Source organism: Girardinichthys multiradiatus, chromosome 5 (assembly GCF_021462225.1).
Source record: "Girardinichthys multiradiatus isolate DD_20200921_A chromosome 5, DD_fGirMul_XY1, whole genome shotgun sequence".
Lineage (NCBI taxonomy): Eukaryota > Metazoa > Chordata > Actinopteri > Cyprinodontiformes > Goodeidae > Girardinichthys > Girardinichthys multiradiatus.
Genome location: NC_061798.1, coordinates 51,511,487 through 51,655,665, shown reverse-complemented (window position 1 = coordinate 51,655,665; position 144,179 = coordinate 51,511,487). Strand labels below are relative to the sequence as shown.

Sequence of the window (144,179 nt, the reverse complement as noted above, 5' to 3'; positions counted from 1 at the left end):
AGGCTGGAATTAGGAGCGATCTTCAGCGGTTAATTTTTAAATATTTCTTCAAATTCAAAAATACTTTATTAATCCCAAAAGGAAATGAAATGTTGTAGCTCATATTATGCAGGTTTCTTTAAAGAGCCGCTGTAGATGCTGATGGCTGTGGGCAGCATAGAGACGTGAAGAAGATCCTGTTATGTTGAACCAGATTTCTCCCACAGAAACTGAAATCATTTAAAAATCTGTTAAACTGTGTAGTCTGAAGCTGAAAAATAATAAAACATGTTTTAAACATTCTGCAGACAAAACGAAAAAAGTTAATTAAACAACAAAATTAGATAAAAAAGAAATTTGAATACATAAATAAACCAAAAACAGGCAGAAATAATGCTGCTAAAATAAAATAAACTACAAAGTTAACACATGTGATATGAGGCTGCACTAAATATTTCAGTTAATAAATAAAAGGATGGATTTACAACAATATAATCAAGTTTGTACAGAAATATACATTTTTAAGCAGGAATAGCCTCAGAGCCATTCAAGAACATAAACTAAATTAATATAAATATGATCAATAAATAAATAAATGATTTTTCCTGGCTGTTGCTCCTATTATGAACATTGTAATAATTATATTAATACTTTAGATGTTCTCCAAAATGATGATATGCTCTTAGAAAACTCAGATTTCTAATGTTAGATTAAGTCCCTTCAGGGATGAAAATGAGAGGAGAGTCGGGGCCTAGTGGTTAGAGACCAGGACATTTACGTCCTTTTATTATGCTTATTATTATTACTATGATTATTATTATTATTTGATGTAAAGAATAAAACAATTAAAACCTTTTTAAAACAAGTTTCCTCTCAGGGTTTGATCCTCCTGCAGCTTCTGGAGGTCATCAGGAGATGAAACTGAAATAATGAAGCTGTTTTATCGCTTCAGTCTGAAGCTCAGGAGCTGACGATCGTGAAGATGTCGAAGTTTGGAGGAGGAATTGGAGCTCCCAGTAAAGAGGAGCGTCTGAAAGAAGCAGCAGAGATCCATCTGAGGCTGGGGCAGATCCAGAGATACTGTGAGCTGATGGTGGAGCTGGGACAGGTGGGACACAGCTGTGGTTCTTATTGTGCAGACGTCTCTGTTATCTGAAAGTGACTGACAGGAACTGGGGTCTGTTTCAGTGGGAGAAAGCCTTATCTGTGGCACCTGGAGTCTCCATGAAGTACTGGAAGAAACTCATGCAGAGGTAAACCTTCACCTGGTCATTCATCCATCAATCCATTTTTTATACCCGCTTCTTTCATGCAGGGTCATTGGGGTTCTGGTGCCTATCTCCAGCAGTCTACGGGCGAGATGCAGGGTCCACCCTCGACAGGTCGCCAGTCCATCTCAGGGCAACACAAAGACACACACATTCACACGATTTAAATAGACCAACTAACCTAATAATCATGTTTTTGGACTGTGGGAGGAAGCTGGAGTACCCATAGAGAACCCAGGCATGCACAGAGAGAACATGCAAACTCCATGCAGCAAGCGGCCAGGAGTTGAACCGAGGACCTTCTTGCTGCAAGGCAACAGTGCTACCAACTGCACCACTGTGCAGCCCTTTCACAAACCAAAACCACAACATGTCATTCAGTCAGTTTTACTCCGATGTGGAACAAAGATGCAAAAGATGTCCATCCTAAATTAGACAATAACTCATAAAACACAATGAACAGTAAAAATCTTTGGTTTGGAAATCCAGGACTTCATCGGCAACGAATGTCTACATGAAATCTTCCAGAACCCTGCTGTTCTGGTGCTGTACTGTCAGTTTTCTCATTTAAATGCAAACACCTGTATATCTGTGTTACAGCCTGTTTGTCATGTTTCTGCAGACGAGCTGATCAGCTGATGGCCGAGGACAACGATGACGCCATCCCGTATTGCATCGCCACCGGAGACATTAAAAAACTCGTAGCATTTTTCACCAGCAGGGGGCAGCTGCTGGAAGCCTTACTGATCGCACAGGTAACAGAGAGGGGGGCATAAAACACCTGGAGGACAGGGGCATTCATGGGACGTTCCTCAGGTGTGATAACCTGCTGCTTTCAGGGAGCGTGTGAAGGGAACATCCGTTCTCCGCAGAGTTCCTCCATCAGCCACACGACCAACGATGTGGACAACAGACAGCAGTACCAGAGGTAACCCGGCACAGCAGAGTCCAGATCCTGGTTCATAACTTAATGTCATTAAAGTGCTGGTCGGCACCAGCTCTCAGCGCTGATGTTAAATCTTTTTTAAATGCTGAAACGGAGCTTTCAAGCCTCACGCAATGAGCGCATTTTCCTGACTTCACACGCCACACATGGTCTTCCTCACATTGAAACAAAGCCCATATGGACAGGGCTTTGACTGATCCGTTCAGAGCTCAGTCTAAGCCCCGCCTCCTGCGGAGCTGTTTCAGCCTATTTTAACAGCTAGTGGGCAAAGTGCATGCTGGGATTACAGGATCCTCCCTCTTTAGACCATAGACCAGTACGTCAGGAAATAGGGTGGGCAGGCTAGAATGTATGAGCCTGAACCTCAAAGCAAACTTAAAAATCACCTACACACACGGACAACATTGTTGGTACCCCTCAGTTAATGAAGGAAAAACCCACAAAGGTCACAGAAATAACTTGAATCTGACAAAGGTAATAATGAATAAAAATTCTAGGAAAATGAACAAATGAAAGTCAGACGTTGTTTTTCAAACATGCTTCAACAGAATTATCTTAAAAAATAAATTCATGAAACAGGCCTGGACAAAAATGATGGTACCCTGAAAATAATGTGACCAAAGGGACGTGTTAAATCAAGGTGTGTCCATTAATTAGCATCACAGGTGTCTACATTCCTGTAATCAGTCAGTGGGCCTATATATAGAGCTACAGGTAGTCACTGTGCTGTTTGGTAACATGGTACCAGACTCAACATGGACCAGAGGAAGAGAAGGAAAGAGTCTCAGGAGATTAGAAATAAAATTATAGACAAGCATGTTAAAGGTAAAGGTTATAAGATCATCTCCAAGCAGCTTCATGTTCCTGTGACTAGAGTTGCACATATTATTCAGAAAGTTAAGATCCACGGGAAGAAAGAAATTTGACAAACCTGGACAACAAACTGGCAAATTGTAAAACAATTTTAAACTTGTGGCTACAAAGAATTTTACTCACTAAAGTTGAGAGCATAGCAAGAAATCTCAACCCCACTTACTCTTTGGAGTTTGAACAATCCTTTATAAAAGCTGTGAATCAATTAACGTTTAACCTTATTTGGAATAATTAAACACATTATTTAAAGAAAGCTGTTTTACTACGACCAAGGAGGTCTCAAAGCTGTCGATTCTGAATGTATGAAACAAAGTTTCTGTGTTGACAATACACTCTTATGTCATAAAACTTATTAGTTTTTATGGTAATCTGTTGTATAAATATTAATGTTTTAAATGAAATGATTGTGAGGACTGAGATCTTCCTGAATGTAGCTGCACATGTTCAACCAGGTCTCATCAGAGATGTTTGCTAAAAACACAAAGCTACAGTAAAATATTCAGCTGAAACAGTTTCAGAGAACGTTCATCTGCTGGAGGTGGCTTCATAAGTCAAGAACTTTGTCCTGCATTTGTTCAGATTCCCTAGTGTTTTTAGGGACACCTGAGACATCATGCTGAGGAGCCTTCAGGTAGAGTCCAGAAACAATGTTTACCCTCAGAGAGTCCGTCTGAGAGCTGGACTGAGGTTTAAACCTACACTGTTATTGTGGTAAACCTAATAAGATCAATAAAAGTTAATTCATCACATTTCTGACAGAATTACAGGTTTAAACTCTTGAATCTTTGGCTTTATTCTCTCTTTTTCCCAGTCTTCTTCATAACGTATGTAAGAAACTCGCAGAGTGGTACTTCCAGGATGGGTGCTCGGTTCTGGCTGCATGCTGCCACCTAGCTGTCGACAACATCCAGGTAGGCGCCTGCTCATGCAGGTCTCCATCAGCACTGAGGGCACAGAGATGTTCTGAACTATGAGTTCTGTTCTCCAGTTGGCCCTGGCCAGCCTGATCCGAGGAAACGAGCTGGAGTTGGCTGCATGTGTCGGACTCGTCCTGGGAGAGGCAGCCAATCAGAGCACGGCTTATTGCCTCGAGCTGTTGGCAAGGAAGTACATGACCACCCCAACGTGGTAGAGCTCCCCTCCAGACCAGCTGCTCCTATGCAGTTTAATCACTTTACAGTTATATCACAAAAGCTTCTACGTTGTTTGATCTGCATCTCGTCAAAAAGGAGCAAATCTGCAAAAATATCTTGTTTTCACACACAGGGAGCTTTCAGCTGACCTACTGCAAATGATTCCTGACAACCATGTTTTATTGGCCAAGCTGTGTGCATTTTACCCAGGAAGTGTTGCAGAAATCAGCCAGCTGCGCGAGAGGGTGAGTGACTTTAACACACAGAACATCTGATGAGTGCGACGGAGAACCGGGGCCATTGTAAATAAAATGAAAACAATTATGTGGCCACGGGGTAGTTCATTACCTTCCGAAACTCGCTGAAATGTACTCCTCCGTGGCCACATTGTTGTTTCTTTTACCTAAAATGGCCCAAATATTCTGTCGTAGATGAGGGAGAGGCGATTTGGACCTAATATTTTACCATGTTTTGTGGTATTTATGGGGATAACGATAAAGGTGACGGTACAGACGTAATTCTATCTATTTCAGGCAGCTGAATGACTGACTGCATGTCGCTACAGTTAAAGCAACACAAAGACCAACACTGCTTTTTAATAACACACCCATGTTGAAACAGGCTTCTTCATGACACCAGTTACATAACGAAGTGGGAGTTTTATCACTAAACAGCACACAGTAACTGCATTTAATCATATTTCTGATTTTATTGATATTTATTGATGCTCTTATGGAAAGAATTGTGGAGAAAATGGTAAAAGTTGGTAATTTTTAGGGTTTCAAACATCAAATAGAATTTATTGTTGGCACAATAAGAAAATGTTCCCAGTAAACATCCACCTCTATATGTGATGGTATTAAATTTTGATTTTATTATCGCTAGTGTGGTCTTCCTTCACTGGATGAATGTAAAACTTTGGCAGAAGAAGCTGTGAGAGATGGAGATCTGTTCTCTGCAGTCAAATTCCACCTCCTCAGCTCTGAACCTGAACATGCCTTGCAGATCGGGGTAGACTTCGTGAAAGGTACCGACAAGATGGAAATGTTTGGTTCTGACATGTTTGATAAATGTTTCGATTAGATTTCTGTTCTGATAACTTTCTGAAACTCCATCTTCAATGTTCTTGCTGATCAGAACAGCTGTCTGGATCTGATTGGACGGTGGATAGTGTTCAGCCAATCCTGGATCTGATGAGTTACATCCGGACCGACCGCCTCATCCTGACCAAGCTAACCCAGTAAGAACATTTAATCTGAGTTTCTCCTTTAGAACGGATCTATTTACCTGCAAACTTGAGTTTCTGTTGGTGTTAATGGGAAGTTCTGGGGGGCTAGAGGGGCCCTGTCTCCTTCTACAATAATCTTCCTTGGCCCTTAGGGACCCAGTCATTGGTGGCTCTCCAGATTACGACCCTTAAATATTTCTTTAATATTCACTTTTAATGTGAGAAACTCTGCAGCTTATCTGACAACCATTTAGAAAAGCGTCTTCAGTGTGAAGAAAATCATGAATCCACAGAAAAACAACCAAGCAGGACTGAAGCATGAGGTCTTTTATCTTTTTGTTTTTAATGTGTGTGTGTGTGTGTGTGTGTGTGTGTGTGTGTAGGGCCCGCAGCGAGCTGTTGATCCTGTGTGGTTACATCGGAGGTCTGCTTGCCATCAGAAAAAGCTACTGCAGCATCGTTCCTGCTCTCTATGAATACACCAGGTAGACAAGAACTAACATCTTTAAATGCAGTAAATATGGTGTCTTTATTCTCCATGTTTGTAGTCAGTTCATGTCTTTCTTGATGGATACAGCCTGTCTGGAGCTGCTCAGGCTTGAATTAATGCAGAATATAATAACTTTATGATGAAAAAAGAATAAAAATGTTATTTAAGCAAAAATAAAACCCGAGCTGCAACATTAATAGCTGACTTAGGGCTCCAGACAGACTGCTTGGACTGCAGAGCCTAACATTAATAAATTAAACCGAGATATATTGGTGTCATGATTACTGTGTACAAATTTATCATGGATATCAATTTAATTACAGAAGTTAGAAACAAGGAAAAACTTGTAGATTTACAAGTTTTACATATTTTAAGAGGATGCCAGAAAGTTTTGTTGGTGAAATGGTGAAAATGCTCATTGTTCTTGTCCCTATATGGAAAATGACGTTGCAGGAGGACCAAATCTCCTGTTAGCTCAGAGATGGTTGGAAGGCCTGGGATCTTTATCATCTGTATAAATTTGAGTGTACCAAAATGTGCTGCTGAGTTTTGTGGGAACATTAAAGAACAGTGTCAAGAACAGGTTGGTATCTGTCCCATTTACCAGCACCCCTCTTCCAGTGTTCCAGCTCAAAGATCCCTCACAAATCCATGTTACAAAGATGCTGCGAGCAAATGTGCATTTGTAAATCTGTCTGTCAACCTAGCTGCTAACTAACTGTTTGCTAACAACTGCCAACTGGATGCCAACTGGCAGCTAACTGGCTGTTAACTAATTGTCTGCTAACAACTGCCAACTATCTGCTAACTGGCAGCTAACTGGCTGTTAACTAACTGTCTGCTAACAACTGCCAACTGGATGCCAACTGGCAGCTAACTGGCTGTTAACTAATTGTCTGCTAACAACTGCCAACTATCTGCTAACTGGCAGCTAACTGGCTGTTAACTAACTGTCTGCTAACAACTGCCAACTGGATGCCAACTGGCAGCTAACTGGCTGTTAACTAACTGTCTGCTAACAACTGCCAACTATCTGCTAACTGGCAGCTAACTGGCTGTTAACTAACTGTCTGCTAACAACTGCCAACTGGATGCCAACTGGCAGCTAACTGGCTGTTAACTAACTGTCTGCTAACAACTGCCAACTATCTGCTAACTGGCAGCTAACTGGCTGTTAACTAACTGTCTGCTAACAACTGCCAACTGGATGCCAACTGGCAGCTAACTGGCTGTTAACTAACTGTCTGCTAACAACTGCCAACTGGATGCCAACTGGCAGCTAACTGGCTGTTAACTAACTGTCTGCTAACAACTGCCAACTATCTGCTAACTGGCAGCTAACTGGCTGTTAACTAACTGTCTGCTAACAACTGCCAACTGGATGCCAACTGGCAGCTAACTGGCTGTTAACTAACTGTCTGCTAACAACTGCCAACTATCTGCTAACTGGCAGCTAACTGGCTGTTAACTAACTGTCTGCTAACAACTGCCAACTGGATGCCAACTGGCAGCTAACTGGCTGTTAACTAACTGTCTGCTAAGAACTGCCAACTATCTGCTAACTGGCAGCTAACTGGCTGTTAACTAACTGTCTGCTAACAACTGCCAACTATCTGCTAACTGGCAGCTAACTGGCTGTTAACTAACTGTCTGCTAACAACTGCCAACTGGATGCCAACTGGCAGCTAACTGGCTGTTAACTAACTGTCTGCTAACAACTGCCAACTATCTGCTAACTGGCAGCTACCAGCTGTTAACTAACTGTCTGCTAACAGCTGTCAACTATCTGCTAACTAACTGTTTGCTAACAACTGCCAACTATCTGCTAACTGGCAGCTAACTGGCTGTTAACTAACAGCTGTCAACTATCTGCTAACTGGCTGCTACCAGCTGCTAACTGGCTGCCAACTGGCTGCTAACTGGCAGCTAACTGGCTGTTAACTAACAGCTGTCAACTATCTGCTAACTGGCTGCTACCAGCTGCTAACTGGCTGCCAACTGGCTGCTAACTGGCAGCTAACTGGCTGTTCACTAACAGCTGTCAACTATCTGCCAACTGGCTGCTACCAGCTGCCAACTGGCTGCTAACTGGCAGCTAACTGGCTGTTAACTAACAGCTGTCAACTATCTGCCAACTGGCTGCTACCAGCTGCTAACTGGCTGCCAACTGGCTGCTAACTGGCTGTTGACTAACTGTCTGCTAACAACTGCCAACTATCTGCTAACTGGCAGCTAACTGGCTGTTAACTAACTGTCTGCTAACAACTGCCAACTGGATGCCAACTGGCAGCTAACTGGCTGTTAACTAACTGTCTGCTAACAACTGCCAACTGGATGCCAACTGGCAGCTAACTGGCTGTTAACTAACTGTCTGCTAACAACTGCCAACTGGATGCCAACTGGCAGCTAACTGGCTGTTAACTAACTGTCTGCTAACAACTGCCAACTATCTGCTAACTAACTGTTTGCTAACAACTGCCAACTATCTGCTAACTGGCTGTTAACTAACAGCTGTCAACTATCTGCTAACTGTCTGCTAACAGCTGTCAACTATCTGCTAACTAACTGTTTGCTAACAACTGCCAACTATCTGCTAACTGGCAGCTAACTGGCTGTTAACTAACAGCTGTCAACTATCTGCTAACTGGCTGCTACCAGCTGCTAACTGGCTGCCAACTGGCTGCTAACTGGCAGCTAACTGGCTGTTAACTAACAGCTGTCAACTATCTGCTAACTGGCTGCTACCAGCTGTTAACTGGCTGCCAACTGGCTGCTAACTGGCAGCTAACTGGCTGTTAACTAACAGCTGTCAACTATCTGCTAACTGGCAGCTAACTGGCTGTTAACTAACTGTCTGCTAACAACTGCCAACTGGATGCCAACTGGCAGCTAACTGGCTGTTAACTAACTGTCTGCTAACAACTGCCAACTATCTGCTAACTGGCAGCTAACTGGCTGTTAACTAACTGTCTGCTAACAACTGCCAACTGGATGCCAACTGGCAGCTAACTGGCTGTTAACTAACTGTCTGCTAACAACTGCCAACTATCTGCTAACTAACTGTTTGCTAACAACTGCCAACTATCTGCTAACTGGCTGTTAACTAACAGCTGTCAACTATCTGCTAACTGGCTGTTACCAGCTGTTAACTGGCTGCCAACTGGCTGCTAACTGGCAGCTAACTGGCTGTTAACTAACAGCTGCCAACTATCTGCTAACTGGCAGCTAACTGGCTGTTAACTAACAGCTGTCAACTATCTGCTAACTGTCTGCTAACAGCTGTCAACTATCTGCTAACTAACTGTTTGCTAACAACTGCCAACTATCTGCTAACTGGCAGCTAACTGGCTGTTAACTAACAGCTGTCAACTATCTGCTAACTGGCTGCTACCAGCTGTTAACTGGCTGCCAACTGGCTGCTAACTGGCAGCTAACTGGCTGTTAACTAACAGCTGTCAACTATCTGCTAACTGGCTGCTACCAGCTGCTAACTGGCTGCCAACTGGCTGCTAACTGGCAGCTAACTGGCTGTTAACTAACAGCTGTCAACTATCTGCTAACTGGCTGCTACCAGCTGTTAACTGGCTGCCAACTGGCTGCTAACTGGCAGCTAACTGGCTGTTAACTAACAGCTGTCAACTATCTGCTAACTGGCTGCTACCAGCTGTTAACTGGCTGCCAACTGGCTGCTAACTGGCAGCTAACTGGCTGTTAACTAACAGCTGTCAACTATCTGCTAACTGGCTGCTACCAGCTGTTAACTGGCTGCCAACTGGCTGCTAACTGGCAGCTAACTGGCTGTTAACTAACAGCTGTCAACTATCTGCTAACTGGCTGCTACCAGCTGCTAACTGGCAGCTAACTGGCTGTTAACTAACAGCTGTCAACTATCTGCTAACTGGCTGCTACCAGCTGTTAACTGGCTGCCAACTGGCTGCTAACTGGCAGCTAACTGGCTGTTAACTAACAGCTGTCAACTATCTGCTAACTGGCTGCTACCAGCTGCTAACTGGCAGCTAACTGGCTGTTAACTAACAGCTGTCAACTATCTGCTAACTGGCTGCTACCAGCTGTTAACTGGCTGCCAACTGGCTGCTAACTGGCAGCTAACTGGCTGTTAACTAACAGCTGTCAACTATCTGCTAACTGGCTGCTACCAGCTGCTAACTGGCAGCTAACTGGCTGTTAACTAACAGCTGTCAACTATCTGCTAACTGGCTGCTACCAGCTGTTAACTGGCTGCCAACTGGCTGCTAACTGGCAGCTAACTGGCTGTTAACTAACAGCTGTCAACTATCTGCTAACTGGCTGCTACCAGCTGTTAACTGGCTGCCAACTGGCTGCTAACTGGCAGCTAACTGGCTGTTAACTAACAGCTGTCAACTATCTGCTAACTGGCTGCTACCAGCTGCTAACTGGCAGCTAACTGGCTGTTAACTAACAGCTGTCAACTATCTGCTAACTGGCTGCCAACCGGTTGCTAACTGGCTGCTAACTGGCTGTCAACTGGCCGCTTACAAAATTGCTAACTCAACTTGTTTCACAATAATCACTTTCAGGCCAATCCTGTTAGATCTGTAGTCAGAAAGGACTTTTAAATACCACAGCTGCTCAGGTAAACAACAAGATGTGGACATGTCTCATTTAAAAATGATCTCAAAACAAAGATCTTAGAGAAACATCAAATCCTCTGCTAAACACCTGCTGAACAATAAAATTACCACAAATGACAACACCTGTCAATCTGGATCATCAGGAGTTGGCTGCACAGTCAGCTCAATCTTCCTGGTTTTGTGGTATATATGCCTCCTCATGTGTCCAGACAACAGCATTAACATCTTCCTGATGCTCCTGTAGTTCGCCGCATGTTTTTAGGAGCACAGAAACCCTGAAAACTAGTTTAACGAGCTTTAAAATCAGACGCTGGAAGTTTAGAGGGAATGTCTCCTCGCTCTTTGGAAAAACACGGCCCCACTCCGCAGATTTTGAGTCACATGTGAGACCAGATTGCTTCTACTGTGGCTTTTGATTAGGGGTGAAATCTGAGGTCTTCTAACTCAGAGATGTAGGTAGATAAACGTCTCGTAGGTGATCTTCAGGAAACAAGCAGCTCATTCAGATTTCTGGTTTTTCTTTGTGTCTTCCAGCCAGCTGCTGAAGAGGAGGGAGGTGTGCGTTCCTCTGAAGATCGAACAGCTGACGGTGGAGCTGGATGCATGGAGAGCGTGCACACAATTGAACAACATGTAGGTTAACAACACTGAATGATCTCACCAACATCACAGAGAACAGAATGAGTAGAACCAAAGAAGAAAGCAGTATCAGGGAGGTCACCTGAAGCAGAGGCATAAAGGATGATGATGAGCTTCTTCCTTGTTTCTCTGTTGGACATAGTCACCATGAAGAAGCAGACGTTGAAGAGGAGCTGAGTGTAGTTACCACGGCAACCAAGGAGGAGACGAACAAGTTGATCTGAATGATGAGGAGGAGTTTTGGGATAAAAACACTTTGAGAAAGTTCCCAGTTTAGCAAAGAAAACCAGCCACGTCTCAGAGGAAAGTCAGCAGGGCCACATATGCCGCTTTAGATGAGCTTCAAGCTTCCTAAAGGTACTGCATCAGAGACCTTCATGCTGCAAGGATTAATATCCTGCTGGACTCAAGAAAATCTTCATCAGTGATGATGATGATGATGAAAGGAACATGGTTTTCTTGTGTTTTAAATTAGAAAACCATAGAAATTAAAAAAACTGGTTCACATTTTTATCCATCCCCCTGAGTATATCTGCTGTAGACCCATCTTCAGCTTCAGGTCTTTTAGGTCTGTCTCCACCAGCTTTGAATATCTACACACTGATGTTTCTGTCCATTCTTTGTAAAACATATCAAGCTCAGTCAGCTTTAGTGGAGATCATCTGTGAACATCAGTTTTCAAGTCTTGCCACATAATTTCAGTTGGATTCAGGTCTGGACTTTGACTAGGCCATTCTAACGCATGAATTTGCTTTTAGCTAAACCATTCTATTGTATCTCTGACTGTATGTTCAATGTGGTTCTCCTGCTGGAAGCTGAACCTCCACCTCAGTCTCAGGTCTTCTGCAGCCTCTAACAGCTGTTCTTCCAGGATTGTCCTGGATGTAGCTCCATCCATTCTCCCCTCAACTCTGACCAGTTTCCCTGTCCCACAGCATGATACTGCCACCTCCAAGTTTCAGAGTGGGGATGGTGTGTTCAGATGTTAGATTTCTCCACACATGGTATTTTGCTTATTTGCCAATAAGTTCACCTTGGGCATCTTCTGAGTAGAGCACCTACCTCCTCATGGCTTGTGACAAACTGGACTTCAGGCTTTCTAACAATTATGTCTTCCTTGTTGCAATTCTTCCATAAAGAGCAAATTGGTGGAGCTCATGGCTAATAGTTGTCCTGTGAACAGATTATCCATCCTGAGCTGTGGATCTCTGCAGCTCCTCCAGAGCTACCATGGGCCTCTTGGCTGCTTATCTGATTAATGCTCTCCTTGCCCAGCCGGTCAGTTTAGGTTTAGACCTCCACATCTTGGTAGGTCTGCAGGTGGTCCATCCTCTCTCCATGTTCAGATGATGGATTGAACAGAACTCTGGGAGATGTTCCAAGCTTGAGGTGTTGTTGTAGAACCTAACCCTGCTTTAAACTGAAACAGAACTTTTCTGCTGTGTTCCTCGGTCTTCATGATGCTGATTATTCTCTAATGTTCTCTGAAGAACTCTGAGGCCAGAAACAGAACATCTGCAGTTAGAATCAGATGAACTCACACACAGCTGGACTCTGGTTAACAAGAGTGACCAGAGAAAGTGGCTCCTGAAGGTAATTGCTTCCTCCACTATTTTTCTCTACTGTACCAGATCTGGTCTGTAGTTTGTAGCTATTATGTGTAACGACTCAAGGGGTGTACATACTTCTATAAAGCGCTGCATGAGATTCCATGTCACAGGTGGAGGACTGAAGAAGATCACCCAGGCTTTTCACAGTTAGATGAGAAGAAGCCAGAGCATGCACTCTGAGGAGCAGAAGGTCTTTGGTCCAGAAGGTTGCAGTAATGGGAAACAGCTGAAGGAGAGAAGATGCCAGACGTTTGGAGTGATGCGGGATCCATGTTGTCCCCATCAGTAGGGTGTGTTTCTAGAACATCTCATGATGTTTAACACGTGAAGGAATCCGTTCAGTCCTCCATGCTCTGCTGTCACCCTGCCGGTACTCAACACTGAATGTTGGCTAACAGGTTCTACTTGTGTGTCTGTTAACAGTCCACCATCAGAGAGTCAAAGAGAAGAGTTCATCTGCCTGGAGAGGAGAATCCTGCCAACAGAACCAGGTAGCCAGCCCTGAACACTTCCAGATTGTTTGTAGAGCTTCAACCGGATCAATTAAAGATCAGTTATCTAGAAAAACTGAGAACAAACTTGCTGTCTCAGGATTCGTCTGAGGTAAACGAAGGACCTTTGACTGTCTCTGGGTTGAAGCTTGTTGAGTCTCTAGATTCTGCTCTCTGACTGGTTCTGTTTGCACACATTGTGTAGAAGGATGACCCACTGAAGCGTGTTTCCTTCCCCTCTCAGCTGCGTTGGTTCTGAGTGGGGCCGATTATGTGACGGGCTCAAATCTGCCAAGCCACTCAGACCTTCACCTGTCCTGTTTCACCGGACACAGAATACAGGTATGTGTTTCTTGGTTCCTCAGACTGTTTCCACTGATGCTGTGTTTGCATGACGTTCTGGGTTCTTTCAGGGTCCGGTGTTTTTACTGGAAGACAATAAATCAGCGATTTCTCTCAATGATGCGTTAATGTGGGCGAAGGTGAACCCCTTCTCTCCGCTGGGAACCGGACTCCGGATCAATCCTTTCTGACCTGCAGAGAAGAACCGCACAGAGAACAGTATTAACTGAAAAAATGACAAGCTGAGCTGAAAGATTTAACATTTAATGCTCCAAATGAATGTGACAGTAAAAAGAAAGTACACCCACCGGTAACGTTCCTGCATTTCAGAACCTAAAACTGAACTTCATTTAAAATGAAACCAAAACATTTTTTACCATGTCGTTATTATAAACCTGAACCGTATGAGAAAAGCTGAGTCCACCTCATGATCCAGCAGCATGTAGAACCCCCTCCAGCAACCAGTAGAACCACCCTCAGCAGCCCGTAGAACCTCCTCCAGCAGTTTGTAGAACAGCGGCGGTTCTGTCTGACTTCATCAGTAGCTCACATAGTTGTGGAGGAACTTTGGATCCGTCTTCCTTCCAACGTTGCTTGAGTTAATTAAGGGTTCTGCACAGCTCTCGGAATGTCCCATCAGGGCATTTCAATAAGGTTGAGGTCTGAACTTTGACTAGGCCATTGCGATACATTGAATCTTTTTTTATTCTGTTGTACATCTGCTGCTGTGTTTAGGATCATGGTTCTGTTGACCCAGTTTGGTCCAAGTTTCAGCTGTTGGACAGATACGTTGGTCTACAGAGAGGTTCATGGTCCACTGAATGTCACATGGCTACAAAACAAGCCCAGATCATTATCCTTCCACCACCGTGCCTAAGAGTTGGTGTGAGGTGTTTTTGCAGATGTGTTGTGCTTGGTTTTCTCCAAACATGATTCTGTCCATTATGGTCCAACATCTCTACTTTGGTCTCATCTGTCCAGAGGACATTATCCCAGAAGTCTTGTCCTTCATCCAGATGCAGCTTTGCTAGCCTAAGTCCTGCTGCCATCTTGTTTGGAGAGAGAAGAATTTTTCTCCTTCACCCCTTCCAAACAGCCATACTGGTTCAGTGTCATGACCTTTAACCTGCTAACCAAAGCCCTGTAGAGTCTCAGATTGAGCTCTTGGCTTTTTGGTCATTTCTCTGAGCTTCACGCTCTGACATTGGGCTGAATTTGCTGGGCTAAACTGGGGTTTAAATATTGATTGGCACAGAGGCACATTTATCTTAGGCACTCTTCAAAATGGGAAAGACAGCAGTTCATGGTTGCTGCTTCCCTTCTTAAATCTGATAGAAGCTGCTGGGCTGGATTCCTTCCTGTTGGAGCGCGATTTTATGGTAAATGACCTGTGCTTGTATAGCGTTTATCAAGTTCCCAGAGACCCCAAAGCTCTTCACACTACAATCAGTCATCCACCCATTCACACGCTGACAGCGGTGAGGCTGCCATACACAGGTGCCACTGGGCCCGCTGACCACCATCACCAGGTGAGGAGGGTGAAGTGTCTTGCCCAAGGACTCAATGACTGAGATGAACAAAGAGGGGGTTCGAACAGGCAACCCACTGGTTACAGGACGAACCTCTACCACTGTCATTATCGTCGCCCCGTCCTGTTATGGGAGAACTTTACTTTCTTCGTACTGTCACTTTAAGAGGTCAGCTGTATTTTTAAAGCAGGTTGTTGACTTTTTTAGACTTTGCCTTTGATTCGTTGTAGCTGTGATGTGAGCAGAAGATGAGTTTTCTGAGCGTTTTTCAGCTGAGCGTGTAAATACAGGGTAGATATCTGGTACTGTAAAAAACAAGAAAACAGTGGAATAAAGCAAACAATGCAAACTTCCATCAAACGTCTACTTGTTCATTTTCAGGATGTCAACCTCTTCATGTACAAAAGCACCAAAAGCTCCTGCCATATGTTGATGTGCCCCTGGGCAAGGCACTTAACTTCAAGTTGTGTATCGGTGTATGAATGCGTTAGTGAGTGCGATTGGGTGAATGTGGCTCTAGTGTAAAGTGGTCTGTATGACTGGAAAAGTGCTATATAAGTTCACTCCATTTACCATTTAATTGGTCTCTCTAAACTGCCCATAGGTGTGTGTGTGGTTGTTTGTCTCTTTAGGGATTTGATACCATTTACCATCAGAGAACCCAAAGTGCTTTATACTACAGTGAGTCATTCATACACATGTTCACACTGACAGTGGTGAGCTACAATGTAGCAAAAGCTGCCCTGGGGCAGACTGACAGAAGTGACGTCAGATGGACTGGAGGCCTGTCCAGGACGCCCTCCGCCTCTCGCCCAATGACTACTGCAGATAGGCACCAGCTCTTCCTGTCCAGGACGCCCTCCGCCTCTCGCCCAATGACTACTGCAGATAGGCACCAGCTCTTCCTGTCCAGGACGCCCTTCGCCTCTCGCCCAATGACTACTGCAGATAGGCACCAGCTCTTCCTGTCCAGGACGCCCTCCGCCTCTCGCCCAATGACTACTACAGATAGGCACCAGCTCTTCCTGTCCAGGACGCCCTCCGCCTCTCGCCCAATGACTACTGCAGATAGGCACCAGCTCTTCCTGTCCAGGACGCCCTCCGCCTCTCGCCCAATGACTACTGCAGATAGGCACCAGCTCTTCCTGTCCAGGACGCCCTCCGCCTCTCGCCCAATGACTACTGCAGATAGGCACCAGCTCTTCCTGTCCAGGACGCCCTCCGCCTCTCGCCCAATGACTACTACAGATAGGCACCAGCTCTTCCTGTCCAGGACGCCCTCCGCCTCTCGCCCAATGACTACTGCAGATAGGCACCAACTCTTCCTGTCCAGGACGCCCTCCGCCTCTCGCCCAATGACTACTACAGATAGGCACCAGCTCTTCCTGTCCAGGACGCCCTCCGCCTCTCGCCCAATGACTACTACAGATAGGCACCAGCTCTTCCTGTCCAGGACGCCCTCCGCCTCTCGCCCAATGACTACTGCAGATAGGCACCAGCTCTTCCTGTCCAGGACGCCCTCCGCCTCTCGCCCAATGACTACTGCAGATAGGCACCAGCTCTTCCTGTCCAGGACGCCCTCCGCCTCTCGCCCAATGACTACTGCAGATAGGCACCAGCTCTTCCTGTCCAGGACGCCCTCCGCCTCTCGCCCAATGACTACTGCAGATAGGCACCAGCTCTTCCTGTCCAGGACGCCCTCCGCCTCTCGCCCAATGACTACTGCAGATAGGCACCAGCTCTTCCTGTCCAGGACGCCCTCCGCCTCTCGCCCAATGACTACTGCAGATAGGCACCAGCTCTTCCTGTCCAGGACGCCCTCCGCCTCTCGCCCAATGACTACTGCAGATAGGCACCAGCTCTTCCTGTCCAGGACGCCCTCCGCCTCTCGCCCAATGACTACCTCAGATAGGCACCAGCTCTTCCTGTCCAGGACGCCCTCCGCCTCTCGCCCAATGACTACTACAGATAGGCACCAGCTCTTCCTGTCCAGGACGCCCTCCGCCTCTCGCCCAATGACTACTACAGATAGGCACCAGCTCTTCCTGTCCAGGACGCCCTCCGCCTCTCGCCCAATGACTACTGCAGATAGGCACCAGCTCTTCCTGTCCAGGACGCCCTCCGCCTCTCGCCCAATGACTACTGCAGATAGGCACCAGCTCTTCCTGTCCAGGACGCCCTCCGCCTCTCGCCCAATGACTACTGCAGATAGGCACCAGCTCTTCCTGTCCAGGACGCCCTCCGCCTCTCGCCCAATGACTACTGCAGATAGGCACCAGCTCTTCCTGTCCAGGACGCCCTCCGCCTCTCGCCCAATGACTACTGCAGATAGGCACCAGCTCTTCCTGTCCAGGACGCCCTCCGCCTCTCGCCCAATGACTACTGCAGATAGGCACCAGCTCTTCCTGTCCAGGACGCCCTCCGCCTCTCGCCCAATGACTACTGCAGATAGGCACCAGCTCTTCCTGTCCAGGACGCCCTCCGCCTCTCGCCCAATGACTACTGCAGATAGGCACCAGCTCTTCCTGTCCAGGACGCCCTCCGCCTCTCGCCCAATGACTACTGCAGATAGGCACCAGCTCTTCCTATCCAGGACGCCCTCCGCCTCTCGCCCAATGACCACTGCAGATAGGCACCAGCTCTTCCTGTCCAGGACGCCCTCCGCCTCTCGCCCAATGACTACTCCAGATAGGCACCAGCTCTTCCTGTCCAGGACGCCGTCCGCCTCTCGCCCAATGACTACTGCAGATAGGCACCAGCTCTTCCTGTCCAGAACGCCCTCCGCCTCTCGCCCAATGACTACTACAGATAGGCACCAGCTCTTCCTGTCCAGAACGCCCTCCGCCTCTCGCCCAATGACTACTGCAGATAGGCACCAGCTCTTCCTGTCCAGGACGCCCTCCGCCTCTCGCCCAATGACTACTACAGATAGGCACCAGCTCTTCCTGTCCAGAACGCCCTCCGCCTCTCGCCCAATGACTACTGCAGATAGGCACCAGCTCTTCCTGTCCAGGACGCCCTCCGCCTCTCGCCCAATGACTACTGCAGATAGGCACCAGCTCTTCCTGCGACCCTGTAAGGATAAGCGGTTATACTGATGGATGGATAATCACATTAAATAAACCCACTATAAGGAAAAAATACGAATAAGATATTTGTTCAAAACTAAACTAACTAAAGTTTCTTATTTAATTAGATGAAGGCAGAACAGGTTTTATTATTCAGTCAAAGGTCAGATGCTGCAGCTTCTGGGGCCTCATGTTCAAAGCGTGCTTATGCACAAAAACCTTGCAGTACAATGTTTTTCTGAGTGAAAATGTGCGACTGCCAGTTAAACGTTCAATCAATAGAGAAGTACAACCACAGAGAACTTAACCTCCCTGAAATCCACTGAAATTTGACTCCATACAGTTTTATTTTGTTCATGAGGCATCAAACCTAATGTTTGTTAATGAGCTGATTTCTGAATGTAATCAGAGCTACAGACTGGACCCATACTGCTATAAGGGCCCCATCTGGAAGTCAGTATGCTTTAGTGAATAGAAAACATCTTCATTCAATATATGTGGAACCTCCATGCAGCAGCTAGGTGGCGCCATTTGCATTTGATGCAAACATTGTAGAACTGAACGGGTTCAAGGTGACAAACGTTTTATTTTCAGTCAGGTTTGAGTCTCTGATGTCATTCAAGAAATTCACTACAAATATCCCTCATGGTCCAGTCAAAGTCTCTGTGACTGCCACAGCACCGTTGCCATGGTTATTTGGACAGGTGGCGTGAGCCTTCCGGTTATTTGTACAACTTTGCATAAGTATTTATGGGCTAAGACCGGGCGGTTGCAGCGCCTCCTGCAGCTGAACCCAGTTGATCACAGTGTGGGATGCATGAAGACTACGTGTTCGGTGACGTGTCTGCACACGGTTCCAACATCTGAACCGCAAACCTTCAGTATGAAAGCTGCGAAGTCTTCAGGACATGAGGCCCCTGGTCCAGCCTCTGACGGCGAATCAGCTGCAGTTCCACCCTGTGGTTAAAGGTCAAACTGGATCCGGTCAGAGCAGAGGTTGGGACCCACCATAGAGTTTGGGTCAGCGTTTGCAGGAGCTGCACACAACGGCCACCAGATGGCGCTCCAGCAGGCACTTACGTTTACACTTGAACCCCAGAAATGAAGAAGATCCATGTGGACTCCATGAAGGGCAGAAGGTTCGTTGCAGAAAGCAGCAGAAAATTAAAAGGGAAGAAAAGCTGAAATCACAGGTGTGACTCAGCAGAGGGACCAGCTTGCTTGGAGGGAACGAAGATCATGATCATTATGTCACATTAAGCTTTGTCCTCCCTGATGAATCACTGATTTCTACTGACTTCTCAGGTATCTGACGGAGCTTCCAGCTTTGTAAGAACAGATAAGTTTCTAAACCGGCTCTAGTAGTTCAGTCAGTGTTCTGACTTATTTTGGTTGGTTGATGCAGATCAATAAGGACCTCTGGATGAGTTGTCACTGTGGCTGTTTCACAAATGAGAAGTGCACACACCCTCCTCTCCATGACTGCACCTTGAGATCCAGTCCATGAACGTCACCATCACCATTAGGAACAAGGGACAGTTCTGGTGGAGTCCCACCTGCACTGGAACATCTCCTCTTTGTGCTGAGAACACAGATCCAGCTTCAGGTACTAGATAGGCCGGGCACCTCCACAAAATACTTGAGGGACACAATCTAAAGCCTTCTGTAGATCCACAAAAAAATCAGCAGTCCTGCAAGGGCAAAGATCTGGTCGTATGTTTCAGGACCTCCTCTGACCTAAGAGTAAACCCTCTCAGGCAGCCAGACAGGTTTGATCTCCTCATAGTTGGAATAGAGTCTCCAGTCCTCCACTGAACATGGAGCATCTCGTCCACCCCTGGTGCCCTGCTGCCAAGGAGCTATTTAACTACCTCTGCTGAAGATGGTTGGTGCCTCAGCTGCTGCACTGCTGGGTATGCTATGTTCTGTCGAGATGAAGAAAAGCCAAAAAGGAAAAGCTGTTGACTAAATGGAACCTCACCTGTGATCAATGGAAGGAGATCCTAGATAAAATGAGCTTCCTCTGTAGGATGGCTGGAGATGTCCTCAGAGAAAGGCTGAGATGCTTGGTTATCTGAAGGAAGCTCAGAGTAGAGCTGCTCCTTCTCCACATTAAAAGGAGTCAGTTTGGGTGGAAAAGGCATCTGATCAAGATGCTTTCTGGACGCTTCTTTTAGGCAGTTTTTTAGATATATCTCACTGAGAGGAGACCTGGGGACAGAACCAAAACTCCATGGAGGGACTCCTCAGGTCTCAGAACACCTTATGAACCTCCAGAATGAGCTGGAGAGTGTCACTGGGGAGAGTGGACCACAACAGATTGGAGTAATGACATAATTAAAGCAGATGAAGCTCATTCTATACTGTGATGAAGGAAGACCAAAACAAGGAGATCAAGGCTCCTGGGTGAGCAGATCCCCAGGGTCCTAATAAAATAGATCTACTTGTAGACCTAGAGGTGTTGCAGGTGGACAACCTTCTGGTTCTGACCTTTACAATCTGCACCATGAAGCCACATTAAAACCAAAGGTAGCTCACCAGGAAGAGGAATGTCTGAACATGAACAGAAGGTCGAGATCTTTTGACAAGAAAGTTGAAAGTCTGCTCTGACTCCGGCTTGTTCGTCTCTTCTGGGTTTTTCTCCTGCAGCTTCAGCTTTGGCATCAACAGCATTCTTAACATTAACCAGTTTTAAATCCTAATCAGGAGGCCTCAGCCAGTTCAACAGCGTGACCTTTGAACCTAACTTGCCCTTCTATTCATTCCTCCTTTGTTCAGAGTGTGAAGTTAAACTCTCAGAGGGCGAAATGAAGTGGAAACACTTCATTAGAACTCATTGTTCTGCTGAGGAGCTGTCAGTCATCCAACAATGCAGCTGGAAAGAACAAGAAGTCCCGTCTGAAAGCTGGGCAGATGTAAGCAGGAGGTCTAACAGTAAACACCCACCTCTTCCTCCTCCTCTAAATAAGAGCCGGTGACCTCACATGGGTTCCTGGAGAGCTCCCGCTTTGGAATCAGGCCAAAGAGAATCTATGAGGAACGTCAAAACCAAACAAAGGCAGAGCTGAGTAGGTAGATGGTTATCAAGCAACTGATCCTAACCAGGAGTTAGTTTAAAGAAAGACTTACATTATCCTGAGAAAATCCTAGATAACCCAGAATAATGTCAGATAACGCAGGAGAAAGGGAGACACCAAGTTTTATCCAAAAGGAAAGTTTAAATCAGTCTAGGTTAGACTTCGAGGACCATCCTTCGTAGAAGCAGGTTGGGGGCTGCTGCTGCTCATTGGGTCAGAGATGGGCTACACCCTGGACGGATCTCCAGTCCATCAAAGGACACACACACTCAGACATAAGGGCCATTTTAGAGAAACCAGTTAACCTCAGTCATGTTAATGGACTGTGGGAGAAAGACAGAGTACCTGGTGAGAACCCACGTATGAACAGGGAGAACATGAAAACTCTTTGAAAAATCATAAATTAGCAGAATTAAAGGCCTGAATTCCAGGTTGGTCACGTCGGAAAATGAAAAGATCTTGGATCTTTCTGAGACATACGATTAGGAGGCCAAAAAAATCCCAGTTGTTCAGCCTCATTTGGATCATTTCAGACGACTGATGTCTATATATTTTGGCTTCATTGGGTCTCCAGTCCACAACGTTGATGATAAAATCTGAACTGGTTTAACTGGAGGTTTTCTGCTGCTTTACTCTCACTTCTTGGCTGGAAGGAAACAATCTGGAAAGGAGCAGAGCAAGAATCCGATCTGATGTTTTCCTGTAACGTTTTGCCAAGAAGAAATGCTGGAAGTGAAATATTTGTCCTAACTTCAGGCATTGTGGTGTGTTTAAGAGCACAGCCAAACAGGAAAAACAGCGGCATGGAGTTTAAAAACCTCAGACTGAGACTAAGTGCAGCTGAAAGACGCCACATGAAGATGAAGAGAAGTTCCAGAGAGAACCAAGGTCAATAAAACAGAAACGGTCCTGGTGGAACCACTTTAGATTTTATTGGCTGAGATTGATTTAAACGTGTGAGGTTCAGTGAATGCATCATGATGTGAAGCTGAAGTTGGGCGCAGATGAAGGTGGTAACCTTGCAGATGAACATACCTGGTTCTGTTATACATTTAAAGTTATCCAGCAGAACCTGGCTGAACTCTGCAGGTCTTATCTTCAGGATGTTTATTAGGAACCTGCCATAACTGAGCATGGAGTTTTTATCAAGCACTAAAAATCTGTCTGACAGCGTGTTGTTGGGGTCCTGGGTGGAGCACAGTGGCAGTGTAACGTCTGGCAGCGCTTCCTGTGAGTTATTTTAACGCTTCTATGTGAACCGTGTCCCTTCATCACTCTGTCCTCAACCACCAGGACTGTGCTGACCACTCCATATGCTTTTTACCTTCAAAGCAGGAGAGACGTTCTCGTGATGCTCAGGCCTGCAGGACAGAGAAAACAGGAGGGTCAATGTGGCTGAGGTTCTGCTCAGAAAACCTCTTTATCTTCATGCTCTGATGCTGCTGAAGAACATCCTGGTTCCTCAGCGCCCCTGCAGAGGCTGCTTCCTGGTTCAGGAGTTGGCCCAGGACGTGGTGCGATTGGGGGTGTATGTGGTAAGATCACAGGGAAAGCATGCTGCTGGAGTGTAGAGCATCATCAGGGAGCAGGAGAACATCTTGGGAAGGTGGAAAACATCAGGAAAGCTCTGTTTATTGAGAAGACCTACTGAAAACACAGGTAAAAACAAAGCAGGTGGAGTGGTGCTGTATTTACAGCGGGGAGAACAAGTATTTGATAAACTGCTGATTCTGCAGGGTTTCCCGCCTCCAAAGCTTGTAGACGTCTTTAATTTTTATCAGAGCTTCTCTTCAACTGTGAGCGACGGAATCTAGAACATAAATCCAGAAAATCACATTGTGTGATTTTTAAGTAATTAATTAACATTTTATTTCATCAGTATTTGATCCCCTACCAACCAGTAAGAATCCCGGGTCTCTCAGACCTGTTGGTTCTTCTTCAAGAAGTCCTCCTGGTCTCCACTCATTACCTGGATTAACTGCACCTGTTTGAACTCGTTATCTGTGTAAAAGACACCTGTCCACACACTCAATCAAACACACTCCAACCTCTCCACCATGACCAAGACCAGAGAGCTGTGTGAGGACATCAGGGATAAAATAGTGGACCTGCACCAGGCTGGGATGGACTACAGGAAAACAGCCCAGCAGCTTGGTGAGAAGACAACAACTGTTGGAGCAATGATAAGAAAATGGAAGAAGTTCAAGATGAAGGTGAGTCTCCCTCAGTCTGGTACTCCATGAAAGATCTCATCTCGTGGGGCATCAATGATCATCAGGAAGGTGAGGGAACAGGATCAGAACTACACGGCAGGACCTAGTCAATGACCTGAAGAGAGCTGGAACCACAGTCTCAAAGAAGACCATCATTAACACACCACGGATGGTGATTAAAATCCTGCAGCGCCTCAAGGTCCCCCTGCTCAAGCCAGTGCAGGTCCAGCCCCGTCTGAAGCTTCCAAGGACCATCTGGATGATCCAGAGGAGGAACGGGAGAAGGTCATGTGGTCTGATGAGACCAAAATAGAGCTTTTTGGTCTAAACTCCACTCTCCATGTTTAGAGGAAGAAGAAGGATGAGGACAACCCCAAGAACACCATCCCTACCGTGAAGCACGGAGGTGGAAACATCATTCTTTGGAGATGCTTCTCTGTAAATGGGACAGGACGACTGCACCGTACTGAGGGGAGGATGGATGGAGATCTTAGCCAACAACCTCCTGCCCTCAGTAAGGGTATTGAAGATGGGTCGTGGCTGGGTCTTCCAGCAGGACAACGACCCGAAGCACACAGCCAGGGCAACTAAGGAGAGGCTCCGTGAGAAGCATCTCAAGGTCCTGGAGTGGCCTAGCCAGTCTCCAGACCTGAACCCAATCGAAAACCTTTGGAGGGAGCTGAAAGTCCGTATTGTCCAGCAACAGCCCTGAAACCTGAAGGATCTGGAGAAGATCTGTATGGAGGAGTGGTTCAAAGTCCCTGCTCCAGTGTCTGCAAACCTCATCAAGAACTACGGGAAACGTCTGATATCTAGAATTACAAACAAAGGTTTCTGTACCAAATATTAAGTCTTGTTTTTTCTGATGTATCAAATACTGATGTCATGAAGTAAAATTAATTACTTAAAAATCACACAATGTGATTTTCTGGAGTTTTGTTCTAGATTCCATCGCTCACAGTTGACGAGAACCTTTGATAAAAATGAAAGACGTCTACATGGTTTGGAGGTGGGGAAACCTGCAGAATCTGAAGCGTTTCAAATACTTGTTCTCCCCACTGTGTGTAAATATCTTCACCACATCAACTGATGCCAAGAGACAAATGATTCAGTGTTGGTTCAAATTTTCAAGCGTGCTTTATTTTGAATCTGCGTTTTACACTTTTAAACGGTCTCTTCCTAAAACAGGACTTCAAGTTGTTATTGCTGCAAAATGAGAGAACCAAAAAATGAAATAACAAATTACTCAAACTTCTTTAAGATAAAATATCATTAAAAGGTGACTGACACACAGTATCTGAATAGCTGCAAAAGCTCACGTATTTGAATAATCAATTGCATTTTTGATAAGTGACGGTAATATTTCCAACCTGGCCGTAATGTACATCCATTACCATAAGGAGGCGCTGTTGCTTGCCAACAACCACAGCCTGAAAGAAGAAAACTGTCTTTTTCTTCTATTGTGGACTTACAGAGTAAACTACAGCCACAGGTGAGCCACATCTTCACCGCATGAACATCAACGGCTGCAGATCAATCCGTAGACCAGATGACAAAAATGGAGGAACACAATATTTGGATAATCCTGGAGAAGTGCTTCTAAGACAGGGAACTGCTTCGGCTGCTGATCAGGATGTCCTGCAGGGGTGGGGGGGGGATGAGAACAGATGCATGTGGCAGAAATGAGCTTGTTCTGCAGGACAGCTCGACTGCCTCAGAAATGAGGAGAGGAGCTTGGTTATCCGAGGGAAGCTCGGTGGAAGTAGAGCTGCTGCTCCTCCACATCGAAAGGAGTCAGCCGACATGAACTATCCAATCAGGATGTGTCCTGGTAGTCTCTCTGTGGAAGTCTTGCAGGCTTGTCCCACTGGGAGCAGACCCAGAGCTGCTGAGCTACCCAGAAGCTCGTCTCAACTGATCACCCAGGTTCTCTGAGATGTTCTGAGCCAATATAACAGGTTACATTCACACACTGCAGAGATGTTCACATCGCCACTCAGGACTCGTCTCTATAGTTTTCAGCGCTTTGGAGTAGAAACGGTTCTGATTTAAATTTTCTACAGAAAGACATTTAATCCTGGATGAAGATTCAACTCTGATGTGACTCAGAGCAGCATCTACTGACATGGTTGATTAAATCTGTTGTTCCTCTCAGACGGTCCATACAGACTGGACCCAGATCTGATCCGTTCGCGGCTTTGTTTATGACGTCAGCAGATTAGCTGCCAGTTTCTCCTGCATCAGGTTTCAGTCGGACTTCCTGCTAAAGTAATCAGACAAACAGAACTCGGATCTTTCTCTCGATGTCCCAAAGAGAGAGGCAGAAAACGTTTCTTCTGTTTCAGGCAGGGTGCTTATCCTCGGTCAGGATAAAAAATTAACTGACACATACGATCTGCATGAAAAGAAAGTACACCCTCTTTTATCTCTAAGGTTCTGGTCTTCACCAGGTTCTAAAATGATTAGAACCTGGTACCAGTCAGAATTTAGTAATGCCCCAAGATGGGAAACCCCAGAGTTAAAAGACGGGGAACTTTGTTTTGTCCAGGACTAAATGTTATGGACCAGCTCAGATGAACCATCACCTCAAAAGGCGGTCCAGTTACTGGCTTTAAAACATTTCAACAGCTGATTTAGTCACTTTAGTTCCTACAGGAAGTGGCTCTGCTTGCTGAAGCAAACAGGAAGCAGAGTTTCTCACAAAAACATCTACAGAAATGAAAAAATTAGCATATTTCTGTACAGTCCACCTTCAGGGAGATTCTTAGAAAATGCATCTTGAATAAAACAATGATCTGAAGTGAGAACAGCTGAGGTTCTAACAGAAACCGGGTCCATCTGGAGGAAAATAAGCAGTTCTACTTTACAGAAAGAGTCTCAGTAGAAACTCTGCAGAGAAGGTTTCAGCTCAGACTCCTGCAGACGGAGCAGGGACTCAGGCCGGTTAAGGTTCCTGTGAATTGGACTCAGGCAGACATGGGTTCATATGTGTGGAAGTGGATTCCCTTTGAGCAGGTGATCTTCATTACGGCTCCGTTCAAGCTGTTGTCCGTGATGAGCCTCATCATTCCTTCAGCTATCAGCGACGGCCTGCAGAGGAAGACGGACAACAGAACATCAGCAGGATCTACAGGGGCTCTGCTCCCAGTCTTTCTCGATTCTGGCTTAAATTCTTTTAAAAGGGTCTTGATCCAAAGTTCTCCAAGGTTTCTGAAGGTCTTTCAGATTTTCCTTGGGTTGTTTGGTCTAGTTTTTTTGGGGTTCTGTTCGTCTGTCTGCCTTTTCACTGAGGTCCAGGCCCTAATGTTCAATGTTCTGATCTTTGAGCCACTTTGTCATGGGTTTAGCCAGGTGACTTGGTGCTCCATCATGCCTGAACATGTTAGCAGAAGAAGACACTGATTCAGCATCTGAACCTGGTTTACTGTAGTCTACATGTTTGGGTCAACATGCTGAGAGATTGCATGAAATCCCTCTGAAACAATGTGAGCGGAAAAATACTCACTGGTTTAATAAAAACTGTAAAACTAACACTGCCCAGGAGAAAATTAATATAATTAAATGTTTTTCAGCACCAATACGATCCGGTAATCTCCTCTGGTCTTGAAGACGTCCCTCCAGCTGCTGAGCTGCAGCCAAAACACACACAGTTGCTCCAACATCATTGGCTCTGATTAACGACTGTGATGAAACACCAACAACCGGGTTTATTTAGTGAGAACCGAGACGTTTCATCACAATAGTTTGAACGTCCTGCTTCTCCAGAGTAGATTAGAAAACTGCTAGAATCAGAAAATTAGGAGAGCATTTTCTAGGAGATCCAAACTCTCTGGTTTCCAGTTTGAGCTCCAGTGGGAAACAGAAACACACAGCGATGACCTGTCTGCTGGTTTCCTTGGTCTTCATGATACTGTTTGTTCTCTGATGGTCTCCAAACAAACCTCTGAGGCCAGAAACAGAACAGCTTCAGATTAAAAAACTTCACTGAACGTGTTTTCTGCAGTGCAAAAGAAAAGCCACAGTTGTGAAGCATGGTAGTGGAAGTGTAATGATCTGAGGTTTCTTCCCTCTGCAGCTTACAGTGATTAATTCACCTCTAAAACCTGAATCATACGAGACTTCTCTAGATTGATTTTCTTGCATCAATTCTTCTTGGGTTGTGTTTTGATGGTGAATGTGAGCGAATGAAACCTACTTCCCCTGCTGATGTTTAGCATGTTTCTTCATTTAATCTAATCAACAACTCGGCGTTTGCAGCCTTTCTGACCACTAACTGCAGCAGTTCTGAACTTACTGCAAAACTCCAAACTTGTTCATGCTGCGTTTGAAGTCGTCCTTGAACTTGACGAACTTTCCCATGTTGTCCTCGTCTTCCACCGTGTGCAGCAGTGGCGTGTCGACGAAGGCGGGACACAGAACATTGATGCGAACGCCGTAGTCGCCCAGAAGGGAGGCATCCTGCAGACGACACGACAGAAAGCTGTTTAACTGAAACCTGCTCCAGAGAGCTTCTCATGTTTGTTCTGCGTGTTCTGCTCACCGCTATCGCTCGGGTGAAGCCGATAACTCCGTGTTTGGTAGCCGTGTAGACGGGCTGATGAGGGGAATGTAGGAAGGCTGAAAGAGAGAAGGAGCAGAGAGAAACCAGAGGCTGTTTAGCGGCTTCTTCATGCAGTTCTGTCCTGATCAAAGACCTCATTGTGCTCTGAGAAGATGAAGCTTTTATGAGAACATCTCAGTGCAACAACTGCAGCTTCGCACAGAAATCTGGCTTTTATTTAACATCTTTACTAACATTTGAAGCATTTCCTTGACCTTTCCCTCTCTAGCACATTCATTCAGCTTGCAGCAGCTGTGTACAGTCCTTGAGAAGATCCTCTGCTCCTTTTGATTATCCTAACAGGGATCAAAAGCTCCTCAGTGTCAGCAGGCAGGTTACAGCAAGACAGAAACTAATCTGACCTCCAAGCTTTCAGGAATGAGTTGATGCTCACGTCTTCATTTAATTTTAACTTTCATATCTTGAACCAGACAGAAAACTAAACCAAAGAACTGGGACTGTATTCTTCTAAAATGTTCAACCTTAAACTAAGAACCGCTCAGATGAATCGAGGGATGGCTGGAAAAAACCCAAGAACTACATCCACCAGGGTCCAATGATGGACATCTTTGTAAACACGCATTCTTGCTCCTAAAACTCTGCTCTCCAAGATATTTGTCCAAGTTTGGACATGTCCATGTTTGTCAGAGGAATGGCAGATATGACAAGTTCTGAGCACTGACGTTATCCAGGAGACAGAAAACAGTCTGCTGATGGTCAGGCTATACGAAGGTGGGACAGATGCAGGCACGCAGGAAAAACCCTGAAGCTCCATAAAAGTGATGTGACTTGAAGATTTCAGATGCACATGATGATTAACTCGGACCTGAAACCAGCTGAGCGGAGCAGTGGTGAAGAAACCCAGTAATACTCGAGATATCCTGGAAACCGACACAATATCAGTCGTCTTCTGTGAGAAGCTGACGTAGACATGCACACACCTAATATGTACATCAAACATAAGAGCTGGGTCAAAGGTTACAGTGAGGTTCCTAAAAGAAGTCTTTGTTACACGGGGACCAAGAAAGTCCATGTGCAGAGGTACCCGTCCATCCGGGGCTCAGATGAGGGTTTCTGGGTTCTTTTCATTCACCTGTTCAACCTCAGTTCCAGTGAAGTTGGGATGTTGTTTAAAACCGAAAGTAAAACAGAATCCAATGATTTGCTCATTCAACCTCTATGCAGCTGAATCTGCAACAAAGACAAGATATTTAACGTTGTAAATATTCACCCATGTTGAATTTGATGCCTTCAACACAGGTGGACTGGGTCATGTTCACCACTGTGTTTCATCACCTTTCCTTCAAACACTCAATCAGCGTTTGGGAACTGAGGACTAATTGCTGGAGCTTTACCATTCTTGCTTGATGAACAACTTCAGTTGCTCAACAGTCCAGGGTTAGATCTTCATAATGCTCCACACATTTTCAATGGGAGACAGGTCTGGACTGCAGACGTTGCTTGGATGGCAGCAGATGTTGCTCCAGAACCTGTATGGACCTTTCAGCATTAATGGTGCCTTCACAGATGTGCCAGCTACCCATGCCATGGGCACCAACACGCCCCATACCATCACAGCAGATGCTGGCTGTTGAGCTTTGCTCGTACTCACTTCATCCGGGACCGGGTCGCGGGGGCAGCAGACTCAGCAGAGACGCCCAGACGTCCCTCTTCCCAGACACCTCCTCCAGCTCCTCCAGGGGGAGCCCAAGGCGTTCTCAGGCCAGCCGAGAGACATAGTCCCTCCAGCGTGTCCTGGGCCGTCCCCTGGGCCTCCTCCCGGTGGGACATGCCTGGAACACCTCCCGAGGAAGGCAACAAGACCCCGAGATACTTAAACTCCTCCACTTGAGGCAGGAACTCCCCTCCAACCTGTTGAGCTTTGCTTTTACGATAATCCAGATGGTCCTTTTCCTCTTTGGTCCAAAGGACACGACATCCATGATTTCCAGTAACAATCTGAAATGTGGACTCGTCAGACCACAGCACACATTTCCATTTTGCTTCAGTGCATCTCACATCAGCTTGGTTCCAGAGAAGCTGGCACTGTTTCTGGGTGTTGCTGATATGTGGCTTTGTCTTTGCCTGGTAGAGTTTTAACTTTATCCATCACAGATCCATTTCTGGATCCTCTGCAGTTGCCTACAGACCCAACAGGTCTGCTGTGGATGAGGCAATAAACATGGCCCTTCACTACATCCTGCAGCACCTGGACTCCCCAGGAACCTACCAGGATCCTGTTTGTGTTGACATGGTGCAGCAGAACAGTCTGGAGCTCAATGCTCTGAAAACAGTGGAGATGATCATGGACTTCATAAAGAGCACAGCCCCACTCACCCCCATCATCCTGAGTGACTGTCCAGTCTCCATTGTGGACTCCTTTCGTTTCCTGGGCACCAGGGGGTTAGGGTTAGGCTGAACATCACCTTCCTCACCAAGAAGGCTCAGCAGAGAAGGTACTTCCTGCTGCAGTTGAAGAAGTTCAGCCTGCCAAAGACAATGATGGCGCGCTTCTACTCCACCATCATTGAGTCCATCCTCTCCTCCTCCATCACCATCTGGTACGCTGCTGCCACCATCAGGGACCAGGGGAGGCTGCAGTGTATCATTCGCTGTGCAGAGAGGGTGATTGGCTGCAATCTTCCTTCTCTTCAGGAACTGCCTCCAGGACTGGGAGGTGAGCAGGAAAGATTACAGCTGACCCCTCCCACCCTGGACGCAAACTGTTTCAGACTCTCCCCTCTGGCAGGCGGCTGCGGTCCATCAGGACCAGAACCTCTCTCCACAAAAACAGCTTCTTCCTTTCTGCAGTTAGCCTCATTATCATGGCCCTGGTTCCCCACTGGCACTTTCTCCTTGCAAACAGTACGAATATCTCAGCACATGTAAATACTATTTCAGTTAATTCTATATTGTTGTTATTGTATATTTTTAATATTTCCCATGGTGCTCCATTTTTCTCATAACATTCCTACACAACTTGTTTTGGTTTTTAACTACATCTTTTCAAATGTATTTATGCCAGCTGTATGTTTGTCTATGTGTAGCATCTCACCACCACAGCAGATCCCTCGTACGTGTGAAACACTACGTGGCAATAAAGGTTTTCTGATTCTGATTGTAGATGTAGCAACAAAGTGTGTTAACTGACAATGGTTCTGAAGTGTTCCTGAGCCCACGTGGTGATATCCGTTACTGCAAACCAACCTGATCGCTTCATGCAGGGCTCAGGAGCAACACAAATGGCAAGAAATGTTGGTAGAAAAGCTCTCCAGAAAATGAACTAAGTGTGGCTCCACGTCAGAGGCTGAATGAGATCAAACGATCTGCTCTTCTACAGATTGTTTGCTGTAATCAACAACAGCAACAGAAGAGGAAGTTATCTTATAAAGATAGTTGATTTCCTGCTCCAAACGCTTAGGGTCTGACTGCAAAGCAGAACAAGATAACAGCTTCAGTCTGTCAGAGACGCAGAATAAAAAAACCTTTCATTAGTGAGCAAACGGCCTGTTGTTCTTGCCTGCTTCCAGATGTTCTTACAGCAAAGCCATGAAAGGAGTTTCCTTCCAGCTGATTCACCTCTCAACCTTCAGCCTCTGCAGAGAGGTGTTACAAATGGATAAATTAGGTTCCAGAAACATTAAGCTGGATTATTTAAAGCTTACTCATGCTTCCAGAACAGTTTGTTTCAGGGTCATGAAGCTCATTTTTTTCCCACAATGCACTGAGGTCAGCGCCCAGGGTGGATCTGTGGCTGTTTCCTCCCACAGAAGTCTGATGAATTACTTGATCTTTAGGAGATCCCAGCATTCCAACGAGGAGAAGCAGAGAAGGATCGTTCGGAGTCCTGGGTCTGTTTTCTTCTCCCTTGTCTATAAGGACCCCGGTGGTCTTTATAGTCCAATGGTCCTAATGCAGGCCTTGTTACCTTCAGACTCTCCTGTAATCTGATCACAGCTTCTCGCGGTTTCTGAAGGTTGTTTTAAATTTTTCTTTGGACGTTGAACATTTAAATCTATTTTAGTCATTATATTTTAATTATTCTGACAATAACCCCGCCCCCCAGTATCAGCTGTTCCGTGTTTATTTGCACGTGTGTGTTAACGCCTGTGTGTGTGCAGTATGTGTTACCTGCCATTGAGGACACGTTGATGATGGTGCCGCCTATTTTCCCGTACTCTTTACTCATGTGCTCCAAAGCCAAGTAGGTTCCCTTTATCACGGAGGTCTGCAGATAAAGATGGAAAAGCGGTTAATGTTGCAGAGAGTGCAGAGACCAGACAGGAAGAAATGAAAGATGACACTTCTGATAAGACAAAGAACTGCAGCCGCAGGTTTTTACAGGAAGTCTTCAGTACAATAACATCTGATAGCCGTGTAACATATTTATATACCTCCTTGCACAAATTCACTGTTTACAGCATATTATATAGTATATATTTTCTATTGTACATATCCTGCCTTCTGCAGTCTATATTACACTTCATCTATCCTATTTTAGGAGAAAACCTTCTTAAATGCCTTGTTATTTTTTTGTTACTAGCTACTGTAGTGTACGGCAGCCCAGCGGGAGCACCCTCAGTTTCATTGTACCCCACAGTACAATGACAATAAAGACTGTTCTATTCTATTACAAACTGGAGCAGCTGTGAAGGTCTGCAACCAGAAAACGTTTAGTTTCTGCTCCTCTGTTGAAGGCCTGAGGAATAACAGGGTGAAACATCTCTGATTTTCATCTGTCAAGGCCCTAATGTTCAATGTTCTGATCTTTGAGCCACTTTGTCATGGGTTTAGCCAGGTGACTTGGTGCTCCATCATGCCTGAACATGTTAGCAGAAGAAGACACTGATTCAGCATCTGAACCTGGTTTACTGTAGTCTACATGTTTGGGTCAACATGCTGAGAGATTGCATGAAATCCCTCTGAAACAATGTGAGCGGAAAAAGACTCACTGGTTTAATAAAAACTGTAAAACTAACACTGCCCAGGAGAAAATTAATATAATTAAATGTTTTTCAGCACCAATACGATCCGGTAATCTCCTCTGGTCTTGAAGACGTCCCTCCAGCTGCTGAGCTGCAGCCAAAACACACACAGTTGCTCCAACATCATTGGCTCTGATTAACGACTGTGATGAAACACCAACAACCGGGTTTATTTAGTGAGAACCGAGACGTTTCATCACAATAGTTTGAACGTCCTGCTTCTCCAGAGTAGATTAGAAAACTGCTAGAATCAGAAAATTAGGAGAGCATTTTCTAGGAGATCCAAACTCTCTGGTTTCCAGTTTGAGCTCCAGTGGGAAACAGAAACACACAGCGATGACCTGTCTGCTGGTTTCCTTGGTCTTCATGATACTGTTTGTTCTGCAACCAGAAAACGTTTAGTTTCTGCTCCTCTGTTGAAGGCCTGAGGAATAACAGGGTGAAACATCTCTGATTTTCATCTGTTCTGGAGAACAGTTTAACTGAAACAAGGCAGACATTTTTCTTCTCTGTTCAGATAAAATCTGATCTGTTAAAATGAGTTCATATGTTCAGGAATAAGGATCCAAAACACCAAAGTTCAGACTAAACCCAAACACCCGAGCAGACAAACATTAATCTGAAGAGGAAATCCTCAGAGACAGAGACAGTTAAACTAATAACCAACAGAAGATAAGACCTTCTAAGAAAAACATTTTGTATTGCTTTAAAAGAGGAGATGCTGTGCAGGATTCCTCCAAGACCTGACAAAACTAAGAGCACCGGTCCAACACAGCTGATTTAAATGGCTGAACAACCTCCTCAGTATGTCACCAGGTTCTGCAGAGTTCTGGTAATGAACCACTCATTTGATTCGGGTGTCCCGAACCAGCATCTAAAACATACAGATAACGATCCTCTAGGACCAGAACTAGATATCAGACACTGGAAGTTCTGCAGTTTTATTTTCATGCACCACAGAGGGTTCCATTACTGTCAGTCGCCTGGTGCGGCCCGAAGGAGGTTTTATTGTGAAAACCTGCTTTTCAGCAATATTAACAGAGATAAGGACATCTCCAGACACCATGCTGTTCTGCTTGTTTTATACCCGACTCGGGTACCAAATGGTTCGTCTACCGCTGGACAAACATCTCTGCCAGGTGGAGGAATATTACAAGATGATGACAGAAAAATCAAGTTTAAAACAACTATTATTATTACAAGAAATGAAATATTTGCAGATGGTAAATACCATCTACCAGAAGAACATCTGGGGTGAGAAACAAAGACACTGAAATTCTCAAAACTGCAGGCAAACTAAGAACCTTTGAACCACAATAAAGGAGGTAAATACATTCAGACAGATATTGCACTATTTTCATCATTCAAAGCTTACTGTAGGAATTTTATGTTCTATTAATCATGATCTCATTTTCACTTCTTCAGTTTTCCAAACACCTGAAACCAAAGAGTTGGACAAATCACCAGGCAGGTTATTTTCTCATTTGTTCTCCTTGTTCTATATTCCAGCTTGGCATTATTCTGTCTTCTACAGCAGCTCCACATCCACTCAGTTAGGTCCAAACCTGTTCCTTGCACCAGTAATCACCACCTTCGCATTTATGCTCCCCAGGTTTTCTCAGTCATTGTCAGATCCTCTTATTTCTGCTCCATGCCTTCTTGCTTAGTTTCTCAGCTGTATTTTTATGTCTGTTTTCCTGTTTTTCATTAAAGATAGCATTTCACTGATGTTTCTGCCTACCTCCTGTTGGTTATTGGTTCCTATATGTCCAATGAACATGACAATAAAGCCCTGAAATTAGAGTTGCAATGTATATGAAACATCACTTGTGTTAATCCAAAAAGCTTTAGCCATGACTGTAGATCACTTGTTTTTTTCCATAACAGTTCACAAATATCTGCATTTTATGCAGATGATCTAATATTACTACACTCTACTGTTGTTTTGCCTTCAAACATTTAAATTTGTTCTTATTTTACTGCTCTTGTCATCTCCTGAGATACGTTGGTCCTGATGTACTCAGTGATGCTGCTGGGTTAGACTCTGATAATAAAACATTCTAGGGTGTTTTTACCCCATGATGACATTTTTTCAAATCTATATGCAGACATGATTGATCCTGCAGACGTTTCCAGGACGTTATAGAAAGTTAAAGTAAATGGAATAGACTGAACTGGACTTCAACAGCATCAGGTCATTGCCTGCCTCAAGCTGCGGCTTCGTCTGAATCATCTTAGATAAACAGCTGTCTGGTTCAGGTTCAGATGAATCTACTCAGATCAGAACATCAGCTTGTCTCTGATTGAGCTTGCAGGGTTCTTACCAGGTTGACCTGGATGGTCTTCTCCCAGTTCTTCTCATTGTTAATGCCTGCATTGTTGATGGCAATGTCCAGTCGTCCAAACTGGTCCACAGTCCTCTGGAAGGCATCTGTTCCATGGAGACAGAGACAGTGTTAAGGAAGTGATTCTGGATGAGAAAACCTAGAGCAGTAAGATACATTTTTCTGGAGATATCTGAGGTGTATCAGTATAGCTTTTATATTTCAGCATATACGTGGTGCATTTATTCTGCTGCTTATTCCTTTATTGTCTAATTATAAATACATTTGTAAATCTTTGTAAATGAAACTAAAGGGAATTTTCATCCTGATGCATGTAAAGAAAGAGAAGCAGTTTTATCCCCTGATACCTGTTTACCTGCCCTGCTTGTTCTATAGTATTTGTTGCTTCGTGGATATTTTAGCTCTCTGTGATCTCTTTACGTTGCTTCTGAGTGAGCTACTAAAGCAGGTGTGGGTGATTCTACTCCTCAGGGCCCAGCATCCTACGTCTTTTAGATGCATTTCTGCTCCAACATACCTGAATCAAATACTGTGATATATCCTCACCCTGTCCCCAAATCTGCAGGAGCCTGCTAGGGCCCCGTCATTTATATCAGCTGAGTTCAAGCAGAGAAACTCAACCAACTGTGAAGCCCGGTGGTGGAGGAATGATGATGTGGGCTTGTTTTGCAACCACATAACCTGGGAACCTTGCAGTCACCAAGTGGACCATGATCTCCTCTGTAGACCAAAGTATTCTAGAGTCAAATGTGACTCCATCTGTCCAACAGCTGAAACTTGGACCACACTAGATCATCAACAGAACCATGACCCCAAACACAGTCGGAGATCAACAGTAGAATGGCTGAAGAAGAAACAGATCAAGGTGACGCAATGGTCTAGTCAAAGTCCAGACCTCAACCTTATTTATATTGTGTGGTGGAAGATTCAGAGAGCTGTGCAGAACCCTCAATGAACTGAAACAACACGGGAAAGAAGCCTGGACCCAAATAAAGTCGGACAGAAAACCTGCTGAGGGTTCGTGTTGCCGAAGGAGGTTCAACAGGCCGCCGAAGGAGGTTCCACAAGCTGCCGAAGGAGGTTCCACAGGCCGCCGAAGGAGGTTCCACAGGCCGCCGAAGGAGGTTCCACAGGCTGCCGAAGGAGGTTCCACAGGCTGCCGAAGGAGGTTCCACAGGCCGCCAAAGGAGGTTCCACAGGCTGCCGAAGGAGGTTCCACAGGCTGCCAAAGGAGGTTCCACAGGCTGCCGAAGGAGGTTCCACAGGCTGCCAAAGGAGGTTCCACAGGCTGCCGAAGGAGGTTCCACAGGCTGCCGAAGGAGGTTCCACAGGCCGCCAAAGGAGGTTCCACAGGCTGCCGAAGGAGGTTCCACAGGCTGCCAAAGGAGGTTCCACAGGCTGCCGAAGGAGGTTCCACAGGCTGCCGAAGGAGGTTCCACAGGCCGCCAAAGGAGGTTCCACAGGCTGCCGAAGGAGGTTCCACAGGCCGCCAAAGGAGGTTCCACAGGCTGCCGAAGGAGGTTCCACAGGCCGCCAAAGGAGGTTCCACAGGCTGCCGAAGGAGGTTCCACAGGCCGCCAAAGGAGGTTCCACAGGCCGCCAAAGGAGGTTCCACAGGCTGCCGAAGGAGGTTCCACAGGCTGATTGTATGATTGTATGGCAGCTGTGCAGCTGTGGCTGCAATGTATTCTATCACTGTCACTTTATGAATGGGTGAATGACTGATTGTAGTGGAAAGGGCTTGGAGTCCTCTGACTTGATAATAGTGCAGGCCCATTTACCCTTCAACTGAAGACCTGATGGCGATTTATGTCTTTAATTGTTAAATATGACTTTGGTGAGAAGAGGATGAGCTCTGACTGCAAAGCTCCACAGTCCCAAACCGTTCCAGGATGAAACCTGAGACATGAAGCGCAGAAACAGTTTAGCTCAAAGTTTTCTGAAGGTCTGAATGGGAAGGGATGAACGCAGCCAAACCAAAGGGAACCTGTTCAGAGTGAAGACATTAGAGCCTGGATTTATTCAGACTTATTCACACTTTCACTTCAGACATGGAGCCAGAGAGAAGGAGACATGAGATAATCTACTCAAATCCAGCCATGGAGAGCTGCAGGAGCAACAAGACAGAGAGCTATAATTCCTGCAAAGTTAGCAGCTTTCACCCGTTTTCCCTGCTTCGGTGTGTGACTGTAAACTAATCTCAAACAGAACAATAAAACTTTCTGAACTGAATGGAGACGCAAAACTCAAATGTAAAGTTTTTGAGAATTTAGAGGATCCAGCCTCAGGGGAGACCATGTGTTTTCCTGCAGGTTCATGAATCCCGTCTGCCTTCCAGGTTGATGCGTGTGGTAGACACCCTGCAGGAGTGTAAACAGATAATGAGGAGATGTTTGGCACAGGGTGCTCCGTTACAAAGACCTGGAGTGTTGTTTATCTCCTCGTGCCAGCTGACAGACGTAGCTGTACAAACAGCTTCAGGGGGAAACCTGAGGTGGGAAAACTGGTATGTGTCGTCACCTGCAGCATTCCACGTTACTGCAGCCGGTGATCATTAGCCAGCTCCCACACTGAGAGCACAAAGGCGCCAGAGACACACATTATCAGGACGGATCTGATCTGCAGGAACATCTACACATGGGTCACAGAGTGTCCACATCAAACAGCATTCCAGAGATTTACATTTCCAATGTCAGACAACAGAACCTTGTTCCTCACAGCTGGACACGGCCGACCCATCTGCATCGTGCTGAACTGAAACGTTTTAAATTCAGTCAAATTAAGCTGCACTTTTTTTGGACAGAGTGACACAGGAAAGGCCTCTAAGTTCTTGCTTCACTCACTGCGTTTTATAATCACTTCCTCTTTCATGAAGAGGAACTTCAAGTATGCAGGTGAAGTGGTCAGTGTGCAGCTTTATTATCTTGGTTCTGGCTTACAGAACTTCTACTGTGCCTCAGCACGTAGCTTCAGGTCATCACCTCTTAGAGCATCTCCGTGGGTCACGTCACACTGGATGAAGGTGCTTTTTCCTTCTCCGAACTCAGCATCCAGCTGGGCCTTGCACTGCTCCCCAAGGATCTCATTTAGGTCCACCACGGCCACCTGCAGGACACACAGGACTATTAACAGCGGCGCCGGATTCATTTTAGAGGTGGGGCGCCATGGGGGTGTTGAGTCGCACGTACTCAATTTTTTCACACTATAATGTTGGGGGGCGTTTTTAGGGTCTTGATATATTGGGGGCTATAGCCCAGAACCCTCCTTCCTCATGTTCTCTCTTTAAAAGTTGCCCTTTAGAGTTTCTGTTAATGTATTTTGACCACTATGTTTATTCCTCCTGCTACCTGCGACCTGCTACTGGGGTCCTGGCAGCCGACACCAGCTCCCTCTTAAAGATTAGCGTCACGCATACAAGGTGCTTTACGGTAATGGAGCAGAAAGGATCCGATCCTGGCAACGGTTGAGAAAATAAGAGGAAAACAGAAAAGTAACCTAACATTACATATTTACAACTTTCACATTCATGTTTTATGTTAAAAATTTCTTTAAATAATTTCACTGAGGATGTTTGGTGAAATAATACCTACTAATGTTCACCAGTATAAGCATTTGTGTCACTTTCAGGAATGTATTTCTCCAAACTCATGAGAGGTGACAACACAATCTCTTCAGATTATATTATAGGGTCATCTATACTATAACCAGAATAAATATTTCATAATTTTACTGTAGAGTTTTGGAGAAATAACTTTGACCCGTTATTTCTCCAAAACTCTACAGTAAAATTATTAAATATAATTTATTTATTTTTTTTTTACATAAAACATGCATGAGAAGTTGTAAAAATGTAATTAATATAAATGTTCTGAAGGTTACTTTCCTGTTTTCCTCTTATTTTCTCAACCGTCACCAGGATCGGGTCCTTTCTGCTCCATTACCGTAAAGCACCTTGTATGCGTGACGCTAATCTTTAAGAGAGAGCTGGTGTCAGCTGACGGGACCGCAGTCACCTGCTGAGTGGGGCTCACCTGGTCTCAGTATAAATGATGAGATCGGACAAGTGGTTCCCAAAGAAGACGTTTCTTCTTCAGCCTTTAGGAACCAGTAAACCCCAGACCTTAAAGGGCTGTGCCCTATTCTCATATTATCTGGGGTTATGTATACAGATTCGTATAAAGAGAAGCGTAAAGGCTTCGAGTGCGTAAATACGCAGTCAGAGGCACTCTGCGCAAATGAACAGGGACGATAAATCAGGGTGGAGGCTGACATGATAAACCTGCTGCTGTAAACAGTGACGACACAGCTTAACAAACTGTAACAGTCCAGAAAAGCAGGAGCAGAACATAACAGAAGGAAGAACATCCGCAGCTGGATCATAATGACGCAGCGCAACAACCTCCTGCGTGTTTCAAGCGGCAGAGCAGAGCGCATCTGTTTGCTACACGGGAAAACACGCAGCGCCAGAACAGCAGTGGTTCTCACTGAGTCCACAAGAGGAGAGGACGACTTCCCTCACAGTCCTGGGCCGACGACGCTCCTTTGTGGTTTTGCTCCAGTTCGGCTGAACCCGCAACCTCTGGGTCGGGTCACAGTGCAACCCATGGAGGAGCCGCAGGATCAGCGGAAAATAAAAAATTATTTTAGATAATCAAATTTGACCTTATATTAAATACTTAGTTTTTCTTGCTGTCGTATTGTTGAACAGTATAGAATTAATTAAATCATAATTAAAAGCTTTTAAAACAACTAAGTTTTACCTGAGTTAAGAACAATTAAATATCAGTTTCTATATTGGGTTCATATATTTCTATATCCGACTCTAAGGGCTTCACCAGTCATGGACCTGACCGCACGTCACTGAACTGAGATCTAATATAGCGAGAAATACCAAATATGTTCATGTTATAGACTATTATTATATCACAAATAATCCCAAAAATGATTTATTAAGAACAATCATTAGGCCTACATTGATACACGAACCGGTAGAATAATGATAAACAAGTGTTTTCATTGTAAATCTGATTTATCAGATGTAATATTTTCTTATTAAAATAAAGAAAATTAAAAAATAAAATAAAACATTGTCTTCCGTTTTGTCGTTATGTTGTTGAACAGTTTTGGCAGAACTTCTGCTGACAAAACAATCATTTTTTCCTTTTTTCATATCAACTAATTGTCTTTAATAAAAGCAAAAGTAAAATAGAAGTTCTTCATTCATTAAAAACAGTTTCAAGGTGTCTGGAGAGATGATGTTCCTGACAGGCTGCAAGAGGTCCAGATTATTCTATTATTATTAAAGATGTTCACACGAACAGAGAAGGTCGTTGCTGTTCTTTTCATCTCCACATAGCGACCTGTCATCGCGGTGCTGCTGCAAACTGCAGCTGCCTTTGGGACACGCGTGGATGACAGACTGATAATGAACGCAGTTATTTGCAGTTTTAGTGAGTTAATAACACTACAGGTGTTATAGAAACTTATTGGCATCAACTCTTCCCAGAATTTGGTAACTTTGCGCTGAAACGTCCAGTATTGCACATTTATTGAGGCAACTGGACAGAGGTGTTTTTTGCGCTTCCGATTTTATTGCGCATGTAAGTATATCACTCTGCGCGTGTTTTTGCGGATGCTGTCAGGTTTCAAGAGGCACAAACGTTTTGTTTGTGACTCTGAGCGCCAGAGAGGGAGAGAGCCTCTCAGCACAATCGGGTCAAGCCCACGTGATTTTTGTTGGGACCAGATCACGGCCGACCAGGACCGTAAAGTGGGGGGCAATGGCCCCCTGCCCCCCCCATTCCGACGCCACTGACTATAACCCACTCAGAGCGGCAGTGCAGAAGCTAGGAGCTGATATCAGAGAGCATCTCTGCAGGACCATGCACAAAGCAGAAGAGTTTGGTTAGAGCATGTTTTTCTGATGCTTATTTCACCACATCTGAGCTGCGGTTTCACAAGTTTGACTTGTGGAGCTAAAAATGGTATCAAGACTGCTCATCTGCAACAGGGAAGGAAGGTTTTCAGAAACCCTGCATGTTCTGTCACTGAGAATTTACCAGAAACCAATGAAACCAGTTCACATAAGTCCAGTTCGGCAGAAAGGTTTGTCCAAAGCTGAAGGTTTAAAAGCAGGAAAAAGTTAGATCTGATCAGAAAGCAGCAGTAAAGCAGCCACAGACTTTCAGACAACCTAAACTGATAAAGTCAAGCAGAAAGAACAGAACATAAAGACTCAAAAACTGGAGCAGACCGAACCTTGGCTGAGCTCTCCAGCAGAGCCTGGACCGCAGCTCTCCCGATGCCCTGAGCTCCTCCGGTCACCAGAGCCACCTTCCCGGTCAGAGACATGATCCACGCCGGCGTGCGTTGCCGTCGTCCGGCTGCGTGTCTGTGTGCTCTCAGCGCTGCGCTCAGAGTTTTTCTCCTCCTCCTCCAACTGATCTGTGTACACAAACAAAGTGTGTGTGTGTGTGTGTGTCCCAGTCAGAGGGAGGTTAAATAAACGGTGCAGCATAATAATTACAGGTTTGATCCGCCAGCTCCGTGTTCCTCCTGCTCCACACCTGAAGCATCAGCCTCACATTCCTTCCTCACCGCACCGGAGAGTCCTGCATTTCAGTCCTGTTACACAACATGTAGGACTGCAAGGACCGCAATTGTGTGTGGAGAACCAGAGTTCATAAGCTCTGGTTCTCCACACAGCTTCAGGTCTCTGCATGCACACTTGGTAAATTTAGGTTTCCTGAGAAAAATCCCGAAATAATCTCAGGATTTATGTGCAAATGCATGGAATAACAACAATTATTTATGCTTTATATAAACTTATTTTCAGTTTCACATCATTCTCTTCAGAGAGTCCTACATTACTCTCAGTGTTTTACAGAAAGACGAGTTACCATTGTAGTAGAACTGAAGACCTCATCTGGCCTGGATCACTGGTTCCGACCCGTCTGTCAGCCGGCGAAGCAGGCGGCTAGCCAAGTAGGCGGAGTTTGCCCTTCATTTCTATGGAGGTAAATCTGGGGCAAAATGATTTGTGCTTTTTAACTGTACATTTGAAGCCATAGAGTGAAATGCTATAGGAGTTTAGTCGTTGTATATAATTTCTGTCTTTCACAAATACAAAACATCAGTTACACCTTTTCAGATTCATAAGTATGTGTACAAGTACACAATTGTATTCACATGAAAAACCGATCACATTCAGTTTTGCTCCATTTGATCCAAAACAAACTGTGCAAAACAAATTCACATGCTTGTCTTAACATTTAACCCCAAAGATATTTTACCATATTTTTTCCTTAACACAAACACAAATCAGGGAATACAACTGCATGAATCTGTTTCATGAAATCTGTGACATGCAGCAGATGCCTCTTCATCAGTCTTTGCTGAAGATGTTGGGAGTCAGTGAGGGATTCAGTCCAGCAGTTACACTGTTATCATCTCTGATGTAACAAATGTGATTGCAAGACTTTATTAAAGCAATAAAAACAGTGTTCTTGTTCTGCTTTAATCCAGTTATTACAACAAATGACACAAATATTTCTCTTTCATTTGACTATATAGCATATTATGTGTATATTTGATTATATTTTGTCAACTGATTTAAAAGTGCTGCAAATACTTCATGAAAGGTTCAACTAAATACACCAGATTAAAATAACTGATGGATTTTGAGATGATCCTAGTCTATTCCATGATTACCTTCCTCACCTTCTGACATGCTTCTGATAAACAAACCCTTTTAACCACTTATATGTACACTTATATAAATCTGTTCAGATTACTCCAACGATCACCCTATGTAGGTTCAGAGAGGCTTCGCTGTTCTGACAGCAAATGTTTGTGAAAGACAGAAAAAATGGAACAATTACTAACCTCCTATAGCAATTTTCTCTGTGGCTTCAAATTCAGTTACAATGCACAAATCATTTTGCCCCGGATTTACCTCCATACATTTCAGGTGGTTATCCGGCATCGACACAGCCTTGTCTGTGTTTATCATTGTCGTCTTCAAAGGAAGTAAAGTCCACATCCATCCATCCATCCATCCATCCATCCATCCATCCATTGATTCATGGGTTGCAGGCCAACATCCCTCTCCCCACCACCACTGTCCTATTCCTTCTGCTAGATCCAAAGACAGTTCCAGGCCCAAAAGGATAAATGTTCCCTTCAACATATCCAGGGTCTGACCGGGGATCTATTCCCAGTGGGATGTGCGCGGATAACCTCCTAGGGAGGCTCAGAGGAGTCATCCTGATCAGATACCTGAAGCTCCTCAGCTGATTACCTTCTTTGAGGAGGAGCAGCTGCTCTCCTCTGAGCCTCTTCCAGGAAGGCAGAGCTCCTCAACCTGTCTTGAATCCAGCCACCCTACAGGAGAACCATGTTTCAGCTGCTAGTATCCTGGATCTTGTTTTCGTGGTCATGATCTTTGAATCGGATTCTGCTAAGCAATCAGCTTAAGTGTTGCAGATTTATGGTTTCAAGGATCCACTTGGATCACCATGACCAGTAAGTCCTGATTTAAAGTGAGAGGTCCTCTGTAATCTGTAAGTGGTCTCGATCAGCAGTTCTTCAGAAGTTCTGAAGATCCACCAGAGTTTGTCTTTTGCTCCTTTTTTACTTAGTTTCAGGCCAGTAGTGATCTATATTAAAAGAAATGGCTATTTTTAAACTTAAGTGACTTAACTATGACTAATGAACTATTTGGGGAAACTCAAGGGATGAGCCAGTGTTGTGTTGACAGCAGAACTTTACCAAAGAACCGATTTTTAATTGGGTCTTTGGACTCTTTATTACCAGCAGCCTATCAACAAGAAGCAAGGTGTTCCAATTTCTCCTGCTGAATCCAAGGAGGATCTAAAAAATAACAGTTTAGCAGTCAGAACACAGGTGATTCATCTGCCAGAACCTTTACTTTAATCTCTAAAACATCTGACATCCAAATACTGATTCATGCAGGACGTTTCCAGGCCTGACATCTCTCCCTCCAACCTTCCAGTTTATCGATTTCTTCAGAAAGAACTACCAAACATGCTAAGGTTGGCCTTTTTTCAGCTAATAAATCACCAAAAACAAAGAAAAACGTCGAGACCTCCACCCTGGTGGGAGCAAGTCGTCAGGGTGGAGTTTAGGTATGTTGCTGTGTTGTCCATGTGTGACTGGAGGACTGAAAAGGGCTTTCTCTGCATCACTGAGGGTGGTGCTCTGGTCCATCATGGTGAAAAAGAAACTGAAACAAAAGGGTCAGTTCATGATATACTGGTCCATTTATTGTCCACCACATGAACCAGCAGCTTTTAGAACCTCCTCCAGCAACTTGTAGAACTTCCTTCAGCTTCTGAAGACGTCTTTGGTCTCCAACATGACGTTTAGTGTTGGACGCTCTCCAGGAGATGCAGTAAAAATCAAGAAGAGCAACAAAGTCTGAAATATGTGTTTTAATCTTTGACCAGTTTAAAATCTGAGCATAAACGTGAAAAATCTGGGTTTGAGTTAAAGTCCAAAAATGGACAGAAGGACGACTCAAAGTCAGCTGAGAAAAACAAACACTAGATTATTTATTTTTAGATAAAATGCCGTTACTGTGTTTTGAGGTTGTTTAGATTTGGCCTGAGGACAGATGGAGACGTTCAGTCAGAGCTCTGTGTAAAGATGTCTTAATGTGAGGACAGAGGTCTCACCTGGAGGTGTCCAGTCTGTCCTCTGCAGACACAAAATCAGAGAGAAGCTGTTTTAATTCCACCTGCTGTTGTGTTTTCCTGGGAACCAAATCAGCCCCACCGTTGGATCCAGATGTGCTGAAGCTGGATGGGATGGTTTTGTCCCTCAGATTTTTAGCCCTGAACAGCTTCCAAACTTCGCACCAAACAAAAGATTAGAGTTCCAGTTTTATAAGGTTCTGTTTTCTGCTGGACACCATGTTAGTTCTCACCCTCTGAAATGTCCTAGGAGTTTTAAAACTGTTTGTACCGATTTGGGTTTTTCTACACTGGACTGGACTAACTTTCATTATTATTTTATTAAGGTCCAGGCTTCAAAATTTGTTTTCTGAACTATAAATTTGAAAATGTTTACAGCTTAGGTTCTCATCTTAAAAACCTCCAGAAAGGAAAAATGCCTGGAAATATTCCAGGAAGCAGGAAGTTCAACAGTTACTGAAACACAAAGAGTTCACGGTGACGAGGAAACAAGACAGACCGGATTTATGGGACTGATTTACCGTCTTTAAATTATTTTTCTGCAGCTCATGCAGATGATCTCATACCAGAAACATGTCGATCAAACATTTAGGCTTAAAAAATGAAGAAACACAACAGAACCCAGTCAGTTTTATTTTATTATTATTTTTTTTTTACCTTATTGAGTTTTCAGAGAACTTCAGAGGTGTTGGACTTGATGATTCTAGATGTCTGTTTCCTCATGGATAGGTTGGGTGTCTGAGTTTTTTTTAGTATGTTGGACCAGGATGTCTGTTTGAAACCGATCACCTCTACAGATTCTAACTGAGTTGACATGCTGGCTGCAGATGAATCCGGGTCATTTCTGCTCCTCCTGCTCTATTCCTGAGGCGTTCGTTTGCTTCCTGTTTTTAATCTGATCGGGACCCTTTTCACCTCCTGCAGGAACATGTTCCCAGCAAGAACTTTACACCAGATTTCTAACCTTTGACCTATTAATGAAGGATGACGTGAAACAATGACCTGGAGAAAACTTAGCTGTTTAGAGGCTCCAGGTTTTCTCTGATGAGCAGAACTTTCTGAAGCTGCTGCACATCTTGCTGCTCATTAGGCTGATCCTGGATTAGAGCCAAGGCAGAGAGGCAGGATTCACAGTCATCACATGATGTTTTTACAGATTTTAATCCAACAGTTCTGGATGAGTTTAACTATTTGGGTCGGATCAGCTGATACTGCAGTCAGGATCCTTCAGGCCTGAAATCCTGAAGGTTTTCAGCCATAATTAGAGGCTAATTGATCGTTGATTGATCATTTTAATGAGAATCACTTAAAAATTCACAGTGTTTTGAAACATGAAAAAGCAGCTTCAGCTGACAGGAACTCAGTTTGAGCCCACATATTTCCTTCAGAACCAGAGTCCATTCACACATCATCACATGGTTCAACAACATCACAGCCAAGTTAAACCAACCGTCCTCCATGAAAACACTCCCAGCTTCCTTTGTGGTCTGAAAAATAGCTGTCATAGAGGACAAGAAAAGTCTGTCTGGCGTTTGGCTTATTTTCAGTGTCTTCATAGCAGAACCAGTAGAACTACCAGAACTTTTCCAGTTAAACAGGAATCTGGGACAAACGAAGGAAGCTGAAAGAGAGCAGATAATGAGGTGGAACAGGTATGCTTGAGTAGCAACAAGGTAGAAAGTAAAACAGCTACATTACCTGCTGGAGGTGACCTGCTAAAACTGAAAGTAAAGCTCTCAGCAGAGCATCAAACCTAGAACAAAACTTGTAGGAGATTCCACGACCAGGAGTCATTAGGAAACAAGAGAAACCCACAGACCTTGAAGGTTAGTGTGTTTCCCTTAGATCTGCCGTGTCCTGGTCCACAAGAATCCTCCTCTGCCTTATATCTACACATCTTCAGCTTGACGTTCACTGAACCTCAGACAGAATAAATCTCAGCTGTAATCTGTTGAGAGATAAGCTTCAAAAGATAAAAGTACTGTATCTGTATGCATTCCCTTGAGTCAATACTTTGTAGAACTTCCTCCAACTGCAGATCCAGCTGCTGGTGTTTTAGGTTTGTCTCCACCAGCCTTGAACATCTACCTGCTGAACTTCTCTCCATTCTGTTTTGTAAAACATCTCATGCTCAGTCAGATTGGATGGAGAACATCTGTGAATATCAGTTTTTAAATCTTGCCACATATTCTCAGGTGGATTTAATCCTGGGCTTTGACTAGGCCATTCTACCACATTAATCTGTTTTGGTCTAAATCATCCCATTGTATCTCTGGCTGGGTGTTCAGGGTGGTTGTCCTGCTGGAAGGTGAACCTTCAACCTAGTCTCAGGTCTTCTGCAGCCTCTAACAGGTTATCTTTCAGAAATGTTCTGGATTTAGCTTCATCCATCTTCTATCAACTCTGACCAGTTTGTCTGTTCCTGATGAAGTAAACATCCCTTGAATCCCCTGGCTGCTTCATCAATCTAGGTGGGCCTCCATGTCTTGGTATGGCTGCAGTTGGGCCATCCTCTTTTCATGTTCAGATGATGGGTTGAACAGAGGTAAGGTAAGGTAAGATTATTTATTCAGCACTTTTCAGTAACGAGACACTCAAAGAGCTTTACATACAATTACAATACAATCACAAAGAAACTAAACACAGATACAGACACAGAAAAACAACTCAAATGACACTACAATCCTTCTAAGAAATCTAAAAATCTATGAATCCTTCTGAGAAATCTAAAAATCTCTGGCCAACATTACAATAGATAACATTAATAATCCTTTTGGTTTTACTGTTAAGAGCTGGTCTTTCTAAAGAGGTAATTATATCATTAAGTCCTCTATGTAGGGGAAAGCATCTTGTGCTGAGAGAGAATGACCCTTGGGTTCGCTGATATAATGCAGTTGTAGTCCAATAATAACAGTCATTTGCATCCATTGAAATTTAACTAAGCAATCACTGAGTTCTAACTAAGGAAGATGAGTCACTGGTGTAAAAACAGCTTTTGTTCAAATTTTTTAAGAAACTAGTAATATTTTCCTTTCACTGGTAAATCTAAAAATCTATGAAAAGGAGAAGAAATGAAATCCATGTTTAGGTAAAAATAAGGAGCATGGGAAAGCAACACACATAAGCAAAGATTTTGCAGGGGCATGGAGGACTCGTAAGGGTGCCAATATTTAAGTATGATCATGTGTGCAAAGATTTGACGAAGGTGCCATAGTCCTTGAAAAGGAGATGGAAGTTTTATCAAACGGCCACACAGTTCAGTTCACAGATGAGGGGGTTTGCTGGGGCAGAGCGTCGTATAGAACGTCGTTACAGAACATCCAGGAGAAAAGTCTTGATAAGCCTGTGAAGGTCGTATCGGGGCGCCTGAATTAGACAAACAAATGTTTTGGTTCAGGCTGGCTGTGATTTTCCGCCTGCCTTCAAAGTCTTACTGGTATTTCTCAATTTCAAATCCAAATAGCCAAATTTCTGGTACTTTCAGTAGATCTTGAGCAAACAACTTTCTCCAAGATTAAATCATATCACCTTTGAGTCCAGGAAACGCGTCCAACTTGTGATTCTGCTCTCTTAACATATCAGTCTGAGTGCTGAGAGCTCTGAAGATCCCTTCAAACATCCCAGGCAGCTTTGAACAGCTACCAATGTTTTACGAATCTTTCGATAAGCCAGGTAACCCCAAAAAGCAGAAATCCTGTTATCAGAAATCCAATTATGTACAAATCTTCCACGTCCTCGACTGACATTGTTGTCAGGCACACAATCTTCCACTGCTGCCAGGAATCCATTGCGTATCGGGAGAAGAACGTCCCGTCTGGACGAGAGGGTTCCCCTTTACCCTGTCTTCCTGTTGAGAAAATTTGATCGATTGCGTTGAGAGACCAGCTGACCAAATCCATAATGACCATATTAGGAGGATATGTGAACAGAGGCTCTAAGAAAAACATAGACAAAAAGCTGAAGCATGGGCAAAAAATGGGGGAGGATCAAGGAGAGAGTGGAAAAGCGTCTGAACCCACCGAGAGCAGAAGAAAAAAGCTCTGTGAGATGTTCAAAGTTTGGAATGCTGTTTTAGAACCCAACCATGCTCAAAACTGCAGTGTCTGCTGTGTTCATTGGTCTACATGATGGTGTTTGTTCTCTAATGTTCACTGAAGAACATCTGAAACCAGAAACAGAACAGCTGCAGATTAAATTAGGGGTGTCAAATGAAAGGGGAGTAAACAGAAATGCACTCCACACTTATTAGCCTTTTATTGCTAAAAAAAAGTTGAATTCACATTTTTTACCCTTAATTACATTTTGTTGTGTACTTGCAGTCAGTAGGAGAGCAGAAAAGTTGAATTAAGCCTCTCCAGGTGCTGCAGAGATATCTTATATTCTGTTTGGGTCATATTATTCAGTCTGTTCAGTTTTCTCTATTTCCTGTTACGTTTTTCCAACTGTCACAGTATTTGCTGCAGAACAGCTAAATAAGGTCATGGACTTCTGCTTCCAATCTTGTGTATCCACCATTTTTATTTCTTTCTGTGATTTTGTAGTCCAAGCTCAAGAATGCAGAGGCTGTAAGAGGATAAGTCTAAATGTTTGGTTGTTGGGTGGATTAACTCACACAATTCATTCCACCGACCCCCTGAACCAGAACCTCTTCAAAGTGTCTGGTTAGATTTTATTTTTCATGGAAATGTTCCTACATCAGTGGGGAAAGTCCTCTCAGTCTGCGTAAAGCTCTTCATCATCTCCTCCAGTATCAAGAAGGATTTGCTGAAAGACTTCATCTGATTAAGGGTTCAGTTCCTTCTGTCTATGGAAACGACGGATGCAGCAAAACCATAAGCTGCAAATAACGCTAAAATGACAACAAACTTTATTTTAGACATGAATTTGTGGTGTTGATGTGATGTCCTGGCCATGGTTCTGATAGCAGCAGCATCGGGTCTTCTGCTGATGTTAGCGTTGTGTGCTGCTTTTAGCTCCTGGAGGTCAGAACCAGACTGCAGGTTTTAATATTATTACATCAACAGTTTTCATTATTTTTAATATTTCTCTGGTGCTAGATAATTGTCATCAAACTACAAAAATGGCAGATGGGGTTAAAGTGCAGCGCTCTTTGATCTGGAGGGGGGGGGCGGGGTGTAAAGTGCCTCATTTAAAGAGACGGTACCAAAACGAGTTGCTGTCAGACGTTCCTCAGAACAGGTAAAAGAGGAGCCTGAGGAGCTACAAGAACAAGGAGTTCAGACCAAAGCGTTGAGGTTCCACTTTATTTAGACCACAACTGGATAATTTAAGGTGATAAGGAAGGATTCAGAAACATCATATATCCTCTTTAAATGCATGTATAACCGTTCAGAACCAGTTTCTGTTGGTCTGTCACATAAAATCCAGTAAAATAAACTGGAGTTAGTGGTTTTAACAAAGTCAAATGAATCAAGGGGTATGAATACGTTTACAGTTACAGGGCTCATCAGCTGCTTCAACATTCCTGCCTGTGGTGTTTTACCGATGTGGACCACTTAAACACGGGTCCCATGATCGGATTGTTCCTGTAAGATGGATCAGAACCTGCTGTCTGTGGATAAGTGAAATCATCCTAGAATCAAACAGGGAGTCGGGTATTTTGCCCCATGTTTGATGTGTGCTGGTCTGAGCTTCCACATTATTAGAACCACAAGAATTTCTATGGCAGCCCAAAGCTTACGGCTTTGGGCTGCCATAGCTGTGGGTCAGAGGTCAGAGAAGGCACCCACCCTGAGGAAGAGGGTGGAGAGACTCAAACTATCTGTGATGAGCAGAGCTGTAAAAAGCAGAATGATTCTCCTCTAGTTGTGCTCAGGACGTATATTTTACTTTGAGGGATCTTCTGTTGCACAGAAGAACATCTCATCAATGACTTGATAACAGACCGCTGACACAACCAGAAACATAAATCTGGAAAACAAAACCACTACACGGGATGTTTTAGCAAAACCATCCTGATAAACTTTACTTTGGGAGCCCGGTTCTGTTTCCTGCACGGGTTCTGCCGCAGCTGCAGGTGAGAGTTCAGCAACCAGGACCAATAATCACCTCCAGCAGGTCCCAGAAAGAGAGATCATGTGTATCCTGGAGAACATCTGGCGCTTCGGGTCCTGCTCTGACCTCTTCATGCAGAGTGAACTTCAGCAAGCAGGTCCAGAGCTGTGATGCTGAGGCGCAAAGAACAGAAGAACAGAACCACGCTGAGTTGGTGCTGGTGGAAACAGAGACTGGTGTTCCTCTCTGATCTTCTCAGCACCACAGCTGTCCATAAAGGATGGATGAAGGTCAGGAAATAAAATGTCCAAAGATTGACCTTCATCTTTACAGCATCTTCTTCTTTTGTTGAGCTGACATTTAGCAGCATTGACAGAAATGAACAAACACATTTAGCTCTAAACGAGTGTAAAAAAACACCGACTGCAGCAGAATCTCTTCACTGTAAAAAATAATAAATAATCCAACATTTAATTTCAGAACAGCTGAGTAGGGAAAGAAATCACAAATTAAGAAATATTTCTTCAAAAATATCAGAGTTTCTCCTATTTCACAAAGTCAAAAAGAAAAAAAATCATTAAGTTAAATTTAAGTGTGTGACCATGTGCAGAGGCTCTAATCCTTGATTCAGCTGACCCGGGTTTGAGTCCAGGTCTCGGCAACCTTTGCCAAACGTCTCCTTTTCTTTGCCTTCTTTCCTGTCTACCTACTGTCGAAAAATAAAGGCCAATAGTAACAAATAAATTGAATCATTTCTCGTTTATATTTTACTGCCTGATTTTTTCCTTTTATCTGCAAAATAAAAACATTTTAATTAATTAATAAAGGTTTTGACTTGCATTTTTGAGGTTTTTTAAACCTTTTTACTGGCCGAAGTTTTTCTTATTTCTTAATAAAATAAAATAAAATAAAATAAAATGAGAAAATGAAGGCTTTACATTATTAAAGTGTTTGTGACAGAATGAACATTTTATAGAAAACAATGAGAGCGTTTTACTTCCTGATCCTGATGAGGAAGATGAGTCAGTCAGAGGAGCTGCAGGTCAGGTTACCTTCTAACATCATCAGAATCACCTGAAGGGGTCCGCAGAGGTAACTGGCTGTTTGACACCTGGATATACTGTGGGTCCAGAATGATCTGGATGAACTGACCGGAGTGAAATGAGCAGAAACACACATGATGATGGAGCTGCACTGTGCAAATGTTTTGGGACCAGTGAGGCAAAATAAGAAGAGTCTGAACTAAAAACCCATGAAGCGTATCTGAAGGTCCATGAAAGACCTGTTACAGGACCTGAGCGATGCTTCATCCTTCATTGGATCAGCTGCTGTGAGGAGCTGCCTTGTTGGAGTTGAAATCCTGTTTTCGGTCAGTCTGGGTTATCTTTGGTGGTTTTGGGAGAACATCAAGCAGTCTCCTGCTTCATCCTGCAGATCTACAACATCACGTCCTGAGTTTTAACATCAGGCTAATGAAACTGACTAGTTCTCTGATTATCATGGCAAACAGTGTTCGGTTAAACAGATCCAAGTGGGTTTTAAATTTTGACCCCCTCAGAGCTGAGATGTTAGGATCATCCTGACTGATCCTCAGAGGACTCTTCTTCACGGCTTATGGAAATCTTCGTGTCTCAGGATTTTGTAAAGGACCCAGTAGAAGATGTTGAAGAAGAGGAAGGCCAGAGGGAAGCCAGCTCTCGACACCGTGTCAATCTTTTTGGCTCGGTCGATGAACAGCTTCCTCATCTCCTCAGTGCTTTTACCTCCTCCTCCTCCAGGTGGATTCTGGGAAGTGTTGATGGCTCCTCCTGGGGTGCTCAGCACTGCTACAGCATTGTTGGTGCTGACTTTGGAGTCCTTGGTGCTGCTGGGAGTGGATTTCACAGCAGCTGTGGAGGTCGGCCGGCTCTCATGGACCTCCCCTTCCTGTAGGAGAGATGAAGAGGAGGAGGAAGAGGAGGAGAAGGTCACAGGTTAAATCTTAACCGGCAGCTGAAATTGAACAGAAGTTAAAATGACAAACATCTGATTTGATGTCAAAGTTGACAGAAAAATATTTTTGTCATTTCATTTGACGTGTTCAGATCTGTCTCCTGGATGGTTATCAGGTTCCTCGCCCCTGGTTCTGATCCTTACGCAGAGATAACCTATAGAACCAACACGAGTTTCTTTTTCAACACATTTAGTTTAGTGCGACTTTAAACCGAGAAATAAAGACTATGATAAGATTGTCCTTCACTGCCCGGGGAAGTGATCTGAGTTGGTTCTGTGGCTTTGCAGGTTCTTCTGTTCTGTACCTGTTGTGATCCGTTTCTGTGGCACCACACATCCCTAGTGACCTGATCCTGTCCTGTTAGTTCTCCTGTTGGTCAGTCTGGTATTTCGAAGAACCTCCTGGTTCTCCTGACTCTCTAGTTTTATTTGTCTGTTCTTTCTTAGCATTGACACACACACACACACACACACACACACACACACACACACACACACACACACACACACACACACACACACACACACACACACACACACACACACACACACACACACAGTGGATTTTTACATACATTAAATAAAAAGACAGAAACATATTTTCTCACAATCTGAGATTTGATCAGAATAAACTTGACCTGTTTCAGAGCAGTTATGATTAACAAAATGGTTTCTAAATAATGAGGAGAGAACACATTTTACATTCTTTGAACATCTGGGAAAGACCAGATGATGATGTCATGGTGATGTCACAAGTTTCCAATTGGTTAATTCACAACATTGGATGTTAAATGGGGAAACAAAATGCAGTTAAAAGCCTTCAGCTGATTCAAAATGCTGCAGCAAGAGTTCTGATGAAAATTAAAAAGAGAGATCATATTTCTCCTATTTTAGCTTCCCTTCATTGGCTCCCTGTTAAATCCAGAATATAATTTAAAATTCTCCTCCTCACATATAAAGCCCTTAATGATCTAGCTCCATCATACATCAGAGATCTGATTGGTCCATATGTTCCTAACAGAGCACTTTGTTCTCAGACTGCAGGTTTACTGGTGGTTCCTAGAGTCTCTAGAAGTAGAATGGGAGGCAGATCCTTTAGTTATCAGGCTCCTCTCCTGTGGAACCAGCTCCCAGTTTTAGTCCGTGAGGCAGACACCCTGTCTACTTTTAAGGCTAGGCTTAAAACCTTCCTTTTTGATAAAGCTTATAGTTAGAGTGGCTTAGGTTATCCTGAGCTATCTGTGTAGTTATGCTGCTATAGGCTTAGGCTGCTGGAGGACATAATGACCACTTTCACCCTCTTCGCTACATTCTCATACTACTCTCCAATTTTGTATTATTTGCTGTTACTTCAGCTTTTAACTTTATGAAGCTACACCTGGCCTGACTCTGTGTCTACCTGTGACACCTTTCTGGAGAGGGGCATCGTCCAAGCTTCTGCTGCCAACAACTTAATGCTCACCCTCTACAGATGATCCACATGGCCCTGTCTTTTAGTGTTTAACCCTTTCTCTCTCCTAGACATGGCTACTGACTGAGCTTCTACTGTGACTAACTCTATGTTCTCTCTTTCAGACTCTAACTTTGAAAACTGGATCAGAGTTTATCTGTTCTTTCTTTCTAGATGAAACGACTAAAGGAGCTACATCCATTAACATTTACGTTTCCCTCCCATAGAAAGTACTCCTGGATCAGTGCTTCTTTGTTCTCTTTGTGTCTCTGCTCTGTTCTCTCAAACCTCCAGTCGGTCGTGGCAGATGGCCGCTCACACTGAGCCTGGTTCTGGTGGAGGTTTCTTCCTGTTAAAAGGGAGTTTTTCCTCTCCACTGTCGCTACATGCATGCTCAGTATGAGGGATTGCTGCAAAGTCAACACCAGTGACTGTCCACTGTCTCTACATGCTCATCCAGGAGGAGTGAATGCTGCAAGTCACTGACTGGATGCAATCTGCTGGGTTTCCTTAGATAGAAAAACTTTTTATCCAATTTGAATAAATAACTGAATCTGTTCAATGGTTAGTTATTAATTAGAATGTATGAACCTGACTTGAAATCTGGATTATTAGGTTGAATTGACTTTGTAGAGGGCCTTGTTGTGAATTGGCACTATATAAATAAACTGAATTGAATTGCATTAAAAACATGTGAATGTATTTTAAGCCAACACCTGAAACACTCCTCCTTGTGTCACATGATGGAAAAACCAACAAACAAAAGCAAAAGACCTAAAACCCCATTTAACAGACTGTAAATGCACCTTAACTGTTAGAGACATGTTCTGTGGTCTGTTGAAACTAAAGTTGAAGAGTTTGGATATATTGACCATTGTTACATTAATGAGAAAAAAGGTACTTTTTAAGTCTGACAACAACATCACGGTGGTGGCAGCCTCATGATGTGGGGGTGTTTTGCTGCAGGAGCAAGTGGTCACTCACAAAAATATTTGGCATCAAGTGGAAAGGACATTATGGGGAAATATTGAAGCAACATCACAAAGCCATGAGCTCAGTCCCAGAAAACGTTTGTGGGGTAGGACCTGAACAGGTGATTGTGAACAAGGTGACCTACAGACCTGGTCTGCCTGTTTTAAACGCTGCTTCATGAATAGAATTATCTCCGAGTCAGGAAGCCCAGTAACTCCACAGATATAAAAGAAGATGCATACATGGCCTGGTTAGATCATGAAAGTGACACAAACACATGCAGACGTGCACACACACATGCACAGTGCCTTTACCCTGTGGTGACTTCCGTAGATGTTGCTCATAGATCCGTACAGAGGCTCTGCCGCTTTGAGGTCGTTGTCGGCATTAACGCGCTGCAGGGACTTGGCTAGCTCCTCCGGATCGACACTGCTGTTCTACTGGCCGACAGCATGCAACACCGGTGATCAACAGACAGAACCATGAAGGAAAAAACGCAGAATGCACTGACAGGACCGGACCACACAGTCAGTCATTCAGTCAACTCTGGGTTTTCAGCCAATTAGCAAATCACTAATGGGGTCCCTCAGGGGTCGGATTCAGGGCCAGGTTTGTTTGGATAAATAAGGACAAAAAGAAACTGTCCAGAAGACTTTGCCGTTTGACCTGGACTTTTACACACAGGAAGACTGGAAGGTAGAACTGGACCATTAAGTCCTCCCTCTAAAAATCCATGAGACTGGAAGCAATAAGTCCAGAATAACTGGAAACATCAAATTGTGGACCCATCTTCAGGGACCGGTTTGCTGCATGTATCATTGGATACTTGGTTTCTGGCCTGTAAGGGATTATGGATCACTGACTGCATGGACTAAAGATTCATTCAACACTTTAGATTTCAGGGCTGCAACACATTCCACAAATGTTGTTTCAGTCCTTTTCCACCGTCTCATGATCCCCTATCTTCTCCCAACACCTAAAATCCATCCAGATGTTGGCGATACCAGGCAATGAAAATGAGTCTTGAAAATGAGGCCCAGTGTCTGAAGGAGACCTACCTGTATAAATGAAGGTGAAATCATTTTAAAATTGAATTTCCCTCATTCTTCATGTCTTAAGGTGTCCAACTGCATGGGTTTTTGTTCCATAACTGGTTCCTAAATTCTACCCCAGTTTACTAACTGTTGCCTCCTATTCCTTGGCCACACCTTCTGAAGCAATCAGTAAGAAATGCAGGGAAATCCAAGGATAACATGTGGTACTAAAAACTGCAGATGTTGCTCTAAAATCTCTGCTGGACATTTCTACACGAGTGCTGCATCACAGAAGTAAAAAGGAGCTTTGCACAGATCCAAGCACATACCATGATTCAACCTCCTACCATCCGAGAGCCTCACTGCAGGAAGTGGTTGCTGACAACAGGCTGGATGGTCGTTTTCTAGCAAACATCTGGAGAACTGATCCATGTTCTCACTGTGTGATGGTCCATCAGAGAAGCCTCTGGGCCCAGAAAAGCTGAGTCCTCCTCTGGGGCTAACATCAGTCTTCTTCTGTTTAGTAAAGTCTGTAAATGTAACTCTATAGTCGGACAAAGGTATCTGTGATCCATGTGGTTCTTTCAGATGTTAATAGATGGTGGTTTTTGAAGCAGAACCGTGAGAGGGATCAGAGATCACTGCTGTCCAGCTTAGACTGCTCCCTGGAACTCCTCCAGATTCCCTGGATGTCTTCACGATGTTCTGCTCTGCAGAGGGAAAAACCTGCAGATCTAATCTTACTGTGAGGAACGTTTTAATTCTTTTAATGATTATCTCCCACGTTTGGTGTCAAACTGGAAATCCTCTGAACATTTTTGATCTTCAGACAAAATCAGGATCACAATCATCTGTTTCCAATCCCATCAATATTACATGAACCTCACTGTGATGATTAAAAGCTCCTGTTTTAACTTTCTTTAGGATGTGTTTGAGCCTGAAATATCCTTCTGGTCCAGCACCTTGAGCTCAGGCTGTAAATCTACACAGTAATGATGTATTTACACTTTTGTTGCCTCTTAGAAAGACAAAACTTTTACTTTGCACCATTGCCTGTCTGTCTGAAGTTGGACAGCAGGTCTGTATCTGCCTTTCAGAGTTATTGTTTCCGGTCTTTAGGAGGTTCATGCAGTTTTATGTCATTGTTTTCATCAAATGCACCCAAGAATCTTAAACTGGGCCGAGGAACCAACGGGAGAAAACATTCCGGAGTTCAGGCAGACATCTGGTTTTTATTCCTCTCTTTCAAACACCGAGGAGAGCAGCTTTCAGAGGGATTTTCTGGTTCTAAATTACATCCTTATTTGAATGAGTTGACTGAATGCTGGCTGATCCTTTCCAAACAGAGATCCCAAACATGCACTGACAACATGCTCATCCTGTGTTGGGATGGCCTACCGTCACAGAAGAAACACAGCTGTAGATTACTGAAACGATTACTGCTCATGCACACACACAGGGGACATGCAGACATCAGGAGTATGTAACTTTCAACAGGAGTGGTTTTAATTATCCACCTCATCCTGGATCATCTTTGACCAACAGTGCAAAAGCAGAATTTGTCCAGAAGGGGGCGGTCTCACCCATTCCCTGTGTGTGCCTGTGTGTGAGCTGGGGTAGTCATCACCACTCCATGAGGCTGATTGTGAGTTTGATTGTCCTACCTTGCTCTTGTGTTGCCTCCTGAAGCGCAGCAACTCTTTGTGTTGCCTCGACACAAAGTTGACGGCAGCGTACTCCAACAGCGCAGAGAAGACGAAGAGGAGACACACAGCCATCCAGATGTCGATGGCTTTCACGTAGGAGACCTGAAAACACACAGACAGACATTTCATTCAGAGAAGACCTGGAACAGGGCAGCAGCCAGTCCAAACACAAAAGGTTCTATGGATGAGAACAAACAAAGGTTCTGTTTAGCATCTAAATTCAGGAACATTAACAGTGTTCAGATTTACTGAACAAAAATCAAACTATCTGTCAGTGTGTTAAAAACTAAATCTCTATGATCCAGAAGCTTTTCGAACCAACTTGTAGAACCTGTCTTCAGCAGCTGGTCCACTCTTCTTTCCCTTCCAAGCAGCCAGACTGGTTCAGTGTCACGACCTTTAACCTTTAACCTGGTAACTGAGGCCTGTAGAATCTGAGATGTTTTCCTCTTGGGAATAATCTTCCTCTCTGTCGAATGATGGATGGCAGATAGTTGGGAGATGACCTTACAACCCTTCCCAGGTTGATAAGCAGCAACAGTTGCTGCTCCAAGATCATTGCTGATGTGTTTCCATCTTGGCATTGCGCTAACAGACACCTGTTAGCTTTATTCAGATGGCCACACCATCTGATGATCAGTTAGTCTGTGCATTTTTAAAGGATTTGGGGTGAATCCAGAAAGACCTCATCGCAGCTCTCAGAGCTCCATTTTTCTTCCAGCCATGTCTGCGGCCTGAAACAGTCAGCTGTGACTGATCTGACACCTGAATGTGTCACAAAGATGTTACTTCATTCCTGCATCCAGTATTCAGACACATGTAGCATTGTGGAAGGCAAAGTCCTGTTCAGCACCGGAAACATGAGAAACCTCCTAAACGCATACGTGTTCAGTCTGAGGCCAGGTCTAACAGTTGTATGAGCAGAACATGAGAGGCAGTGATGAGTTACGTAACGTGATATTTCCTCATGCATACAAGATACCAGAGCAGGACTGAGGGGCTGTTTCTTGCTATGCTCCAGCAGATGCATGATGTGAAGAATCAACACATGCTCATGCTTGCCCATGCAAACATCCATTAGTATAATGAAAGCTTAAAAAGGAGGCCTTTCAGGTCTCATCTCGCAGGGGAATAAATCACATCTGCCATAGAGAGGCACACTTCCCATCCCTGCATGTCTTTTACCGTTATCCCACCAAACTACACAGACTGGAGGGTTCTAAAGGTCTGACTTGGGGCAAGGGTGAGCCATCAGAACCGGAGGTTCTGATCAGCTTGGTCCACATACAGGAATATCTTCAGTTTAGGTTCAGAAACTCTAAAATGACTCCACACCGCCATCTTGTGGCCATGCAAAGGCTGTGCAGGCCACGGACAGCTAACGGTGCCGGTTCTGTTCGTCACTGAACAGGCAGACATCAGCTCTGCTTTTTTAAAGCATTAAAATGAGGAAAATAACTCGATGTCAAAGTGAAAGAAGAACAATAAAAATTTTTAATGATTCCTGTTTGACCAGAAGCTGCTGCTGGTCCGACAGTTTGGATCAGAACCTTCCATCCATTGCATGAATGTTATGTTAATAGTTGACTTTAATGATTTATTCCAACACTTCCTTTTCCAAGTTGAAATGATTATACAGAACTGGGTTTGGATTTCTACATACCAGCTCAAATATATACATACACCCCCACTAATGCTTCTCCACAAAGTGGCTGATGTTCTGATCTTCTGGACAGAACTAGTAGAGCTCATTTAAACTGGATGCTTTCCTGGAATAGACTGGCTTTTAAACATAGTTCATCAGAACCGGTCCAAGGTGGAATGGGGCCCTAGTCAGAATTTCAGAAGTTATTTGTCTCACTTGTTTGGTGTGGCATTCATGTCTGGTGTAGAGCCGGTGAAGCAGACTTAGTAGAGTTGGGAAGAAGGTACCGACCTCCAGCATGGACACCAGCAGTAGAAATAATTACATTTGAGACATTAAAATATGACGAATGTTTTTTTCCATTTTTCCCCTTAGTTCTAAATCAATTAAAACAAATTTAAGATACATTTAAATAACAACCTAATATAATACATCTATATTCTGTGTGAGAGTTTAAATGCTCTTGAGGACCCCTGCTGGCCTGGGGGCCGTAAGCAGCAGCTTAGTTTGCTTCTGCCTTGGACCTTCTCTGTATTTCGTACGTTTTCAGCTGGGTTAATGTAGCAGCTTTAGATTAGTGGCTGGATAAACGTAGAAGGAAGCCTATCTCCATACTCTCCATCTGAACCTGAATTTAAACGCTGGATGGTTGGACACCATGAGTCCAAATACATCCAGGCTGGTTTTGGAATAGAGAAAGCAGGCAATGTCCAGAGAAAAACTTCAGAACTCCAGAAGAACTATTGATCTAGACCACTTTAAAGGAAATATGAAGAAATGAAGGTCGGATCAGGAGTTTTTAACAGGAATGTAACTCTGTTTAGACATGAAGGCCTTAGTTTACATCAGGAGCAGGAATCCTGATCTCCAAGCAGTGAAGCATCCTGCTGGAAACTACTTTCAGTTAGTTTCTGAATTTTTATGATATACCCTTCGCGGGCTCGAGCCTTCCTGAGGAGATCCCTGTGAGCAGAACATGAGAAGCTGAGTAAAACCTGCACCAGACAAGAACCCTGACAGACCTTCGGCAGAGACGTCCTGGAGCCGGAGCTCTGCGTCGTCATCGTCAGCACGGTGGTGATGCCCAGTGCCACCCGGGCCGGGGCTGCGTCCATGTTGATCCAGAAAGAGACCCAGGACAGGATGACGATGAGCAGAGAGGGGATGTACATCTGGATCAGGTAGTAACCCATCTGTCGCTCCAGGTGGAAGCGCACCTCGATGCAGGTGAACATACCTGCAACACGGCAGCTTGTTAACCTGGTGAAAAACATCTACAGCTTCTTTAAGAGATTTAATGACCCTGCGTCGAGTAGTCCAGGTTTAAAATGTCTGACAAGCTTCTGCAGTATTGTATCAGGTTCTGGAGGCAAACAGGAGAACACAAGGTAATTCTGGGTCGGAACCAAACTGTCTGCTGCTCTTTGGTACCAAATTTGATGATGTTTTTTCCTTTGCTGTGTCCGATTAAAATTTACGGATTCATAAGTTTCTGATCCAGTGAGGGAAGCAGAATAAATGCGTAAAAGAGTATCCAACACGTCCGGGTCGGTATGTACTGACAATGAAGCTAAATGAATAAACATGTGCTGAGAAGTCTGATTGAGATGGTTCTGATAAACCCATCCGTGAATAAATCTGCCAACATTTCTAACTTTGTGGGTTTGTAGCTGCAGGTTTGTAACAAACAGGATGAAACCATGTTTGACTGAGGCAGAACCTCCTGCAGCTTCCTTCCTGAGCTAAGCTGATGGTGCTGCTGGGCCTTCTCCCACCGGCAGGAGAAACCAGCACCATGTGTCCCACAGGTGGCTCACTAACTGCAGAACAAAACTGTCGCTGACACCATGAAGGGCTGGAGGTCACAGACACCTCCTCTACGCCCGGCCCGGTCTGTGCGCTCTGATCGGATCTAATAAAATCATCATCCTGGACGTCAGGAGGCTTCTCCTCCTCACAGCCGGCAGCACAAACAGGACTGATGGAACATGGCAGCTGTTTGGCTCCGACAGCGTTACCTGAGTGTGACGCCCTCGCTGGTGTGTGTGTGTGTGTGTGTGTGTGTGTGTGTTTACCGGTGTTGTAGTGCTTGGTGCAGTATCTCAGGTCCGACTCATCTTTGAGGATGAACTGTGGGAGTGTGAGGCCTTCGGCCACCTGGACCGGCCCGGTCTCCTGCCACTCAAAGATCAGGTCGTTCATGGTGTAACCGACTGGAAAAGACAGAAGAATCGAATCAAACGCAGAACAGGAAGGCTGATCCCGCCTCAGTCGGGTCAGATTAAACTTTTCTCAGTAAAACATTTGATCCTGTGTGAAACGTAATCACCCCCCTTTATTAAATCATCACCTGCTGAACTAAGAAATCACCTAAACAGAACCTGCATGACAACATGAAGTAGGCTAAAAGAGCAAAACCACATTATGCTGTGATGTAAAGAAATGCGACAACAGATAAGAAACATTAGTCTGGAAAGGCTTACAGAGCCTTTTGTAAGGCTTTGGGACTCCAGAACCACAGTGAGAACCATTATCCACACATGGAGAAAACATGGAACAGTTGAGAACCTTCTCAGGAGAGGCTGACCTAAAGCTCATCAACGACTCATCCAGGAGGTCACAGAAGAACCCAGAACATCTAAAGCTCTGCCGGCCTGATTGCCTCAGGTGAGGTCAGGATTCATAAATAAGAAAGAGAGACTGGGCAGAGATGGCCTTCATAGGGACAGAACCACTCCTGATCCAAAAGAACATAAAGCCCTGTCTCACATTTACCAAAAATATCCTGAAACTTTTGGGAAAATATTCTGACGAGGTGGAAGGCGTGCGCTCCTTTACCTCTGGTTCAAAACTGAAAGTATCATACCTACAGTCAAACATGGTGGTGGCAGTATGATGGTCTGGGGCTGTTTTGCTGCTTCAGGACCTAAAAGACTTGCTGAAACTGACTGAGTTCACTTCAGTTTACTTATAAAGTGAACATTACACGACACATAATTTAAAACAGAAATATATCATCGAAATAATAGAACCATCAGACAGATCCAACGTCCACCTCAAACTTAAACTCACTCAGGTTCTGTAGCTGGACAATGTTCCAAAGAACACCAGCAAGTACACCTGAATGGTTGGCCTAGTCAAAGTCTGGACCTGAATCTGGTTCATGCTGGAAAAAACTCCAGTGTGTCTGAATTAAATTAATTCAGCAAAGCTGAGTGGGTCAGAATCCCTCCACAGTGATGTTAATGACTCATTACTAGTGATAAGCTGTTGCTGCCAAGGGTGGACCCACAAGTTATTAGGAAAAGAGAAGAAATCTGCAAGGGTGTAAATACTTTTTCATGCCACCGTTTGCTCACATGCAGACGATCTAAAACAAAATTACGACTCAAATAAGGTCCTAAAAGTTCAGACTGATTGCAGGAATTGTAACTGGAATGAAGCAACGTTTTTCTGTTTGGGTTCTGGTTCTAGGAGGATGTTTCTCCATGATCCAGTCTGGGCTGCTGCCACCCGGCTCCTTCGCAGACAACTTGACTAGGATTTCTGCTGATCTCCTCAGCCTTTCACTGAGTTCATCTAAGCCCTGCAGGACCCTGGCGGGTCAGTGTAGTAGTCACCCACTGACGTTCTGGACAGTCTGGGACCGTCTGTCTGCAGGATTAAAACATCCTACAGAGACACAGTGGGTCGGTATCTCTCTTTGTGTTGGTTGTTTTTATCCAGTATGGCGTCATCCAACATGTGACCTTGTGACATCGCAGCAAACTGTCCTTAACACCACTTTGAAGATTGTTTTCCATCTGAAAAGATCCAGAACATTTTTCCTTTCTTTTACCGCCACCAAGCCCAAAAGTAGTTTGACTCTTCCTGTTTTGTCATTTTCAACCATTCTGTCATGATTTATAGATATTTCAGTTTTATTTGGTCTGATCATTATTATTTATGCTCTCCAGGTGGTGCGTCATAAGTCCTTCTTTAGATTGTGGTTCTTATTTATTCTTGTATTTCTGTTTATGATGCATTTAAGTTCTTTTGCTTCTGTAAGATTTGTGCTTTGGTTATTTTGTGTCTCTGTTCACCTCATTCATGTTAATTTGTTTCTACTCTGCCACAGCCGTTTTCATTCAGCCCACCTGCACCACACCTGTTTTCTGCACTATATTTACTGATTTGCTCCTTGCTGGATTATATTGTTAGTCAGGCCTGTCCATGATTGTTCAACTCATGTCATGCCATATCTTCACTGAACATCTCCTCCTGCCTCCCACCTGTCTTCATTTGGGTCCTGCTTGAAAAGGCCTCCACCTTCCTGACACGTTCTGTCAGGATGAGTGGCTCTGGCAGATGGATCCAAATGCAGGCAGGCATGCAGAAGCAGCTTGGTGAGTAAAAACTGTTTAATCAACGTACAGGCTGACATGAGGTAGCAGAAGCAGGCATGGACATGGTCTAGACAGAGCATGAACCAAACAGTCTTGGATCAGGTGAGCTAACCAGCGAGGAGTGAACAGAACAGCAGGGGTTACATAGCGGATGGCGCAGGTGAAAACTAGCAAACTGACTGGCGTGAAGCAGGTGGACTGAATGAAGCTGATTATGAGGCAAAGGCTGAGAGGGGAACCAAAATATAAAATTCAATCTAACCAAAGAAAATGTCTTCCAGAAATAACATAAACTAAAATACTCTTATGATTTGGATTTGTTTGGTTTTGGGTTTTTTTCTTTATGTTTTTCACACTTAAGGTTTTGAATCGTTCTTCTGTTTATTATTATTATTATTCTTGTTAGGTTTTTGAATCATGTTTCTGTTTATTTTCCTGGTCATGTTTTTGTTTTGTCAAGTTTGGTTTTCGGATCTGGTTATGCTTTTGCTTCATGTTTTTCTAGTTTGTGTTCAAGAGTCTCTGTTTTGCTCCAGTCACGTTTTGTTCTTCTGTCAAGTGTGAAGTTTATTCGGATCACCTGCACCTATTAATCTGTCTTCTTGTTTCACCTGGTCACGCTCCATAAATACACACCTGTTCAGTTATTCTTGGTGGGATCATTTTCAAATCATGCTCATGCCTTCCCCTCAGATCATGCTCGTTTCTTGTTTTGTTCCTGCCTCTTCTTGCAAGAGAGTTTTTTGTTAATTAAATCTTTTTTTTTTACTTACCATCATGCTGCCTACTAGTCTGCATTCCGGGGTCCTCTATCTCGCAAGCCCTAACAAATACAAGAATAAGTAAGAAACTAAACCTATGGAATGAAGTAATAAAGCTGGAGAACCTGGAGAAAGCATAAATAGTAATGATCATAGGCAAGACATTCGAGTAATAAAGAGATGTTGAAAACCCAAACATCTTTAAACTGAGACACTTTCAGGGTCTGTTGGCTCCTAAAATCTTTACAAGGTTTAAACGTCTGGCTTTTGTCCTTTGAGTTTTTAATACAATGATCAGACTTCAGATTTTGCGTATTTTAGATGTTTAGTTTTTCGTCACATATATAAAGCAGGTAGAGGGAACCAAACTGCCTCAACCTGAGATGTTCAGGTCCAAATGAGAGCCATGAAACTGCTGTCTGCTGCTCACAGTTAATCTGAACCTCCTACTGACAGAATCCTGCGTTCAGTAAAATATCTGCAGCTATTAGACACAGACAGGCTCTCTGAGATGACGCAGCACTCTTAGCAAGCAGGAAAATGATGAGGAGCTGCAGACGGACTTCCTGGTGAAAGCAGTGGCCAGCTGGTGGTTCTGGTACAGGCCCAAAGCCACGCATTAAGGATGCAGTCGCTCCTGTTTCTGAAGGTTCATAATGAAGTGAACAAAAAGTGTTTCTGCATGAAGACGAAAACAACAACCAAATAGGGAAGCGCCTGCAGCTTCTTCAACAAGCATCCGACCTTCTCTTCGGATGTTTTCAAAATACTACAAACGCCTTCGGCGGAAACAAAGTCTCAGTCTGTCGACTCTGAACAAGTTCTGCAGGTCCCACCAACTGCAGCTTGTTGACACTTTAAAAATAAACGTGATTCTTATTAAAATAACGTGTGGCGTCAGCATCATCAGTGTCTGATGAAGAGGAGCAGTCAGAGAGCGTTAGGACCTACTCGGTCTGCTGGAGCTTCGGTCCAAAAACAAAAAAGCCATTCTGGAAATAAAATCTTGTTAAAAGGGGATAAACAGTTTAGAGACGAAGCTGAACTGAATCAGATGCAGTCTGACAGCGATGGAATTACTGTTATCTATAAAGCTCAGAGCTCACCAACAGAACCTTTGGTTTGTTCAGATGTGACCCGGTTTGCACAGCTGGATTTGGGAAACTGAGCGTTTCAATCTGAACATGCTTCTGTCACAGCTCTTTGCTTTCAGCTCACACGGATCCAACACGCTCCACTTCTCTGTTCAAGGATGCTGATCTCTACGCAGCTGGCTCATAAACCCAGACATGTCAACTTCAAGATGTTCCCCTGAACGGTACTGACTTACTCCTCCTGGATCGCTAAAGCCTGAGTTCTGGTAGATCTGGTAGAACAAGAAGATGTAAATGTCTCTAAGTTTTTTCTTCTCAACCACCAGCAGAAGAAGACAACCTTTCCATGTAAGGTCTGATCTCTGTTTTGGTCGAAGAGCTGCAGGTTGCAGATCTTCAGTAGAGAACATGGAGGAGCAGGATGAATATGTTCTACAGGCAGGGTTTCTACTGTAGGTGTTTTCCAGAAGATTCAGATTTGAAATAAAAAAAAACATGACTGCAGGTACGTCTACATGGATCAGGCTGTCAATATAGAAGCAGGAGTGGATGGTCTAAAGATCTTAGATTGGGAAGATTAGGAGAGGTTGATGTTCTGATGAAGAACATTCTGTTTGCTGTTGCTCTACGTTCCTGCAGACACATCTGGCTTATTTCCCGCCTTTTCATGTAGCTTCAGAAACTAACAACTCTGTGGAAACAGCGAACTTTCTCCATTTCATGCCTGTTTCTGTAGAGGAACCCCTAACCCCTGTGGATGACAGATGGATGGATGGATGAATGAACAGATGGATGGATGGATGGATGAACAGATGGATGGATGGATGGATGATGGATGGATGGATGGATGGATGGATGATGGATGACAGATGGATGGATGGATGGATGACAGATGGATGGATGGATGGATGATGGATGGATGGATGAATAGATGGATGGATGGATGAACAGATGGATGGATGGATGGATGATGGATGGATGACAGATGGATGGATGGATGGATGGATGGATGGATGAACAGATGGATGGATGGATGGATGGATGGATGAACAGATGGATGGATGATGGATGGATGACAGATGGATGGATGGATGGATGGATGGATGATGGATGGATGGATGGATGGATGATGGATGGATGGATGATGGATGTATGGATGATGGATGGATGATGGATGGATGACAGATGGATGGATGGATTGGATGGATGATGGATGGATGGATGACAGATGGATGGATGGATGGATGATGGATGGATGATGGATGGATGATGGATGGATGACAGATGGATGGATGGATTGGATGGATGATGGATGGATGGATGGATGATGGATGGATGGATGGATGAACAGATGGATGGATGGATGGATGGATGGATGAACATATGGATGGATGATGGATGGATGACAGATGGATGGATGGATGGATGGATGATGGATGGATGGATGATGGATGGATGGATGATGGATGTATGGATGATGGATGGATGATGGATGGATGATGGATGGATGGATGGATGGATGATGGATGGATGACAGATGGATGAACAGATGGATGGATGGATGGATGGATGATGGATGGATGGATGATGGATGGATGACAGATGGATGGATGGATTGGATGGATGACAGATGGATGGATGGATGGATGGATTGGATGGATGATGGATGGATGGATGGATGACAGATGGATGAACAGATGGATGGATGGATGGATGGATGGATGATGGATGGATTGGATGGATGATGGATGGATGGATGGATGATGGATGGATGGCAGATGGATGGATTGGATGGCAGATGGATGGATGGCAGATGGATGGATGGCAGATGGATGGATGGATGGATTGGATGGATGATGGATGGATGGATGATGGATGGATGGATGAACAGATGGATGGATGATGGATGGATGATGGATGGATGGATGGATGATGGATGGATGATGGATGGATGACAGATGGATGGATGGATTGGATGGATGATGGATGGATGGATCGATGACAGATGGATGGATGGATGACAGATGGATGGATGATGGATGGATGGATGATGGATGAACAGATGGATGGATGGATGGATGATGGATGAACAGATGGATGGATGACAGATGGATGGATGGATGGATGGATGATGGATGGATGGATGATGGATGGATGATGGATGGATGACAGATGGATGGATGGATTGGATGGATGATGGATGGATGGATGGATGGATGGAGGAACAGATGGATGGATGGATGGATGGATGAACAGATGGATAGATGATGGATGGATGGATGATGGATGGATGGATGGATTGGATGGATGATGGATGGATGGATGGATGATGGATGGATGGATGATGGATGGATGACAGATGGATGGATGGATTGGATGGATGATGGATGGATGGATCGATGACAGATGGATGGATGGATGGATTGGATGGATGGATGGATGATGGATGGATGGATGATGGATGGATGGATGGATGGATGGATGGATGGATGGATGATGGATGGATGATGGATGGATGACAGATGGATGATGGATGGATGGATGATGGATGGATGATGGATGGATGGATGGATGATGGATGGATGATGGATGGATGACAGATGGATGGATGGATTGGATGGATGATGGATGGATGGATCGATGACAGATGGATGGATGGATGGATGAACAGATGTATGGATGATGGATAAACAGATGGATGGATGGATGGATGATGGATGGATGAACAGATGGATGGATGGATGATGGATGGATGAACAGAAGGATGGATGGATGGATGGATGGATGGATGGATGATGGATGGATGAACAGATGGATGGATGGATGGATGAATGATGGATGGATGAACAGATGGATGGATGGATGATGGATGGATGAACAGAAGGATGGATGGATGGATGGATGGATGGATGGATGATGGATGGATGAACAGATGGATGGATGGATGGATGAATGATGGATGGATGAACAGATGGATGGATGGATGAACAGAAGGATGGATGGATGGATGGATGGATGAATGGATGGATGATGGATGGATGAATGGATGGATGATGGATGGATGAACAGATGGATGGATGGATGATGGATGGATGAACAGATGGATGGATGGATGGATGGATGATGGATGGATGAATGGATGGATGATGGATGGATGAACAGAAGGATGGATGGATGGATGATGGATGGATGAACAGATGGATGGATGGATGGATGAATGGATGGATGAACAGATGGATGGATGGATGGGTTGATGGGTGGATGGATGATGGATGGATGAACAGATGGATGGATGGATGGATGGATGAACAGATGGATGGATGGATGGATGGATGATGGATGGATGAACAGATGGATGACAGATGGATGGATGGATGGATGGATGGATGAACAGATGGATGGATGGATGGATGGATGATGGATGATGGATGAACAGATGGATGGATGGATGGATGGATGAACAGATGGATGGATGATGGATGGATGGATGGATGATGGATGGATGAACAGATGGATGGATGGATGGATGGATGGATGGATGATGGATGGATGAACAGATGGATGGATGGATGGATGAACAGATGGATGGATGGATGATGGATGGATGGATGATGGATGAACAGATGGATGGATGATGGATGGATGAACAGATGGATGGATGGATGATGGATGGATGAACAGAAGGATGGATGGATGGATGGATGAACAGATGGATGGATGGATGGATGATGGATGGATGAACAGATGGATGAATGAAGAGATGGATGGATGGATGGGTTGATGGGTGGATGGATGATGGATGGATGAACAGATGGATGGATGGATGATGGATGAACAGATGGATGGATGGATGGATGGATGATGGATGGATGAACAGATGGATGAATGAAGAGATGGATGGATGGATGGGTTGATGGGTGGATGGATGATGGATGGATGAACAGATGGATGGATGGATGATGGATGAACAGAAGGATGGATGGATGGATGGATGAACAGATGGATGGATGGATGGATGATGGATGGATGAACAGATGGATGAATGAAGAGATGGATGGATGGACGGGTTGATGGGTGGATGGATGGATGATGGATGGATGGATGGATGGATGAACAGATGGATGGATGGATGGATGGATGATGGATGAACAGATGGATGGATGGATGAACAGATGGATGGATGGATGATGGATGGATGAACAGATGGATGGATGGATGATGGATGAACAGATGGATGGATGGATGATGGATGGATGGATGATGGATGGATGAACAGATGGATGATGGATGAACAGATGGATGGATGGATGATGGATGGATGGATGATGGATGAACAGATGGATGGATGGATGATGGATGATGGATGAACAGATGGATGATGGATGAACAGATGGATGATGGATGAACAGATGGATGGATGGATGATGGATGAACAGATGGATGGATGGATGAACAGATGGATGATGGATGAACAGATGGATGATGGATGAACAGATGGATGGATGGATGATGGATGAACAGAAGGATGGATGGATGGATGGATGAACAGATGGATGGATGGATGGATGATGGATGGATGAACAGATGGATGAATGAAGAGATGGATGGATGGACGGGTTGATGGGTGGATGGATGGATGATGGATGGATGGATGGATGAACAGATGGATGGATGGATGGATGGATGATGGATGAACAGATGGATGGATGGATGAACAGATGGATGGATGGATGATGGATGGATGAACAGATGGATGGATGGATGATGGATGAACAGATGGATGGATGGATGATGGATGGATGGATGATGGATGGATGAACAGATGGATGATGGATGAACAGATGGATGGATGGATGATGGATGGATGGATGATGGATGAACAGATGGATGGATGGATGATGGATGATGGATGAACAGATGGATGATGGATGAACAGATGGATGATGGATGAACAGATGGATGGATGGATGATGGATGAACAGATGGATGGATGGATGATGGATGGATGGATGATGGATGGATGAACAGATGGATGATGGATGAACAGATGGATGGATGGATGATGGATGGATGGATGATGGATGAACAGATGGATGGATGGATGATGGATGATGGATGAACAGATGGATGATGGATGAACAGATGGATGATGGATGAACAGATGGATGGATGGATGATGGATGAACAGATGGATGGATGGATGAACAGATGGATGATGGATGAACAGATGGATGATGGATGAACAGATGGATGGATGGATGAACAGAAGGATGGATGGATGGATGGATGAACAGATGGATGGATGGATGGATGATGGATGGATGAACAGATGGATGAATGAAGAGATGGATGGATGGACGGGTTGATGGGTGGATGGATGGATGATGGATGGATGGATGGATGGATGAACAGATGGATGGATGGATGGATGGATGATGGATGAACAGATGGATGGATGGATGAACAGATGGATGGATGGATGATGGATGGATGAACAGATGGATGGATGGATGATGGATGAACAGATGGATGGATGGATGATGGATGGATGGATGATGGATGGATGAACAGATGGATGATGGATGAACAGATGGATGGATGGATGATGGATGGATGGATGATGGATGAACAGATGGATGGATGGATGGATGAACAGATGGATGATGGATGAACAGATGGATGATGGATGAACAGATGGATGATGGATGAACAGATGGATGGATGGATGAACAGATGGATGATGGATGAACAGATGGATGGATGGATGATGGATGAACAGATGGATGGATGGATGGATGAACAGATGGATGATGGATGAACAGATGGATGATGGATGAACAGATGGATGATGGATGAACAGATGGATGGATGGATGATGGATGAACAGATGGATGGATGGATGAACAGATGGATGATGGATGAACAGATGGATGATGGATGAACAGATGGATGGATGGATGAACAGATGGATGATGGATGAACAGATGGATGGATGGATGAACAGATGGATGGATGGATGAACAGATGGATGATGGATGAACAGATGGATGATGGATGAACAGATGGATGGATGGATGATGGATGAACAGATGGATGGATGGATGGATGAACAGATGGATGATGGATGAACAGATGGATGATGGATGAACAGATGGATGATGGATGAACAGATGGATGGATGGATGAACAGATGGATGATGGATGAACAGATGGATGGATGGATGATGGATGAACAGATGGATGGATGGATGGATGAACAGATGGATGATGGATGAACAGATGGATGATGGATGAACAGATGGATGATGGATGAACAGATGGATGGATGGATGGATGAACAGATGGATGATGGATGAACAGATGGATGATGGATGAACAGATGGATGATGGATGAACAGATGGATGGATGGATGATGGATGAACAGATGGATGGATGGATGATGGATGAACAGATGGATGGATGGATGATGGATGAACAGATGGATGATGGATGAACAGATGGATGATGGATGATGGATGAACAGATGGATGGATGGATGATGGATGAACAGATGGATGAGTCACAGCAGCTTGTTAAACCCAGCTGCGTTCTTAAAGATGTATGCCCGTGTTTCGTTGTTTCCATGACGTGGACCAATCATGTGTCCTGGTGGATGTGCAGCCATGTGGTTTCTCATTGATGTGTTAACTTCCTGTGTGCACATGTTCATCCTCCATGTTTTAATCCTAGCTGCACGCTCCTGCCTCAGTGGGGTACAGACTCACCCCCTGCGGCTGCATGGGCAGATTGAATCAGTGAGGTTTGGAACATATGCACATTCAGCACCAAGCGGATGACTTGATGTGATAAACTGCAGGCTGCTTCTGATGAACCACCAAAGTGTTAACGAGAGAAGCTTGGTTGCTACTGCTACAGTCTGAGTGTTCCTGCAGGACTCACAGCTCTCCATCTGCATGATGCACGTCTGGACATCCATCGGGAAGTTCTTCAGATCCATGGGACACGAGAGGGTTAATGTGAGTCTGAAGGCAAAGAAACAGAACAAGTGAGAGGTGGTTTAAGACAGTCAAGAGGTAAAATTAGGCTCTAAAATAGCTTCATCCTGACTAAGGTGTCCAAGTCAAAGAAGTCGGTGATTCTACAACTAAAACTCCCCAGTGAAAATATCTCAAAGAGACATTAGATTTTAACATAAATCAATATTTTGGAAGAAGAATGAAACATTTCTTGTTTAAACCTTCATAGAAGTGACTGCAGAGTAAATCAGACATTAAAACATTTGCAAATGGAAAGCTGGGGATATTTATTCTGTTTTGGGAGTTTTAGCATATTTAAATTTTTTATGTAATCTAATTTATTTCCTGTGTTCCCAGCCAAGCCTAGTGTTGGGTGGTTAATGTGTTGAATGTTATTCTGGTCTGCACGGGTCGCTGTGCTTTGTGGTTGGGTAATCATGCATGCTGATGCTGCGCTGCAACAAAAGATGAATTTTACAAAGCGACCTCAGACTGGAAGAAAATAAAATCATATTCCTCCTTTTATTCCTTTACAGATTCATCATCTTAGTGTAGCATCATAGTATTACCACCAGGGATTGCTGCAAAGTCACTGCCAGCCATTGTCCACTATCGCTACATGCTCATCCAAGATGAGTGAGTGCTGCAAGTCATAGAAAACCTTTTAACCAATTTGAATAATAAACTGAATCTGACTGCACTGTTTGATAATTAGGATTAATTGGAATCTATGGACCTGACTTGAAATCTGTTTGATTCAACTGAACTGACTTTGTAAAGTACCTTGAGATGACGTGTTGTGAATTGGTGAATTAATGTTCAAACTAAATAGATAAAAGTTTATTTATTGCTAGCTGGTCTGAGCCTGTCTCTAAGCAGTTCAGAGTTTTTCCTTCCTGCATTGATACCAGACCTGCACCAAGACCCACCTTATAGAGTACAGAACGTTGCCGTTCTTAAATATCCTGAGGAGTTTGTTGTCGGTGGTGACTTCATGGAAGTGGGCTCCCTTCTCGTTGGCAAAGAACAGGTCTGGTTTCCAGATGGAATCCAACATGGATGGGTCCAGGTCCAGAGAGTCGTCCGGGTACTCTGCATAGCTGAGTCTGGGGTCGTTCCACTGCTGGCGGAGGAAGATGTTCACACGGTAGTCCTGCGGAGAGAGGTTCATCAACACGGCACGCACATAGCCTTTATTCTAGGTGGAGGAACATTTTGTGCATGTAGAACCTCAAAGCAGACACTTTAACTGAGTCTATCCAAGATCACAGACTGGTTCTCCTCTACTGTCGCTGCAGTTGCTGTTCCTGGCTGCAGGACTGAACTGAATGCTGTCCCTCAGTGTGATCAGAGTATTCTTAAAAGCAGGACATCAAAAGTAATTCAGCTAAGACTACGTTGTGTGCTCACACACCTCCCCTCCTTCTCAGCACATGATTCACAAAGCAGATAGGTCTACTTACAAGCTGGCACAAACCCATCCATCAAGCCTAGCAGATCTCTTCACAAACTAAATCTGACCTTCCATAGAAGACATATGAAGTTACAAAAATAAATGCAAAAAAGGGAAACACCAAAGTACAATTGGTACAAGTTCCTTTCATTGACTTCTGTTAGAATATTTCACAATTATGAGATTTATTTTTCTAAATATGAAGCAGTTACAACATGGTTTGGTGGACTGTTTTTAAAGATTATCTGCAGTTTGGAGAAAACATTGGAAATGGCTTTGTGAGCTTTGTTTCTCAGCTTTAGGTCAGGGCCTGACGGGTTACTTTCTGAAATCTTCTAGCCTACTTCCTGCTGTCAGACAGGTTCTGTTTAAATTATTTCTTTACTCTACATTCTGGCAAATGTAAGACCTGGATGTTGATGGGGGTCTGACCCAGAACAGATCTGTGTAAATAACCTGGTCTGAGAGATCGGACCAGAATGTGTCCTGATTCTGGATTACAACAATAAAAGGTTTGTATTTTCTAACAACACAAAACGTCCTGGCCTGCAAGCTCCACACAGGATTCCCAGCATGCACTGCAAACTGCACTGAACATCTCATGCTCACCGCTTTCTCTAACTGGAAGTGACTTCACTGCACTTCCACCTCGCTGCGCTCCAGATGGGGTGGAGTCAACACATTTTAATAAACTAGTTTAATTAAGGTGTGAAGTTTTAGGCTGCAGAATCAGATACGGAGGTTTGACCCACTGAGGGACAAATAAAGGATTATTCTATTCTATTCTCTGTAATCTGAGGTTGTTCTGTCCACACTGAATGAAGAGTTTGGAAGCTTTGTTTTCACAGCCTCAGACAGTTGAACCGAAATATTTTAGCTTATTTATCATTACCTGCTAGAACACACGTTCTAAACAGAACCAATATCATTATGATGCCCCATCACAGTTGTGTTGCACATTAATCTGTGTTCACTGATGCAGAACCGCCTGTCTGTGGGGGTCCGGAACGTCGTTGCAGATGTGATCCATGTTGGCAGGAAGGAAGGCTGATGTTTCAGCGATCAGCCATTACTGGTTACAGACATACTGACCGTCTCACTGTTTGGCACTGAAAGCTGCAGCCTCACAGGTTTCCAAACTGTGGAGAAATATTTTCATTCCTCTCATGCTTTCAGAATGTGCTCCATATGGAGCATTCAGGAAGGAAGAGGGTTAGGGTCTTTGACCCTTATGTCAAAGAAAGATTCAGTCTGGAGCAAATATGCAGGTTTTGTTTCAGCTTTTTGTTCAGAAATGGACCAAAAAGATTTGAATAATCTCAATCAATCAGCTGTGGCTAATAAACCCCCTGAGCTCCAACTGTGCGGCGCCGCACATAGAAACAAGCCAATCTCAGAACAGAACCAAAGCTGATCGAGGAGCAAATCGTTTCTCACTGAGCAGGAAGCTGCAGACATGCTCAAGATGATCTGGTTGAGAAGCAGGGAACTGTCTGCAGACACAGCAGCTCTGAGAACATGAGATGAAAGCAGGGAAACAGCTGAGAAGCAGCGATTAACTGGAAGTGGTTCAGTCATTATCTGATAGAGAGCTGCTCACACACAGATCCACAGTGGATTAACAGGGATGAAGAGACTGAGCATGCAAATGAAAGAGGAGAGTCTAAATCTGCACAGAGCAGGGCAACCTGGCTTTAAGTCCTTTGTGAGTTTATGTGTTTGCATGCTGGGAATATTCAGAGATGAACTCCAAATCTCCTGTTGTCCTCCTCTCTCTGCCACTGATGTTACAGAAACCAGCAGCAGATCCAAGGAACATCAGAAAATCTCTTGTCAGATTATTTAGTTCTGGTTCTTGTAACCAACAGAACCACAGTGTAGCAGAAAAACAGCAATCTCATGTCAGTTCATTGAGATTGCTGAACTTCATGCATCCTAACAGTAAATATCATATCAGCTGTTCCATCAGCTGATTAAAGATCTATTGCTGTCAGTGAAGCACCCTGAGGAGGTTCTAAGGTTACATCACCGCTCCGATTCGTTTGTTAGACGAGTGCAGAACAGATGAAGAGACTGATGGCGAGCAGAGAGGAAGTTCTTAATCCTTCAGTGACATATGGCCTCATCTCTCTGACTTCTGCAGGTCGATGTTCTGATCTTGCTCTTGGCTCAGATGGTCCAATTAGGAGTTTAAATATACAACTGATATATTGACAAGGCATGAACTCAGATTGTTTCTCTTACATCTACAACAGGCTGCAGGGAATCGGTTCCTGACCATCTCTGCTTTCACCATGTTCCAGAAACCAGCAGGAAACCATCAGAGCCTCAAGATGATCAGAGAAGACCACTAGAATCAGAAAATTAATTTAATTAAATTTATTTTCAGAAACTGAAAGTGCTCAGATGGATGCCCTTTTATAATATAGAGGTGTAATGTAAAGGTTCTGGGGGCATTAGCCAATCAGAAATTGTCTGTCTCCAGGCAGAGTTTCCTCCACTCCATCGCTGTTAACATCCCAGGACCATTAAGCCAACTGAGAAGGTGCAGTTCAGGCAGGATCTTCTCACTGACCTCATGATGATTTATGAAGGAGACGTTAGCGCTGGTCAGGCACCTCCAGCGACTCCGAAAGTGGCAGCAGGTTGATATGGTGTCACCACACATTATTATCAGGAGCTGTTGGCCGTTTCCAGGCGAGAAACTGAAGACACGCTTAGTTTGTTTCAGTTCAAGAGGTTTTGCTGTTGGGAGAGAGCTCTACTTGGACCCAGATGGCTCAGACTGAGACTGTTTAACCATAGCTGCACAGAAACACCATACCACAGAAGGCCTTCAGGCCACAATTATAATGAAAACTAGAAATTCTGGTAATCCATGTTGAGAAGGTCCAGATATGACAAGCACATGTTGGGCGGAAAGATCCAAAAGTACAAACTAGCTTAAATATTTTTCTCCATACATTTCATCGTTGTTCAGATTTAATAATTTTATCTCTAATCGTTAGCAGGTGTAAAATGTTCCTTCAAGCTACAGCCCAGTTCTGGAATAAAAAAACACTCTTGTTGGTTCTGTCTGTTTGGTGCCACTACCCTTAATCTACCTGCGATTCTTAGATCTTTGCTGGTTCTGTTCATGTTGCTGACACACTGATGTTTTACGGTTTTGTTTGAGGTACCATGGAGGTTTAAAAGGGCCTGTCAGGGTTTAAACAGAACTTTATATGACCTGTATTAACGTGTATGTTCTGGGTTGGATGAATGGTATTTAAGTAGGTTCTGTTTTACTATCTTCATGCACATGTGATAATATGCGTGGAGAGATTGTCGCGTGTTTCTGTGGTTCTGCTCTCAGATGATCTGCAGTACTATCGGACCTTTTTCTTCTGAGGACTCTAAGAATTCTCTCAGATCTTCTCTGCAGGTCCAACAAAAACTCCTGGTTCTGGTTCTGCTGGAGGTTTCTTCCTGTCTCTACATGCTCATCCAGGAGGAGTGAATGCTGCAAGTCACTGACTGGATGCAATCTGCTGGGTTTCCTTAGATAGAAAAACTTTTTATCCAACTGAATAATTAACAACTTCACAGTTTTAATTCAGTTTATTTATTTATGGCCAATTAATGACACATGTTGTCTCAAGGCAACAAAATGTTTTCAATCCAATCTAATCAGACAGATTTCCATTAGGGTTCTTACATTCCAATTAATCCAAACTATCAACCAGTCAGATTCAGTTATTTATTCAAATTGGATAAAAAGTTTTTCTATCTAAGGAAACCCAGCAGATTGCATCCAGTCAGTGACTTGCAGCATTCACTCCTCCTGGATGAGCATGTAGAGACAGTGGACAGTCACTGGTGTTGACTTTGCAGCAATCCCTCATACTGAGCATGCATGTAGCGACAGTGGAGAGGAAAAACTCCCTTTTAACAGGAAGAAACCTCCAGCAGAACCAGAACCAGGCTCAATCTGAGCGGCCATCTGCCACGACCGACTGGAGGTTTGAGAGAACAGAGCAGAGTCTTCATTACACATGCGGTTGTATTCATCCTTCGCCCTCAGCTGCTGACATCAAACCTTCCCTTTAACTCTAAGAAGCTGAAGCTGATTACAAAGTTCCTGCAGTTTTTAACGTGGAGAATCTGCCACCATCAAGACTCGTTAACAATCAGGGCTTTTGCTCCATGGAGCGGTCTTTCAATTTAATATTCCACCTGAAAGGCGAACCCCACAGACTGAAACAACAGAAAAACGTGTGATACATGGACAGCTAAAGCCACAGGATCTTAAGTCACTATAACTGAGCATCTTCTGATGCATGATGTTGGTTACAGCTTCACTCTGATTCACAGTCACATGGGTCCAAATAAAAATGATCTGTATAAGAAAGAATCAGAACAACAGCAGATCGCTGAGAAGGATTTAGTTTTAGTTTTAGATGAAGAGAGAGATCTTGGACTCGGTCGTGTTTTAGTTCAGAATGTTCAGAGGTCCAAAACGTCTTTCTTCAGAGCTCGATTTCTTTTCATGTTTTCTGTATATACTTTTTTGTCTGAGCTTTTTATTCTCAGACTCTGGTTGTTAATGTACGAGAAGCTGGATTGAAAGTGTCAGGTGACGTCAATAATCGATTTACAATCATAGAATTATAATCGAAGAGAAGTGGTCAAAAATTCCCAAACCCACTCTAAACCTAGGTCCAGGTCCTAATGGAAGGGAGGCAGAACTATGTGGTTCTGGAGTTGGTGCTAGAAATGGAAAGAATTTGGATTAAATGAAGATGAGTTTGTACCGTCTCTTCCAGTTTGGTGGAAAAATCCTTTATGGTTTCCAACAACAGGACAAGTTTAAAATGTGATGACTGGTGGATTCTTCTGAGTTATTTCCAGATGTTTCCATGTTTCCAGAATAGAAACATGGAAACATTGTTTTCTTCCAGGAGGTGATGAACTGAATTAATATAGAAATGTTGCTCCAGCATGTGACTAATCTGCTAATCAAAGATTTTATACATGCAGGTAAGCAAATACAATAAGTAGAGAGCAGATAATGGTTTAAATAGTGGAAGACTAAAGAGTGGAATAAAAGTGGATCTTTTAAATGATGAAATGATGCCTCAGGTTCATGAAAAGGCTGTTTTTTGCTACATTTACCATAAATACAGCAATAGTGTTTAAATTTGACCAAGATTAATTAGCCTGCAGTTATTTACTGAAGCCAACACTCATAAAACCCACAGAAGAAGGCCAAAGAGACATGTTAGCCTGGCCGGCTCAGTGACGTGTCGACACAAACTGTCATGAAAAATTCATCCGAGTCCGATAAATAATAAAAGTCAACTGAAAGCAATCTTTTCCATCTGAAATTCCTCTGACATGTTGTTCTTGGCAGGCAGAGCCAGCAGCACACACACACACACACACACACACACACACACACACACACATCCATGTTTCACTATCTTTACTATCTTTATGAGGACTTTTCAGTTACTTCCATTGACTTCCATTCATTTTCCTTGATTTTTAGTGCCTAACCCTGACCCTAAGGCTAACCCTAACAATAACTCAACTCATACCCTAGTCCTAAACCTAACCCCTGTCCCCATCACTTTGCGATAAAATTACGAAAAATGGTTCTCACTCAGCAACAAGTACAAGAACACACACACCGGCAGTCAGAGCAGCAAACAGTTTGTGGTCAGAGCAACTCCCAGCAGTGCAGAAAGCACTTAAGGGCTGTCACTCCATCTGTCCATCTGTCCATCCGTCCACAGAACAGGTTTTAAAGAAACACTGGTTTTTGGACCGAAGTGGGGCATCAAAAATGGTTCAGTCAACAGTAACATGTATATTTCTGTCACACAATGGAGACACAGGTAGGGATCCAAAGCCAGATGTTTGAAGGTATAAAAAAACGGACCCTGACCAGCCAGCTGGAAACTGAAGTGGTGATTTTTTTACTGATCCGTGAATGCACCGGGTCTCACAGAACAACAGTATTCAGAGTGGGCGCTGATGTGAAGAATGGAAGAAGTTTACTATTACAACAGGGGTCCCGGACCAGTACAGGGAAGTGGGACTATTGGTACCGGGCATAATTATAATCACACCTAATCATGTGTAGGTATTACCGTGGTCCTGATGAGTAGAACGAGTGAGCGCCTTTTTGTATGAAAAAGAGACACAATGAAAGCGAGGAAGAAGACAAGCATGTGAACAGATTTGGAGGAGCCAGGGGTGAATTGCTTCTTCATGGAAAAATCGATTTAAAAAAGAAACTAGTTCCACTAAGTGGAGGAATGTCTGTGGTTCATTAAGGCTGAGAGAACCAGAGAGAGCGAGACTTTCAGCAGATAACAGGAAGAATGAATGGAATACAACAAAGGAACTCTGTTTATCTTCAAACCTCCGTCTGTCATGAAATATTCTGATCTGGAAATGTTGGCAGCCTGTTGAAAATCTCAGCGTTAAGATAAAATGAAGGATTCTCTAAGACCAAAGGCTGAATCATAGACCAGTACCGGTCCTTGGGTCTTTTAGTACCAGCAATAAATAATTTCTCTTATTTTAATTTTGACACTAAAACATTTTATTTGTAATGTGGATGGTCTTAATGACATCCATCTGTTCCTCTTGTCGTACCCTGCAGGTAACTGTAATGCAGAAGCACGACCCAATCACAGTCAGCCGGTCCACAGCCTTGGACCTCCCAGCAGTGACTACTCTGGGGGTGTCTGGCTCCATGCTGACCCTGGCACCACATCAGACACGGTGCACCAGTAGCAATGCAACATGCCGGGTCACAAAGATACGCATCAACTTACAAAGAACCACGGTTTGGTATCATGGGCCTAAGGATCACAAACAGAGACGGATGTTTTTGGCCGTGTCAGCTCCTTCTAAATCAAATCATTTACAAACCCATCATTGAGCTGCATAAGGACCAAACTATGTTCCTATCTTTTAATGGCTTAACCTGGTGTGAACTGTTTTCCAGTCCATCTACATTCTGACTCTCACCTGTGGTCATGAGATGTGGATCATGACCCAAAGAAAGAGAACCCAAACAGCGGGAGAGCGTGGCCAGGCTCCGCCTTAGAGATAGGGTGAGGAGCTCCATCATCTTGAAGCTGTGCAGCTCCGCCTTCGCATTAAAAGGAGTCAGTTCAGAGAGTTCAGATATCTGATCTGAATGCCTACTGGGTGCCTCCCTCTGGAGGTCTACATCCCACTGGGAGGAGAACCCAGGGCAGTCCCAGGATACAATGGAGGGACTTCAGTTCCCTTCTGGCCTGGGAACACTTTGGGATCCCTGAGAATGAGCTCAAGGGTGTTGATGTGGATATGGACATCTGGGTTTGCCTCCTGGACCCTTTACAGCAGTGCCCTAATCCCAGATAAGAAAGAGATGATGGGTGCATAGCTGCTTTAGGGCTGCCTGACATCAGAAAAATATGTAACTGCCATATTGTATTTGGATATTGTGATAAAGAAATTTGGTGTGATAAGCCTACATTTTTAATCAATCTTCTCTTTCTTGTTTGTCTTCATGATATTCCCGCTACCATCATGTGGGCTTTAGCATCTCAGCAACATCAGGCATGGCCACTGAGGGCAGTGCAGGCCCAAAAGCAGAAGCATGCAGAACAAGAAGACATTGTGCTTGGAAAAATAATTGTCTACCAAGTATTGCCCTGGCAGTTATGTTGATGTGGCACACATTGGTGAATGAACAGTGGAGACGTGAAGCAGCTGCAACCGCTTTTTGACCCAAAGAAATCTGATTGCTCCTTGCAGGTTGAAAATTTCATAAATTCTCTCTTAATTCTTGTACTTTTTAAACTAGCAAGCAAAAACTAAATATTAGAAATTTAGTCTCACCCTCCTTTACATCAGAGTTGGTGTAATCCAGTTTAGCTGATTAGAATTGCTTTGTCTGAAGATGATGATTTACAATCAAGGAGAAGAAAGATGAAATAAACAGAATCTAAATCAGCTTTTAAGTGTTATGGATCTCTTTCATTCACCATAAATCTGAGAAAATACAATAGAACCCTTTTCATAGCATTTTAGGTGCTGTCTGGAGGCAGCTCGGACCCAGGGTTAGGGTTAACCCTAATCTAGCTTTAAATGCAGTTTTTAACATATTCCCCACTCAACTAAAAGTGAATAAAAGAAACATTTACTGAGGTTCGTGCTCAGCAGGAAAGGAAGGTGTTTGTAGACCTCTACTCCACCAGTCTCACATATTCCATGTCTCTCCAGGACTGTATTAATAGTTCACTCTGTCCATCAGGGGGACCTTGTCCTGGGCTGGGCCTGTGCAGTGGTGGTATTGCTGAATTGGGGTGTCTCGCTGCCCTACGTCTCACCCTGTGCCTCTTTCACCTGGGGGCAGCTGTTCCTGTGTTTCACCAACGACCTACCGCTGTGGGGAGCTGCCCTGAGACGATGCCCCGTGTCTGTCTGCCTGGGGCTGCTGTGGCCTTCTGGTGTCCACCTGTCCTTTGCTGCGCTTGGGTGTTGTGCAGTGTTGATTTAATGAAGTTAATCACGCTGTTAGGATTCCATCTTGGGTTATCTTTTTTGTAGAGAAAATCTGACCTGGCACATGTAGGCAACCAGCTATATGGTAGGCCTGAAATACGACAAGACGTGAAAAAAAAGGCTTCATGAGCTGAAGGATGACTGATTTATAAACCCGGTGCATGTAAACATCTTAGCATCATGTAATTTTGATTTGACGGAAATCATTTTCGGCTGACAGGGGATCTGATGCACCTGGGGGTTGTTGGCTCCAGGATCTGACAATCTGTATTTTTCAGAATCATAATCATAATCAGGCACACATGATTACACATATTGACATTTTTACTGCTTTATTAGCTTAAATGTAGCTTGATGAACACAAATCATCTTAATAGGTCAGATCATGGTTTGTAGTTTAGTTGCAAAAATAAATTTGACCTCATGTTTATCAGACCATCTGATTCCCAACAGACTGAAGCAGCTCTGCGATCCCCTGAAATCCTGCAGGATCTGGAGCCACTTTCACAAGTTCTGCAGAACCAGGAAATAGGCTGTCTTGCACTGGAATATGGAAGGAATTTTTTGAAGTTAATAATCATCCTAATTCCAGGCACATGTGAAAGTGAATAATTTGCAAGCAGCAACTTGTGTGCAACCCAGACAGACGTCGTGTCACTTTAACGTATTTGATGTCAGAGTCGGTAAACATCTTCGGAGCACATCTGCTATTCCTGTCTGCTCGTCTGTCTCCTCAGATTTCCATCTCGGTCTGCCTGCCTCCATTATTACCTCGTCTGGCTCCAGATTCATGATTCTGCTTTTATAAATTAAACTTTAACATAAGAACAAACCTAAAGGGTTGCTGCAGTAAGATGATGATCAGGAGGATGGAGACTGGAGGGATAGGTTGGAGTTCAGGGAGGTTAGGACTGTTTAGCTGCTTCGCCTGAACAAAGACATTAAATTTAAGTTTGGTTGGTTTCCACTGTGATCATAGCAGCCAAGGAAAGAAGCTGCAGAGCTTCTAATGCTGACTATGAGTGGATATGGCAAAGCTTACAGCACATCACATACTACAGGGCAAGCACCTGCACCATCATGTCCACAGAGCTGGATCTCAACATCTGTACTCAGTTTAAGACCTCCAGCTAACACACTTGAAGAACCCGACCCCATTCCTCACCTCTGAAGGTCTCATCATGCCAGGTACATAAAGCACTGAAGAAGATAAAGCTCCATAAGGTAGCAGGTCCTGACAACATCCCTGGACAGACAGTTAGAGGATGTGCCAACAAACTGGCTGGAGTTCTCACATCCTTCGTCAACCTCTTCCTTCACCCGGATCACTGCTCCCTCCTGATTCAAGACCACAATCATCAGCCCCTCAACCCGGGAAGAGCCTGCACACCTGCCTGAAGGATTACAGGCCAGTAGGTCTCACTCCAACCATCATGAACACCTGCTTGATCTGCACCCCACCATCCATGACTGCTGCCAATACCTCCTGACTGGCAGGTCCTGATCTGTCAGGGCTTCAGCCACCTCTACTACTCACACAGGAACACCACAGGGATGCGTCCTCGGTCCCATCCACCACTCTCTGTTCACCAGTGACCAGAGGTGTGGATTCAAGTGCTGAATGGGAAATCAGTCAGATTTGAATGACAAATGTATTAACTCTAGACCCAGAATGAGGCAGCCGTCTTCCAGAGAGATGCGTGCAAAGTGGGTAAAAAATGTCATACGAAGCGTTACTCTGTACAATGATGTCAAAGCACTTTTACTAACACCTTAAATGCAGACTGGAGCAAATGTTTAGAGATAGATTTCTTCTTATTGAAAATCTGCAGACAATGACGTGAATATTGCTTGTGATTGATTTTATCAAACTTTTATCAATAAATGATAGACAAGAGAAAATTATTGCACAGAAATAAATTAATCTGTCAGTTCATTGTCTGTACCTGCTCCTTGCTTGGTTGCGGCCACTGGATCATCTGTGTTTTACAAAGAGTCACTTTTACATTTCTTTAACAAGTAAGGTCAACTTTCCAGCCATTCTGTAGTGACTTCCTTTAATCCCCAGATCTAACTCAACATCCCAACAAGTTGAAGTGGAGAAACATAATGAAATAAAGTTATGTTGCTCAGCACCAAATAGGGAAAACATACAGGGGTTGGACAATGAAACTGAAACACCAGGTTTTAGACCACAATAATTTATTAGTATGGTGTAGGGCCTCCTTTTGCAGCCAATACAGCGTCAATTCGTCTTGGGAATGACATATACAAGTCCTGCACAGTGGTCAGAGGGATTTTAAGCCATTCTTCTTGCAGGATAATGGCCAGGTCACTACATGATACTGGTGGAGGAAAACGTTTCCTGACTCGCTCCTCCAAAACACCCCAAAGTGGCTCAATAATATTTAGATCTGGTGACTGTGCAGGCCATGGGAGATGTTCAACTTCACTTTCATGTTCATCAAACCAATCTTTCACCAGTCTTGCTGTGTGTATTGGTGCATTGTCATCCTGATACACGGCACCGCCTTCAGGATACAATGTTTGAACCATTGGATGCACATGGTCCTCAAGAATGGTTCGGTAGTCCTTGGCAGTGACGCGCCCATCTAGCACAAGTATTGGGCCAAGGGAATGCCATGATATGGCAGCCCAAACCATCACTGATCCACCCCCATGCTTCACTCTGGGCATGCAACAGTCTGGGTGGTACGTTTCTTTGGGGCTTCTCCACACCGTAACTCTCCTGGATGTGGGGAAAACAGTAAAGGTGGACTCATCAGAGAACAATACATGTTTCACATTGTCCACAGCCCAAGATTTGCGCTCCTTGCATCATTGAAACCGACGTTTGGCATTGGCATGAGTGACCAAAGGTTTGGCTATAGCAGCCCGGCCGTGTATATTGACCCTGTGGAGCTCCCCACGGACAGTTCTGGTGGAAACAGGAGAGTTGAGGTGCACATTTAATTCTGCCGTGATTTGGGCAGCCGTGGTTTTATGTTTTTTGGATACAATCCGGGTTAGCACCCGAACATCCCTTTCAGACAGCTTCCTCTTGCGTCCACAGTTAATCCTGTTGGATGTGGTTCGTCCTTCTTGGTGGTATGCTGACATTACCCTGGATACCGTGGCTCTTGATACATCACAAAGACTTGCTGTCTTGGTCACAGATGCGCCAGCAAGACGTGCACCAACAATTTGTCCTCTTTTGAACTCTGGTATGTCACCCATAATGTTGTGTGCATTTCAATATTTTGAGCGAAACTGTGCTCTTACCCTGCTAATTGAACCTTCACACTCTGCTCTTACTGGTGCAATGTGCAATCAATGAAGACTGGCTACCAGGCTGGTCCAATTTAGCCATTAAACCTCCCACACTAAAATGACAGGTGTTTCAGTTTCATTGTCCAACCCCTGTATATATTATTCTGTTTATCTGAACAAATTACAAAGTAATCAAAAATAAATCAATTCCAGCTTTTTGTTTCCGTGCAGGAAACTAAAAACTTTGATGTGCATCAGTCCAACAGCTCTGGGCCTCAGGGCTGCAGTTTGCCCTGTTCTAAATGTTGCAGGTTATGAATAAACAAAGGCAGGCATTAATTAGGAGAACGCTCCAGCACTGCCCTCGGAGATGCTGCTCTGCAGCAGCCTGTCTGGAAACTGAGAAAAAACACTTTGCACATTAAAAAAACTACAGATTTATTCATATCATTCTGTCAACAAGCTGCAAAGTGCAAAAAGCCTTCAGTGCTCACACAGCAAATGCTCATGACATTTCCATGTTTAATGTCTCATCTATGACAAATAAATCATTCTGGATCATTAGGAATGTCTCGGCTTCATAAAGTGCTTGAGGCAGAAGTTGTGGAAAATGTGTTTAAGTGATTTCCTGTGATTTTAGAAGATTTTGTCACTCACCATGGTGGTCTCAGCGATGGACCCGAAGCTGTTGATGAAAATGTTACAGGAGACGTTCACTGGAGGACCTGCAGGAGGAAACCCACTCATTAGATGGATGCAACATGATCTACACTGGAAGCAGAGGGAGGATTATGATCTTCCACGTTGAAAAACCAACTTTCAGTTCAGATGCACTCAGCAGTTAGGATAATTGTTTGCACATTCATCCAGTGTGTTGGTCTTAAACATAAACTGAAAGCAACATTTCCAGGAGGGCAATTGTTTTTAATAAAAATATTTATTTTATGGCACTAAAGCTAACATTTAGATCAAGCTGGAATTTATTCATTTAACCTTTATCTGACCAGGTGAGATGATTAAAAACCAGTTCCCATTTACAGCTGCAGGGAGAAATTATGGCAAGAAACAAGGAGGACCATCAGTAATTGGCTGGACATACAACTGGACCATTAGTGATTGGCTTAGGCTAAATCAACAAACATTTGGAAAAGATTTTAAAAGTTTGAAAAAAAGCAATCAGGTGTGTAAAGACAAGTGGGATGAGAAAAAAGCAGTGATGAAGCAGAATCTGTAAAATTTGAAATATGATAAAAGAACCTGTTTACATGTTTAACAGAACCTTGATCCACTTTTGGGAGCAGCCATGAATTACCTTTAAAGTTTGGTCTGATGCGAGCATCATATCCGGACGTCCTTCCCATCAGTTTATCCAGAAAGTCGGAGGGAGACATCGGAACTTGCCGTGCCCTAGCAGCGCTCTCCATCTCCTTGCAGTGGCTCACACTGTCAGGGAAACAGAAGATGTGGTTTCACAACTGGTACCGAGGATTTTATCAGCTGAAGTCAACCAGCAGTGAAGCCTGAGGGAGGATCAAAATGATTCTCATCAACAGATCATCCCTCTTGGCTGGAGTACGGTCATTTTCTCTGTGTCGATGTTTTATTGGTTTTACAGGGACTGACATGGTTTCTGAAGTGGCTTCGTGTGGAGTTCTGGTTCTGGTCATTCGGACGACAGTGAGAACAATTTCAGTTTGGAGAATCAGAGAGAAATTGTCATTGGAGAGTCAAGCTAACTGCTAATAGCAGGAACCAATCAGGAGGGAATTATTATTCAAACTCTAAACTTATTCATATTACTCATCATCATCTTCTGCATCTGATAGTTATTTGGTTCAAATCAAATTCTCCTCCTCGCATATAAAGCCCTTAATGATCTAGCTCCATCATACATCAGAGATCTGATTGGTCCATATGTTCCTAACAGAGCACTTTGTTCTCAGACTGCAGGTTTACTGGTGGTTCCTAGAGTCTCTAGAAGTAGAATGGGAGGCAGATCCTTTAGTTATCAGGCTCCTCTCCTGTGGAACCAGCTCCCAGTTTTAGTCCGTGAGGCAGACACCCTGTCTACTTTTAAGGCTAGGCTTAAAACGTTCCTTTTTGATAAAGCTTGATGAAGAGCGAATTGACAGAGGGGCGCAAAAGAAGCAGCTCGATCAGAACACCATTCAAGCTGCCATGGCTTACAACTGTTTGCCTCAAATTCTGCAGAGGAACTTCTCAGATTCTGCAAACTGAGATCTCTCTGACTCAACCTGTTTAACGTCTGTGTGAAATGGAAACACACCAGATTGATGCTGGGAAATCCTGGAGTTTTTGTTTTATTTAAAGTCAACACCGTTTGAAAGGAGGCTGATTTTGGACTTAGGCGTCATACACATGAAGCCATGAAGTTCTAAAATCCATCATGGATTTAGATAACAACAAACCATGTGATTGATCCGAGTCTTAGTCCGATTTGTTTTGTCTTCATTCCTAGGAGCATAAGTTATCGTCCCAACATGCTGCCACGGCGGCATCACAGTGTGTGTAGACCTGTCCCATTAGAACCATTAATGTCATGTTCTGGTCATTAACAGGTCATCCCTGGGCTCATGATACCATCAGGTGAATCACATAACACTCACTGCTGCTGACATTTGACACCACACAGCCTGTGTGTGAGCGTGTGTTTCTCCTGGGGTGAATGGGTAGAAAGCTCCAAATGCCAGCGTAAAGCTTGATAATCCTGAAACCACACCGATTCATGTCTGTGTTTGTCATCTGGGATGAGAAGGAAAGCCAGAACATGACATCCAGAAATTACCTCCAAGCTCAGAACAACGGCCATATGCACCCTTTATCCCAGACCATCCAGCCGTCGCTTCATCGACCTTTACTTTGACATTTGCAAGAACCACCTTTTGCTCCAGCAGGAATTAACTTTACACAGTCTGGAGAATTCCTGAGCAAAAAGATTCCCAGTACGGGCCACCAATTATGTGGGAGAAGATTCCTAATTTAAAAATGATGAAGAGACAACTGGTTTCCTCTCAAAGCCGACACAGGGGACCTTTTATTCAGAACACATCTCTGAATACATCTTCATACACATCCCAAAGAATCCCAAAATCCCTTTCATGAGTCAAGATATATATACAACAGTCATATCATTGTTGTGCATGTGAGACTTTTTGACCAATCAGATGTACCCTTTTACTTACGCACATTTTGGCACTCACAACATTGATTCTCAAGCGCAGTTCCAGGAATACAAAATCAGCAAACATCTGCAGGAAATCAAACTGGTCTATGTGACAGTTTCTTCAGACATAACAATTTCATTACTCCCGTCAACTCCCCATTCCTGAGCAAACTGGACTGCTGAACTAATGTCAAAGTGACCTGGCAGGACTCAGGATATCATGAGTCTGCAGCCTGCAGGTTCACTTCTACAATAACAAGGCCATCAGAGCCCAAGAACTCTCCTTTATGTAATTTGTTCCCAGACAGGCCTTGCATGCTGCTCAGAGTGACTGTTTCCTCATGCCCAGAACAATCCACACTGAATTCATTTTACATATAGTAAAAACAATAGTAACACTTTTTAATTTATCAAATGAAGCTTTACGCTTCCACAGAACCTTCTCTGAAAACTCAGGCACAATGTCCAATACAAGGTAAGGTAAGGTAAGTTTATTTATATAGCCCTTTTCAGCAACGAGACACTCAAAGCACTGTACATACAATCACAAAGCAAATAAATACAGATACAGACACGGAAAAACAAATCAAATGATAAAATCAAACAACAGAGGTAATTTAAAAAAGTAAAATAAAATGAAGAGAATAGAATGATGGACAAGAAAATGAAAGGAAAATTGGACTGAAAACGCAACTAATCATGCCTAGATGGCCCAGTCAAAGGTCGCTCTAAACAAATACGTTTTTAATCTTGATTTAAAGCAACTTAGGGTTTCGGCGCTTTTATAGTTTTCTGGCAATTTATTCCAGATTAGTGGAGCATAAGAACTAAAAGCTGCTTCTCCATGTTTGGTTCTGGTTCTGCAGAGTAGATGTGAGCCAGAAGACCTGAGAGGTCTGGGTGGTTGATACACTGACAGGAAGTCTGTAATGTATTTTGGTGCTAAGCCATTCAGTGATTTATAGACTAACAGAAGTATTTTAAAGTCTATTCTCTGAGCTACGGGGAACCAGTGTAGGGACTTTAGAACCAGGCCGATGTGCTCCACTTTCTTAGTTCTAGTGAGGACGAGGGCAGCAGCGTTCTGGATCGACTGCAGCTGTCTGATCAACTTTTTAGGCAGACCTGTGAAGACACCGTTGCAGTAATCAATTCTACTAAAGATGAACGCATGAATTAGTTTTTCAAGGTCCTGCTGAGACATTAGTCCTTTAATCCTGGAGATGTTCTTTAGGTGATAGAAGGCGACCTTGTTACTGTCTTTATGTTCCTCTGAAGGTTCAGGTCTGAGTCCATCACCACACCCAGGTTTCCAGCCTGACTGGTGGTTTCTAGCTGTATTAACTGAAGTTGTGTGCTAACTTTTAAACGCTCTTCCTTTGATCCAAAGATTATTACTTCAGTTTTGTTTTGATTCAGCTGAAGAAAATGTTGGCCCATCCATGCACTGATTTCTTCTAAGCATTTACCCAGCGCTTGAATGGGTTCATGGTCACCTGGTGACATCGTAACTTATAGCTGTGTGTCGTCTGCATAGTTATAATCCCTTACGTTGTTGTTTATTAAAATCTGAGTTAGGGGGAGCATCTAGATATTGAATAGGAGGGGCCCTAAGATGGACCCTTGGGGAACGCCACATGTGATTTTTGTGCTCTCTGATGTAAAGTTACCTACTGACACAAAAAAGTCCCTATCCATCAAGTAGGATTTAAACCAATTGAGTGCCAGAAAGGCCGACCCAGTTTTCCAGGCGCTCTAATAAAATGGAGTGATCAACAGTGTCGAATGCTGCACTAAGGTCCAATAATACCAGCACTGTGGTTCTTCCACAGTCTGCATTTATACGGATGTCATTGAACACCTTGACAAGAGCAGTCTCTGTACTGTGGTGAGCAGGAAGTCTGACTGGAAGACATCGAAGCGGTTGGTCGTTGTCAGGAAGTTGTTTAACTGCTGAAACACAGCTTTTTCAATAATCTTACTGATGAAGGGGAGGTTTGATATAGGCCTGTAGTTCTGTAGTAGCAGCTTGTCCAAGTTGCTCTTTTCAATAGAGGTTTGATAATTGCTGTTTTTAGGACCTGGAGGAAAACACCAGACAAAAAGGACGTGTTTATCAGTTGTGTTAAATCAGATGTTATTACAGGCAAAGCTTTCTGAAGGAAAGCTGTGGGTAAAACATCGAGACAGCAGGAAGTAGAGCTTAGTTGCTGCACGATTTCTTCAAAGATTTTGTAGTTTATTTGGTGAAATTGGGACATTTTGTCAAAATCAGTTCTAGTTGGAGACAACATTGGTCCTGGAGTTGATGTGGATGTGTTGACTGCCCGTCTGATCTTTTGGGTTTTTTCAGTAAAGAATTTAGCAAATTCATTGCAGGCCCTGGTAGAGTGGAGTTCAGGTGCTACAGTTACAGCAGGGTTTGTTAACCTGTCGACCGTGGCAAATAATGCACCAGCATTGTTAATGTTTTTACTGATGATGTCAGAAAAGAAAGATTCTCTTGCATTTATCAGTTGTAGGTTATATCTGTATAGTCTTTCTTTATAGATAATATAGTGAACCTGGAGTCCAGTCTTTCTCCACCTGCGTTCAGCTTTTCGACGGGGGTTCACTTCTCCTGTGGATTTCGACGGGGAGACCTTTTGAGATGACCTCTCTTTCTCAGCCAACTGGCTGATTGTTTCTGCTGGAGCTGTTGGAGGCATCGTTATCATTGTTGTTGATATTCCATGTTCTCTGCTGAAGGTCGAAGCTGCTGGTGGATTATTTACTGAATAGAAGAGATTAGATGTGAGACGTCTGACTCCTTACTTGTTCAAATAGAAACCATCTTGCTTGAAGAGTTGTCTTTTTTTCAAAAAATATTAAAGTTGTCGATGAAGTTCACAGGTGTGGTAGCACATGTTTTTTTCAACCACTTATTAATCATCAGAAGTCTTGAAAAAATCTCATCTCCACAGAAAATTGGTGCAAAGGGTCCGCTGAGAAACACCTTGATATTGAGACCTCCAACAATATTCAGAAGACGAGTGAAATCCTCCTTCAGTCTTTCTGATTTTTTCTTAGCCACGTCATCCATGGCTCCACAGTGTATAATAAGGTTTTCTAGAGACGGGCGCTTTTCTGTGATTGCAAGAATATTCTCTGAGATATCAGACACCACGTTACTGGTACCAATCAGAACCTCTGTGTTTTTCTTGTTGCAGAAGTTTTTAATCCCATCCACAGCTGTGTTGCCCACTATTAGGGTTCTTGGTCTGGTGGGGCGCTTTTTCTCTGGCAGCTTAGGAGAAAACTGTTTAGAATGAAGGTTGTTCTCAAACCTTTTATTGTTCTCAGAAGATGGATCATTTTCCTGGTTTTCATTCTGTAGTGAAGCAAATCTGTTCTGGAGGAGAACTCCATTATTTCCAGCTGTCTCACTCCTATCAGTTGTTGTGACAGCAGCTCGCTGTCGAAGTCTCCTTTTCCCGGGGGAAACGGGGACATTTCTCTGTAATTCTGGCCATTTTAATTTATTTAATTGCTGAGATCTTCCAGTGAGTCGTCCACCTTGATTTTTTGGGCATGGCCCTAAAACATGCCAGGGGGGTCTGCCGGTAGGTTTATTCTCAGTGTTCTGATTGCCGGCTGAGTTGTTGAGCTGGCTGTCACTGTTTGGGATCACAGGCAGAGTTGAATCATCGTTGTACCTCATATTCACCTCCACATTCACTTCTAGTTGATGGATTTTCATCTCCAAATCAGACAATTTCTGTAAAGGTTTGTCAAAGTCCTCTGTGGTGAAGGGAGGCATTTTGTGCTGATTAACTGCTGTCAACTTGACCTTCTTTCGAGTTCGATTATAAAAACATCAAAGTCCTTTAAAAAATAAAAAATAAAAATAATAATAATAATCCTTGGGAGTCGCTGGTAAGAAGTTGTTTTATTCCAATATTTCCATAATTTTGGCTAAGAGATAAAAAGTTAGGAGTAAAAGAATGTAAGCAAGCAGGGAGCTTAGGAGAAAAGCATCTGAGCAGGAAGAGAGGTGGAAGCAAAAGTCCAAGGAAAAACGAGATCTGAAGAAAACAGAGGAATGACAGCTGGAGGAGGAATCTGAGCGACTTAGAGAGGAAATAAAGTCAAATAGAGTTCACTGCGCAGAAATACAGTCAATATGTTCAACTCATAATCCGCTCAACAAAGGTTTCATCTGAGCTCCTGTTATTGGGGCTACGGTGGCCCTGAGGGGATAAAAACCAGAGAAAACCTATCAGTTATTATAGCAGGACAGATTCTTTTTGTCACTTTGCTGCTTGGAGCAAACAGGCGTGTGCCAGAGTGGAAATACATCAGCAATGATCTCAGAAGAGTCTGAGATCATTGCTGTCTCATTCCAGGAGTCTGAATGAACCACAAGACCTCCAGAACAACGTCCTTTGGGACCAAAGCAGAGAAGCTTGGCCATAATGCACAGAAACCCAAACACAACGTATCAGCACAAACACTTCAGATCAGGTGGCCATAAAGGCTGCTGGAGGAGCTCCTAAGGGCAGCAGGAGGAGGTTCTACAGGCTGCTGGAGGAGCTCCTACGGGCAGCAGGAGGAGGTTCTACAGGTGGCTGAAGGAAGTCCTACAGGCTGCTGGAGGAGCTCCTACGGGCAGCAGGAGGAGGTTCTACAGGTGGCTGAAGGAGGTCCTACAGGCTGCTGAAGGAGGTCCTACAGGCTGCAGGAGGAGGTTCTACAGGCTGCAGGAGGAGGTTCTACGAGCTGCTGAAGGAGGTTCTACGGACTGCTGGAGGAGCTCCTACGGGCAGCAGGAGGAGGTTCTACAGGTGGCTGAAGGAAGTCCTTCAGGCTGCTGGAAGAGCTCCTACGGGCAGCAGGAGGAGGTTCTACAGGCTGCTGGAGGAGGTCCTACAGGCTGCTGAAGGAGGTCCTACAGGCTGCAGGAGGAGGTTCTACAGGTGGCTGAAGGAAGTCCTACAGGCTGCTGGAAGAGCTCCTACGGGCAGCAGGAGGAGGTTCTACAGGCTGCTGGAGGAGGTCCTACAGGCTGCAGGAGGAGGTTCTACAGGTGGCTGAAGGAAGTCCTACAGGCTGCTGGAGGAGCTCCTACAGGCTGCAGGAGGAGGTTCTACGAGCTGCTGAAGGAGGTTCTACGGACTGCTGGAGGAGGTCCTACGGGATGCTGAAGAAGGTTCTAAAAGCTGCCGAAGGAAGTTGTACAAGCTGGATTATGGGGTGTACGTAGTTTTTTCCATTAGGGCACCATGTTTTCCTAAACTCATTATCTCTGCAACAACTCCATGCTGTGATGAATACATTATCATCATAAACTGTTCCCACCAGAGAGGACCAGGAACAGAAGCACCCCTCTGTGACCCAAGTGTGGAACGTCTCCTGGTTGCTGCATCGTCACACGGGTTCTGTCTCGTCAGGAGTCTGTTCACTGATGAAGATGTCTTTGAGGAGTATGAGTAATGCTGATCCTAATGTGACTATCATCACCCTGTCTCTGACAGGATGGTACAAGATAGATGATCTAGGTTCTACAGAACTTTCTGTGGATGTTGGTGCCGGCCGAGTTTCTGAATAAATCCTTCTAAAACTTTTCAGTTTAGCAGTGACAGGTCTCATGTGAAGCTCATAGTACGCTGGCATGATGGCAGAGCATGACTCAGACTCTGGGTTTATATCATGGGCAGAGGTCACATGATGAGACACGGGACCAGAACATAACATATACAGAAATAAAAATGATGAAATATCAGGAGAGAGTTTGTCTTGGTGTTCTTTAACGACACATGAGGAACTTTCTGGAAATGTCCTTTAGCTAGAGCGTCAGTCCTGCTTTTGCTCTTAGTTCCTCATGTAGATCTTCACCTGAGATTTGAATCCTCTCTGCCCTGATTCATCGCATCATGTCTGACATGCAGACAGTCATCCAGAGCACATCTTCCACAAAATGCCAGCAGCGGGTCCACCTGGTTCCGATCTGTCTGCAGAGGCCAACAAACTCTGCTGAAGTCCCCAGTTTGGTCAGAATAGCTTGTGATGAGAGGGATTAATGGTGGTCCACTTTAGCCTTATGGAGATCCATGAGTTAGAAAACAGTCAGGAGACATGCAGAAATAACTGGTTGAGAAAGAAAAAACCCAGACGGTTGAAATAAGTCAGGTTGGTGATTATGTTTTTCAGCAAGGTCCGGTGAAGCTTTCAGCTTCAACTAGTCTTCATCCCCTGCAGCATCACACTTCTGTTCCCAAACTGGAGCCCAGCAGTGTTTTCGCTGAGTCCCTCCACCTAAAAGATGGATGTTTGACGTTCTGACATCACCGTGTTGTTAAACCTGAGACCAGGGAGCCTCAGCAACGTCCAGACGAAAGTTTGGGAGGGAAAGTGTGTTTTTGTGTGCAGAGAGTCAGCAGGGAAAGAAGCGACGCAGCTGAAGGAAGTCAGACACGTGCTGTCAGCTGGCCTCACTCAACACACCCTGAGCTCTCTGTGGGCTCAAAAAACGTGGAGAAAAAAATGAGACATGTGAGCTGGATCCAAGAACATTAAAGAGACGGACTCATCCTTTAATATCACTGATCCACTTTATTTCTTTAACTAGAGAAGTAAAACAACATGGGATTAATACTGAATCTGCAGCTGGGACACAGCAATACTTCACACAACATGTGCAATACAGACATGCTTGGTTGCAGTTGTCCTGTTGAATTTATTGTCTGCCTGATTCTGTGGTTCTGATCACAACAAATCAGATCCAGTCCAGTTCGCAAAGCAGGAACCCAACATTGATCCTCTCTTCTGGTTTAATGTCTGGCAAACGGCCAGAAAACCCTCATCATCCAACAGGAGCACGTGAGGGGAGATGTTTCTACCAGTAGTATTTGGAGGAGCTCCGGCCTTGAGTAGAAACACAGGAAGCAGAGTCGGCCCAAGGAATAAGCCAACCAAGCAGCTGCACAGGGCCCACAGACCACCAGGGGTCCCACGGACCCTCCATCTCTCAGAGAATCCAGATGTCAAAATTTACTTTTTTAATACAGATTATGTCTACTTTAAACTTCACCTAAAAGGGTCATAAATAGTGGATATTCCTGAAAAAGATCCAGTTTTGTGCACATTGTCTGCAAATGAGTCAATAAATGGCATTTTTCATGTAGTCGTGTAACCAACAAGACTGCTAGGCCGGCTGAGTAAATCATTTATTTATTTATTAAATGGCATGGATTGAATCCTTTGAGGTTGAAGCAGAACACATTCTGTGATGAGGTGGATTAAACTGTTGGGCCGGATCATATGGATCAGAACCAGCCGCCCGTCAGGCACCACCACACCTCTGACCTCCCTGAGCTATTCTATTTGTGCGCATGATGCTACATCCAACAACATGACTAAGATGAAGCTGTTCTTCTCCAGCAGCATCACAGCAGCTCTGTTCCTCACCAGCCTTAAAATGGTGCAATAATTTCATTCCTCAGCTATTTAACTGAGAATACTTTAATGGACGCAAAAAACGACGTTCTTCAGTATTTCCTTCATATTTATATTCAACTGATAAGACAGATTTAACAAGCTTGAGTGTCTCATGTTAATTTATTACAGGTAGCAATGGGTTTAATTACTGACATTTCATATTGAAGGAGCTAACGTCTGATCATCCCTCATGGCCTTTATGAATAAGCAGTTAAAAACATTTTATTCTTTCAGTTGTTTGGCATCAAGAGTCCAGAGTAAATACAAATACAAAAGGGGTTAATATAAAGAAAACACACATTTATGAGATTTTTTAAAACTGTCACTCTCAGTCTGGGAGGTGTTCTTATTCCTTCATACTGTTCAACAACCATTCAGCTTGTCATCTTAAAGGCTGCGCTGAAATCAATTCACAACTCTTTAGAAAGAAAACATCTGACTCAGCAGTGAAATGAGTGAAACAGCCCTGCTGAAACAGAAGCTACCAACTGTAGCTTAGAGGAATGTGATAAACGGTAGCATGCTTCGGGGTCAACCCGGGGTCAACCCTCCAGGTACCCTCTTTGATTTACAGCATGAATATAAGTGCATAATGTAACTCCTCCAACCTTCCTCCAGACTGAAGATATTTGGCTCATTGAAGCTTATTAAAGCTGCAGTAGGAAGTTCTGAGAAACTGTGGACTTACCCAGAAAATGTGAACAAGCGCACCTCTCAGGACCCTCCCTCTGGCTCTCTGCTGTGTTACAGCCCTCCTCCACAGCGGAGCATGCCGGGAACGCGCAGGCAGGGCCACTGGTGACGGCAGATATGCTTTACACTTACTTTGACCTGGGACTTATGAACTGGGACATATTATAACAGCCAGCGCCCTCTACCGGCCATGGGGTTAGCTCACCAAACAAAATATCACAATAAACTGAAGAAAATAAAACAGAGACACGCCCCCTTGCTGCCACCCACTCAGTGTCTGAGTGTCTGATTGGCCACAGCACTGCTGTCATAAACCTGGTTTGATACACCACTGCTGGGACCCCAGCCATGGATTACAACATGGATGAACATGGACTCTGAACTTTACAACATCGAAGGCCTGTTTGAATCGCTGCACCGTTCAGCATCACACTAACCTATTCCTAACCCAGCCCAGGAAGAGGAGGAGTCATAGCTGACTCCCTGTGACGTCACTGTTCGTACAAAAACACCTTGTTCCAACATAGCGACCTCACACGGCTCTCAAGGAGACCAAATGGAGGGACACAACGCGTGAATTTCTCTTTGCTGGCGAGCAGACATAACACTTCAACTTGGATCCAAAAGGGACTACCATCACTGAGAATCACCGAATGCAACAAAATTAAGTAATGAATTGCTGTTTGAGAACCCCGTACTCATTCATAAAAGGGTGTAATAAGACAAGCGTGGCTTGACCTTTTCTTCTGAGGCCTCCAAAAGCAGCCCTAATTGAAGTGGATTTTCCCCCACAGCCTGGAAGAGAAGGTCGGGACCGCATCATTGTACGCCCTCCTGTGTGTGACGCCCAGGTAGAGAGATCTACCCGCCACACCGCGGCAACTGAAGGAGCTGAATGTGCTTTTGTCATACAGTTTGGCTGAGCCGGCTACCCAGCCGACGTCCCCCTTACTGGAACTATAGTCCCTTTGTTCAGTCCACACGCGGATGACTGGACAGCTCCGCTTCCCTCAACTCGTCGCCAGGAAACCCTGTCTTCAGCACAGTTCACGTAAGAGGTGGTGTTGGCAGAGAACATTAGTTTAGCATGAAATAATCTAAATAATCGTCTAATGACGTTTGATCTTGTTTGTGTTGAGAAAACTCAGCTAAGAAGACTAGCTGCTCAGCTAATGATGTGTTTTGTTGTGTTTTTAAAGTTAAGACAAACGTTCTTCAAAGGATGGTTTTTAAACACAGATCGGCCATAATGCGCCATCATCGCTTATGCATTTTGATCCTTTTATTGATGGTATTTTAAAGATACATGTTTGATTGAGGAGTAGTAACAAGCTACAAGCTTCTTTTCTTAGCTTTAACCACTAACGGCTAAGGTAACACGTGACTCGCCGCCATCTTATGAGTATTGAGAATCATTTATTCAGAAAGGTTGTTAGTTTCCAATCTAGAAAAATATTATTTCCCTAAATATTATTTTACCAAATGTTATGGCTAATTAAACACCATTATCTGGAATCATTTATCCAAAAAGGTTTTGTTCTTCTTCAAAATAATATTTCCCTAAATATTATTTTACCAAATGTTATGGCTAATTAAACACCGTTGATTGGTCATCCAGAAGGTTGGTTTTATTCAGCAAATCATTCTTTAAAATATTGTTTTAATAAAATAATGTTTTATCTGATCTTGCATTGTGAAGGGTTGTCTAAACGTTTGCTGATTATTTCCTAAGTTGGTTCCAAGATTAACTTAACTTCATTTCCAGATTCTTCAAGATAATCCTTGGTTCTCAAACATAAACATTTCATGGTAATGTTGCATCACTCTTTTGGTCATGATTTCTAATCATCTTTAATCAACTTGTTTATATTGTACATAGCCCATTAGTCTTCATTATTCTTTAATTCTGCTTGGTAGTTTAGTTGGATTGTTTTAGCAAAGTAAAGAGTTTGTTGATTGAAATATGTTGGACTTTGAGTTGACTTATTTTTGTTAATAAATTGTAGTATTTGAAGAGATTGTGTGAATTTATTCTGTGTGCAGAGTTTTGTTGTTCAATAATGCCAGAGCTTGGCTCATCCCTTTCAATTTTTTTCCTAATACCACTGCCTTATTGGGCTGGTATTCACAGGACACTTAACAGACCGAAATATTATTTAAGAAAATATTAATATTCAATATTAAATAATAAATTACTGAGCCATTGATCTAGATAGACAAAAGCTACAGAAGGTGTCCCATGACAGATCCCTGATGAACACTCATGGTTACACTGAGTTGGCTGAAAAGGTTTGTCTGTAAATTCAGATTTAGATCTTAAACTCTGGAAACTGTTCATTAGACTCACATAAATAAACAACACGTCATTCTCCTTCATGATATTCATACGTTTTTGATTCTTGTAGAAAGCTGTAGGTGCAGAGTGGCCTGTTAAAGAAGCATGCCCTAATCTGGTTATTTAATTTGTCCGTTTCAACCCAGTTCAGCTTCCTTCTCTGAACGGTTCACAGCAACATCCATGCAGAGATGTCAGCTTACTGCTCGTTGAACGTTAAGCTGCTTAGGTCTCTCCCTCCTCTCCTCCTCCTTCCTGACATTGTCTTTTATTTCTGCTCCTTCTTTAAAACAGCAGAACAACAGGAAGCAGCATAAAGCTACACCATTGGACCTCCAGTCCTCATCTTTAATGGATGAGCTTCTCTTATGGAGCTGTAGTCTCTCAAACACAAAGAACACTTGAAGAGGTCAGCTGAATATATTAAATCACCTTTCTATTTCCTGTTTTACTCTGCTGCTAGTAGCACAGTTACTTCTTTAAAATATTTGATGTGGATTTTCAGAAAAATGTTTCATTCATGTTGTGTCTTTAAAGTCAACATTGGACTTCAAAACATACAAGAAAACCATGAAGCTTTATAGATTATTACTGAGGTTCTGGTTCTGTGGAGAACAGAAACCAACACTAAGAATATGAATCATATGATAACAAACCAATAAATATACATTTATGTGTTTTTTTCTTAATGATCAAGTTTCATTTTAGTTAGACATAAAAGAAAATGAAAACTCCTCATTTTGCTTATTCTGTTGAATTTTAATACGCGTCCTTTAGGTGTTTTTATTTCTCGAAATAAAAAAGCAAACAAATAAGGACCAAGACCTACAGCATGCGCAGGGGCGGTTCGCAGCCGAGTGTGAAGCGGCTGGGATGAAGATCAGCTCCTCCAAGTCCGAGGCCATGGTACTCGACTGGAAAAGGGTGGCTTGTCCTCTTCAGGTTGGAGAGGAGTTCATGCCTCAAGTGGAGGAGTTCAAGTATCTCGGGGTCTTGTTCATGAATGAGGGAAGAATGGAGCGGGAGATCGAAAGACGGATCGGTGTGGCTGCCGCAGTAATGGGGGTGCTGTGCCGGTCCATTGTGGTGAAGAGAGAGCTGAGCCGAAAAGCGAAGCTCTCGATTTACCGGTCAGTCTACATTCCTACCTTCACCTATGGCCATGAACTTTGGGTCATGACCGAAAGAACGAGATCCCGGATACAAGCGGCTGAAATGAGCTTCCTCCGTAGGGTGGCCGGTCACTCCCTTAGAGATAGGGTGAGGAGCTCGGCCATCCGGGAGGAGCTCGGAGTAGAGCCACTGCTCCTCCACATCGAGAGGAGCCAGTTGAGGTGGCTCGGCCATCTATACCGGATGCCTCCTGGACGCCTTCCTTGGGAGGTGTTCCAGGCACGTCCCACCGGGACGAGGCCCAGGGGACGGCCCAGGACACGCTGGAGGGACTATGTCTCTCGGCTGGCCTGGGAACGCCTTGGGCTCCCTCTGGAGGAGCTGGAGGAGGTGTCTGGGGAGAGGGACGTCTGGGTGTCTCTGCTGAGTCTACTGCCCCCGCGACCCGGTCCCGGATAAGCGGAAGAAGACGAGTACAAATAAGAATAGAAAATAACTGACTTCCATCAGCCTTCACTCATTTAGTCACAGCAGTGAAACAAAACGATATATATTAAAATCAATAATCTGCTCCTGCTGCTGAAAGAACATCAGGTCCTCAGGAAGAAGGAGCCAGTTCAGGTCTGAGCTTCTGCTGGGTTCTGTTGGTTCCTGACAAAGGTGACCAGGTCAGAAGAAACCTGCAGCTCTGTGCAGCGACTTGAGCGCATTTAATCTGCATCATGAGGAACCACTGCTGCTGCAAAACCTTGTCCAAATGCAGAAAATGGTAAAAATACGAGTATTCCATTGAAACATTTCTGTCAGCTGGCCTTTGGAGGTCTGGAAGGCGGGAAGCGTGTAACATGTATGACACATTCAGAGTGAACATGCAGCGGTCTCATGGAGCTGAGCTGAAGCACTGCATGACATCCAGACACAAACAACAGCTTAACGCAGCAGAATTAGCTGCCAAGTCCACAGGACACCGCACAGAGAGACCCAAACAGAAACCCAGCGGTTACACACAGCACCCTTCCTTCAGGAGGTCCTGCCTCCCTCTGAAGGAGACGCCGCAATCTGAGTTGCGTTTTCATTCTCAGATAAGCAATTATCAAATTAGAAGGTGTGGGATGTTAAATTAGATAATGAAATAATTATTGAAGTAATGAAGACTTCAGATGAGTTCATCAGTGGAAAAATCAAACTGACATAATGTGAGGAGAAGTCATTAAACCACATGCAGCATTTAGAGCCAATTTAAAATGATGCATGACTTATTCATTACCTCTGTCTGTGTGGTAGGTGATATGAAGGCAGAAATATCTGATGGTCTCTGCCAAACATGTCCTCGTTCTGTGACGACAACAGTCTTATGTTGTCCAGTCAGCTGCTCCTACCAGCAGATAGCTATACGTACATGAATGAAGCATGACACAGAACATCATGACTTGAGTTGCATTGGCACTGCTTAAGCCCAAGCTATTGTAAAATCAATAGAAGGTTTGTGTGAGTGTTCTATGTCAGACCATTATTACTGTTAGGATCTTGCCAAACAGGTTTATTCCTTTGTGTTAAATGTCTTACTTGGGTTCTTCCCATCTGTGTCTTTGAGCTTTTTCCTCTTATTTTTGTTTCAGGTCGTTTCCATTTTTGATTTGTAGATTCTTTCAGCTCTCTGTGTTCATTAGTCTCTTTCCCTCAATCTCCCTGTTTGCTCTCCTCTGTAGATTATGCTCATCTGGTCATGATGTCATTCTACACCCTTTCCTCAGGACTTAGGTTCCTTGACCCTTATTGTTCCTTGCTGGTTGTGTCTGGTTCTATGTCCCATTCTGCTTGCACCCTGCCTGTTAGTTTCTGTAATTTTTTTTATCATTAAAACCTTCTACTCACCACACTGTTTCCAAACTCTTATCTATGTTTTGGTCCTTCAACAAACTCCCAAAACATGACATCAGCATCATACACTTAGCTGTAGCTTATTTAGCTAATCTGATATCTACTGAAGTCAGCTCCATGGTGGGTGTAAATCCGTCTCCTCCCTGAAACAGTCCGGTTGCAGTTGCTGCCTGAATGAACAGCCTACATGACTGATGCTAAAGACAGCTTCTGTCTGTAACAACTTCCAAACTGAAGAGTGTTGCCATAGCGACCTGGTAGTGTCTAGATATGGTGCTGCTCACCGCTGAGGGCAAGTCAAGCTGAAAATAGGCCAATTTCTGGAAAATTTGAAAAATGATGAATTGCCGCTCTGCAATAAGAGGCGAGTTGAAGATGAGGGGCTCGGCGCGATCTCATCATTGTTTTACTGAAGACCTCTATTTGAGGACCTTCCGGAGTCACACGTCTGATTTTTTCCTTTAAAGGGCAAAATATTATGCAAAATTCATTCTTTGATCATTTTATACTTCCATTTGAGTCTCTAATGCTTCTACAAACAGTCCAAACATTCAGATGTTTTTTCGCTATAAATGAATGTTTTATTTTTTCTAGAAAACGCACGGTTTCAAAAGCTGTATAATTGTGATGTCGTCATTACACTGGCACCTAGCAATGTTACCTGAGTCCTGCCCCTGACTAGCGACTGGAGTATAGCTCTGCCCACTTGATTTCCAGTAGAGGCCCATCTCTTGCAAGCTGGTTTTACCTTACAGGTGCTTTATAATGGCTGCCCTCAAAGGCAGATGTTCTTTTGGCTGCAAAGACCCACATGTGTCCATCCACATTCTTCCACTGTCGGATAACAAACACTCGTGGCATCATTTTATTTTTGAGGGCAATGTTCCAGTCACATTGTCAAAGACGGTACTAGTTTGCATGAATCACTTCACCACGGACTGCTTTGAGAACTCACATCAGAACACGTCAGGATATACAGAAGGAGTGAAGAAAAATTCAGACCCTGCTGTTGGTGGCAAATCTGCAGATGACAGAAATGTAAGTACTTATTGTTGTGTCTTATAAGTTTAAGTTTCGTTTTCATGTGCATGAAGTGCTGGTTGGGGCCGTGGCCAGATGCTGCTTATTTGCATATAATTGACAAAGCCCTAAAACAGCTCATTCTGAAAAGAGCTCAAAAAAGGGGGAACTGAGGAGGTTAAATCTCATTATCTGAAAATGATGTTGTGTGAAAAATGTAATTAACATGTTTTTTACAGGCCATAGACCTATCCCACGTGTGTAAAAGGAAGTATGATAGGTCACCTTTAAATATGCAGAAACATGTAAAGAGTTCAGCAGCATGCTGGGTAGAGTCTGATAACAGGAAGCAGGAAACTCAACAGAGCTTCAGGAAGGCAGGGATCATCAGGGTCCGCCTGGAGATGTTTGTCTCATATTAAACTACAACTTTCTAATCTTGCTCTTATTTAACTTTGACTTCAGTTCCTGTTTGGTTCGGTTTAAGCTATAGACAAAACCTGGTTGAGGGAACTAGAACATTAAAGAAGAGTTTTCCCCAAGCTAACTTCTAACTCCAACCAGAGTGTAAAAAAAACATGGCTGCCAGCTGTCCTGGACTCTGACGTATAGAAATGTGTCAAAGACAGATGCATAAATGAGCTGAGAGTGACGTCCTGCAGCAGTGTGGAAGCTCTGGAGGGAAATCTGGAGTCTGGTGACTGAAGGTTTTAGTAGGAAGTTCTCAGGCTGGAGATCTGGACTGTGACATAATACTGTTTGTATTGAGCTTATCTGACGTCCTAACAATCAGCTGAGGGAGATCATGATTTATCCCTGAATACTGGAAATGTTTCTAACATTAAACACAGAAGATCCAGATTTAGATGTTCCTCAACAGACACACACACAGAACCAGCATTTTCCAACATCATATCATAGCTGATACTTTACAGGAGCAGGTTCCTGGCCAGTAGATGATCAACAGTTTTCATAACGTTGTAAAACCTGCTCTGCGCAGCCAGGACCTAAAAAGGCTCAGAGATGTTTGAAGTGCTGTCAGAATTATTTATATCTGCTTCTGATTATGCAACAAAACGAGCTCATGAAGCAGATATGAAGGGACAGACAGAGGAGGCCTTCTGCATCTGGAGACCTCTGTTTATCCCCCCTGCTGCTGTTATGTAACCCCCTTAATCAGCACACAATGCAGTGCTCTCTCAGCACAATGAAACTGGGAAAGAGTCCATTATTCCAGCTTCTAGTTCCTGGATGTTTCCATTCAGACCTTCAGGTAAACACTGAAGAGGAGCCCTGCATGTTCTGGAAATGTTCTGAATACACCATGCAGAGAACCTAATTTATGTTTCTATTTATGTAGAATCTGAAGATGTGTTGCATTGAACCCTCAATCATCAAAGGAAATGAATTTTTGGCCACAACCAGTTTAACTTTATTCACCTGCTGAACAGAAGCACCAGGATGACCTGCATCATTTTCCATTAAAACAGTTTAAAACCGGGAGGTCGTGTGGCCTGGAGGTCTGAGTGGTGCCACAACAAAAGACACTGGGTCACAAAAGCAGAACTGCCAGCTGGAAGCAATAAAGCTAAGTGGTTTGGATTTTAAATCCACCGGTGAATATTTGTACTTAAGACAAGTTTTCATAAATCCCACTGAGAAAAAAACAAAACAAGTGAATCTGCTTCAAGATATTTGGGTCGATGACATTATAAGAGGCGGCTTGCGACGGACTTCCAGACAGAACCCGAAGAATATGATTTGCATTAGGGTTGATTGCTTTTCTTTCTGAACCATGATGGATTCTGCTGAGTTTCTGTTAATATTCATCAACTGTTAAAGATCATTGGTAATTAAGCCTGATACTCCAGTCTGCCCTGCTCCTTTTCCTGTTGACCATGCAGTGTTTCCACCTGCAGCTCAAACATCTCACTGATGCTGGACAGAATACAAGGAAACACTCTTAAACGAGGAATTTGATTAAAAACATGCAACTAAAGAGATAAAAACTAAAACACAAATAAATCTCTTAAAAAACTGATCAGTTGCTTGTTATAAGAGGGGTAATATCTTGATTAATTTATGAGTTTACAACAAAAAAGGGAAAGAAATATAAATGGACTGAATTTATATAGCGCTTTTCCAGTCATACAGATCGCTCAAAGCGCTTTACACTAGAGCCACATTCACCCAATTGCATTCAACTTGAGGTTAAGTGCCTTGCCCAGGGGCACATCGACATATGGCAGGAGGAAGCTGGAATCAAACCCACAACCTTCTGATTGCAAGACGACTATTCTTCCTACTGAGCCACAGTCGCCTCATATAAATATAAAAATCAAGGATGTTTTTCTGGGTGAGAAACTGTGTCTAAAGGGATTCTGGCTGGTCTTACAGAAAAGTCTGGCTGGTGTCTTTAAAAGGAAATCAAAGCAGTAAAACCAAAGAAGGAGCTGCATGGTGCTGCTGTTTCTCAGCCAATAACAGCAAAGAAAGGTTCAGAGATCCTCTTGTTTCTGTTTATGTGCATCATTCAAAATGCTGCAGCAAGAGTTCTGCTGAAAATTAAAAAGAGAGATCATATTTCTCCTATTTTAGCTTCCCTTCATTGGCTCCCTGTTAAATCCAGAATATAATTTAAAATTCTCCTCCTCACATATAAAGCCCTTAATGATCTAGCTCCATCATACATCAGAGATCTGATTGGTCCATATGTTCCTAACAGAGCACTTTGTTCTCAGACTGCAGGTTTACTGGTGGTTCCTAGAGTCTCTAGAAGTAGAATGGGAGGCAGATCCTTTAGTTATCAGGCTCCTCTCCTGTGGAACCAGCTCCCAGTTTTAGTCCGTGAGGCAGACACCCTGTCTACTTTTAAGGCTAGGCTTAAAACTTTCCTTTTTGATAAAGCTTATAGTTAGAGTGGCTTAGGTTATCCTGAGCTATCTCTGTAGTTATGCTGCTATAGGCTTAGGCTGCTGGAGGACATAATGACCACATTCACTCTCTCTGCTACATTCTCCTACTACTCTCCAATTTTGTATTATTTGCTGTTATTTCAGCTTTTAACTTTATGTTCTCTCTTTTCTCTTCCTAGAAGCTACACCTGGCCTGGTTCTGTCTACCTGTGACACCTTTCTGGAGAGGGTAATCGTCCGAGCTTCTGCTGGCAACAGCTTAATGCTCACCCTCTACCAATGATCCACATGGCCCTGTCTTTCAGTGTTTAACCCTTTCTCTCTCCTAGACATGGCTACTGGCTGAGCTTCTACTGTGACTAACTCTATGTGCTCTCTTTCAGACTCTAACCTTGAAAACTGGCTCAGAGTTTATCTACTTAGCTGTCTTTCTCTCCTAGATGAAGCCATTAAAGGAGCTACATCCATTAACATTCACTTTTCCTTCCCATAGAAAGTACTCCTGGATCAGTGCTTCTTTGTTCTCTTTGTGTCTCTGCTCTGTTCTCTCAAACCCCCAGTCGGTCGTGGCAGATGGCTGCTCATACTGAGCCTGGTTCTGGTTCTGCTGGAGGTTTCTTCCTGTTAAAAGGGAGTTTTTCCTCTCCACTGTCGCTACATGCATGCTCACTATGAGGGATTGCTGCAAAGTCAACGCCAGTGACTGTCCACTGTCTCTACATGCTCCTCCAGGAGGAGTGAATGCTGCAAGTCACTGACTGGATGCAATCAAACGTGTCCTTTTTTCACTACAACCTCTGTCTCTGATCCTGCTCTTCTCTGTTCATTCTCTGGTTCATGTTCAGTGTCTGGTCTTTCATCCATGTCTGCATGTTTTCCTGTGGACCAATCGAGGCTCCTATTACAGACATACTAAATATTTACACCAGTTAAAAACTCTTGTACCTCAACAATAACTTCTGACAAACTGTAACTGATTTATTTGTTGCCTTCTCATGCAATGTTGAGCTAAAACTGAATCAATATAAAAGCTACATGTGCACTGGAACTAATGCACAAGTTTATAACTTTTCTCACTGTTTTGTGTGTGTGTGTGTGTGAATGACTCTATTTGATGGATGGCAGGAGCTGATGTCATTACCATAAAGGGTCACTTTGGACATCAGGACCTTTCTTCATGATGTCTTCACAGTGTGGAGGAGCTGACCTGCCTCGGGGCTGAGCTCCACAGAGTCATTAAAACGTCTTTGTAGTTGATTTTAGTCAACTTCTGCACATTATCCTTCAGGTCATCAATAACTGACAACTGATCGCTATAAAGCCATCTGAACAGAGCCCAAACTCATACAGAACCAGAATCTGATTCATGAATGAATAATAACTTCATGCTACAAGCCCTCAGTGTTGACACCGGCTGCACGTTTACAAATTATTCAGCCTGTCTTCGGCTGCTGTCGGTGTCAGAGCGGTTCTCCAAACACCAGAAAACTATTTTGTTCCTTCCTAATGTGAAAGTGTTCCTCTGTATTCCTGAAAAGACAGAAGAACATCTGTTCTGCTCTGAGGATTTCTTTTCATCTTTAATCTCAGGCCAAGAAGAACAAACAAAGTGGGCCTCGCCTTCATGTTCAACTTTAAATATGCATGCATGTCTGTCTTTTCCTTCAACAAAGCATATGTTAATTATAGCATGGCGCCAGTGGCTCATCGTTTTAACTCCTGTGCTCACAGAGGGAAGCAGTCATCAGCTGGGTCGTTGGCACAACCACGATCTCCAAGCTCTGCTCTGCCGCTTCAGAATATGAGGTCATTCGCCTCAGGGCCTTTCGCTGTTACCTCAAACACAGGCCAATCTGCCTGCTTAGATTAAAAAATGCATAATGCATGAGTGCATAACGCGGTGCAGCAGGGGGAGATCTCAGACATGCAAACAGGAAGATTCACCTTAAAACATGGAGGCTTCTGAAAGTTCTTATAGCTGTTACACTATCATAGAGACAGAGCTGTTTGATCAAACTGATTTAGAGAAAATGTTGACTAAATGTTCATCTTTCTATTGCTGTGTGTCCCTTCTGAGAGGAGCCATTGACTGAGCTACTGCTGCTACTAACTTCATGTTTGGAGGAATTGCCCCTAAAAGGGGAAATATCATGCAAACTCCACTTTTTTAGCCCTTAAATAAAAGAATTTGCCCCTAAACTTAATAAGTGGCTGTGCCAGTCTTGGCAGCAACAAATGTGTATTTGTAAGAAATGACACTGAGACTTTAAAAGGGACATATCATGCAGATACATTTTTTTTAGCCTTTAAATACATTTTGTTGTGTACTTGGATTCTGTAAGAGAGCAGAAAAGTTGAATTAAGCCTCTGCAGGTGCTGCAGAGATATCTTATATTCTGTTTGAGTCATATTGTTCAGTCTATTCAGTTTTCTCTATTTCCTGTTACTTTTTATGAACTGTTAAATCACAGTATTTGCTGCAGAACAGCTAAATAAGGCCATGGACTTCAGATTGATCAATTCCACCATTTTTACTTTTTGCTGCAATTTTGTAGTCCAAGCACAAGTATGGCTGTTCTGAAAGAGGATAGGTTCGGTTTGGCTGTTGGGTGAATTAACCCTCACAGTTCAATTCACCGTCCCCCAACACCAGAACCTCTTCAAAGTGCCTGGTTAGATTTAATTTTTCATGGAAATGTTCCTACATCAGTGGGGAAATTCCTCTTCGTCTGCATGAAGCTCTTCAAGGACGAGTTCTTCATCATCTCCTCCAGTATCAAGAAGGATTTTCTGAAAGACTTCATCTGATTAAGGGGTTGGTTCCTTCTGTATATGGAAACGATGGACGCAGCAAAGTGGTAAGCTTCTAATTACGCTAAAATGACAACAAACTATTTTAGACATGAATTTATTGTGTTGATGTGATGTCCTGATCATTGTTCTGATAGCAGCAGCATCGGGCTTCTGGACAACTGCCACAACTGGATGATTTAAGTGTGAAAAGAAGGGATTTAAAAGCATCATATGTCCCCTTAGAAACACTTCAAGGTGGCATTAAGGACTTTGTTTCTTTTTTAGTAACAGGACTGATGTGGTGAGGATGGTTATAGTCAGCTCGTCTCAGCTACGCCCCCGACTCCCCAAGCAAGTCAGTCACAACCTTGCATCAGCTGACTTGTATTTGCCAAGCTGGCTTTGCAAATCCAGTGATGCAGTGGTGATGCATGATTTGTGGGACCAGCCAGCTGCAGCATCTAAAAGCATCAGAAATAGTTTCCGATGAGAAGATCAATAAGGTGAGATCTATTGCTTAATTTAAAGCATGTGCCCAGCCAAAAACAGGGTCTCTGCGCTGAGTTTGTCCACCGTTTGGAGAACATCAGTATGAGGAGATTTAAGCCGCAGCTTTTATGCGTGGAGCTGCTGTTGATGAATAGTCAGAGGCTCAGAGGCTCGTCTCTACAGGTTTATGAAGGAAATGTTTCGTGAAAGATGCTATATGTGTCATGATGTAGGGTTGTTTGGTTTTTGATTTCTTCTTATGTTTTTCAGTTACGGTTTTCACTCGTTCTTTTGTTATTATTCTTCTTCGATTTTGAATCATGTTTCTTTTTATTTTCCTGATCATGCTTTAGTTTTGTCGTCTTGTTCATGTTTTGTCAAGTTTGGTTTTCGGATCTGGTTATGCTTTTGCTTCATGTTTTTCTAGAATATTAGAGTCTCTGTTTTTGCCGCAGCCACGTTTTGTTCTGTCTGTCAATTAAGTTTATTCGACTCACCTGTCCAAGTTAATCTGTCCCCTTGCTCCACCTGGTTTTCACTCGATATATTCACACCTGCTCTGTTTGTCTTCGCGGAAACATCTTTCACTCTCATGCTCATGTCAAGTTTGATGCTCAAGTCTTATTTTTTGATCATGCCACGCCTGTCTTGCCTGCCCGTCTGTTTTGTTCCTGCCTCCTGTAGTGAGTGAGTTTTCGTTATTAAATCTTTTTCACTAACCATCACGCTGCCTGCTCGTCTGCATTCTGGGTCCAATTCCAAGTAAACCGTGACAGTACCGTGACAGTATGTTTCCGCCAAACACGGACCTCGCGGATGAGCATCGGGCTGGCTCCATTGGCCTCTATGCCTTCGTGGTTGCGCCGTTCTGCGGGGCTGTCAGTGCCGCAGTCGGCTTATGAAGGATCCAGGTTGGCGATTCCAGTTCCGGAGACAGGTCCCCTTCGTCGCCGTTCTCCGCCTCCTCCCCTGGTTGTGCACTCTGGTCCGGCAGTGAGGCCCACGTCCTCCTCCCGCCGCAAGAAACGCCGACATGCAGCGGTTCCTAGCTGGTCGGCTGGCGAGGAGGTGATTTCAAAGCCAGCCTATGTGAGGGCTGCAGCAAGTAAGCCCACATCTTCGCCTGCCATGGCACTGTCTCCCCGGCTCGCTGCACCTCCGCCAATGCCGTCTGCGCTCGCTCCAGCCCGGTGTTCTGAGGCAACACCTGCCGAGCTGGAGCAGCGCTTGAGGTTCACGGCACGCCAAATCAAGATCCTCAGGACGACAGGTCTCCTGTATTCCTCTCCTGAGCTGATGGAGAGGATAAAGCAGATTGAGATGGAGTATGAAGCAGCAGTAAGGCTGTTTTACTGCCATCCTCCACGTCAAGTCTCCAGGGCGCTGCTGCAGAGCAGCCCACGTCAGGACCACAGCCTCAGCCTGACTCCAGGCCAGACACATCACAGCCTGACCCTAAGTCAGCCTCAACCCCCTCGGCGCAGAAGATGTCGTAAGAGGGACGCCCTGGCTCAAGTCATCGGGGGCCCCGGCGACGCCTCAGCTTCTGCTCACGTCACGGAGGGTCTGGTCGACGCCTCAGCTTCTGCTCACGTCACGGAGGATCCCGTCGACGCCTCAGCTCCTGTTCCTAGTCTGCAGGAGTTTAAGGAACGTTTTGTCCTCATTCTGGCTTTTGAACCCAGAGTTGAGGGTTTGCCAGGCTGTGCTTCAGCCTCTGAGGGTTCGCCAGGCTCTGCTTCAGCCTCTGAGGGTTTGCCAGGCTCTGCTTCTGCCTCTGAGGGTTCGCCAGGCTCTGCTTCAGCCTCCGAGGGTTCGCCAGGCTGTGCTTCAGCCTCCGAGGGTTCGCCAGGCTTTGCTTCTGCCTCCGAGGGTTCGCCAGGCTCTGCTTCAGCCTCCAAGGGTTCGCCAGGCTGTGCTTCAGCCTCTGAGGGTTCGCCAGGCTCTGCTTCAGCCTCTGAGGGTTCGCCAGGCTCTGCTTCAGCCTCTGAGGGTTCGCCAGGCTCTGCTTCTGCCTCCGAGGGTTCGCCAGGCTCTGCTTCAGCCTCTGAGGGTTCGCCAGGCTCTGCTTCTGCCTCTGATGAGGGTTCGCCAGGCTCTGCTTCAGCCTCTGAGGGTTCGCCAGGCTCTGCTTCAGCCTCTGAGGGTTCGCCAGGCTCTGCTTCAGCCTCTGAGGGTTCGCCAGGCTCTGCTTCTGCCTCCGAGGGTTCGCCAGGCTCTGCTTCAGCCTCTGAGGGTTCGCCAGGCTCCACGCCTCTGGGGTTCCACAGAGTTTTTGGGGGGGCCTCTACTCTCCTCTGTTGGCCTCCTGACCTACCTGCAGGTTCCCATCGCAGGCTGCCACGGCTTCGCCGCCGACCGCCCGGAACTCTGTGGTGCAGGCCTGGTCGCCCGCCGGAGCTCTGTTTTTGGCCCTCCTACCAAGGCCCCCACCGCCCGCCCTGGTCGGGTTGTTTTCTTTTTGTTTGGACTGTTGTGGGTGTCTGGTATCCGCCCTTAAGTGGGGGTTTCTGTCATGATGTAGAGTTGTTTGGTTTTTGATTTCTTCTTATGTTTTTCAGTTACGGTTTTCACTCGTTCTTTTGTTATTATTCTTCTTCGATTTTGAATCATGTTTCTTTTTATTTTCCTGGTCATGCTTTAGTTTTGTCGTCTTGTTCATGTTTTGTCAAGTTTGGTTTTCGGATCTGGTTATGCTTTTGCTTCATCTTTTTCTAGTTTATTAGAGTCTCTGTTTTTGCCGCAGCCACGTTTTGTTCTGTCTGTCAATTAAGTTTATTCGACTCACCTGTCCAAGTTAATCTGTCCCCTTGCTCCACCTGGTTTTCACTCGATATATTCACACCTGCTCTGTTTGTCTTCGCGGAAACATCTTTCACTCTCATGCTCATGTCAAGTTTGATGCTCAAGTCTTATTTTTTGATCATGCCACGCCTGTCTTGCCTGCCCGTCTGTTTTGTTCCTGCCTCCTGTAGTGAGTGAGTTTTCGCTATTAAATCTTTTTCACTAACCATCACGCTGCCTGCTCGTCTGCATTCGGGGTCCAATTCCAAGTAAACCATGACAGTACCGTGACAATATGAGTTTTATTTTCTAGAATGAGGGACAGAGAATATTGAACTATTTCAAGATTTTCTATTTTTGGACATTTTCTTTGAAAAAGATGGAAAGCATCACCGAAATTTGCTCAAATTAGAATCAGCTGTTTAGATCCTCTTCAGACGTTCACATGATCTCCACAACCAGTGGAGGTTTTAGATATGGTCCATATGGCTCCATAGAGCCAGCTCTGTCTGGATCAGTTAAATACATTTTATTCATCAGGGGCGTTGTTGTGTGTTCAGTTGTGTGTCGAATAGAGGAAGGAGGGGCTTGCCCGGGGCTGCATTCATGCAAGAACCGCCACTGTCCATGACCAGTTCTGTCTATTAACCCTCAGCTTCTAACGGGAGGCAGCAGAGTGTTTGACGTAAGCATCCATTCTGCAAGGAGATCTATCAAAGGTCTTTCTAATGAACCAGATGTGGCCTAACCATCTACCTCTGAGGAAAGAGCCGAGATGGAATCTGTTCATGCACCACCCTCCTCGTTTTTTTTTATTTTGTCAGAGCTTTGATTGGCTGACATTTGGTGCTTTCAGCTTCTTGATCTCTATGGTGGAAGCTTAAGTGGCTCAGGAGCAGGTTTGATTAAGTTACCATGGTAACAGACCCAGGTAAAGAGAGAACCAGCTTTGTGATACTAAAAACCCTGAACTGAGCCTCTTATCATGTGTGTTTTTTGGTTTAAATGTCTTCAGTATTTTAATCTCTGAGGAGAACTTTGTCCTCCTTACCTGTGAAATGTGCGAAGTAAATACATTTTACTTTACTTGAGCCTTCAGTATATTCCAGTTTAAAGGAGAAAATTGCCCTGTCTGGGTGATTCTTTACTTTTTACCCTTCATTAGTCTCTCTGGCCCATTTGCAGCTGTAGTTCTTCTTTATGCTAATTAGCTGCAGGAATAATACAAACATCCTGAAAAAAAAACCTGGATTTTCCAGTGAAGCCCGGAGGATTTTTGCCATAACAGTCCAGCATGGAGCAGCGCTGTGACAGGGTCGACTACCGCCTTCAGCCAAATGTTCACTTACTGTGGAGACCACCGTCCCTTCATCCCTCCATCCCTCCTCCTCCTCCTCCTCATGCATACACAGCCTGGTGCTGCACTACTTAGCTGTGCTCTGCAGCCAAATGTTTCCTTCAGACGTAACAACTGTTCTTGAGGTTCTGCTGTCATGCAGCCTAACGACAGACACACACATTCAGGGTTAGAGCTCATGGTTTGGACTAAAACAGAAGCTTCAGGTATAAATGCACAGTGGAGGTTGGTGTTGCATGATGTCTGAATCTTCCTGCAGAAAGTACGTTATATAGATCCATCACACATAGAGTGAAATGTATCAAGTCTTTTATTTCTTGTAATGTTGTTAATAATGGCTTCAAGAGATTGAAAACCCGAATTAAAAAAAATAGAATATTACATAAGATAAATAAAAAGGATAATTTAAGAACAAATATCAGGCTTCTGATAAGTATGTTATTTTCTATGAAATCAGTACTTGGTCTGGGCTCCTTTTGCATGAATTACTGCATCAATGCAGCATGGGATGGAGGAGATCAGCCTGTGGTTCTGCTGAGGTGTTCAGGAAGCCCAGGTTAATTTGATAGCAGTCTTCAGGACATCTGCATTGTTGGTTCTGGTGTTTCTCATCTTCCTCTTGACATAACTCCATAGATTCTCTATAATGTTCTGGTCAGCCCAGTTTATTGGCCAGTCATGCACAGTAACACCATGGTCATTAGACCAGCCTTTGGTGTCTTTAGCAATATGAACCGGTACCAAGTAATTCTGGAAAATGAAATCAGCATCTTCATAAAGCTTGTCAGCAGAAGGAAGCATGAAGGGCTCTAAAATGTTCTGGTAGATAGCTGCATTGACTGTGGACTTCAGAAAACCCAGTGGACCAGAACCAGCAGATGACATGGCACCCCAAACAATCACTGACTTTGGACTTCAGAAAACCCAGTGGACTGGCTTGACACAAGGAATGCGACTTTTGCAGCACATATAAAGGATCCGTCTGTACGTAGTGGTTCTTGATGCGCTGACTCCATCCTTAGTCCACGTATTGTGCAGCTTTTCCTTCCACTCAACTTTCTACTATAAATGTGCTTGGATACAATACTCTGAGAAAGAACCAGTTTCTTTAGCAATGACCTTCTGTGGCTTCCCCTCCTTGTAGAGGAGGTCAATGACTGTCTTCTGGACATCTGTCCAGTCAGCAGCCTTCCCCATGGTTCTGTAGTCTACTGAGCCAAACTGAGATCATCTAGAGGCTCTGGAAACCTTTGTGGGTTTTTAAAGTTAATTAGCTGATTAGGGTGCTGACGCCAGGAGTTTCCGATATTGAACTTTTTCACAATATTCTAGCAGCCGTGACCCAGATCGATGCGTTATCTTTTGTAATAATATGGCCACTATGAAGATGAATCTTTGCAGGGAAATTAATTTTTTGTTACAGCTTTATTGATTATCTTAATTGATTATTTTTTTTATCACAGAGTTGGCAACATAGGTGTTGTTCTCCCACAACGATTTCCTTCTATGTTGAGGAAGAGCGTTTTCACCATCCAGCTAGATTAAATGCGTCTGTTTTTTTAAAGATTTTTGGGGCACGACTGGCTTTTATTGACCGTTACCAGACAGGAAATAGGCTGAGAGAGAAGCAGGGAAGATACGCGGCAAAGGTCTCAAGGTCGGGACTCAAACCCAGATTGGGCACCCGCTGTACTGCTGCACAATGGCACAATTAAAACGTGTTTTTGACTAACTTTCTGGGTCCAAAGTCAGCATCACTTTAGATATGACCTGGTTTTATTTGTTCTTGATCATCTACGTCTGTTTTGTGAGTGAAATAAGAACAAGTAGAAGACCGATAATGTTTTTATCTGAATCTGTCTGCAGACTCAGCGAGGAATGAACATGTGACCTGAATTCCTGACTCTTTTCCTCATGATACACAGATAAATGGGAATGTCTTGAAGTTAAAGATGTGCCTCATACTGAATCACCATTTGTTTCTTTCTTTATATCAGGTTTGAAAGCCCTTCTTCAGGTTCTATTAACAGTAACATTCCCGCACATTAAACATGTCTCATCAAGGTTAATCCAGACTAATTTGATCTCTCTCTATCTGTTTACACCTCGCATCATTTGAACTGGATTGTTGTTGACTGTGTGCCAGCAGCCATGACATGTTAGATAAGTGCAGACTGCAGGAAGCAGCAGATCAGACGTTTGTTCGTCTTTAATTGATCTGTGCTGATAAGTGAGATAATGCGTCGTCCCTGGACCTGTTTAAAGTGGATCATTTAAATCCTGCTCTGGGCTGATGTGAACAATTCTGACAAGTTACTGTTTGAACACCGGGAGCACAGCGTCGCTCGTAAAAAGCCTTTTTATATTTAGCAAGAGAAGTAAAAAAGAGGTAAAAAACTTTTAACAAACCGATCCTCATGTGTCACTGTTGCTGGGAGAATCATCACATCTCTGCAGAACAGAGATGATGTTAGTGAAACGTCTCCAGTTCATAAATATGATAACTAAATGTAACGGAATATTTCCTTACAACTCTAACGTTTGATTCAGGAAGCGGTAAAAGCAACTTAAAGACATCTACAGAGAGAGTTCTTTCTTTGGTGTCCCGGCTGCTTGTGGTTCATCATCATGGCACAGAGGGTGAAAGTGTGCTACATTTAGATTCAGAGTTTTAGATCCTGAAGAATTCAGATCGAAATCTTCAGTTGTTATTGAAAGGAAAACATCTTTTATAAATAATCTTCACAGAAATGATAATGAGCCATAAGACCGGAATTGTCCTCTTTAGTGGATGACAAAGTGCTGCAGGGATGAGGCGTCACCTTAAATCATCACAGAGCAATCAAAGCTTTACAGAAGAACCGCTGGGTAATGTTCAGCAGATTCACCAACTTCAGTCATTATTTTCAGACATTTTAATCATCTCCATTATCCACATGGCGTTGCTGATTTATGCTCACATCAAGGCTGTCCTTCTCCCTCCTCAACTGTAAAAACTATGTTTAGCTTCATCTTTTACTGCAACATCAGGCATTGAAATATCAGCCTGAAAAATTCACTGCTTTCTTCGTCGTTAGCAATCTAGAAATCGTTCTTGTGTCATCAAGTGTTGATATGATGAGGGTGCAGCCTTGGGATTAGGCTGAATCCACACAGGTGTGGGAAAGCTTCACAGAATGGACCGAATGCCACCACACGCCAGCATTCCTCCATCTAACTAACGTTGAGGTAGAGCTGGTCAGCAGCTTCAAGGTCCTCAGCGTTCACATCACTGAGGACTTATCCTGGACAGTACATGCAGACACTGGGGTCAAGAAAGCCAGATGGAGACTCTACTTCCTGAGAAGGCTGAGGAAGTTCGGTATGAACACCAGCATCCTCACAAACTTCTACAGATGCCTGCCCAAAACACGCATCATCATTGAGGACCACACTCACCCAGCAAAAGGACTTCTCCGTCTGGTACCTTCTGGCAGGCGGTATAGATATCTGCCAGCATGCACAAAAAGACTTAAAGACAGATATTATCCACAAGCTGTCAGACTACTAAACTCTGGACAATGATACTGCACCAAACAACATTTGTGTACTCTTTTTTTATTGCACGCCATTAGTACTTTTGTTTTTATAGTAAGTTGAACGGTTCTCCCTATCCCAAGCATTTCATTGCATTGTTGTCTGTGTGTTAACCTGCATATGACAGATAAACCAATAAAATACAACACACTCCTCCATGCTCCAGCCGGGACCCTGATATGATGTGACCGCCGTAGTAAACCTCTGTAAATCTTCTACAGAAGCTTTGTGCATGTTCAGAACAGATGAGGAACTCTCAGACACTATCAGGCATAAGGTCATCCTGCCTTTAATATGGCCTCTGACTTTAAGGCTTCTGTTGTTCTTTTAGCATCATTCCTATTCATTCATCCAATCACAGCCATAAGATCTGTTTCTGCCTCGGCGGGAAACACTTCCTTATCCTAACCAGTGTTTTGGTTTGGTCTCCCACCCTAGAGGTACGAGTGTTTTTGGGTTTGTCCCTGTTCTGGGGCGTTGTTCCAAGCAGGAACGCCTCCAAAACAACTTTTAGCCTGGAGAACCCCGGAAAATCATTGCTGGAGGACTGAGGCTGGAAGCTGGAGCAAGGAGACGGAAGCAAACGCTGAAACATTAAAGAGGAACATGTCTGTACGGAAACCAGAAACAACAACTGCTCCAGTTCTCTGAAAGCCGGAAGGTTTATGGAGTAGTTTTAAATCACTGAAAACCATCTGAGTCAAACTGGAGATAGAAAACTATGAGAACTGTCAAAACTTCAGTCTCATTTGAATATTTTCCTGCTTTGCAGCTTTTATTGGGGAAAAAGTCAAAAAAAAGCAAAGGAAAGATTTTGATTGTTGTACAGAACAACGATGTGGATTTGGATCCGGTCCAGTTCCTGTTGTGTGCCAGGCTGTAATCCTGTTAGGTTTTATCTCTGAATCCATCCATGACCCTGTAAGCAGATTAACCGAAGCTTTTGCCTGATCTTTATGTCAGAGCTCGCCAAAACTTTTGGAAGAAAGAACTTGTTTCCTGTTGGAGTCTAAAAATAGTCATTAAGCACTTTGACGCTAAATGCAGCAGGGATTCGCTTAGAAACGTACATTTTCAATAAAGAATGAGAGGTGATGGAAGAAAGGAACACTGAATGAGCCGTTAACGGTTCTTTAAGGAACTCAGAATAGAGTCTGAAATATGATTTTTTTTCCTCCTATCTTACTTTACCTAAATGTGTGATTTCATTACTTTTCACTGATTTTCTGATTTCTCAGAAGGATTACCAGCTAAATCCAAATATTATTAGTATTTAAAAGGTTTGGACTAAAAAAGTTTGATACCAGTAAACCAGCTTCTCTACTTAGACTTCAGTGGGAATGATGGGACCACAGCTGCCTCATACCAGCGACCTCCAGGATTAATATTATCATTTTTCTTCTAGCACCGGATGAATTCCTACCACAGAGGACTTAACGAGCTAATTACCTCTATTAGAAAGACTGGATTAGAACCAGCTCTTACCAGTAAACTCCCAAGGATTATTAATGTCATTTAATTTGTTTTTCTGTGTTTGATTTTCTGTATCGTTGTAATGTTTTTCCTCATGTACAACGCTTTGAGTGCCTTGTTGCTGAAAATGCTGTAAAAATAAACTTGACTTGACTTGACTCAGGGGGTTTGAAGAGTAATTTCTTAACATCATCAACAGGAAGCAGAATTAAGAAACAATATTTCCTCCAAACAACTACATGTCTCCACACCAGAGGTGTTCACAAGTCTTTTTTTCCCAAGTCAAGTCTCAAGTCTTTTGGCCCAATTCAAAGTGAAGCATCAAGTCTCCAACCTCCAGGTGACCTCTAACTCTGCATGGCTGTAGGTCAGCGAAGCAGAGTTAGAGGTTTGTCCTCAGGCCGTAATTATTACATAAACATTTGATAATTATCATTCAATCTTTTAACATTTATTAAAAGTTTTCTTTTAACATTTATTTTACCATCAAAAATCTGCAAATGGCTGATTTATGGTGTTTTGAAAATAATCAAATGTAAATGAAAATGGTCTGCACTTACTCCTGCCACCTGAGCCACAGTCGTAATATTTAATAGGTAATATTTACACCATTTCAAATATAAACAGCCATTTCTGCTGTGAGAAAAACAATAAAAAGAGATTAAAACCTGTTAATGTTAAATTACTGCTTCTTTGTCTTTGTAATGACTAAGTTAACAGCTGTTTATCCCTGTCTTCATGTTGTCCTCTCTTCCATTAGGTGTTGCTCTAAATCTGGTTTGGAGGGTTTTCTTCTCCTCACTCTGAGCTGGAGAAGTTTTATTAATATAAGAAAACCATTTTCTAAACCTACCCATCCAGGAGCTGGTCCAGGAGCCTATCTCTAGGGATCTACGGGCGGGAGGCGGGGTCCACTCTGGACAGTTCGCCAGTCCATCACAGGCCAACGCACAGACACACAGAACAAACAACCACACACATCTAAGGGCAATTAACCTAATAGTCCTGTTTTTGAACTTTGGGAGGAAGGCGGAGTACCCAGGGAGAACCCGTGCATGCACGGAGAAAACACGTAGACTCCGTGCAGAAAGACCCCCGGCGAGGAGTCAAACCCTTCTTCCTGCAAGGCAACGGTGTTAACCGCTGCACCACTGTGCAGCCACCACATCTAAACATTTATTCTCAAATGTAAAAAATAAAGATGTTTAAATTTAAGCTATAAATCACAACATAATGAACGAGACAAAGTGTAGGAAGTAAATAAATGAGGTAGACCTCTGAATGAATGGAGCAGGAAGTGCTTTTGTTTTGATTTTCCCAGCAGGAAGTGTCCTTGTAATATAACTGCTAGCTTAGCAGCCACAGAAGGTCGGAGGTCAGTTACTTTCATTTTGTTCTAAAATGATCCAAAGTCATTTGATTCAGCATTTAGTTGGAGAGACATTCATGTTGTCATTATTATGAAGCTACAGCTAACATGAACACGTTATGAGCCATTAACATCCCATAATAAACAAGACTGCCCTGCAAGCAGGAGGTCTTGTCTTGATGGCAAACTCAGATCTGGTTCTAATCAGCACTCAGGGCTGATGTTTCCTTCAGGAGATCCAGGATAAAACCTGGGAGCCTTCATCACTTAAGAAATTCTTCAGATTATGTTTAAACGATTTTAAATCATTTCAGAGCTATTAATCATCACTTCATCAGAGCTGAACTTCTGAATACCAGCCGTTGCAACCTAAAGCTTCATTGTTCTGCTGGTTCTTCTTTCGGTTCCCCCGTGCTGATGTAAAACAAGGATTTTATGAACCGTTTGATGCTTTTTCTGCATAGGAAACCCTGACTGCTCTGAAATTAGGTCCAAATAGTTTCATCTTATGAAGACATCTTTAATGTAAAGCATTGTGTGGTTCTTGATCTCTAAATGGTGCAGTTATAAATAAAGTTTACATACTTAACAGCAAGTTGCATAAATGAAAAGGTGTGAAGAATAAATGGATCATTACAGGAAATGGTCCAACAATCAGGAAGCACAGCTGCACATAATGAAAGAAGTGGAGAAAAGTGCTTCATGGTTTAACTCTGGAGGTTCTGAGTTGGACTGACTAGCTGCTTTTGGATTTACTGACAGATAATCAGATTTATTTGATTTCAGTAAGATTTCTCCAAAAGAATTAGAGACGAATCTGATCCGGTTACTGGTTCCCCATTACCATGGTGATCCAACGAGAAGCAGTGATACAGAAACGCAGCCTTCACACCTGTTAAATGAATGCTCCACCAGCATCAGAGACCAGAACATGACTCCACTGCTTCATCCACAATCAGCTACTGAGACAAATTAATCTCCAGCTACATGATCTGCAGAAATCAAATCTATTTATTTCCATGCTCAACTGCTTCCTCTCATATTCACTGGTCGCAGATAGAAACTCTGGACAAACAGTGAAGATCTTCTGCAGCTGGACCTCCTGCCTGCAGCTCTGACACGTCATTGGTCAGCCTGGTGGACCATCAGGTAAATCCAGCAGCTCTCACCTGACCAGCAGCAGCAGCTTCCAGCCCATCAGGGAGCCCCTCGCGGACACCTCCTTCCTCCTCATGTCTCCTCCTGTCCGCGCGCTCGAACAGCGCTCGCGCTCCAGGTGTGCTCAGATGGCGCGCGGGGCGCCGCTCCCAGACATCCCGCCGTGACTCCCGGAAGTTAAGCCGCGCTCTTGCTTCTCATCACCGCAGAGAGAAGCGAAGCTGCGTGATGCGGACGAGATGAAGCCGAAGCTGAGGAGCGCACAGATGTTCTGCGCTCCGAGTCCACTCTGAGAGCTCCGCCCCCTGCTCCGGTTGGTTAACCTGACGGGCAGCTCAGCCAATCAGGGCTTGGGCTGAGTGCCTTGCTAAAGCGGATATGGAGGAAGCTGGAATCTAATCAGCAACGTTGTAATGAAAGTCAGACACTCCTCCCACTGAGCCGCCATAGAATGTAAATAATAGCAAACATGTTACGGTGGGTGTGCCCCATTTATCACCCAGCGAGGCGCCAGGCAGGCAGTGACCCGCTTAGATCCGTCTATACGAGCGACGGGTGCCCAGTTAGACCACTTGAGCTGTCAGGGTGCCAGGATAAAAATATTGTCATGAATAAGTTTTAAATGTGTCTGTTCACCAAACAGCTGACTGATCTCCTGAGTTCTCATTAAGGTCTGCAGCGGCCCGTGGATGGCTCAGTGATTTAAATCAGATGTCTTCTGCCTGGGAAACATCTAAAACATCTGATGAATTTAAGGCTGTGTTACTCAGCAGGAGATCTCTGGTAGAGTGTGTTTTATTTTTCCTGGTTTACATTGTAAGCAGACAACATCACTCTGATGGACCATGTCTGACCTCCTACTGCTGCTGGTAAAAACATCACCATGTCTTCCTGTGTCATCCCCCAGCTGACTGTTAGGGACAGTACCCAATGGCCCATGGGAGAACCAACTGCTTCTACCGGTTATTTTATTGGCTCTGCCTTTAGTAATCTCTGTTTGGTGTAAATAGAGCTTATTTATAAATCACTCCTAAATGAAACTGGCATTAATGCAGCTCGGAAATGAAACCAAAGCAGTCTCGCTGAAACAGCAGACCTTCCTGCAATCCCTCATACTGAGCATGCATGTAGCGACAGTGGAGAGGAAAACTCAGTTTTAACAGGAAGAAACCTCCAGCAGAACCAGAACCAGGCTCAGTGTGAGCGACCATCTGCCACGACCGACTGGAGGTTTGAGAGAACAGAGCAGAGACACAAAGAGAACAAAGAAGCACTGATCCAGGAGTACTTTCTATGGGAAGGAAAAGTGAAACATTAATGGTTGTAGCTCCTTTAGTGGCTTCATCTAGGAGAGAAAGACAGCTAAGCAGATGAACCACAAGCCAGTTTTCAAGGTTAGAGTCTGAAAGAGAGAACATAGAGTTAGTCACAGTAGAAGCTCAGTCAGTAGCTATGTCTAGGAGAGAGAAAGGGTTAAACACTGAAAGACAGGGCCTTGTGGATCATCTGTAGAAGGTAAGCATGAAGTTTTGGGCAGCAGCAGCTTGGCTGATGTTCCCCTCCAGGAAGGTGCCACAGCTACCCACACAGTACCAGGCCAGGTGTAGCTTCTAAGAGAAAAAATAGAGAGAGAACATAAAGTTAAACATACATTTTAAGCTTTTAACATTAAGTTAAAAGCTGAGACATGAAGTTCTGATGACCATATGTCAAACCCCTAACGTCATCTTGCCCCCTCCAGCAGCAATCATGTCGTTACCTGTACCGATCACATCTTCCACTCCTCTCCATAAAATCTGCTGTGCATGTCTGTGCCTGCCCACGGATACTTTCCATCTGTCTGATCGTTTGAAATTGCTGCCTGGAGGCCATGAAGAGTCAAACAATATCTGTGGCCCCTGGCCCCCCTCAGACCTACTCAGTGTCACAGTAAACATCCTGCAGGACTGGAAGCATCCTTTAGATCCCAGCAAGCATCCCGCATCTCTGCCTCCTTAGGTCAGAGGTCAGACTCTGAGAAGATGAAAATATGGAGCCTCAGGTACCAGCAGCAACATCAGAAGGCACATTACCGCTCCGACTGTGACATTTGAATACGTTGCGGAAAAATGGTTTTATTTCTGGAAAAGGAAAAGTGAAAACATGTCAACATTATTATTGTTTCAGCTGAACCTCAGTAACAACTGATGAAATAAAGTCAGGAGCAGAACCAACTCTGCAGGCAGGTAAAAACTAATGTCAGTTTGTTTTTCACTGAATTCTTCATCTGACCAATTACATGACTGGGATTAATTTCTCTGAATGCAACGACGCATAAACAAGAAATGCATTCATGCTGATCCTCCATCACAGATGATCAGTTTTAGTGTGGTTGCCTGCAGAATTCCTGACCTCCAGCAGATTCTTTCTTTCTTTCACTGCAGCTTTGTGGAGTTTTGGAGGAACCCTCAGCTCCTCCCTTACTCGGTTCCTGCATAAAACTGGAGCATCTCTGCAGCTTTTTGCTGTTTGTTTGGACAGCGTGGAGTCGGTGGATCCGACCTTCCTCAGAGGAAGCGATGACCTCCATTTAGGCCATTCTGCTGCTGACAGTGAAATGATCTCCACCAACAGGCTCTGCTCTACCCTCTGCTGCAGTACAGCTCCCAGGCTTTGATCAGCTTTCCCTCAGCCTGCAGATACTCATCATCATGGTTGCATCAGCTCCAACCAGCAGAGCTGATCATACAATCATTTCCTTCTTACAGGTAAGCTGAGCTGTGTTCATCTAGCCCATGGTCTCTGAACAAACCTCCACCAACCCGCCTCCGGTCCCTGCTGTCAGTGTAGATCTCATTCAGTCTGTGGCCTCAGCAGACTCAGAAAGACTGTTTGTGTGTTTGTAGGTGGAGCTCATTGCTGCTGCAGATCCTCCGTGGCCTTTTCAGTCCAAACCTGTCAAACTGCATCTTCCAGAGCAGCTGCAACAGCTGAAATCCAACAAAGGATTTCCCTCTGAGAGGCGATAATTTACAGGATCAACAACAACACAATGTGACCTGCAGGCACATCTTGAAAACCAAACTACATAATTCAGAAGCTAGAAAGAAGCCAGGGAACTAATCTCTGCTCAGGCACCTAAATCTAAATCTAAGTCAAGATGACGCCGTCTGCAACCTTCCTGGAACCAGACGTCTCTTCTGTGTTTGAGCAGCACCTAAATTTGTCCAGTGTTTTGTAGAGGTGATATCCCTGATAGCCAGCAGTTATACCAGCTTCCTGTTCTCCACCACCCACATTTATGCATTTATGACACATAAAAGGCTTTTTTCATGAAGCTGAACACAACTAAAAGATGTCATGTGGTAAAATGTCCCTCGTCATGCTGGCTCAGTGCATTTAATCCATTAGGGTCACAGATCCTATTCTGGAAACACATTGACACACTTAACCTGGAACAACAAAAAAAACAGATACAGAGACAAATCTATAATTATTCAACCAAAAGGTTAAATTTGGGCACTTTTATATCTCAAATTATCCATTAAATTCAGTTTGAAGCTTTACCCCAAGCCAGGAGGAACATCTATGCCGTTAAGAATAAAGAACAGAACATCGTTGGTCACAGAAGTTGCTTTGTCCATTAGAGAGAGAGGGTTAAACACAGAGTAGCTGTCATAAAGTGGTCGTTTTGGGTTAGAGGTGCAGGACCCAAGCGCAAGTAGGAGGACAGGAGTCGCATGGTAAGTTTTAATAATGGCTGACGGAAAACACGGAACTCAGGGAGGAACACAGAGACATAGATACGGCGAAGCGAGCAGAGGACTGAAACCAGCAAGTATAAGTACTGGTGTAGAGTGGAGAATGGACCAATGAACACTGGGAGCTCATCAGGAGGAAATCAGGAACAACTGGTCGAAAAGGAAGAGTGGCTAATAAACACTGATGAGCAGGAAGTCTAGGGACGTAACAGAAAACATCTAAGTGAACAGAAAAAGTAGCCATGAAACTAAATAAAGAACATAAACAGGGAAGAAATAATCTACAAGGAAATACAAACTAAAACATCGAACTCAGGAAATCCAGAATGTAATCTAAACACAAGAATGAAATCTAATACATCTGAATGAACTGAAACAAAGCAAGAAAGAGCATGGCAGAGAGACATGTTCAACATCTAGTGGGCAGAAACCAGCATTTTAGGCCGTCTGCCCCAAACAATACGACTCTGGAAAAAACTGCCAACAGAATCCAAACACCAACAATCAGAAATGCCTGCATTGATCATTTGGAATTATTTTCTTCTTCAGGGAAAAACGTCATACTTTGTGAGATTAGGCAGATATTCTGGGGGAAGTAGGATGGGTAGTGGGTTCTAGGAAAAGGAAGTTGTAGCAATACTTCTATTATTTTTAGGTTTTTCTGTTTAAACCTTTATTTGTTAAAGTACAATATTAGGGTTGTAACTGTATATGTGCTCTGAATTAGTTTTGTATTGTTCTTTGTATGATATATGTTTGTGTCAGGGACTGCAAATGAAATTAGCTCTGAGAGATAAAATCTGGTATAAAGAATACTTTCCTTAGATATTAATGCTCCTATACATGATCCCTGTTCAATAAACTAAATAAACAAACACACTGGAGAGTAGTAGGAGAAAGCGTCAGAGTTAGGAAAGCAGCCTAAGCCTATAGCAGCATAAATAAACAACACAATTGGCTAATTCAGTTTTATATTCTTTAAATGTAGAAATGTATTCATATTTTGAGGCATTCAGAAATGTGACACAACACCAGCCATGTTTTGTAGGTTTTAACTTGAACTTTCAGGTTTTTCTGATTTTAAATGAAGTTCTTTTTTTAAATCCTAATTTACAAGTTTTTGTCCCTGCTGGAGTTCCGGTTTGATGTCTTCTTGTTTGCTCTACTCTGTTTCTGCCACTAGATGTCCTCAGTTACTCCTGCTTCCACCTGTTCCCCTGTAACACATGATGATTCCTCACATTAAATGTGCTCCTGGATTTTATTATTATTCATCTCCCAGTTATTGCTTCCCCTGACAGTCCATGTGTTCTGTTTTTCTCTGAACCAAACTTTTTGTAAAAGAGATGAGATTTTAGATAACTCTGTAGATCTAAATAGTGGAAGCATTTGGCGCAACCTGATTGTGACAGATAACTTTACTGGTTTAAATAATGTTGCATTAAAATGTCCAAATCTCTCATTTCTCCGCACTTTATCTGAAAAATATCTAGATAATATCTGTTAACCTTTGACCTTCTGGAAGATGACAGTAGATCAGATTTGGATTGTGGTCTCTAGTGATGGGAGAAAGGTTTGTTTGAGCAGTCAGAGGTGTAATTTACATCTGTTTATATCAAGGCATTATAAAGTCCCTACAGGTGAGGAGATCAGGAGAAACACTTTATTTTATTTCTGGTAAAAACATGTTTCTATTTAATTTGTTTGACTGCTTTAAAACTCCTCCCTGTGTCATCAGATCCACTGATGGAGCCTGTAAGCTTTGTGCAGAAGTGTGCAGATGTTCCTGCAGCAGCAGATTTCATTCCTGAGCTATCACTTCATTACATTAAATTGTGACCTTTTCCTGCAGCTGCTTCAGAAGCTGGTGTACTTTTGCATAATTCGTCCTCTGAAGCAGCAGCATTTTCATTAAGCAAACTTTAAATAACACAAAACAGAACATCTTCTGTTTTAATTTAAATTTCACATTTTAGGTTTTTATCTGACCTGAGACAACTGAATGAATTTGTCTGTAAATCAGGATAATTTGACTAAAAGCTCCCCTTTATATCATGATTGTAGGTAGGCAACATGTTGCTCAGAACAAAAACCAAGACATAAAAAATGAACAAAAACTAAAATATTGTGAAAATCTGTTTGTGTGAAGAACAACAAACAAAACTAAAGAAATCAACAAATCCACTGAATTTATTTAAAGTGGATAAAAAAATATTTAAAAATAGGAAACATCATAACCTAAAAAATCAGCAGTTTTTCTTAATGATATTTTGTAGCTTTATTTTGACCCTTGGATTTTGTAAGATGATTACCATGCATCCAAGTTTAAAAATAAAAATAATACAAAAATATTTTTGCATGTTTAAACCCAGAGTCAGAATAATAATTTATTATTAATATCATGAGAAGTTCATCTTTGCATGAATGCTGGACTTTGTCCTCATTGTTGAGAAACCCAGCCTTTTAAATGACGTGTGTGTCTGTGTGTGTGTTCCAGCAGGTGAGGATCATATTTCAGGAATGTCTCACCGTAGCCCAACCTTAATCCTGAGCAGAGAAGTGTTTCTGCGTCCTCCAGCAGCAGCAGTCAGGTGTGGTTCTTCCTTCATGGAATCTCACACTAAAACAGGGAAAGTTTTCCTTCAGCCGCGCAAACCCAACAAAGTGAGTAGATCTTACCTTCTCTGCAGCTGTGAGAGTTTACCAGGAATCATGTTTTCATTCTGATTGGAGATGAACTGTTTGATTTGGTTGGAAGTAAATAAAAAACCAAGGCTACTAATAAAAATACTAAATTCAATAATATTCATGTTTAGTTTTAACCAAAAGATTCAGATTTCAGAGTTTATGGAGATCAGCAGATGTTTCTTTACCTTTAATGTGAGGAGTTTAAATGAAACAGCAGTAATCGAAACAAACAAGTTGAGACAGAGCAGAGATTCCTCCCAGCACATTCCTGCACAGCTCTGGCTCTCTGAAGATACAAATGGTCTGAGGAACCCCTGAGGAACCATTGGGAAACCACTGGGAAACCAATGCTGCAGGATTCAGGAGGAATAAACAGGCTTCTCTGCTCTGAACGTTTTAAATCTCTGGATCTGTGTGTGTGTGAGGGTGTGCTACCTTACACAGATAAGACCTGACTCATATTTACCTCAGTGTCACACGTAGGAGAGCTGAAGCCATCTCTGTAGACCTGACCAGGTGTGTCAGACTGAAAGGAAATGTGTCATCCTCATGATGTGCATCCGACTGAAACTTCTGTCAACTTTGAAACATTTTTCACCTCATGTTTTGTTCCAGAAATGGAAACCAGTTTGGCTGTCTCTGTTCCCTCACAGCAGCTGTGGAGTGGGTCGACTGGAGATCAGGGACCTGGGAGGTAAGGTTCATGTCATCATAAATCCTATCAAACAAACCAGTGAAACATAAAAATCTCCTATCTGCAGAGCTCTGATGTCAACAGCACCAAGGAAAACTCACTGGTTCACCCTTTTAAACTGGTGTCTGTGGTTTGCAGAGTGATATCAAGGTGTCATTATCTTATCAGGAACAATCAACAGGGTTTATGGAAGCTGTTATCCTCCCAGGGAAGGGAGCTCTGCTGTTCAGGACCCCCTGTGAAGCTTTGATTGCATGAGGAGTGGGATAAATAACCAGAAATCGGTTGAAACCCTTCACATGATTCTCAAGTGTTTTCTCATCAACAGATGAGAAGGTTGTGACAAGGAGAAAAACGGTTCAAAGTTTATAAATGAGGTGGGTTTGCCATCAGAGCTGCAGTTCTATTAGAACCAAAACTAAATGGTTGCATAAAGGATGCTGGTCTGACTGGAGAAGTTTTGTCGCCATGTTGGATTTTGACTCACATCGGTTTTGTCTCCTGGAAAATATGCATCAGACCTGTCCAGAGTGTCCCCTGTCTCTGAGAGGAGAGATGCTCACCAGGAGATGTTCATCAGGTCTGAACAACCTTCAACAGATTTAGGAAGGTATAAAAATTGATTTACAGATTATTTATTCAACATGACCAAACCCAAATGTAGAAGCAGCTTGTGGAAAAGATCAAGACCTTAAACTGAAACCATGAAAATGAGGAAAGAAAGCATCAGCTAGGAAATGCTGAGCAGATCACTGATGATCTGGGTCTATATTCCCAAAGATCCTGAGAGTCCTCTCAGAGCGCTCCTAACTTATCCTAAACATTCCTGACAAGGAGTCTCACCTTCAGAGTGATTCACTTTGCTGCTGAGAGCGACCCTGAGCCAGGAGACGACAGAAACTCCTATCTTAGGGAGGAGGTGTGGTTGACCCTGTTGATAGGTGTGACGCTTTCCTCTAAGAACTGTGATTGGTTGTTGCAAATAAAAAATAAAAACAAAAACAAAAGCTCTCCCATTAATCAGTGGAGAGAAATTAACCGAATTTAGACTGGACAAGGAAGATCCAAGATGGTGCCACTGATGGCTGCCTCAGAGCTTTACTCTCTCATTTTCTGCATATTTTTATGTTGCTATTGAAGATGTAAATAGGATCTTTCAGCACCTGAACACAAAGAAGGCCTCAGGACTTGATAATGTCTCCCCATCATGCCTGAGACAAACTGGCCCCATCTTCACTGAGATCTTCAACAAGTCACTGGAGCTGTGTGAGGTTCCCTCCTGCTTCAAACGCTCCACTATCATCCAGTACCCGAGAAACCCACCATCACAGGATTAAATGACTGGTGTTGAAGCACCTGAAGGACATCACAGACCCCCTGCTGGACTCTCTGAAGTCTGCCTACTAGGCAAACAGGTCAGCAGATGATTCATTCAACTTGGGACTACACTTCATCCTGCAACACCTCGACCACCCAGGGACGTACGCCAGGATCCTCTTTGTGTACTCCAGCTCAGCCTTCAACACCATCGACCCAGACATCATCCACCAGAAGCTTATTCAGCTCAACATCCCAGCCTCCACCTGTCAGTGGATCACCAGCTTCCTGAAGGACGGCAGCAGCAGGTGAGGCTGGGGAGCATCTTCTACCAGGCAAAAAACATCAGCACCGGCCCCCCTTAGGGGTGTGTTCTCTCACCACTCCTTTTCTCCCTCTACACTAATGACTGGACCTCAGTGGATCCGTCTGTGAAACTCCTGAAGTTTGCAGATGACACCACTGTTATTGGACTGATCCAGGACGGTGATGAGTCTGCATATAGACAGGAGGTGGATTGGCTGGTACACTGGTGCGATCAGAACTACCTGGAACATAACCCACTCAAGTCTGTGGAGATGAACACCACCCCCACATACACCCACACAGCATCAACATGTTTGAACGTAGCTTATTTACACGCTCATCATTATTCTGACTTGCTTATTATTATGTTTACTCGCCATGCTGGTCGTTTTCATACTTCATCTATTTCTTATTAATGTGGACATTCACCTGTCAACATTTTCCTGTGATCTTCTTCTTGTTTAATGAGGTTTAATTTGGTAAAACGACCAAAACAAAAACGGAGTATTAAAAAAGCGGAGAAAAGCGAAGTGAACAGAGGAGCAGAACCTGCTGGTGGAGGAGAAGAGAGGAGTGTTAAAGGTAGATTTGGTTCTGGGATCACGGTGGGAACCAACAGACATTCCCAGCAGATCAATGCGTCGTTCCCTCTGCTTTCAGCATCAGCCTGGAATGTGAGCAGCTCTGGTTCCTGCTGCATTCAGAAGCTAGAGAGGAGATAGCAGCACCAGAGAACTTTTTTTCTTAGAACGACGTTACTCGAAGCTCCTTTCAGCGTTAGGATTCTTTGTGAATACGGGCCCAGGTCTCCATCCGTATTAGAAGCTCGATAAAAGCTTGAATCCTTTCATTTTTCTCCTCTGGAGCAAACATGTTCGTGTTGAAACAATGCCAAAATAGAAAGACATCAGCAAGGTCCTCAAAGCATCAACTGTTGCTGTTCATCCACCTGGGAAGGGTCAGAAGATCATCTCCAAAGTATCTGAAGTCCATCATTCTACAGAGAGAAAGATTATTCCCAAGAGGAAGACATCTCAGACAGCTGTCAGAGCCTGAAGCTCAGAGAAATGACCAAAAACCCAAGAGCTCCATCTCAGACCTCAGTGATCAGGTTAAAGGTTAAAAGTCATGATAGGAGTATTAGAAAAATACTGAACCAGTCTGGCTGTTTGGAAGGGATGAAAGTGAAAGCCTCTTCTCTCTAAAACAAGGTGGCAGCAAGACTTTAAGCTTTGTGCAGAAGAGCTGCATCTAGATGAAGAACAGGGCTTCTGGGACAATGTCCTCTGGACAGATGAGACCAAAATAGAGATGTTTGACCATAATGGACAGAACCATGTTTGGAGAAAACTGAACACAGCAGATCACCACAAACAGCTCATACCAACTCTCAAGTAGTGAAGGGATGATGATCTGGGCACCTTGGGTCAGTGGACCATTATCTTTTCTGTTTACCAAAGTATTCTGGAGTCAAACCTGAGTCCATCTGTCCAACAGCTGAGGTGTGGTAATCAACAGAGCAATAATAATATAAATAGAAATAATAATTTAGATTTTACTGATTTCACAATGGAGAAATGATCCTCTTCAATCAACCCATTCCTTAGGAAGCAGTGGGCAGCCATTGTGTGGCGCCTGGGGAGCATTCAGGGCATAAGGGTCTTGCTCAGGGACCCAGGGTTGGCAAGTTGTGGGATTCAAACTAGGCTACTTGTTACCTCTGCAGGACACAAATGCCCCCCAATGATCCCAAACATAACAGGAGATCTACAACATAATGGCTAAAAAGAGGAGACCTAGTCAAAGTCTAGACCTCTCATTGAAATGGTGTGGTTGGACCTTCAGAGAGCTGGGCAGAACCCTGAATAAAGTGAAATAACACGGCAAAGAGAAGTAGACCAAAACATCTCCACAGTGATGTGAGAGACCGATGAAGTCAGACAGAAAACTTGCTGAGAGTCACTGCTGCCGCAGGAGGTCCGACAGGTTTCTGGAGGAGGTACTACAGGGGTCTGGAGGAGGTTCTGCAGGCTGGTGGAGGAGGTTCTGCAGGCTGGTGGAGGAGGTTCTACAGGTTTCTGGAGGAGGTTCTGCAGGCTGGTGGAGGAGGTTCTGCAGGCTGGTGGAGGAGGTTCTGCAGGCTGGTGGAGGAGGTTCTACAGGCTGCTGGATAATGAAGTGGACTCAGCTGTTCACTCTTTTTGACTCCTGATCTGTCGTCATATTTACTTTAAGACTTGAAGAGAAAAAGTGTCTGAAGTTTTATTTCCACCTTAGAAATGAAAGAAGTTCTGCTTCATTTTTGCCATGAAGGAACTCAGAAATGGTTTTGTGCTGAAGTGATTACAAGTTAAATCTATTACTAATTTAAGGAGGACTGAACATTTTAAAATGAAAACCAGACTTGAAGTTTTCCTCCTCAGCATCAATAATGCTCTCGTTGACCCCACAAAGTGAGGAAGAGGATCTTCTCCAAGCTACAAGTCTGTCACGACATGAGCGCGAGGAGATTGAAGAATCATGTTGTGTCACAAAAGATCATGGAGTAAGAGCCCAGTGGTGGATGCAGCGTGGTGTTGTTGGTGGTGGTGGTGTGTATGTGTGTGTGTGTTGGGGGGTTTACATGCAGCAGTAGAACCCGAGCTGTGGATCTGACATCCTAAATGAGCTGAAGATGGTGACGGTGTTATGTAAGCTCTGGCTACATGACGCAGATTTTCTCTAAGTGATCTGTATGAGCTCACATGCAGCTGAGAACATTTATCATGTTCTGATCATCCAAGAAAGAGAAAGTAGGACACCGAGAAGATTAATGATGATCTGAGGAGACAAACTGAGACAAGAGGACAAATTAAACACATGGATCAAATGGGAGGTTTAAAGCTTTAGGTTTTAATTTCAGGGTGTTTTATGTCTGAGTGATGACCTCATGATGAAGGTCTGATGGCTGAAAGTGTCTCTGAGGCTGTGAGATGGAGGACCTTGGGACATCCAACTTCATGAACAAATATCTGGTCTGAAAAAAGCAAAAAATATTAAAACTCTTTTAATAATTAATAACAGAGAAGGAGTTTTGCTTTCTGTTAAGATATTTCTTTAGAACTGAAGCTGAGTTTAAATAATGAACCAACAGTTTCCTGGATAACCTCCTCTGCAGACAGTAAAACATAGACCTCTAGTGGTCCGTTCATGTCATTACAACATTTAATCTCGTATTCATGGGCATATTTCATTTGAGACATTTGAATGTATCTGTATAGTTACAGATATTCATCATTGTTGTGCCCCAGTGTCTGTAATAAATCAACATGTTCCTAAATGTGAAGATCTCCATCTACATGTGGAAATGTTCACAGTGAGGTTGAAATTCAATTCCATTCAGTTTTATTTATATAGCGCCAATTCTCAACACATGTCATCTCAAGGCTCTTCACAAAGGGTTTAGAATGGTGTAGGGTTGTTGGTTGAGGTTAGATTAGACTACTGAGTGTTAGAATTTGGCCATTTTAGAATGGGCTATGTGTAGGGCTACTAAGTAAAATAATAAACTGATAAAGTTTGTCCATCTAGAGCCCACTGGTGGCCATTGTTATACTAAAACCCACAATGATTGGGATACCTCTCTCTGTCAGACTGATTATAACCATTGGAAAAGAGAAGGGGTTATACAGGTAGCAGAAATGGAGGGTGTGTTTGCACCTCAACCATAACTGAGCCGGTTTAGGCTAAACCTGACTCCCCCTTACTCCAACCAACAGGGAGGGAGGAAGGTGGAGGTAAAAATAATTGGAGTGTGTTGTTTCTTGTTGCATTGTGTGAAAGGTTTAAAATGGGCTAAGTCAATTCAATCCAATCATACAGATTTCAAGTCAGGTTCATACATTCTAATTAATAACTAACCATTGAACAGATTCAGTTATTTATTCAAATTGGATAAAAAGTTTTTCTATCTAAGGAAACCCAGCAGATTGCATCCAGTCAGTGACTTGCAGCATTCACTCCTCCTGGATGAGCATGTAGAGACAGTGGACAGTCACTGGTGTTGACTTTGCAGCAATCCCTCATACTGAGCATGCATGTAGCGACAGTGGAGAGGAAAAACTCCCTTTTAACAGGAAGAAACCTCCAGCAGAACCAGAACCAGGCTCAGTATGAGCGGCCATCTGCCACGACCGACTGGGGGTTTGAGAGAACAGAGCAGAGACACAAAGAGAACAAAGAAGCACTGATCTAGGAGTACTTTCTATGGGAAGGAAAAGTGAAACATTAAAGGTTGTAGCTTCTTTAGTGGCTTCAACTAGGAGAGAAAGACAGCTAAGTAGATGAACTCTGAGCCAGTTTTCAAGTCTAGAGGATGAAAGAGAGCACATAGAGTTAGTCCCAGTAGAAGCTCAGCCAGTAGCCATGTCTAGGAGAGATAAAGGGTTGAACACTGAAAGACAGGCGCCAAGTGGATCATCTGTAGAAGGTGTCTCAGGTAGATACAGAGTCAGGCCGGCTGTAGCTTCTAGGAAGAGAAAAGAGAGAGAACGTAAAGTTAAAAGCTTAAATAACAGCAAATACAAAATTGGAGAGTAGTAGGAGAATGTAGCAGAGAGAGTGAAAGTGGTCATTATGTCCTCCAGCAGCCTAAGCCTACAGCAGCATAACTACAGAGATAGTTCAGGATAACCTAAGCCACTCTAACTATAAGCTTTATCAAAAAGGAAAGTTTTAAGCCTAGCCTTAAAAGTAGACAGGGTGTCTGCCTCACGGACTAAAACTGGGAGCTGGTTCCACAGGAGAGGAGCCTGATAACTAAAGGATCTGCCTCCCATTCTACTTCTAGAGACTCTAGGAACCACCAGTAAACCTGCAGTCTGAGAACAAAGTGCTCTGTTAGGAACATATGGACCAATCAGATCTCTGATGTATGATGGAGTTAGATCATTAAGGGCTTTATATGTGAGGAGGAGAATTTTAAATTATATTCTGGATTTAACAGGAAGCCAATGAAGGGAAGCTAAAATAGGAGAAATATGATCTCTCTTTTTAATTTTCATCAGAACTCTTGCTGCAGCATTTTGAATCAGCTGAAGGCTTTTAACTGCATTTTGTGGACATCCTGATAGTAAAGAATTACAATAGTCCAGCCTTGAAGTAACAAATGCATGGACTAGTTTTTCAGCGTCACTCCTGGACAGGATATTTCTAATTTTGGAAATGTTCCGGAGGTGAAAGAAGGAAATCCTAGAAACCTGTTTAATATGGGATTTAAATGACATGTCCTAGTCAAAGTTAACACCAAGGTTTTTAACTTTATTACCGGAGGTCAATTTAATGCCATCCAGGTTAAGTGATTGACTAAGCAGTTTCTTTTTTAAAGACTCCGGTCCAAAGACGACAACTTCTGTCTTGTCTGAATTTAGAAGCAGAAACTTTAAAGTCATCCAAGTTTTTATGTCTTCAAGACATGCTTGTTGTCTATCTAACTGGTTGGGTTCATCAGGATTTATGGATAAGTAAAGCTGAGTATCATCAGCGTAACAGTGAAAATTTATCCTATGCTGCCTGATAATTTGACCTATTGGAAGCATATATATAGTAAAGAGGATTGGCCCAAGTATTTCCTCAATGAGAAGAAAATCTTTTCAGGTGGGGTTGTCAAAAATGACTTCAGGATGGAATTTATGCTGCAGCTTTACACCAGCAGCTGTATTTATGTCTTCAGAACCAACATTTCTTGGGAAGAATAGCTGTTCTATAAACCCTCCTTTTGAACATCTTGAAACTGCAGGGTGACCTATGACCTGTTGGCGTTCAGGATAACCAGTCTGTCTTCTGTGTGTTCTGTCTCTGTCCTGTAGGAGGCGGTGATCACAGTCCTGGAGTCCAGAAGCGCCACCAGATTCACGGGGACAGGAAGATGAAGGTGATCCGACTGTCGGAGCTGATGACAGTTCTTAGGCTGCCCCCGAACGCTGAGGCCTGTCCAATGGTTGGTCCTTCAGCCTGATCTGTCCGGTTCCCCTGGTTCTGTTTGGTACAATCAGCCTATAACCACTGCTCTCTGTGTGCAGGAGAATATGTCTGCATTTTGTGTGGAGACCCAGGACAGAACATTGGTGTTTGCTGCTCTCAAGGATGACTGTGTGGAGTGGGTGGACAAACTGTGTCAAAGCAGCTTCCAGGTATCTTCACCGCTGACTGCGAACTTTCACACAGGAACTAGTAAATAAACCCACAGAACAGAAGTTTATTAGATGATCGTTACTGTCATGGTGTAGCACAGAAACGGCTTCTGCAACTTCTCCAAGGTGCTTCTGTAAGAAAGAAAACTGCATAAACAGCAATAATTACACAATATAAAGTCACAATAATTTCTAAATTCAGCCAGAATTAGAAAATGTAGTGTAATAAATATTATTGGACTTGATGTCATGATAATAAATGTTATTTCAGATGCCTAAAAGCAGCATGAAGGCTTCAGAAACTGACTGGAGGGATTTCAAAGCTGGTGGAGACACAATCAGTGTTTGAACTTGAAGGCTACAGAGGTCTTCTGCACCGAGTAAAAGTGAAATTCAGAGATGATTCAGAAATTTTCTTTTAGATCTGGGCCATAAACATACAAACCTACTGGTGGAGATTCATAGTTCCCATTTAAACCATTCATTTTTGCAACTTGGACTTTATTGAAGAAGGACCCTTGAGTCCTCTGGTAGAAAACCTCAATGTTACTGTGATCAGTAACATCCACTTGGACCCAAGAGAACCTCAGAGAATCATCAGAACACCCAGAAACTGTGCTCCACACTCAGGAAGCCTCATCTGAACTCTGCTGAGAATTACGATAAGTTCTCTGAAAACAAAGACGGTGGACCTCTCTCCTGGGGACAGATGAGTCCATGTTTAAGATGGATGTCTGACAGAACCAGAAGCTGTGATGGAGGAGCAGATGATTCAGAGGAAGATCCTGGAGTTTTCCCAGGAGCTCCGTGGTTTTTCCAGCAGAAGGATGGCAGACCTCATCCTGGAGCTTCACAGAGAGTGTGAGCTTGTCTGGTCAGATCCATCTCCTGTTGGAAGTTTTTGGATCATAAGGAAGAGAAGAACTGTCCAGAAGATGTGTCCTCAGTCTTTGCATCCATCTAAGATGAGCTCTCTTTATACAGATTTCCTCTAAGTCCCTCTTGCTTTATGTTCCTGTTTTGTTTATGTATCTGTTGACTGGAAACACATCTCCGTTTAGAAAAACGGATATTTTAGTGTCTTTGTTCTTGTCTCCAACTTTATTTCCACTCAGATGATTGTGTTCCTTTTTCATAGATGCCTCGCTGTATATAGAAGGTTGTCTGTTTTTATGCTTCTGTCCTACAGAGAGAAAAAAGTTCAGGATCCAGTCAGGTCCACATGGAGGAGAACCAGATTTATGCCTCAGCAGATGAAGGTAATCCTTTCTGGTCCTGTTTTTATTGCAGATCCTGTCTTTAACCTCTGAATAAAGAAAGAATCGATCTTCCTAAATGTGCTAAGTATGTTTCTATTAACTGTCAGAACCCACAAACCTGGAAAGAAAGAAGTTTTAGTAGTAATTTACATTAAATTTTTGTGTATCAGAGAGACTCCACCTCTCGCCCACTGATCCTACATCTGGTAAATATGAACTTCTACTTTCTCATCTCCAGCCCCTCAGTTCTGGGTGGTGATTCAGAAGACCGATGCAGCGACCCGATGTGGCCTGCAGGGGTCATACTGGCTGCAGGTGGAACAACAGTCGCTGCTGCTGAGAGATGCCAAGAAGAAGACTGTTATGGAGTGGCCGTATGAACTACTGAGGCGATATGGAAGCAATAAGGTACCAGAAGGGTTGTGAGTCTTCTGTAATCTCATTTGTTTGATATGGGGGTTGTTGACATATTTATTGTCCGTCACTCTGTTTTATACCAGGTGGCTTTTAATATTGAAGCAGGTCGGCGCTGTGAATCCGGTTCTGGAACCTTCTCCTTTGAGACCCAGCAGGCAGAGAAAATCTTCTCCCTGATTCAGAGCAACATCAAACGAAAATCTACATTTGCTGCTTCTGGACACCAAAACCTGGACATTGAGAAAGTTTCTGTGACCACCATTCAGGCTTATTTCCCTCTTCCCAAAATCCCTGACATGACCCACATGTCTGCCACCATGGAGAACAAACTCAGAATGCAGGACAGGAGATCTCCTGTGTTTGACGACATGGCAAAGAGTCAAGAAGATTCATCTGGTCCATCAGAAGGTGCTCCTGCTCCGATCACCTTGATGCCACTCCCATCGGTTCCTATGCATGACAACAGCTTTGGAGATAAACACAGCAGCCATTCAGACCCGATATATGCTTATCCTAAAGATTACGTCTCATCTGTTGTAATATCCAAACCAATCAAAGCTCAGTATATTGACCCGGCGAGTGTTCTTCCTCTGAAACCACCATGTTCACAGGAACCTGACGCTACTCTTCCCACCACTTCAGATTCAATTCCCCACCCTAATGCAGATGTTCTGGATTCAGTTTACTCAGAGGTTTACGATAAAATCAGTCCACACCAGAACAAACGACCCATTCTGCAGAAGACAGCAAAAACGGCTGATGAACCCATTTACTTTGAGCCTGTCACCAGAACAGATTCAGAGTGCCAAAAGACTGAACCCAAACCCGATCCATTCACCCACCTTTACGCTCAAGTCTGCAAAGCGACAACTTTAAGTAAAAACTCAGCGGCGTCTGTCACCACATCGGCTTCTTCCTCAACCAAATCCAGAGAGGAACCTCTCGGTGATGTCGTCTATGAAAACCTGGGCATCATTTAAATCAGCTCTTCGCTAACTGTCACCACTAAAACTGAAATCTGTTTCTTTCCAAAACAACTTAGAACTTCTCCCTTACTGGCTTTGAGTTCAGAAAACCCTTCGGATGAAGAGTGAATCGTCTTCAATTACAGGAACTGAAGCCCAGTTGCTTCGTTTTTTTCACCTTTTTGGGATTTGTTTGGTACTATGCTTTGTGTAAGTAGAGTTTAACTAAACCGCTTTAATTCAACTGTGTAAAATTTTATATAAACATTTACTGTATATCTGACTGTCTCACCAGTCGACATTTAACATGCATTGTTCATCTTTAATGCATTAAATATTTTAATTTGAACAGCAGTTGTAATTCAGTCACTGAACTTCAGTTTTTAACAGCCGACTTCTGTTTTTATTGTAATTGTTGGATTTTGTTTTTACCTGCCATTTATTTTCTATGCGAATGCAGTGTGCTTTAGTGTTGCATATTCCGTTCTATATAAATTCACATATTTCATGTTTGTTTGCATTCAGCAGACATGGGTGAGATGTGACCCATGAGCCAGAATCGGTCCATATTCTACCTCTTTATTTGTTTCAGCAAAAATAACCAAGAAAAAAGAACTTTAAAGTAAATAAAAACAGTTAAATTAAAACACTAAATTGATCCAAAAATTTCAATCAGGGCAATCAAATTCAGTTATTTATTCAAATTGGATAAAACGTTTTTCTATCTAAGGAAACCCAGCAGATTGCATCCAGTCAGTGACTTGCAGCATTCACTCCTCCTGGATGAGCATGTAGAGACAGTGGACAGTCACTGGTGTTGACTTTGCAGCAATCCCTCATACTGAGCATGCATGTAGCGACAGTGGAGAGGAAAAACTCCCTTTTAACAGGAAGAAACCTCCAGCAGAACCAGAACCAGGCTAAGTGTGAGCGGCCATCTGCCACGACCGACTGGGGGTTTGAGAGAACAAAGCAGAGACACAAAAAGAACACAGAAGCACTGATCTAGGAGTACTTTCTATGGGAAGGAAAAGTGAAACATTAAAGGCTGTAGCTCCTTTAGTGTCTTCATGTAAGAGAGAAAGACAGCTAATCAGATAAACTCTGAGCCAGTTTTCAAGGTTAGAGTCTGAAAGAGAGCACATAGAGTTAGTTACAGTAGAAGCTCAGCCAGTAGCCATGTCTAGGAGAGAGAAAGGGTTAAACACTGAAAGACAGGCGACAAGTGGATCATAGGTAGAAGGTGTCTCAGGTAGATACAGAGTCAGGCCAGGTGTAGCTTCTAGGAAGAGAAAAGAGAGATAACGTAAAGTTAAAAGCTTAAATAACAGCAAATAATACAAAATTGGAGAGTAGTAGGAGAATGTAGCAGAGAGAGTGAAAGTGGTCATTATGTCGTCCAGCAGCCTAAGCCTATAGCAGCATAACTACAGAGATAGTTCAGGATAACCTAAGCCACTCTAACTATAAGCTTTATCAAAAAGGAAAGTTTTAAGCCTAACCTTAAAAGTAGACAGGGTGTCTGCCTCACGGACTAAAACTGGGAGCTGGTTCCAGCTCCCAGTCCAGCATGTGGCCAGGATTGTTAAGTTCTGGGCCGGGCCTGGTATCACCTTATTTCAACATAACTGGACGCAGCCACATGCAGAAAAACACAACGCTATCATAATACTGGGGTCAGAACCAAGAACTGAGTCCAGCTCACATCATGAACATGCTGCCGCTATGCTCCACCCAGAACTGCAGCACGCTGCCAGTAAGATAACAAACCATGACCTCAAAGACCGTCCAGAACCTGTCGGGCTCCACGATGGAAAATCCCAGAGGACCTCACCAAAGCTTTGCAGAGTCCATCCTTATTTGGGTTGATTGTGATCACAGCAGATTCATCCAGTGTCAAGAGGGTCTGATATTGTTATGTTCTGGTTTTAAATTGCTTCAAAACCATTTTTGTAAAACTGAACCAATGATCTGCTTCTAGGGTTTTGTGGGTCAGAAGCTGAAAGCTGAAAAAACGTCACCCATGCTTTGGAGAACATGACAACTTCGGGTCTACCACACCACCAACGTTCTGTGTGAAACCTCCCAAACATGATCGCTGTTAGGTGGACTTAGAAGACACTGCAGGTGCAATGCTAGAGTCTCATCCAGCAGACCCAGCAGAACCATTTATACACGAGGCAAACTAACGAGCTTCACATGACACCAACCTAACAAAAATCTTTAAGTTTCTGCTTTAAAAGAAACTTAAATCACTTAAAGGCACTTAAAAAAAAAAAAAACAAAAAAAAAAAAACAAACGTTGAAGAGAAACTTTACATTACAGGGGACATATTATGCAAAATCCACTTTTTTAGGCATAAAATTTGTGTACTTGGAGTCTGTAGGAGAGCCAGAAGTTTGGATTTAGTCTGTCCAGGTGCTACGGAGACATCTTCACAGTCCATTCAGTTTTCTCTGTTCTCTATCACGTTTTTTGAACTGTTATGTCACTGTTTTTGCTGCGGAACAGCTGGTAAAGCTAAAATAACAACAGACTTTTTTTTAAACATGAATTTATTGTGTTTGTGTGACGTCCTGGCCATTGTTCTGATTGCAGTAGCATCGTACCTCCTGCTGATGTTAGTGCTGTGTGCTCCTTTTAGCTCCTAGAGGACATAACCGTACTGCAGGTTTTAATATTATTATTATTACAACCGATTTTTTATTGTTTTTAATGTTTTTGTTTCTGCTCCGAGTGACAAAACATACTGAAATCTTTCTTTATATTCAAATTAATTGGGATGGAACTGTAAGTGGGTATAGATGATGGATGCATGAATGCATGGATGGATGGATGCTACATTTTTAGCTAATTGTTATGCTTGGTTTGCAATGGAACCCAAATGGAGACAGGATCACAGGTGGAGAGGTGAAGAATATTTAATGACAAACAATAAGAACTTACAAAGATGACCCAAAGGGAAGCAGCATGGATGTAAACGGGAAGAAAACATCGTAATGGAGAACCTGGCAGAAGAACCGAAGGATCCAGCGGGAAACAATCGTGAATCTGAAGTCTGAGGGAAGTGTGAGAAATGACATGGGAAGTTTGTTTGTTATTTAGAGGATGGTGAGGAGCAGGTGTGGCAGAGGGGTAAGCTGAGGGAGGGAGACTAATTAACCCCAATAAAGCTGAACAGAAACACAAAGAAACTGTCAAACCAATGGGAAAAATATATCGGAGATCTAACAAAAATTATTCTGAATGTTCAAAGAACACAAAAAATAAACATGGAAACGAATTGCAAAGCAACACCTAGAGAAGATGAGCTAGAAAATGTTCTCCAAATTCCTCTGATGTTCCTTTGTGTTCCCTGATGTAATTTGGTATTCACCAATGTTCCTTGATGCCCTCTGATGTTCTCTGATATCCTCTGATGTCCTCTGATGCCCTCTGATGTTCTTAGTCTTCTTTGATGCCCTCTGATGTTCCCTGATGTTCCCTGATGTTCTCTGATGTTCTTTGATATCCTCTGATGTTCTCTGTGTTTTCTGATGTTCTCTGTGTTTTCTGATGCGCTCTGATGTTCTCTGATGTCCTCTTAAGCTCTCTGATGTTCTCTGATGTTCTTAGTCTTCTTTGATGCCCTCTGATGTCCTCTGATGTTCTCTGATGTTCTCTGTGTTTTCTGATGTCCTCTGATGCCCTCTGATGTTCTCTGATGTTCTCTGTGTTTTCTGATGCCCTCTGATGTTCTCTGATGTCCTCTTAAGCTCTCTGATGTTCTCTGATGTTCTTAGTCTTCTTTGATGCCCTCTGATGTCCTCTGATGTTCTCTGATGCCCTCTGATGTTCTCTGATGTTCTCTGATATCCTCTGATGTTCTCTGATGCCCTCTGATGTTCTCTGATGTTCTCTGATATCCTCTGATGTTCTCTGATGCCCTCTGATGTTCTCGGATGTTCTCTGTGTTTTCTGATGTCCTCTGATGCCCTCTGATGTTCTATGATGTTCTCTGTGTTTTCTGATGCCCTCTGATGTTCTCTGATGTCCTTTTAAGCTCTCTGATGTTCTCTGATATTCTTAGTCTTCTTTGATGCCCTCTGATGTCCTCTGATGTTCTCTGATGTTCTCTGATGTTCTCTGATATCCTCTGATGTTCTCTGATGCCCTCTGATGTTCTCTGTGTTTTCTGATGTCCTCTGATGCCCTCTGATGTTCTCTGATGTCCTCTTAAGCTCTCTGATGTTCTCTGATGTTCTTAGTCTTCTTTGATGCCCTCTGATGTCCTCTGATGTTCTCTGATGTTCTCTGATGTTCTCTGTGTTTTCTGATGTCCTCTGATATTCTCTGATGTTCTCTGATGCCCTCTGATGTTCTTTGATGTTCTCTGTGTTTTCTGATGTCCTCTGATGTTCTCTGATGTCCTCTTAAGCTCTCTGATGTTCTTAGTCTTCTTTGATGCCCTCTGATGTTCCCTGATGTTTTCTAATGTTCTCTGTGTTCCAGTGGTTCTGGGGCAAAGAGCCTTGGGAGTT

General features: G+C 43.6%; 5 protein-coding genes and 1 long non-coding RNA gene across 19 annotated transcripts in view; 4 read left to right on the top strand and 2 right to left on the bottom strand.

Moving 5' to 3' along the window:
* Window positions 1-15,494, top strand: part of wdr17 (WD repeat domain 17) — a 33,287-nt gene extending 17,793 nt beyond the window's left edge. For 3 of the 8 annotated variants that reach the window (XM_047364688.1, XM_047364687.1, XM_047364691.1), the window contains 14 exons: window positions 932-1,087; window positions 1,168-1,232; window positions 1,870-2,002; window positions 2,087-2,175; window positions 3,878-3,977; window positions 4,055-4,194; window positions 4,333-4,444; window positions 5,085-5,226; window positions 5,337-5,439; window positions 5,811-5,912; window positions 11,065-11,163; window positions 13,203-13,270; window positions 13,515-13,612; window positions 13,684-15,494. In XM_047364688.1, coding sequence (XP_047220644.1) covers window positions 932-1,087; window positions 1,168-1,232; window positions 1,870-2,002; window positions 2,087-2,175; window positions 3,878-3,977; window positions 4,055-4,194; window positions 4,333-4,444; window positions 5,085-5,226; window positions 5,337-5,439; window positions 5,811-5,912; window positions 11,065-11,163; window positions 13,203-13,270; window positions 13,515-13,612; window positions 13,684-13,803 — 1,527 coding nt within the window. In that variant the 3' untranslated portion in view covers window positions 13,804-15,494. Of the gene's footprint in view, window positions 1-931; window positions 1,088-1,167; window positions 1,233-1,869; window positions 2,003-2,086; window positions 2,176-3,877; window positions 3,978-4,054; window positions 4,195-4,332; window positions 4,445-5,084; window positions 5,227-5,336; window positions 5,440-5,810; window positions 5,913-11,064; window positions 11,164-11,311; window positions 11,950-12,659; window positions 12,763-12,889; window positions 13,070-13,202; window positions 13,383-13,475; window positions 13,613-13,683 lie in introns of those variants that run through there. The other 5 variants (XR_007038189.1, XR_007038190.1, XM_047364690.1 and 2 more) reach the window with 5 other exon arrangements.
* Window positions 15,495-24,617: 9,123 nt separating this feature from the next.
* hpgd (15-hydroxyprostaglandin dehydrogenase) lies at window positions 24,618-42,347 on the bottom strand. Of its 2 annotated transcripts, XM_047364742.1 has the most exons (9): window positions 42,329-42,345; window positions 41,956-42,053; window positions 41,688-41,873; window positions 38,411-38,534; window positions 35,409-35,515; window positions 32,231-32,327; window positions 28,040-28,116; window positions 27,794-27,957; window positions 24,618-26,589 (listed from the first exon to the last, which is right to left on the bottom strand). In XM_047364742.1, exons 3-9 carry the CDS (start codon window positions 41,778-41,780, stop codon window positions 26,466-26,468), a joined length of 786 nt encoding a protein of 261 aa, XP_047220698.1. In that variant the 5' UTR covers window positions 41,781-41,873; window positions 41,956-42,053; window positions 42,329-42,345; the 3' UTR covers window positions 24,618-26,465. The 2 variants fall into 2 exon arrangements, with proteins under 2 accessions (XP_047220698.1, XP_047220699.1); XM_047364743.1 differs by lacking the exons at window positions 27,794-27,957; window positions 28,040-28,116 and having other exon boundaries at window positions 26,447-26,589; window positions 42,329-42,347.
* Window positions 42,348-50,392: 8,045 nt separating this feature from the next.
* On the bottom strand, window positions 50,393-122,456 carry glra3 (glycine receptor, alpha 3). Of its 3 annotated transcripts, XM_047364722.1 has the most exons (10): window positions 122,114-122,456; window positions 87,799-87,929; window positions 87,144-87,211; window positions 74,143-74,366; window positions 73,137-73,219; window positions 62,032-62,169; window positions 60,979-61,193; window positions 58,270-58,413; window positions 55,886-56,008; window positions 50,393-53,083 (listed from the first exon to the last, which is right to left on the bottom strand). In XM_047364722.1, exons 1-10 carry the CDS (start codon window positions 122,176-122,178, stop codon window positions 52,763-52,765), a joined length of 1,512 nt encoding a protein of 503 aa, XP_047220678.1. In that variant the 5' UTR covers window positions 122,179-122,456; the 3' UTR covers window positions 50,393-52,762. The 3 variants fall into 3 exon arrangements, with proteins under 3 accessions (XP_047220678.1, XP_047220679.1, XP_047220680.1); XM_047364723.1 differs by lacking the exon at window positions 55,886-56,008; XM_047364724.1 differs by lacking the exon at window positions 50,393-53,083 and having other exon boundaries at window positions 55,915-56,011.
* LOC124868006 lies at window positions 81,902-85,113 on the top strand. The gene is made up of 2 exons (XR_007038218.1): window positions 81,902-82,466; window positions 82,966-85,113. It is a non-coding gene; the product is annotated as an uncharacterized LOC124868006 (long non-coding RNA).
* A 5,918-nt stretch (window positions 122,457-128,374) lies between the features above and the next one.
* Window positions 128,375-140,007, top strand: dok1a (docking protein 1a). 2 transcript variants are annotated; one of them, XM_047364720.1, is made up of 7 exons: window positions 128,375-128,506; window positions 129,146-129,224; window positions 136,694-136,824; window positions 136,907-137,017; window positions 138,207-138,276; window positions 138,515-138,684; window positions 138,777-140,007. In XM_047364720.1, exons 1-7 carry the CDS (start codon window positions 128,450-128,452, stop codon window positions 139,671-139,673), a joined length of 1,515 nt encoding a protein of 504 aa, XP_047220676.1. In that variant the 5' UTR covers window positions 128,375-128,449; the 3' UTR covers window positions 139,674-140,007. The 2 variants fall into 2 exon arrangements, with proteins under 2 accessions (XP_047220676.1, XP_047220677.1); XM_047364721.1 differs by lacking the exon at window positions 129,146-129,224 and having other exon boundaries at window positions 128,426-128,506.
* A 4,076-nt stretch (window positions 140,008-144,083) lies between these two features.
* Window positions 144,084-144,179, top strand: part of LOC124867978 (B-cell receptor CD22-like) — a 4,203-nt gene continuing 4,107 nt past the window's right edge. For all 3 annotated transcript variants that reach the window (XR_007038203.1, XR_007038202.1, XM_047364731.1), the window contains exon 1: window positions 144,084-144,179. This exon is cut by the window's right edge and continues 325 nt beyond it. Coding sequence is in view for 1 of the 3 variants with exons in the window: in XM_047364731.1 (XP_047220687.1) it covers window positions 144,123-144,179 (57 nt within the window). In the remaining 2 variants the exon portion in view is untranslated.

Excerpts from the sequence above, each read along its gene's own strand:
- glra3 (XM_047364722.1), bottom strand. The coding sequence starts at position 122,178 with ATGAGGAGGAAGGAGGTGTCCGCGAGGGGCTCCCTGATGGGCTGGAAG. Across the intron at positions 74,367-87,143 it reads CCATCGCTGAGACCACCATG|GACTACCGTGTGAACATCTT; the intron begins GTGAGTGACAAA and ends CTCTCTCCGCAG. Across the intron at positions 56,009-58,269 it reads GGAGGCAACACAAGAGCAAG|AACAGCAGTGTCGATCCGGA; the intron begins GTAGGACAATCA and ends GTCGGCCAGTAG.
- dok1a (XM_047364720.1), top strand. The coding sequence starts at position 128,450 with ATGGAATCTCACACTAAAACAGGGAAAGTTTTCCTTCAGCCGCGCAAA. Across the intron at positions 129,225-136,693 it reads GGAGATCAGGGACCTGGGAG|GAGGCGGTGATCACAGTCCT; the intron begins GTAAGGTTCATG and ends TCTGTCCTGTAG. Across the intron at positions 138,277-138,514 it reads TTATGCCTCAGCAGATGAAG|CCCCTCAGTTCTGGGTGGTG; the intron begins GTAATCCTTTCT and ends TCTCATCTCCAG.
- hpgd (XM_047364742.1), bottom strand. The coding sequence starts at position 41,780 with ATGTCTCTGACCGGGAAGGTGGCTCTGGTGACCGGAGGAGCTCAGGGC. Across the intron at positions 35,516-38,410 it reads CCACGGAGATGCTCTAAGAG|ATGCCTTCCAGAGGACTGTG; the intron begins GTGATGACCTGA and ends TCCATGGAACAG. Across the intron at positions 28,117-32,230 it reads CAACGTGTCCTCAATGGCAG|CCTTCCTACATTCCCCTCAT; the intron begins GTAACACATACT and ends TCTCTCTTTCAG.